The following is a 124,880-nucleotide window of genomic DNA, read 5'->3' on the forward strand; positions in this document are numbered from 1 at the left end:
AAAGCACTGCTGCAATGGGTCCCAGATCAAGAATGCCAATCCTCTAAAAATCAAATAATTCTACTCATAGCCAACCAACCATCAACTTTCTGCCTATAGTAATGGGGAGAAAGTTGATGGCCAGCTGGCTATGAGCAGAATTATTTGGTGAGTGTAAAATTGTCTGCTATTTAAAAATTAAAGTGCATGGTTTATAGATAATGGTACATCATCATGTACAAGGGACAGCCCATAAAACATACGTTTTGAGAATAGAATCAAATGTACAAAGGACTTCTAAAAGCTAATCAGTCTATTTTCTCTAGGTTAAACTTCCATCTAGGTTAAACTCAGAGTAATTACATTAGACTGTGTCTCTGCTATTCCTAAGCCTTTATGTACCCCTAGAACTTACATGTTCAAAATTCCCATATCCTAGGTTTTTGATCTTAATCTGAAGAGACTGCTAATTCTCTATTATTGTGCCTTGATTTTTGTAACAATGTACCAATCAGAGAGCATATTTGGAAAGAAAAAATGATTAATTATGTTTCACTATGTTTCGCTTGATATGCAAAGGAAAAATTGGTCCAGGTGCAGTTGGATATATATCTGGAGCTTAAATTTCTTTTGATATCTATAGTGTACGATGTTACCGAACAAGTTCATGGATGACTGGGTTTGGACGAGCTTGTGCTTCTGTCATGTAGAGTTTTTTCTCTTTCCTTGTGTCCTGAAAAGAATTTCAGGCTAAGTTTTCTAACTATAATCAGAATCTTTTTGTGCATAAACTTTAACAGTGACTCAAAAAAGATAATTGCCTATAAAGTGATGAATAGACTTTTTCTATAATTTCTCTCAAAAACTACACATCAAAATCATCCAGGTGTTAAATTCACCCTTAACAAATAGGCAATTCCTTCAAATTATTTTAAACTTAGAAAGGATAAGAGTATGGATGTATTGATAGAATAAACAAAGAATATAAGAGTTGAATCCTGGGCATTTTTTGTAGAAACTAGATTAATTTTGTAATTCTACATCAATTTTTTTTTTTTTTTTTTTTACAATTCACACACTTGATATTTTTCTTTAAGATATTTTTAGAAAAACTAAAATGTCTTGGATTCCTTACAGAGGGGGTAATTTAGCAGTCATTTCACTTAAAAGGAAACCATGGTGGCATAGTGGTTAAGTGCTACAGCTGCCAACCAAAAGGTTGGCAGTTCAAATCTACCAGGCACTCCTCGGGAACTCTATGGGGTGGTTCTACTCTGACCTGTAGGGTCGCTATGAGTCGAAATCAACTCAATGGCAACGGGTTTTGTTTTTTTTGTTTGTTTGTTTTTAATTATTTAAAACTCTGAGTTGTTTATTTGGTGAAAAGTTGCATGACTTGTTACTACTTTGGCTTACTTCACCTGAGGTAGGGTCTTCTTAGAAAATAGTCAAATAGTTGAAATTAAAATTAGATACATGAAATGTGTTTTGAGTTCTGATCAAGAGAATTTTATAAGTTATAGACTCTTTGAAATACATAAAATCTCAACAAAATTTTATTATAGTCCAGTCTACAGAAAGGAATAAGAAAAAAAAAAAAAAAGCACTGACCCTTCATTTTGTCCCTATCCTGAACCCCCCTGTGATTGGGAAAGAATTAATCAATCTTTTCTTCTTTCTAACAGAACTATCCTCAGATCTGGCAAATGGAGTTGTCATAGGATTTGTGCTCTAAGATTCCCTTTGTTGAAGGTTGAAGAGGGATTCATGGGAACATTTTGGGCTGAGGGGAGAGGATAGAAAGGTGATGGAAGGAGAAAGGAGAGCATCCTCTAGAAGCTCATAATTGTACTAATATAAGCCCTATCACCATCAATAGGAAAAAAACACACACTCACACTGCCCAGTTACATAGCATTCTCTTTCTCCTGATTGGCCGTTCAAACCTACCAGGCATTCCTTGGAAACCCTATAGGGCAGTTCTACTTTGTCCGATAGGGTCACTATGAGTCAGAAACAACTCAACGGCAATGGGTTTGGTTGTCTTGTTTCGTTTTGGTAAGGGGAGAGCTCACATACATATTACTATTCACTGGTGACTGTGTGAAGGTGTGAAAATGAAAAAAGAAGAAAGGTACTGTCTTAGGGTGGGTTCTCTAGGGAAGCAAAATGAGTAAAGCATATAAATATATAGAGAGATTTATATCATGGAAATGGCTCACGAGGTTGTAGAGGTTGGAATGTCCCAAGTCCACAGGTCAAGCTGGAGGCTTCTCCTGATTCACGTAGCCACAGGGCCTGGCAAACCCAAGATTGGTAGGTCAGTGAGCAGGGCTCTTGCTCACAGGCTGCAAAGATCAATGAATCCCAAGATCGGCAGGCAAGACAGCAGGTAAGCTGGCTCGCTCAAGTCCCAAGAATCAAGGCCAGATGATCAGGAGCCAACTGCAGGATCCAGTGTGAGCAAAAGCCCATAAGCCTGTCAAAATGTTCACTTATATTTGATGCAGGCCACACACCCAAAGGAACTCCCTTTCAGCTGATTGAATACTCACAGCAGATCCCATCACGGGAATCACATTTTATTAAATCTCAACATGGAAGTGATCGCATTATCATACCATTTCCAAACCATTGAGAATCATGGTCCGGTCAAGTTGACACACGATCTTAACCATCACAGGTACCAAATACTGTGATGTGCCTGGAGCCCCAAGGCCTCATAGCTCCACACTTTGATGTTAGTTTCCTATTTTTGTTTTCAAAGGAGAAAAGAAAATTATGACTATACCATTAAAACATTCATGGAATTGACATTTATTTTGGGTATACAAGTGGTATTAGTGGAAATAATGGGAAAGAAATGCCTTTGGGATATATTTTGGAAGTTGATTGACAGATCTTGCTTTTGGGGAAACAGCAAATAAAAAGAAAGAATCAAGAATTATCCTGAGGTTTTCTCTTTGAGCAAATGTGTGGATGGTGGATGCTATTGACTGAAACAGCAAAAAATGTTCAAGGAAGAGTTTGAGGGTGAGGACTGGAAATTAAGAGTTCTGTTTTGGCCATGTTAATTTGAAATGTCTTCAGTAGTCCAAGTAAATGTAGGCCTCATAGGTTCAAGTGATAACCTTAGGTTGACATATTCCTCACCTCAGTGGAATGACACTGCCATGCACCTTGTCTTCCAAGGGGAAAGCCTGAATGTCATCCCAGAACATGCCTTCTCCTTCCCTGCCAACCATCCCTCCTTCAATCAGTTCAAGCTCTCTAGATTTCACCACTCTTTTCTTATTTCTGAATTCTCATATCCAGACCCACCTCTTCAATCCAATTCCCATGCCCCTGTACCCCCTCCAATCATTAGACCAGAGAGTATGACTGTGTAACTACTGCTGGGTGGTACCCATCATAGCACACAACACAACCCAACAGATGAAAACAATCAAATGGTTAGGATTATGGTAGCATTTTATAGGCTTCTTGTCTTTCCTTTTTGAATCCTCCTTATACCCCTTAGTACCATCACTGTTTTCTGCACACTATCATAATTGCTAGCCCTGGTGTCACAGTGGTTAAGAGCTCGGCTGCTAACCAAAAAGGTCAACAGTTCGAATCCACCAGCTACTCCTTGGAAACCCTATGGGGCAGTTCTACTCTGTCCTACAGGATCACTATAAGTCAAAATAAACTCGACAGCAACAGGTTTTTTTTTCTTTTTCTTTTTCTTTTTTTTAATCAGCCTCACTTACGTTTGGTTTCCTTTGATAAGGAAAATGGGGGTGGTGACAAAAACTAATGCTTCCAGGGCCTTAGCAGCAGTCTGGTTAGCCAGAGCCCCAGGTAAGACATCAAGACTAAGTCCAAAAAAGTCCGAGAAATCTCAGCATCACCCAGTTCAGCCCAGTGTTGGAGCACGGGTTAGTACAATTCAGGAAATCCATCTTAGCTCAGTATATCCTTGATCATTCTTCATCTCTTTCATGCTTTGAGGCAGTAGCATGAAAGAGATAAGAAAAGGAGAAGAGAAAGGGGAGAAAGAGATGAGAAGAAGAAAAGCTACACACATTATCTCACTTTTACCCTCTCAAACATTATCATCATGATAACACAGTATGGTATTTGGAGCATTTGCCTGTTCAAGGGACCATCATAATGGGTCTCCAGGGAAGGCCAAGGCCAAGTATACATACGCTGTATATACAGTCGATTTTGGCTACAGAATGAAAAGAGAGGAGGTGAGAATAAATGATTAGAAATTGTTTCCATTTCTTTGGAAAATTTTCTTGAGAGAAGGGGTGCCCATTTGTATTGACAAAGGAAATGGAGACATAGGGCATGCCAGAAAGGAAGACAGTTTTTTCTAGTTAGTGAAAGTGGCTTGAGCGGGGCAAAATCAGATTCGAAGCAGTTCATGGGATGGCATGCATCAAGGGAGGGGGACACTTACACAAGACTGGTATTGGTATTCAATGGAGGTCATTACAGCCCATGAGAAGGAATTTGAATTTCATGCCTGAGGTAACTGAGAAATCCTCAGAGTAAATCTGACCAATTATATATAACATTATTGGACCAGCCAGGGTCAGAAACACACATCCTTTCTGTTTTCCAGACCCCAACCCCATAAGAAGTTAATTTGTATTGCACAACCCAGTCTTGTTGCTTAGACAGAAACATTTCGTTTTTTAGAAATTACCAAAAATATTTATAGCTTGACTAAGCTAATTTAAAACACAAGGCAAGAACATGCCATGCCTTACATTCTCTGGGCTGCAGCTGAGGGAGTGGCTGCACATCTCTAAGCCAGGGATGGTTCGGACAGGGACACTCGATTAAAAGCTATGTTCTCCATTCATCAGGATTGTTGCATGATTACATATGACCTCTTTGGCTCATTAGGTAACTGTCCAACATAGAGATTCAACTGTTTCCTGTCACTTTTTCTTCAGAACCTAAACTTTCGAGGCATTTGAGTCTTGAGCAAGATCCTGAGCTCATCCCAGGCTGAGGTATTCTATGTCTTGACCCAGCAAAATATTTTACCATTCATTTCCTAATCCAGGAAAAGCTGAGTCTTGCCATTGTATTGGCCTAAAATTTACCCTGAAAAATGAATGTGATTAAATAAAATAATTGGGAAAACAATTCCTTTGTTCTGATGAGAAAATTGAACACTTACCCCAGGGTCACAGGCAGCCCTGGCCATCAGGAATCATAGCCAAAGTCTGAAAGGCAGCCGTGCCAGCCCTGTGCTCCCAAATCAGACACTAAACATTTTTATTTTAATCTACTTCTTTACCCTTCAGTAGAAGCACTGATTATTACTAGCTTCTTTAGTATCTGAGAGAGATCAAAATGTTCCCAAGTCTCCAGAGAATATGAAGTTTACTAAGTATAGGTATACTGGATAAACTCTTTGATTTAACTACTAATGTTTTCCAGAAAAACTATTTCACCATAAATTATAAAGCACATGCAAGAAGAAATTTAAAAAATTTTGCTCCAAAATGTATACGGAGAAAAAACAGAAGAGGGGAGGGGAAGGGAGACCACTAGGAAATGGGATTAACCGGCAACTCATGTTTGTTCAGAAAACTTCTTTAAGCAGATTTGACTTCACAATCTACATTTGATACACAGATGCCTCCTGATAAAAGCAGAGGGAACAAAACTACAAAATCCAACATTGTCACCACGCTAAAGAAATTATGGTCTTAAAATAAGCACCTGAGAATCCTGAGTAGTTTCACCCACACAAAGATAATTTCTTTTCTCAGACTCCTCCTATTGTTCCAACTACACTAACCTCTGGTGAGGTGAGTATGGGAACCTATGAAGAGCAATGCTGTGAATCCTGACATTTAGCAGAAGAGGAAGGCCCTCTTCAGAACAGAACCACCAGGCTGAGACTGGGCAGAAAATAGCTTGAAATGAGTCACACAACGTAAGACGGCACAAAAGATGATTCACCAAGTCTGAAGGAAAATGAATAGGAGTGAATGGCTAGCGTACCCAGAAAAACTCGGTGCCTACGGGCAGAGTTTATTGGTCTGCATCTGTGTGGAGCCCCCTCACTGAGCTGATGGGATGAGGTGATGATGCTAGAAAGGTTGTAATGAATGGGTGAGGAGCAGCTCCTTTTGAGGGTGGTAGCCCAGCAGTAGTGGCTGCTTGTTTTCCGTTACGGAGGATCTTCGTGGCAGAGGGATACATCTGCACTGAACGCTAAGAAGTGTGTGATGTGAAATGATTTATTCAGAAGGCTGCACAGCTGGCATCAAATAAAACATTTGGAATCATTTTTAGATGTACTTACCTAGAGGCAGCATTCCCTCCCTAGTGCTAAATTTAAACCATTCCTGTCCTTTCAAACTCTCTAATGAAATCTGTTTCTCATAGGAAGTCTCTGTCTTGGAAATAGCATGTGACCCCCTTGCAAAATGGGAATTTGAAGCGTATAAATCACCAGTTCTTCCACCTCCCTCCCCCTACACACATGCACACACGCACACACACCCTTGTCTTTTAAGGAAAAAAAAAAAAATCCAGAACAGAAGAAGGAAGGCATGGAAGTGATAAAGATGTGTTTCCCAGGACAGAGAAGGGGAGGGAGAGGGTGGCTAGTGCCTGCCAATAGCTCACAAGCAGTGAGGCTGACTAACTCATGCAAAAGCCCCAGAGGGATCCGGTTCCCTCAGTCGCCCTTTAGGAGAAGAAAGACAGAAAATGTGCTATTATAAATGTTCCCACAGAATCACAGCTTTGCGGGATCCAAGGGAACCACAGGCTTACCCTGCTGCTTTCCATGTCGAAGTGCAAGTGGGTTGATGTGCCGTACATAGCTGAAAGCCTAACAGAAAAACATTTAACACACACACAAACACAAGATTAATGATCAAGATCCGATGAGAAAGTTTACACAGTCTGATTGAGTCTATCCTAGTCTATGGTTAAATAATAAGCTTTAAAACCGTCCAGTATTTCTTGATGTAACTTAGAAGCAAAATCAGTATCTTTGCTGTTAATATCTTTATCTCAACTATTGATTCCATAACTATTTCAAGAAATTGAAAACTAAGGTTAAGCAGAACCCAGGAGAGTTCCAGTTTGAGGTCCAAACACAAATGGTCTTTGCTACTGTTAAGTAGTGGCCTTGCTCACATCACTGATGATCATAACTCAGGCACAAGAAGGCCACATTTTTAACTTTTCCCACGTGTCTCAGTTTTGGATGGTAATGATGCTATGACCTATCATAGTCCTTAACCTTGCCTGGGATTAGTTAGCCAAAGAACTGGATGCTATTCCAGGGGTGCCAGGAAAGATACCTAAGGATTTTGCCCAATTTGTAACAGTGCTCATAAATGTGTGTAAGTGCAAAATAAGGGTTAGCCAGATTTGTTTGCCTCAGTTACCTTCCCCTTTCCCACAACATGGCTGGGAACCTGCATCTAACTATGTGCAGGTTTCCACCACCCTCTCTTAGGGTGAGCAGACAGGCAGGAAGTGAAGGTTCAGTGAGAACTGGAAAAAGTCTTTGACTGTTCTATGCAAGACAGCAGACCCTCCTATGAGAGTCCAAACCATCTGGGTTGCTTAATTTTTTAAATTTCCAGTGTTTTCTATCAAGGCCTTTTGCTTCAACTAATGTGGCCACCATGCATTGTGAGATTGAGGTGCTCAAACAGTTAATGTGGCTGAAGGCTTCCACTGGACGTACCAATGAAGACAGCTTAAAACTACCTGGGAAGAAACTGATTCTTTGTAGGAAGTCCCAAAGTCCTTTTCATGCATTACCTCACGTGTCAGAACATCCCCTTCTTAAGCCACAACATCCATGTTCCTGGTCTTGATTAACTCAACGAAAACCACCTGTAATCCTCACCAACAAAAATAAGAGTTTTAGTCTTCCATGTTTTCATCTGTACTAGGTATTGCTGAAATCCCTAATCCTCTCATGTAAAAACACACTTCTTAGTGTGGGATGCTTTCTAAAAAGCCAGCAGTTATTGACAACCTAGTGTATGTCAGTACATACTGATGAATGCACATTACTGTTTCTCATCACTTACCATATTTTTTTTGCAATGAAACACCTGAGAGCTCACCACAAGGTCAATTACAAGGTCATCTACAGAAGGTAACCACATCCATACTGACAAAGAAACCACTGGTATATTATCAAGAAAGCCAGAATGTTCTACATTGGTTCTATCCTACGATTGTACTGCTAATTATAAATACTTCTCAATGGGTTAAGCACAAAGTAATAATTACCTCCAGTGAAGGTGTGTTAATTAAAGCCAGTGCACTCCCTGACTGGTTTCTAAAAGCTTAGCTCAATACTCAGAAAAACATTTGATTGATTCCTCGCTGATTTTTGGAATGTAACAAGAACCCTTTTTCTTTTTTTTTTTAATTAAAACATACAGTGATTAACAGAGCCTGGCAATACATACTCAGTCACTCCAACCTTTTTCAAAGATATCTCAAGACACTTTGTAGATAAGAATCATGATACCAGGACCTCAAACAAGGCACAACCCTTAAGCATATCTCTTTTCTAATAGAAGGTGTTTTCAGGTGTCAGTCCTGGTAGCCCAGTGGTTAAGAGCTCAGCAGCTAACCAAAAGATCAGCAGTTCAAATCCAATACCAGTTCCTTGGAAACCCTATGGGACAGTTCTACTCTGTCCTGTTGGGTCTCTATGAGTCAGAATCGATTTGACGGCAGTGAGTTTGGTTTGGTTTTTGGTTTCTATTGACATAGGAAACAGTATTGGTTCTTCTGATAGCAGTTTATGATACTGACTATCCCTTGAAGGCTTCCATGCTTCTGGTCAATGCTGGGTTGTGCTTTCTACAGAGGAATCAGCATAACTTTAGAGCCATTGACAGTGTGCAAGAGGGACATATGAGCCCTGACTCCAGGTCCTGTTTTTCAGAATAGCCTATTTTACAATAGAAAATGAAAGGTAATTCCCACTTATGTCAGAAAATCTCAAAGAGCTTTGTCTTAAAAAAAAACTTTTTACACTGAGATAAGAAACAGGTGTTAATGAGATTCTTCTTGGAAGATCACAATAATAGGCAGGGAAGGCATGGTAAGCCCATAAGCATATGACAGTACAGTTGAAAAACTGAGGTTAAACGCCTTTGTTCATGTGCCACAAACCTGGGATCCTGCTGAAGCATCATGCAACACACTTATCCAACATGTGGAACTAAATTCAGAATTATCTTCCTGTTAATGTATAAAACTTCTGCTGAAAGAAATCTTGGCCTTTATAGCCACTATTGTTGCTTCTATAATACAGCCATCGTGATGTTTGGCACTACTTAGAATTATGTTCCAATGGAAATCCCTGTATAAAATAAATGCCAAATTTAAAACTGTAGTCATAAGGGCATCTGAGCAAGTCCGCTTATTGCTAAAACTGCTATTCACACTTGCTTCAGGTATTATTTATTCCAAGTGTCCTGTTTAACTAAGAATGTACGTTTACATAGTATCTCACACTAATCCAAGATTTTGAATCACTGTTTATTCAGTAGCCAATAAAAATAGTCCCCTCATCTGTTTGGAATAATTGACTATCAAATTGGTTTTTCAAACGTGCTCTGTGTAAAGCCAGGCATTCTGAATGCCTCTAGGAATCACATCCAGTACTAGGAAAGCATTTGTGTTGCTCTGCATACATTTACATGATATACCAATAGATACATTTTTGTGAGCGGTGCTTTCCAGAAACTAACAGGTTACGTTTTCTGTATGTGAGGCGGAGGTTACTTTATGCATTGTCTCCAAGTATGGGTAGGAAAGAGCCTGAGAATTACAGGACAGTATGAGGGTTGCTGTGGAAAGCAGAACATTGTCTTAAACAACCACTTAGTGCCTCTGACAGTTGACAGAACAAGAATACTCCCATTCTCCCCCTGGTCCTGCTTATGAGTTCTCTCCTTCCTCTCCACTCTTTAGAATAAATTGAGGAGGATATGTACAGTGTTTGGACACATTTCTTTCTGTAGACATGCTTCAAACTGACATTTGCCCAGTGCAAAGAGTGTATGACCAGTACCTGCCATTTCTAACATTTAAACAGGAACAAGATTTGAGTCATACCTCTGTGTGAGCAAAAGGAGTTTGGAGATGGAACAACTGTAAGCTACAGAGATAGTTCTATGCAAAACCATTCTTCTCATGGAAGGGGTGTGAGACAGTTAACATTGTATGTCAACTTGGCTGGACCATGATTCTCAAAGGTTTGGCAGTTATGATGTAATTTGGCAGTTATATAATGATATAATCACTTCCATAATGAGGTCTGCTATTAGTAGCAAATCTCTTGAAAGGGAGTTTCCTTGGGGGTGTGGCCTGCATCCAATACAATTAGACTTTCTGGCAAAGCTCACTGGCTTTTGCTCACTCCAGATCCTGCATTTGGCTTGTCATCCTCTGACCTCCAGTTCTTGGGACTTAGCCAGCAGCCTGCCATCTTGCCTGCTATTCTTGGATTTGTCAGCTCCTGCAGCTACATGAGTCAGGAGAGGCATCCAGCCTGATGCTTGACCCCCAGACTTGAGACATTCCCGCCTTTACAACTGCATAAGCCATTTCCTTGGTATAAACCTCTCTTTCCCTTTTTTCTTTCTCTCTCTCTCTCTACCTACCTACCTACCTATCTATGTGTCTAACTATATACACTTCCCTGGTTTTGCTTCTTAAGATAACCAGCCTAAGACATTTGGTACCGAGAATAGTTCTGTTATTGTTGTTGTTAGGTGCCGCTGAGTCGGTTCCAACTCATAGTGACCCTATGCACAACAGAACGAAACACTGCCCAGTCCTGCACCATCCTTACAATCATTGTTATGCTTGGGCTCATTTTTGCAGCCACTGTGTCAATACGCCTTGTTGAGGGTCTTCCTCTTTTCTGCTGACCCTGTACTCTGCCACGTGTCTGTCAGTTTGTCATACTGTGGGGGCTTGTGTGTTGCTGTGACGCTGTGATGCTGGAAGCTATGCCACCAGTATTCAGATACCAGCAGGGTCACTCATGGAGGACAGGTTTCAGCTGAGCTTCCAGACTAAGATAGACTAGGAAGAAGGACCCAGCAGTCTACTTCTGAAAAGCATTAGCCAGTGAAAACCTTATGAATAGCAGCTGAACATTGTCTGATATAGTGCTGGAAGATGAGCCCCCCAGTTTGGAAGGCACTCAAAAGATGACTGGGGAAGAGCTGCCTCCTCAAAGTAGAGTCAACCTTAATGACATGGATGGAGTAAAGCTTTCAGGACCTTCATTTGCTGATGTGGCACGACTCAAAATGAGAAGAAACAGCTGCAAGCATCCATTAATAATTGGAACCTGGAATGTACGAAGTATGAATCTAGGAAAATTGGCAATCGTCTAAAATGAAATAACACATAAACATCTATATCTTAGGCATTAGTGAGCTGAAATGGACTGGTATTGGCCATTTTGAATCGGACTATCATGTAGTCTACTATGCTGGGAATGACAACTCAAAGACGAATGGTGTTGCATTCATCATCAAAAAGAACGTTTCAAGATCTATCCTGAAGTACAATGCTGTCAGTGATAGGATAATATCCATATGCCTACGAGGAAGACCAGTTAGTACGACTATTATTCAAATTTATGCATCAACCACTAGGGCCAAAGATGAAGAAATAGAAGATTTTTATCAGCTGCTACAGTCTGAAATTGATCGAACATGCAATCAAGATGCATTGATAATTACTGGTGATTGGAATGTGAAAGTTGGAAACAAAGAAGAAGGATCAGTAGTTGGAAAATATGGCCTTGGTGATAGAAACAATGATGGAGATTGAATGATAGAATTTTGCAAGAACGACTTCTTCATTGCAAATACCTTCTTTCACCAACATAAACAGTGACTATACACATAGACCTCGCCAGATGGAACACACAGAAATCAAATTGACTACATCTGTGGAAAGAGAATGGTTCTAGAGAAACAAAATTGTAAGGATGAGTTTTCTGAATTGTTTCTTAAGTCTGATTAGTCTTAAAGATGTTGGTGACTCTATTTCTAGTAGTAAAGAGGGCACTGCTAATCCATGGCATGAGGTGGCAATAGAAATATGCAGAATACCACCACCAATAGATCAAGTACTGGTGACAGGCGAGGTTCTGGGTGATTGCATATTTGATATTTTTCTACAATTTTGTCAGAATGAAAAGTATAAGGAAGCTGGTTGGTTGGTCCTACTTTCACTAGACAAAGTTGTGGAAGAAAGAAATGAATTCAGGGCTTCAAAGCTCAAGCGCCACATAAACAACCTCAAAGTTGCTACTTGTTCCATGAAAGAAAGCTTTATTTCTTGTAGTAACGGAACTGATATTGCTGAAAACCAAACCCAGAGTCTTATTGCAAGAGTGGCTGAATTACAATGCGAACTGAATTCCCTACCTCAAATGGCATCTGAAGTTAAAATGAGGGCATTGATTGGGAAAAAACGGGATCCTAAAACTTGGGTTGGGGACTTGTGGGCAGATGATCAGGAAGCTGGGGACTCTGAGCCCCTAAATTCTGTTGAATTGCTCCTGCCAACAAAACCACTAGCCCTTTTACCCCCATCTGATGAGATTAACCAAGCTGTGTCTGAAGAGCCTTTGTCTGAGATACTGCCTGGGGTAGCATCTGAGTCATCACCTGGGAAGGCATCTGAGTCATTCCCAGAGAGGGCATCTGACTCATCATCTGGGGGGATGCTGAGTCACTCCCTGGGGCATTGCCCGACTCAGATGCCTTACAAAACTGTGCTGAATGTTCTCAAAACACATTCCCACCATCCATCCTTGCTTAACTAAAGTCCCAGTGAGCCCCAAAAGGTGAAGTATAAATTCTAGCATCTTCCATGTCAGTGAAATTTCTAGGGAGCCAGTGATGTGGAGCATGTCGAGATACTCCTTCTAAAATGAAGTACAAGTTATTGCATCTGGCTGCTCCCATGACTAAAAAGGAGACACAATGTCTGGTGGGCCTCTTTAGATTTTGGAGGCAACATATTGTTGGGTGTGCTACTCCAGGCTATTTATCAAGTGACTCAAAAAGCTGCTAGTTTTGAGTGGGGCCCAGAACATGGGAAGCCTCTGCAACATGTTCAGGCTGCCCTGCATATGACCTGGCTGATACAGTGGTGCTTGAAGTGTCTGTGGTAGATAGAAACGATGTTTAGAGTCTTTGGCAGGCCCCTACTGGTGAATCACAGCACAGACCCTTGGCATTTTGGAGCAAAGCCCTGCCATCCTCTGCAGATAATTACTATCCTTTTGAGAAACAACTTCTGGCTTGTTACTGGGCCTTAGTAGAGGCTGAGCACTTAACCATGGGCACCAATTCATCATGTGGCCTCAGCTGCCCATCATGAATTGGGTGTTATCTGACCCACAGATCCATGAAGTTGGACATGCATAGCAGCACTCTATCATTAAATGGAAGTGGTATATACAAGATCTGGCCTGGGCAGGACCTGAAAGTACAAGCAAGTTGCATTAGAAAGTGGCCCAAATGCCCATAGTCTCCATTCTTATCATATTACCCAACTTCTCCTAGTCTGCACCTATGACCTCATGGGGAGTTCCTTATGATCAGTTGACTGAGGAAGAGAAAACTCGTGCCTGCTTTACAGATGGCTCTGCGTGATGTGCAGGCACCACTTGAAAGTGAACAGCGGCAGCACTACAGCAACTTTCTGGGACCTCTCTGAAGGACAGTGGCAAAGGGAAATCCTCCCAGTGGGCAGATCTTCCAGCAGTGCACCTGGTTGTTCAATTTGCTTGGATGGAGAAATGGTCGGATGTGGGATTGTCTGTTGATTCGTGGACTGTGGCCAATATTTTGGCTTGATGGTCACAGACTTGGAAAGAACATGATTGGAAAATTGGAGACAAGCAGGTATGGGGAAGAAGTATGTAGAGAGACCTCTCTGAATGGGCCAAAGAATATATTTGTGTCTCATGTGAATGCTCACCACAGGGTGACGTTGGCAGAGGAGGATCTTATCAAGTGGATAGGATGATACATTCTGTGAAAACCAGTCATCCTTTTTCCCCAGCCACTCCCATCATTGTTGAATGGGCTCTAGAACAAAGTGGCCATGGTGGTAGGGATGGATGTTTTGCATGGGCTCAGCAATATGGACTTCCACTCATCAAGGCTGACTTTGCTACAGCCACTGCTGAGTGCTCACCTGCCAGCAGCAGAGACCAACACTGAGTCCCCAATATGACACCATTCCTTGAGGTGATCAGCCAGCAACCTGGTGGCAGATTGATTACATTGAACCACTTCCATCATGGAAAGGGCAGCATTTTATTCTTACTGGAGTAGACACTCTGGATATAGATTTACCTGCCCTGTATGCAATGCTTACGCCAAAACTATCTGTGGGCTTACAGAATGCCTGATCCATTGTCATGGTATAGCACACAGCTTCGTCTCAGATCAAGGAACTCACTTCATCGTAAATGAAGTGTGTCAATGGGCCCATGCTCATGGAATTCACTGGTCTTGCCAGTATCTCCATCATCCTGAAGGAGCTGGCTTGATAGAATGATGGAATGGCCTTCTAAAGACAATTACAGTGCCAGCTAGGTGGCAATACCTTGCAGGGTTGGAACAATGTTTTCTAGGAGGCTGTATATACTCTAAAGCAGCATCCAATATATGGTGCTGTTTCTCCCATAGCCAGGATTCATGGGTCCAAGAACCAAGGGGTGGAAATGAGAGTAGCACCACTCACTACCACCCATAGTGACCCATTCATAAAATTTTTGCTTCCTATCCCCATGACCCTATGCTCTGAGTCCAGCGGTCTTGGTTCCAAAGGGAGGAATGCTCCCACCTGGAGACACAATTCCATTGAACTGGAAGTTAAGAATGCCACCCAGTCTCTTTGGACACCTCATACCACTGGATCAACAGGCAAAGGAGAGTTACTGTATTCGCTGGTATAATTAATCCTGAATACCAAGAGGAAATTGAATCAATATTACATAATGGAGGCAAAGAAGAGTATGTCTGGAACACAGGCGATCCTTTAGGACATCTCTTAGTAGTGCCATGCCCTGTGATTAAAGTCAACACAAAATTACAGCAACCCAATTCCAACATGACTGCTTATGGCCCAGACCCTTCAGGAATGAAGGTCTGCATCACACCACCAGGCAAAGAATCACAACTGGCTGAGGTGCTTACTGAGGGTAAAGGGAATATGGAACAGGTGGTGGAAGAAAACCTGTTGCTTCAAATTCCTACTCATAGCGACCCTATAGGACAGAGTAGAACTGCCCCAACAGGGTTTCCAAGGAGTAGCTGGTGGATTCAAACTGCTACCTTTTGATCAACAGCCATAGCTCTTAACCACTGCACCAGCAGGGTGGAAGAAGGTAGTTTTAAATACCAGCTACAACCACGTGGCCAGTTGTAGAAACAAGGACTGTAATTGTTATATTTCTTCCTTGTGTGTGTACATCAAATATTTTTGTTTTCTTCACTTATAAGCTGTAAACAGGGCTAGTGATTTTTCGGTTGTACACGTTAGCTGTATCATGTTAGGCACAAGTACAACTTTGTAATTGTCTTTATTTAGAGATTATGTATCGATTAAGATGTGTACAAGTACCAAGTTGAGAAGGGGTAGAATGAAATGGTTATGTGTCAACTTGGCTGGCTCATGATTCTCAGTGGTTTGGCACTTAAGATACAGTTTGGCCGTTATGTATGATGTAATTACCTCCATGATATTTGCTATTAGCAGCCAATCAGTTGAAACGGAGTTCCCTTGGAGGTGTAGCCTGCATCCAATACATAGACTTTAGGGCAAAGCTCAGTGGTTTTTGCCCACTCTGGATCCTACATCTGGCTCATTATCCCAACCCTCAGTTCTTGGAACTTAAGCCAGCAGCTAGTTTTGCTTCTCTAAAGAACCCAGTCTAAGACAGGGTGGAAAGGAGGGGACTTTGAATAGGACAATCAGCATTTATTCACATGAACATTCAGAACTCCTCATGATCATTCACAATTACTGGGACAATTAAATAAAAATATTGGTCTTTTCCCAGTATCCTGGGGTAAAGGAAGGGAAAGAAAAAATAATTCACCTTTTCACTATCTTGGAAAGCAAATAAGAAAGCTCCTTAATCAAGAAAAGTTTTAAAAACAAATACTTAAATGTACTGGCATAGGATTGCTGGGGGATTATATTAATATATAAAAAGCTCTTAAATTTTCCAAAGAATAAGGACAGTGACCACAAGGCACATTATCATTCAGAAACCCCTTAAAGAAATAGAATGACTTCAATTACCATATGTGGTTTGATTCTACTAAGTATAATCTTAACATTTCTTAGTAAATCAGTACCTTAGCTGTATAAAAAGGAGGTCTAGTGCTTTGCAGTCATTTCTTAATTGAAAATATTTGTAAGAGATGGAATGGTAAAGGAGGTAAAACTTAGGGTTCCTTGGGAAAAGGGAAGTTCCTGTTTTCTCTATGTGCTTTGAACCTTGCTTGATTTCTACTCTGCATTCACCAGCCCTTCACCATGAAACAGACTCTGAGCTCAGGTCTGTCTCAGTTCCAGGGACCTTCATGAAGCTGTGAATTTTACCTGCCTCTGAACTCTACACTGTAGAACTAGGTAATGAGACATGCTCACCAACACAGGATCCACCATCATGTCTTCTGAGATTACTCGATGCTAAAACTCATCTACCTAATCCCTGGACTACCCATTGCTTTCTCCAATTTGGCCTTGTTTTCAAGACTGGGTCTCTGCCTAGATTTCCCTCTAATTTTTGCCAGTTAGTTGCCCTGTCTAGTAGACCCTTAGCCTTCAAAGACCAGAGCCAGCGTAGTGACCACAACTAAGATACAGAATTCTTCCATCACCGCAAAAGAACTCTTTCATGCTATCTCTTTGCATTTGTGCCCCCTCCCCAATCTTCCTCCCCTACCCAGTCCCTGTCCCCTGGCAATCACTAGTCTGTGCTGTCTTTATACTTTTAATATTTCAAGAATGTTATATAAATGGAATCATGCAGTGTATATAATCTTTTAAAATTGATTTTTTTCACTAGGCTTAAGACCTCTGAGGTCTACCCAGGTTGTTTTATGTATCAATAGTTCATTCTTTCTTCTTGCTGAGTAGTATTCCATTATACAGTTGTACCAGAGTTCAACTATTCACTCATAGCATAGATTTGAGTTTAAGGACATTTTATTTCCAGTATTTTCTTCAAATTGACATTTGAATTCACAACCGATTATTACAATTAAAGCTATATGAACATTTGTGTACAGGTTTTGTGTAAGTCTCCATTTCTCTGGGATGAATGCCCGAGTGTGATTGCTGAATTATATGCAAAGTGCACGCTTAGTCTTGTGAGAAACTGCCAAACTATTTTCTAGAGTGGCTGGACCATTTTACAGTCCCACCAACAACATATGAGAGGCCAAGTTTCTCCACAGCCTCATCAGTACTTGATACTATCAGTATTTTTTCTTTTAGCCTTTCTGATAGATGTGTAGTGATATCTCATCGTGGTTTTAATATGCATTTTCCTAGTGGTTAATGATGTTGAACGTCTTTTCATGTGGTTATTTGCCATTCATATCTCCTCTATGGTAAAATATCTGTTCATGTTTTGGTCATTTTATAATTGAATTCTTCATGTTTTTAACTTCAAGTCTGAGAGTTCTTTTATATTCTAGACACACTTTGTCAGATATTGGTTTGCAACTATTTTTTCCCAGTCTATAGCTTTTTTTTTTATCCTTTTTACAGCAACTTTTGCAGCATATAAGTTCTAAGTCTTGATGAGATCAAATTTATTATTTTTTTTTTCTGTTTTGATATCATGTCTAAGAACTCTTCACCCATAGGACAAAGTAAGAATATATATTTGTATGCACTTGAATATGCAGAGGAACTGAAGGAACATCCAATTTAATCAGAGTGCAGGGACCACGTGATGCGCACAGGAAAACCTACACATACGGGGACAAGGGTGGAAGTTTGACTTCTCATCTTTTTATATTATTCAATTTCTGAACTATATGAATATATTAATTTTTTTAAAAAGAGCATGGACTTTCGAGTCAGATCATAGTTGTAATACAGGCTCCACATATTGTTGGAGCTTGAGAAAGTTATTTATTTAACCACCCTGAACTTAAGATTTCTCACCTGTAAAAATAGGTATCTCGGCAATGTTTTTATGAAGATAAGATAATGTATGGGAAAATATTCACGTTAACAGCGAATCAATTAGGGGATCAAACTATGAATTGCAAAACAACCCACCTTTGAAATCCACCCTCTGCAGATTGGCCACTCTGCAATGAAGAGGATGATGATTTCAGATACAGTTATGGGCATACATCTAACATGAAATCATGCTAAATGCATCTTTTTCTAAAATTTTTCCTTTCCTAATATGACTGTAAAATGAGTCATATACACTATTCTATTTTATACTAATAGCATCAAAGTAATGAGCAAACCTAGGCTGGTCATTGCTGTTATTCTTATAAGGAAAGGAAAATTCTCCTTTTTGTTCCAGGTTACTGTAATTTCCATTTTGCTGGGTTAGAAATAAAAGGAGTATTAGAGCTATAAAACAGGAATATTTTTTCTATTGTTAAGTATAATGAGTAATTTGTTTTAAAATATTTTAAAAATCCAAATTAAAATGACATCTCACTAGCGGCTAGCACCGCGGGAGAAAAGAACTGGCAATCAGGTCCCATAAAGATTACAGTCTAAACCCTATGGGGCTGTTTTACTCTGTCCTATAAGGTCTCTATGACTTGGAATCTACCCAACCACACATAACAACAACATGATGTAACAATCGGGACTTCAGAGACACAATAGCTATTTAACTTATTTTCTCTAAAAATTAAAATGTGTTTTATTTCCTTCAATTATGGAAGAAACTGTAGGCTTGAGAGTTACAATAACTAGGGCTTTGACATTTTTAACAGAACTATTTGTAATTTCTACCTAGAGAGTCTTTTAAAGGCAGTCTAAATTAAGGCATTCAATAGCATCAGGTATAAATTATGAATTGAACTGAATTAATACACTTTAATTTGCTATTTTAGTACTTAAAAAATTTTCCAGGGAGGGTGAATATTATTACCCTCTTTTTGTCCTAAACTAGCTAAAGAGCACAAAATACACTTTTATAATATTCTAGAATAGATAGTTTCCCAGAACTCTAAGACTGGGTCATTAGAGTTAGCCACACACTGAACTAGAACAAATTTTGCTTAACTTGAAGCTAACGATTTAGCTTAAATATATATATATATAATTATTATTATTTTCCCCTTTGGCCTTCTGGCTCTTAAGCTTATTTGGGTCACAATAAAATGAAAACAAAGAAAAATTGATAAATTTACTTTGTGTAAGTGTGTAACTGATAAACGTACTTTATGCAATTTATCCACCTAGCAACTTCAGATATTTTTGTAAAGAACAAAAAAAAACTTTATCTTTCCCATTCTTAAGCTCACATTCGTGACACAATTCACAACCTAAAACTGTGAACTAATATGCCATCTGTTACTACTAACCTGAAAGACGCTGCTTCATTTGGACACTTTGATTACCTTAAAGCATGAAAATTTAGACTTGAACTCTCAGTAACCTATAAAGGATCTCTAATTTCTGAATAACTTTAGAGTTCATTTGTATTTAAAATGCAAGCCTCAAAACAATTATACCAAAGAATTTGAAGGCCAAATGGAGCATAAAATTAAGTTAAAATTAAATTTTAGCTCCTTGGAAATCCTATGGGGCAGCTCTAACTCTGTCTATAGAGTTGCTATAAGCTGGAACTGATTTGATGGCAATGGGTTAACTTTAATAGAACTCAATATAAGCATTCACAGATTTTAACTGATTTTCTCTTCCTTCTTTGGATTTTCTTTACTCACTGAGAGTCTATATAAGAGAACTCTGCAATTAACATGTTTATTAGATACAGCTTTACATAGCATATATTTGGTCATTTATTAGAATACACAATTCCTTTGTCTCTTCCTATCATTAGTCCATCACAACAGCATTCAAAGTTTATCTTTAATATATCTGAAACTACTCACTGCTATGAGACAAGATTTAATATCTGCAAATAATTTAAATGCTTGTTATATTCTACCACAGGCTGTGCCTTAAAATATCTGGTAATTAATTACAAGACAGAATGAAGATAGATGTTTACAGCTGAACATTTTCTAAAGCTAGGGCTTATTTTTATGAAGAAATTTTGGCTTAATAATCAGAGCTTCAAGTAATAAAGTTCAGGGTGTTTGCTTTACACAATCTCCAATTTTAAAAGATTAAAAACATCAGCTAGTCAATATTTGTACCAAGCAAGAATTATGCCTGGTTTTTTTTTCTTTAAAGCCATTTACTTACTACGTTTTTGAGTTTATAGATAATTTTAAAATTTTAAATTATGACAGTAAAACATTTACAGAGTTTAAAAAAGTCAAACACTACTTAAAAAAAAGGTTTATGCAAAAATAGTCTCCTGACACCTGCTCAAAGGCAGTTTCAGCTCTTTAGCTGTTTCTTCTTTCCACTCTGCTGTTCTTTGCTAGCCTAGATGATTTGCTTAGGAAGTATTTTTTTTGTTTTTCCCTCAAGATAAAAGACTTAGCCAACCTATGACAGCTCTGTAAAGCTTCTCTTGCTAACATTTCTCTACCCCATTAAACCTGTCAGATAACCCAATTTTCCCCACTGAGTCACCTTCCTGGAGCTACCATCCTATTACGTCCATCTGCATCTGTTGCTCTCTGAACCTGCTACACTTTTCCTTCACCATTAACCTGGGAATTCCCCTTGCCTCTACGGCAGTGGGTTTTTAGTGGGTTCTTCTGTGTTAGAGTCTGTTTCCTGGATACTGTGTATTTCTTTTGATTTACTTCTTCATTTAAGGAATCACATTCCACAGCCTCTTGAGAAAAGGTATATGGGAGGTGTATTACTTGAGACCTTGTTTGTCTAAAAATATCTACCATTATACTTAATGGTGAGCTCAGCAAAATAAAATGTTACAGATTGGAAATTACTTTTTCTCAAAATTATGATGGCATTTTCCAATTTCCAATACCTTTGTTAAAAAGTCTGACGTAATTACGAATTTTGTTTTCTTTCGTTTTATTTTAATGTGCCTTTCCTCATTTCCTCCTCTAGAAGTTTAAAAAAAATTATCCCTGGCGTTCTGAAAGTTCCCAATATTAGGTCTTGGTCCACACCAAGGTCCCAATATTACAACTTTTTCCATTTGTTTTGTTGTGTACTCAGTAAGCCCTTCAAGCTGGAGACTCACATTCTTCAGATCTAGAAATTTCTTACATTATTTCTTTGATAATTTCTTCTCCATCATTTTCTCCTTCTGAAGAGTAGGATGCTGTCCCTCTTGGATTAATCATCTAAATTTCTTGTTTTAATCTTACCATCTTGTCTCTTTTCTTCCATTGTTAGGAGATGACTTCAAATTTATTTTTAAATTTTTTACTGAATTTTTAAAATTTCAGATATATTTGTATTCTCCAAGAATTCAGTCTGGTTTCTAATCTTTTATTTCTATAGCACCCCTTTCTCATTTTATAGCCGTAATGTCTTCTCATATCTAAAATTATTAATTACAGATTCCTTGAAGTTTTCTTCTGCTCCTTATATTATTTCTGTGTTAAGTAGGCTTCTTTTGTCCCTTTTTTATTTTTGGTTTTGGGGGTCTCTTTTCACACTGAAGGTTTTCCTTAAATATTTGGTGATCCTTGTATGTCCATTCATATTTATGAGTTAGGCCCCAAAAAGCTGGACGTTTTGGATAGGAAGAGAGCACCAGGCAGCACTCTCAACTGGTGGACTTCCCTGTTGAGTAGCTGGGTAACCAACTCCATTTTTACTAGGGATCTGCAATGTCAATATCTTTTCTCTGGAGTGTTCAGATTCTCCATAGGAAGCTACTGCAATCTCGTATCAGAGGCAGCCAGCTTTCTGAAGCTGAGTGGCGTAAAGTCAGCTTTCTGAAGTTGAAACTACATTAGTCCTACAGTTTAACATGTATCTAAAACTGTGTGTCTATTAACCTAAAGCCCCTTAAATTCAATTTCTTCAGAGAATAAATCTCTTATTTCTTAAGCCTAGTATTTGTCAACAAATTTGACTTTACCTGATTGACGTCTTCTTGATTTTGCAAATTTTAAACCTGTGACATCCCCCTCCTCCACCACCATTCCCCACCCAACTATCACCTTTTCAGGCTGAAAAGTCCTATGATGGTTTTGGTCAATTTTAAAAACCTCTCTGTCCCACTGATCACTTAAATTGTCCACTTCTGGGTTTTCTTCAATTCTATTAGGTCTTTCTTGAAGTTCTGGCATTACAGAAGAATGAATCATTTATTGTTAGAAGAAAGAAAAAAAAAAACCTTTTCTTGAGTTGAGCTTTTTGGTGACAACGTATTCGGTCACTACCTTCATGGAATCATTTATGAAGAATTATAGTTCATAGCAGTACTTTTCTTTCAGTTTATTAGCAAAAGAATCCTTTTTTCCAAATAAAATATTATATTAAAACTAATCATAAGATGCTCTGGATACTGTTTGGAAAGGCCTAAAGCCCCATAGACTTGGTCAGCCCTTGTTCCCTCCTTCACACCTCATTCTACAAAAGTCCCTGGACATGCTCCCCAGGCAGCATGGAGTACAACATGAAAATCACCACTTTCTTGTAACTTTAGATAGTAAAGAAGAATGGAAGAATAGAAGCTCCTAATGAAATAAATATTTCATAAAGCCTCTTTACTAAAACATCAATTAAAAACATGTACAATTCCTATCTTCTTAATTTACTCAAATGTACACAATATAAAACTTTTTGCTGGTGCATGTTTAGAAAACTGCCCTTTTTTAAGAAGTCTAGGTGGAAAAACATCAACTTAAACATATTAGTATAGGTCTAATTAGTAATTCCTCTTAAGACATGTCAATACAGTACAAGATATCAAACACACGTTAGAAGTGAAATGGATCAAGATTATTTTTTATTGCACATGTTTGCTTCTTTTGAGTAGAGCTAAACCTGAAATACTGAATTACTTTTAGCCATATTTCCATCAACTGAATTACAGTAACGAATTGCTTGTGTAGTCTCCTAGGCTTATCCTCCAGAATCTAAAACAATTAACTTTCCCAGTTGTGCTGGAACACAGATTTATCATTTGTTTTTTTAAAAGTTAACCACTCAAAAACAAACCAAGCAGCATACTGTAAAGAAAAAAAGCAATTTTTATGTCTATTCATATAACACAGAATCAGAGAATTTCTGATTATGTAATATTGTATAACTATAAACCAATCTTCTTCCAAAAAATTCATGTATATATACTTAAGCATTCACTAGAGAAAATTTTAACACTTTGAGAAACTGGTTCTCTCACAATTAGGCTTCTAAAAGCCTCCCCTCACATCAAAAAAAGAAAGAAAACTACGATGATTCCAAATCTTATAAAGAAACTAGTCGTCTTAGCCTAAGCTGTCTAGAATAGTATTCATATTTACTTTCTATTCCACTCCATAGCTTAATGCAAAATGGAGAATGTGCCGTCCAAACTGCGATTTGGCGTTTGAGCAATTCAAGCTTTAAACACACCTAAAACACTCATAGCCTGATAAAAAAGATACAAGAATGGAGACATAAAAGCTATTACAGCAAACTCAAACTTCTGGCCATTTAATGGATCAGAAGTAATGACTGATGCCCCTACTTTAAGCTCATCAATATCATGAAAAAAGAGTAACAACAGGTATCTGGCAAACATCTTCTAAATTATTTATACCAAATTAACAAATGGAAAAGTTATTTTTAATGCATCACTCAGATTTTACACTTCAATCATTCATATTTTCCTTTGTAAGATTAAGAAACGATTCTATTCAAACTTATTAAGTTTTTCCTTCAGCATATTTTTACATGAAAAGTTACTGAAATCACAATTCTGAAGAATTTCTTTTTAATCATATAATCATTATATGCTTAAACTATTATAAAGAAATTAGAACTCTTCTTATTCTATCTATGACGATGTGTTACCAGATGTGTAAGAACTCTTTTTCATAGCTTTTTTCAAAAAAATATTTTAACAATCACAATTATGAAATATGCATCTCAACTCCACAGTGGACTAGCATCCATGCTTATTCCACATAGGTACTGCCAGTGGTCCCTGAGGTGTCCTTTCAACAATGACAAATTCATCAGGGTTGCTAAGTGCCTCATAGAAGACCAATAAATCTTGAATAGCATGCTCCTCAATCTGAAAAGGGAAAGGGGGAAAAAGACTTACATCAATTCTTTTAATTATAACCTATAGTAGGATTACATTAACTTTCCAGTTTCCTTTTGAGGAATTAACACTTTCCATGGATACAATACAGTGAGTCTAAATAAGGTATACTGCTATCCCCCAGTCAAGAAAAAGGCTTAAAGCCTGAGCTAAAATAATCAGATACCCACCCTCCGAGGAATTAGAATCTTGAGCAGAAGGAAAAAGAAACTGAAAATGACTGTTGGAATTCATTCATTCCAATAGCTTCACCCTGTCAGATACTTTCTGGTACTGTACAAATCCTCTAAATTTGCTTGCCAAATCTCCAGGGCAACTTTGTATCTTGTCTATTTCCAAGTCTGGCTCTCTGGTCTTCCAGCTAGCTCAGTCTGTGTAATCTCACTATCCTTCAAATAAATTCCCTTTTACTTAACTTAGCTAGAGAGTTGGTGTCTGTTGCTCACAACCTAGGAACTCTTAATGATGCAGAGGCCAAGTATACAGCTAGACATAACCAAATTTTCCACCCGTCACTTTGGTAAACGAAAACTGTCCAAAGCATCACCAAAGCTATAACTATTAGCTTTTTTACAATTTATTGTTTCTAAATTAGTTGTGCTGAATCCCTTCAATTAATACTTAAATTGCTAGATGCCTCAGTTTAGTTTTATGTGACATTTACGTTTTTGATAGACCTATGCACCTTTGTAAAGCAAACAATTTTCTTAAGACCTAAGGATAAAACGTAGGCTAGTTCTTCCCTAAGTTAACCCTTACAGGCAGATTCTTTACCTGAATCAGAGCCAAGGGTTTTTCTCGACTTCTAACAAGAGCTGCTTCTTGTTGTAGCTCTTCTTCTACAATAGATGCAAAAGTGACTGGGGCTACCAAAGGAGCAGTCAGTGAAGAAGATAGCCAAGGACTGAAAGAATAACAAAAAGCTTTCACTCATCTTTCCAAATTTTTGCACACAAAATCTCCTTGAAATGTTACATTTTCAAGTGTATGTCACTCTTACATTTTACAGAGACATACAATGTAAAGGGACCTGGAAGCTTCTGCAGAGATTACAGAATGATGAAGTAGGAAACAGAAAAAAGGAAAACCAGTATTTTATTTGGATCAGTGCTGTAGCAAAAACTTTGGAAAATGCCAAGGAGTAGGGGGGGAGGAGAAATAAAACAACTAAACAGAAAGGCAAGTAGGGAGCAGAGAGTATTCAGATAAAACCTTCTATACAATACCATTCTATTTCCAATTTCTTAAAATTCTCTGTCACCACTAAGCAGTGCTTAGTGTTTAAGGGCCAAAAGCTAATTAATTAACCTTACTTGGCACTGTCTAGAAGTGGTAAATCTGAAACATGGTTGCCTTCTGGTCCAGGAGTACCATGGGTAGAGCATCTGTAAAACAAATGCCAAAACCAGAGATGAAAAGCTTCTGATACTTAGTACAGCCATTTATTAAAAGAGATACAGAGAAGGAACTGCAAGCCAATTCATTAGACAAATCAATAAAATGTGCAGTCAAGTTTGTTTAAAATTTTAACAAAACAATCTACAGATATTTATAAAATCTTGTGTGTAAAATACCACCAAGGAAGGTCCTGCAGTAAATGGTCTGTTTTCTAATATCATTCATATGGCCATTTACAGTTACCAAACATACGTTAGGAAATAGAGAACTCTGTGAAGAATGTGTTTCACATAAATATTATGAATAAAATAACGACTACCATATTTCAAAACGTACACAGACCAGATAATTAGCAGCCAAAATTTGTGTGCATTACTAATATACTAAATACTTTGATAAACTAGGGATTGTAGATAGGACAGAAACACAGGCATGATCTCTACCTTCTAAAAAATCACAACCAGGTGAGGAAACAACACACAAAACATATAAAAAAGCAAGAATGAATTTAAAACAGTATCTAGCAAATCAAATGCTAATGACTATAAGGACTATAAAAATCAAAAAGAATTCTAGTCACCTGAGGGCCTTGCAGAGAAGAACGAACTTGAGAACTATAAGGGGGTATAGGATGAGAGGAGTAGAAAGCATTTCAGGACTATAGAGATTTGCGTAATTGGAATTTTAGAGTAAAAAAAAAAATTCCTAGAGATTACCTAGATTAATCAATGTCCTGAGAACACTGAGGCCTAGATGGGGTTAATGACACAAAGTCAAACAGATAGTGAGTAAAATAGAATTAACAGGGCCTAAAACACCGACTTTCTGATTACTTTATGCACTAACATTTATTAGGCATGTATCAGCACTATATGTTAGGCGCTGAAAATTAGGCTGTTTAAAATCTAGTCCCCAATCTAGCTCAACTGGCATAGCATAGTTTAAAAGAAAATGTTTTATATCCGACTTTGATGAGCAGCATCTGGGTTCTTAAAAGCTTGTGAACAGCTATCTAAGATATGTCTACTGGTCCCACCCTCTCTAGAGCAAGGGAGAATGAAGAAAATCAAAGACACAAAGGAAAGACTAGTCCAAAGGACTAATGGACCACACCTACCACAGCCTCCATCAGGCTGAATCCAGCATAACTAGATGGTGCCCCACTACCACCACTGACTGCTCTGACAGGTATCACAATAGAGCTGGACAGACAGAGCTGGAGAAAAACATAGAACAAAATTCTAACTCACAAAAAAAGACCAGACTTACTGGTCTGACAGAGACTGGAGAAACCCCAAGAGTATGGCCCCCGAACACCCTTTTAACTCAGTACTGAAGTCACCCTTCAGCCCATGATTAGATAGACCTGTAAAATAAACAACACATGTAGTTCAACCACATATACAAGACTAAACGGGCACATCAGCCCAGGGGCAAGGACGAGAAGGCAGGAGGGGACAGGAAAGCTGGACGAATGGAAATGGGGAAAGTAAGGTCAAGAAGGAGAGAGTGTTGACATGTTACGGTGTTGGCAACCAATGTCACAAAACAATATGTATATTAATTGTCTAATGAGAAACTAATTTGCTCTGTAAACTTTCACCTGAAGCACAATAAAAAAATAAATAAAATCCAGTCCCCCACTCCTCAAAAAATTCTGACAGAGGAGATTAAAAAATATACTCAAACAATGATAAAATAATGTGAGAGTGCAGTAACCCATATCTATGGTAATATGAGCAAAGTACTAAGTACCATGCATTCACAGAAGAAATTAACATAATCTGGATGAGGGGATGCACTTATGGCTTCACTGAAGAAATAACATTAAAGCTGAGGAGAATGGCACTGAGATAGGTTTTTGGCTGTATAAATACATGGAACTGTAAATTATTTTGGTAGCTTAAGGAAGATCAGTTAAGTCTTTTGCCCCCCACCCCCTTTTTTTGCTTTTTAGTAACTGTACATGATGGATGAAAGATCTAAAGGAAAGGTAAGCTGTTCAATAAGTGAGAATGATTGGATTGAGGATAAGGAAAGGATTAAAAGGGAAATTAGAAAGAAACAGAAGAGCCAGAGCATACCCACATTGCACTGAAAGCTAAAACATTTAGACCTGATGTGGGCAAACTAATTTACTAAGAGCCTATGTACTTTCATGTATATTACCTTGTTTAAGCCTTGCAATACTCTGTGAAGAAAGCATGTAATTTTACCAACATGCATAAGCTAAGACTCAAAGAATTAATTTGCCTGATGTACAAATAGAATGACAGAGACAGGACTCAAATCCGGGCATTTTTTCCACTCTATTATCACACAGCTGCTTTTATTTCTACTATTCCTCTTTGCCCGGAATACATTCCACTTCACATGTCTTCTCATTCTTTAAGGACTGGCTCAAGTATCACCTTCTCACTTCTAAGCACTTCAATCACATCTCTATTATAGTTTCCCACACTGTGTTGTTATTGTTTACACATCTGTCTTAACTGCTAGACTAGTCTCTCAAGGTACGAGGCTGTGTCTCCGTCCTTTCTGCATCTCCAATGTCTAAGGGAATACCTGGAAGATAGTGTAAAAAGAAAAAAAAAACCATTGCCAACAATTCCAACTTGTAGCAACCCTTTTAGGACAAGTAGAACTGCCCCACAGGGTTTCCAAGAAGTGGCTGGTGGATTTGAACCTTTTAGTAACAGCCAAGCTCTTAACCACTGTGCCACCAGGGCTCCTGGAACATAGTAGCTTATGAATAAATACTCAGAGAATAAATGATTGAAACAGAAAGACAAAGGTTTTTTTTGTTTGTTTGTTTGTTTGTTTTAGCATGGAATAAAAGCAGAGTTTTGTTTTAAGTTTCTCATTCTTTTAAACTACTGGCAACTTTTCTTCCAGATGTAAGTACTGGCATACAAAATGAAGTGAAAATAGGTCTAGTTACAGGGCTCTTAGTTTTAACAAAAGCCTGTGAGACTTGAAATCTGCTGGATCTTTGTCTGACCTATAACATCCAACAAGAGAAGTCTCCAAGATGGAGTAGATGACTTTGGACCAGGAGGAAAATGAAGGCAAGGAGATGAACTATAAAGCTGTTGGGATAAACTTGTTACAGATTATGAGTCTAGACTAGGATGATTATAAAATGGAAAAATTTCTACAGTCTGTTGGTACAGATAACAACCTTAGACAGAGACTACATGCAAATCCCCTAGTTCCTCGGAAGGCCTTAAAGTCAGTGTAAGGCTAGTTGACTTCTAGGACACTGAAACACAGCACAGAACAAACACATATAATGAACAAACACTTTCAAGGAAATGTAAATACATTACAAATCAATTATATTTAACCGCTAAGGAAGAAGCAGCAGCTACAAGCTCCAGATATCTTTGAAAAGACTACACCATTGGGTAACAATAGTAAACAATAGGACTAACGTGCCATATACAGGTCTTACTAAAGCAGTCAAGCAACCACAGCTTAAGTATACCAACTAACCTATGTAATATTTTATATTTTTAAGTACTTTTATTTATGTTATCTAAGTGTCATTTTTTAAGTGTCATAATAAACCTATGTGAAATGTTCCTCTCATTTCATGTTAAATGAAACTGAGGTTCGGAAACTGCTAGAGTTAACAGTTAGTCTGGAACTGGAATCTTTTTCTTAAGGCTATAATCTCAGGATTCTTTCCACTAATGATTTTTCAATGGGTAATTTTATTAATTATAAATTTACCCAATTTGAAATATGTTAAAACTTCATCTTAAAATGAAGCACAGTTACTAAGATTAAAATAGAGCTAAGATTAAACAAATGACAAAAATAGTTTAAGCTTTCAGATTTAATAAAAATAGCATTATTAAGCTTTAGGTATTAGCAACAAAGAAACACTGTAGACATTTCCAATAGAAAGTCTGTATCAAATCTAGCCTTCTTAAAATAAAGCACAAAAAGCTTAGCTAAAATGTTCTTCGAAAGGTTTTTGTTCAAACTGATGAACATTAATACTCTCAAATTTTTAAAGAGAGAAACTAAATTACTTTTACCACACAGCTGGCTTCTTTAATTTTTAAGATTTTTTACTAACTTAATTACACAGATTTTTATATAAGATTAGAACTGATATAATCATATAATGATTTTGTTTCACAAGTAGTTTTCCTTACTAATTAGAAATAAAAGTTCATATTTTCAGTCCAGAAATTACATAAGGGAGTAGTATGAAGTGAAAGGAAAATGAAAGAAAACACATGAAAGTGAAAAAGAACACATAATTAACAATAAACAAATGAAAATTGCACAAATCCCTCTCTTCTACATTTTAGCATTCACAAATGACACTGCCATTCCTGGATTTCTCCAGCCTTGGGGGAAAAAAATCACATTTTCTACCATTAAAACAAGAATGTACGATTTGTAGGGTTTCCTGAGATGAGCACCCCCAATCCCTGCCACCCCAACTTCCCAAAGGACCATAAGCATTCCTGCCTTCTTGCTTTAACTCCCACAATTTCCTCTGCTTATACTGTCCCTTCACCTTTTTTTTTTTTTTTTAGTCCTACATTCAAAAACCTGTGACAATAAAATGGATCAATATTTAAGTAATCTATTTTTCTAATATTATTTACATGGTTGTAAATATAATAGTCAAGTATTTGGGATTGAGTAAGAAAGTGTTTAAGAACTAGCACAGCCCAAGCCCTTCCTCTTCAACAAAGTCTTTCGTGACAGTTCTAACCCGCAGTCACTTTTCCTTCTCTGAGCCACTCACCTGGCACTTAATCATATATTCTTTGTGGCCTCTTTAATACTATTATCTTATACTGTAATTTCATTCTTTTCATTTAACTTCCATGTGTGCATGTTATGGCTTATCAACTGTATTTCAAATACATTTAAGGTTGGGGCTGTGTATTATACTTTTACACAGACACAACAGAGGCCCACAGACTGCTGTACATATATCACATGCCCCATAATTTGGTGAATTAAATTTTTTTTACATTATCTGTTATGTTTTATTGTTTCCTTTAAAAAAGCTCATTTATGATTACTTATTTTCTATGGTGAAATAAAAAACTGAAAATCAAGTTGTATATTTTCCTTCTTATTATCATTGTCAGTGATAGCACATAGCTATTTAAAATATTAACTCCTGCTACCAAACACCTAAGCTATGTACCTACGACACTATCATATACTCTCTTCATTCAAATTTCCAAAGTAGTGTAACACACACAACTTTGCACAATTAAGAACCCTGATGTTACAGCACACTCTAGTGATCAACCAAGAAACCACAGGCCCTTCATAATTTGAGTTACATGACAAAAGATATTTATTCAAAGAACATTTCTATGTATAGTCAATATTTAAAACTTAAAATACTACAAAAGTACACTTAATTTTCATACCTTAAAATTTATATATCTAAGACATTCAATATAAGTCACTGCATTAGAAACAAATGTTACTTGAGACAGAGCTACAATTTTAATTTATTCAGTCATTCAGCAACTGCTTATTGAGCACCTATATGTGCTGGGAACCATTCTAAGCATCAGTGATACAATGATGAGCAAGGAAAGAGATCTTCGTTGGTCTCACAGAACATATAGTTGAAAATATAACGATATTAAAACATAACAAAAGTGTGAAAATTATAATAAAGGAAAAGTACTATGAAAACACGTAACAGAAAACTACTGACCCAGTAAGGGAAATCAGAGTTCTCCAAAGAATATGACTGAACAGAGACTGAAAGACAAGTCAGAGCCAACTAGCCAAAGGGTACAGAGACGGAAAATGCATTTAAGAAATTGAAAGAAGACCAAGATTGCTAGACTATAGAGACTACATAGTAAAAGAAAGCTGAAGGGGCTAGCAGAAGCCAGACTAGTTAGGTTTTGAAGACCATATTAAGATTTCTAGCTTCATCCTAAGAGTCATAAGAGTTGCATTTTATAAAGAACATACTGACTAAATATATTGGAGGAAAGGATGAAAGTCTATAGCAAGACCAGTTAGGAGGTTAGGTTACTCAAGTGAAAGATCATAGTAGTCTGGACAAGGGCCATGACAGTGGAGGTGACGTTTAGCATATGGATTTGAGAAATATTTGAGAGAAAACTGGCACATCCTCCTAACAGACTAGGTATTGACGAGAAACAAGTGTCAAAGATGACTCTTACAGGCAGAATTGCAAATACCATTTACTGAGGAATAAAAATCAGAAGAATGGCCTGTTTTATTTTTTGTCTACATATACATACATTTTTTATTTTGTTTTTATAAGAAGGGTATGAGGAAAATATTAAGCTTGGTTTGGGACTTGATCAAGTTTGAGATGTTTCTGAACATCCAAATACAATAGGGATGTCAAGAAGAGAGGTGAATAATAAAATCTGAAGCTCAGATGAGAGGTAAGTACAGGGAGTATAAATTCTGAGTCTTCAGTGTATAGTTGATAACTGACTACATGCTCATACAATGGATAGCATAGAAAGAATATGAAGTGAAATGAAAAGAGGGCCTATAACTAAATTCCAGCGTTTAATGGCCAGGAAGAGGAAAATAAGCTTTCAAAGAAAAGGAATGAGCAGAAAAATTAAAAGGTAATCTAGCACACTTTTGTCTCAGAAGTTAAGGAAAGATTCAATAAAGTAGGACTGATCAATAGTCACAAATATTGCTAATAAGTCAAGTATGATGAGTCACATTAAAAAAAGTTCATGGCTGTGGCAATATGGAAGTCACTGCTGAAATCAGCCTGAATTGTTGGGATGTAGTATTTTTTTTTTTAGTAGTAGGGCTGGAAGCCAGGTGGGATTAAGAAGTGAGTGGGAGGTTACAGCTCTTTTGAGAAATCTGGCTGTGAAGGGGGGGTTAGGGTAGTTAATGATAAGGCAACTGCTGTATAAAAGTGTGGCAGGTGAGTGAGGGACTGTCCCACTCAGACCACATGAAAGAGACCTGAGCATATTCAAAATCAGATGGGACCAAATATTTAAAGAAGCAATGAAACTAATTCTCTACAAGTTGTTCCAAAAATAGAAGTAGAAGGAAAGCTTTTTAATTCATTCATTATCCTAATAGTAAAACCAGATAAAGACATTATTAGGAAAGAAATTTACAAACAATATCTCTCATGAGCACTGGTGCAAAAACCTTCAACAAAATATTCACAAATTGAATCCAATCATGTATAAAAAGAATTATATACCATGGCCCAGTTATGGCAGCTTTATTCATAAAAAAAAAAAAAAAAAATGCCCCAAATTTGAAGCAACCAAGATGTCCTTCAATGGTGAATGGATAAACTATAGAATGTCCATACAATGGTATATTACTCAGTGATAAAAAGAAATGACCTATTAAGCTTTGAAAAGACATGAAGGAACCTTAAATGCACATTATTGAGAGAAAGCACCCTGAAAAAGCTACATATTGTATAATTCCAACCACAGGACATTATGTAAAAGGCAAAGCTATACAGTAAAAAGATCAGTGGTTGCCAGGGGTCCAGGAGGAAGTGAGAGATGAACAAACAGGGCACTGTACGAGCAGTGAAACTATTCTCCATGATACTCTTAGTGGTAGATACATTACATGCATTTGTCAAAAACCACAGAAGCATACAAAATGTGAACCCTCAAGTAAAAACTATGGATTTTAGTTTGTAATAATTTATCAATATCAGTTCATCAACTGTAACAAATGTAAAATGTTAATACTGTCATACCTCAGAGATATTATGGGTTCAGTTCCAGACCACCACAATAAAGTGAATATCGCAATAAAGCCAGTCATGAATTTTTTGGTTTCTCAGTACGTATGAAAATTATGTTTACACTATACTGTAGTATATTAAAGCATGCATTATGTCTAAAAATGTATGTACTTTAATTAAAAAATACTTCATTGCTAAAAAAATGCTAACAATCATCTGAGCCTTCAGCGAGTCATAATCTTTTTGCGGGTAGAGGGTCTTGCCTCGATGTTAATCAGGGTGGTGGTTGCTGAAGGTTGGCAAGGCTTCAGCAGTTTCCTAAAATAAGACAATGGATTTTGCTGCATTGACTGACTTTTCTTTCCATGAAAAATTTCTCTGTAGCATGCAATGCTGTTTGATAGCATTTTATCCACAGTAGAACTTCTTTCAAAATTGGAGTCAGTCCTCTCAAAACCTGTCACTGCTTTATCAACTAAGTTTACATAATATTCTAAATCCTTTGTTGTCATTTCAACAATGTTCACAGCATCTTCAGCAGGAGTAGATTCCATCTCAAGAAACCGCTTTCTTTGCTCATCGTAAGAAGCAACTTCTCATCTGTTAAAGTTTTATCATGAGTTTGCAGCAATTTAGTCATATCTTCTATTTCTAGTTCTCTTGCTATTTCCACATCTGCAGTTGCTTCCTCCACTGAAGTCTTAAACCCCTCAAAGTCATCCATGAGGGTTGGAATCAGCTTCTTCCAAATTCCTGTTATTGTTGATACTCTGATTTCCTCCCATGAATCATGATTGTTCTTAATGCTATCTAGAATGGTGAATCCTTTCCAGAAGGCTTTCGTTTTACTTTGCCCAGATCCACCAGAGGAATCACTATGTATGGCAGCTACAGCCTTATGAAATGTATTTCTTAAATAATACGTGAAAGTCAAAGTTACTCTTCAACCCATGGGCTGCAGAATGGATGTGTTAGCATGCATGAAAACATTAATCTTGTACATCTCCACCCGAGTTCTTGGGTGACCAGGCGCACTGACAATAAGCAGTAATATTTTGAAAGGAATCTTTTTTTCTGAGCAGTAGGTTTCAACGGTGGGCTTAAAATATTCAGTAAATCATGTTGTAAACAGGTGAGCTGTTATCTAGGCTTTGTTGTTCCATTTATAGAGCACAGGCAGAGTAGATTTAGCACAATTCTTTGGGCCCTAGAATTCTCTGAATGGTAAATGAGCACTGGCTTCAACTTAAAGTCACCAACTGCATTAGCCCTAACAAGAGAGTCAGCCTATCTTTTGAAGCTTTGAAGCCAGGCATTGACTTTTTCTAGCTGTGAAAATCCTAGATGACACCTTCTTCCAGTACAAGCTTGTTTCGTCTATATTGAAAATCCGTTGTTTAGCGTCGCCACCTTCATCAATTACCTTAGCCAGTTCTTCTGGATAACTTGCTGCAGCTTCTGCAACAGCACTTGTTACCTCATCTTGCACTTTTATATTAGAGATGGCTTCTTTCCTTAACCCTCACGAACCAACCTCTGCTAGCTTTAAACTTTTTTTCTGCAGCTTCCTCACCTCTCTCAGCCTTCACAGAATTGAAGAGAGTTAGGGTCTTGCTCTGGATTAGGCTTTGACTTAAGGGAATGTTGTGGCTGGTCTGGTCTTCTATCCAGGCCACTAAAACTTTCTCCCTATCAGCAATAAGACTGTTTCATTTTCTTAGCATTCGCGTGTTCGCTGGGGTAGCACTTCTGATTTCCTTCAAAATCTTTTCCTTTGCATTCACAACTTGGCTAACTATTTGATGCAAGAGGCCTAGCTTTCAGCCTATCTCAGCTTTCAACATGGCTTCCTCACTGTGATGATTAAGGTTGTGCTGTCAACTTGGCTGGGCTGTGATTCTCGGTGGTTTGGCAGTTATACAGTAGGTTTGGCAGCTATGAAACGATGTAATCACCTCCATAATGAGATATGATAAAATGTAGTCACCCCTAATGAGCTCTGCTCTGAGTAGCCAATCAATAGAAAGGGATTTTCCTTGGGGCTGTGGCCAGCATTCAATATACATGGACTTTCTTGCAAAGGTCGCTAGCTTTTGCTCACTCCAGATCCTCACCTGACCTCCAGTTCTTGGAACTTGAACTAGCAGCTTACCTGCCAGTCTTGGGATTCATAAGACTCCACAGCCTGTGAGCCAGAGGCCTACCATCTTACCTGCCGATCTTGGGATTCGTCAGCCTCCATAGCCTGTGAGACAGAGGCCTGCTGTCTGACCTGTCAATCTTGGGCTCACTGGCCCCTGCAGCTATATGAGCCAGGAGAAGCCTCCAGCCTGACCCATGGACTTGGGGCTTTCTAACATCTACAACTGTGAGAGCCACATCCTTGGTATCAATCTCTCTCTCTCTCTGTGCTTCACTGGTTTTGCTTCTCTAGAGAACGCAGCCTAAGACATTCACTAAGCTTAATCATTTCTAGCTTTTGATTTAAAGTAAGAAATATGTGGCTCTTCCTTTCACATGAACACTTAGAGGCCGTTGTAGGGTTATTAATTGACCTAATTTCAATATGTTGTGTCTCAGGGAATAGGGAGGCCTGAGGAGAGAGAGAGGGACAGGGGAATGGCCAGTTGGTAGAAGAGTCAGACACACAACATTTACCAATTAAATTCACCATCTTATATAGGTGAGATCCGTGGTACCCCAAAACAATCACAATAGTAACATCAAAGATCACTGATCACAGATCACCGTAACAGATATAATAATGAAAAAGCCTGAAATATTACAAGAATTACCAAAGTGTGACACAGGGACAGGAAGTGAGCACATGCTGTTGGACAAATGGTGTCAACAGACTTGCTTGACGCAGAGCTGCCACAGGCCTTCGATTTGTGAAAAATGCAATATCTGCAAAGTGCAATAAAAGAAAGTATGCCTGTAATCGGAAAAACTATACAGGGGGAAGAGGAGGAATATGGGAACTGTGCACAATTTTTCTACAAACCTCAAATTGCTCTAAAATGTATTTAAAAAGAAAAAAAAAAGGTGGACAGAATCATGTTAAAAAGAAAGGCTGAATATACATGAGAAAGAAAAGAATCCTGAAGTAGGAGAGGATGAGATACAAGCATGAGTACTGATATTGGACTTAGATAGGAGGGTCAACTCTTCTACTACAAAACAAGAAAGGAGAATGAGATAAATACAAATGGGGTAGATTTGTGTTTCCTGCAGTATGAAAATGAAGAATTACCTGTCTTTCTATTTAAAAGTGTGGTCTGCAGGACATCACATCATACAATTTATAAAACAAATGGCATTATTATGTTTTGCTTAAATCAAAAGAAGACTACACTATATTCAATTTGTTAAAAGATTATAACGCATATAGTAAAAGGAGAACTGTGGTCATTCCAGAAGATAACAAATACCCCATTTTGTTTTTAAACATAACAAAATAAAGGGAAATTTTGTCTGGGATAGAAAAAGCTACCAGTGAGAGATCTTTACATAATAACTACTTACAAACATTTGTTTTTCGATTCATAAACATCATTTTTACTCTGAGAGTTTAACAACACCAAGAGATTATCTGTCACTTAGGAAGGGAATAAAACACCCTTCTCTCAAAATCTTTAAGAAAACAACCTCCAACTCACTGAACACTTTTAAAATGTTCAGGTCTAGTAGTTTTTAGTATATCATAAAATGTTGTGCAGACATTTGTTTGTATTTAATTTTTTTGTGTGAAATAGTTTTTTTGAAACATAAAAAATACACATTCAAATGCTTTGATTGCATTGAAGATCATATGCATTGTGTTGTCTGGCTAATTCATTTTTATATAAATTCAAAAATTAAGTTTCTACTGTCTCTATCTAAATGAAGAGCTCTCTTAATGTCAAAAGGAGTTGATTTAAAAAATCATTTGTAACTAATTTGTCAGAATTTTTTTTTAATATCAGACAATTAAAATATACAAATAAATAAAACGTTAAGGCTGATACACTTCTTCTTCATGTTTTGCAGTTAGTCATTTGTTTATGGTTTTTCTTCTTCCCGAGCTCCATAAGGCCAGAGGCTATGTTAATTCTGTTCACCACTGCAACTCCAGTAACTAGCACAATGCCTGACCCAGAGCAGATAATAAATATTTGTTGGCCCATTTTAAGATTATAAATGTGATTCATCACACCCAACTTCATATTTATGAGCCCATCAAACCGCCTTAATATTCCCGCTTTATCATAAGTAAATGTTAAAAATTTAACTTATAAAATGTATCTATAAAAAGGTTTATCTGTTTCATATGTTAGGGTTCCACTTAGGATTTTCATTTTAAAACAGCATTCTATGGTTTGAAAAGTTATGGAGACAGACTAGATGACCTCTTCAGATTCTTTCTGAGCTCTAGTTTTCTGTATTGTAAGAAAATGACTCAAGAACTTTGCTCTCAAATATCAAGATCGATAATATCGAAGCCAGTCACAATTCCAACAACACTATGCCCAAACATTTTTAAAAAGTGTGTCTAAACTTCTCTGAAGTTTCCAAACAATGTTGTTAGAAGGCTTTGGCAGTTCCTTGGGAGATGGCTGTAAGGCAGGTAAGGTCAGGTTAAACCAGTATGGGTCCCAGCCTGCTCTCTCTTCTTTAATCTGAGTTTATATCATGTGTTTGATACACTGGAATTCAACAAAATATTTCATTAAAGAAAAAAAAAAAGGTTGACAAACCATGAAATAAAGGGTCTATCATTATACAAAGGAGCTCTGGTGACACAGTGGTTAGAGTGCTTGGCTGCTAATCAAAAGTTCAGCTGTTCAAACCCACCAGCCACTCCACAGAAGGAAGATGTGGCAGTTTCTTTTTGTAAAGATTACAGCTAGGAAACTCTATGGGGCAGTTCTACTCTGTCCTATAGGGTCATTTAGTCGAAATTGACCCAAGAGCAATGAGTATCATTATATAAAACAAATTTTAACCTGGTCACAACTGATACTTTAAATTACATTTCTGTTTTGTCTAAAATACTCTAAGGACTAATATCTTTGAGAGGTGTCATATGAGCATAAATAAGGGAAAAATTCTCCATATAGTCAACCAACTTAAAATACTCTTTTTTCTTCTAACACTGGCCTATCTAATGCCCCAAGAATGCTCACCTTTGAACAATAATTAAGTGAATTTACATAACCTAGTAAAAAAACCTAGTAGGGATGCTATTTTTATTAAAATATTGCTTTAAACTATGGATAGATTTTCATGGTTCATGTAGACATTCAAAAAATGAAACATCTTTGTAAACTACACAGAACTTTAAAAACCAGTATCAAAAATGGTCAGAGAAAGAACTGGAAAACAACCCAAAGATCTATCAACAGAAGCATGGATGAACATGAATAAACTCTACACAATGGAGTACTTGTTCAGCAATAAAAGGGAATAAACTATCAGTATACATAATGACATAGATGAATCTCATAATAACTATGCTGAGTAAAAGAAGACCCCCCCCCAAAAAAGAGTACACATTGTATGATTTCATTTATATAAAATGCTAAAATATACAAATTAATTTACACTGACAGAAAGCAGATTAGTGTGAGGCAGGGTGGAGAAGGGATTACAAAAGGGCATTAGGAAATTTTTGAGAATGATTCGCTATCCTGAATGCGGTGATGGTTTCATTGGTGTATACATGTGCCAAAACTTCAAATTACATACTTTAAACACGTACAGTTTATTGTATGTCAATTACACCTCAATAACTACTTCAAAAATAAAATGGCTAAAGAATAGGCAGGTCAACTTTGAATGTAAAAGAATGCATGAATATCTGCCTCATAATTTTTTTAAGATTATTTCTGGACACAAAACATCCACAGGATATTTTAAGGTAGAAAATATGTAAGGTTATTTTATTACCTTATGACTTTTGGAGCCTGGGAACTTTCAACTCCTTTAAAACAAACTTTTTTGATATGATCCCCTGAACTATGGCCAATAACAGATTTTTTTTCTTCTAGTAAAAAATCCCAGAATGACTTGGATGAAACTGAATGCAGAGAAGATGCCCTGCAAAATAAAGCAAACACCATGTTAAAACATGTTTTTTTCAAGGTCATTGTTGAAAGTCACAAAAGGACAAAAGAAACAATGGATACAAAAATTCTACAATAATATTATGTAATTATGGTTTTCAATGTGATGCTAGATTCTTGCTGTCCACTGTGAAATAATCAAAACCATGTTGTAAAAAAAGGCAACAATGGAGACTAATACTGTAGATGATACAGATTGTTGAAATTAGCAGGCAATAATACTAAAATATGTTTGCTCCAGTAAAGATAAAATACTCAGAATGAACTAAAGAATAGGATGTTAAATGAGGGGGAGAGACAGGAAAAAGTAGAAATTCAAGAATTTTCAGTACAATATTTAAAAAAGAAAATTCACTGGATCAACTTAACAGCATATTGGAGAAGAGTCAAGGAACTTGAAGACAGATCAATTGAAATTACTGAATCCGAAGAACAGTGAGAAGATTCAAAAAATTTTAAAACAGCCATGGTGACCTATGAGATAATATCAAAAAACCTACCATATGTATAACTGCAGTCCCAGGAAGAGAGAGATATGGCAAAAAAAAAAAAAAAAAAAAGAACGAAACAATGGCCAAAAATGTCCCAAATTTGGTGGCAGACAGAGTTTTAAAGATTCAAGCATTTTAGCAAACCCTAAACATAAATACAGAGAAAACCACACCTGAGTACATCATAGGCAAACTGCTAAAAACCAAAGGTAAAAAATTCTATATTCAACTATCTTTGAAAAATTAAGGTTAAATAGACATTTTCAGATAACCTCAAGTTAAGAGCAGACCTGGACTATGAAAATTGCTAAAGAAGCTCTTCATATTAAAAGGAAATGATACAAGATGGAAATCCAAATCTTCAATAAGCAAAGCACTGAAAATAGAAAACGTGAACATAAAATAATATTTTAACATCTACGAAATACATATTAACTAAAACAAAAATGATATAACGTATATATAAAATAACATATATAGATGCAATACATATGACAACTATAATATAAAACCAAAAAAAAAAAAAAAACAACAAACCCAGTGCTTTCAAGTTGATTCCAATTCATAGCTACCCTATAGGACAGAGTAGAACTGCCCCATAGAGTTTCCAAGGAGCGCCTGGTGGATCTGAACTGCCGACCCTGTGGTACACCAAAAATCCCAACCCACTGCCATTAAGTCAATTCCAACTCATAGCGACCCTAGAGAACAGAGCAGAACTTTCCCAAAGGGTTTACAAGGCTGTAATCTTTGAGGAAGCAGACTGCAACATCTTTCCCCTGCAGAGCAGCTGGTGGGTTCAAACTATTCACCTTTTGGCTAGTAGTCGAGTGCTTAACCACTGTACCACCAGGGCTCCTCAATACAAAGTATAAAGAGGGTAAATGAACCTATGTGGTTGCAAGGTATGTACACCTTAATGAAGAGCCCCAAGCCCACTGCTGTCGAGTCGATTCCGACTCATAGTGACCCTATAGGACAGAGGAGAACTGTCCCATAGAGTTTCCAAGGAGCGCCTAGTGGATGTGAACTACTGACCTCTTGGTTAGCAGCTGTAGCACGTAACCACTATGCCACCATGGATTCCTAAGTGCAGAGGTACAATATTTTTCGGGCTAAGTAGACTGAAAAATTAATGTGTATTTCCTGAGCATCCAGTAAGAAATAATACAAAAAGGTATAGCTTAAAACACCAAAAGATAAAACAGAATACTAAAAAATCCAACCCCGCCCCCCCCCAAAAAGCAAGAAGAAACAGAGGAATAAAAGACAGATAGGAAATACAAATAGTAAAATGAGAGACCTAAACCCAACCATATCAATATTTGCATTAAATATAAATAGAATAAAAACCAGAAACCAAACCCATTGCCATCAAGTTACTTGATTCTGAATCATGGCGATCCTTAGGACAGAGGAGAACTGCCCTGCACAGTTTCCAAAGAGTGGCTGGTGGATTCGAACTGCCAACCTTTTGGTTAGCAGCCAAATGCTTAATCACTTTGCCACCTGGGCTCCATAAATAGAATAGGCACTCTAATTAAAACACAGATTGTCAAAATGAATTAAAAAAAAGCAAGACCCAACCATGCACCTACTACATAACAGACACAAACTTTGAATAAAGAAACAGGTTGAAGGTAGACAAATGAAAAGTATAAACCTTGAAATTAAAAGCATATGATGGCACAAGTGTCAATACGAACATAAAAGAAAGTAAACTTTGTGATAAAGTGTAGTAACAGAGATGAACAGAGGCATTTCATAATTTTAAAGGGTCAATTTATCAGGCACATATTAACAGTCATAAATGTGTATGGGTATAAAACCAGAACTTCAAAATAAATGAAACAAAAATTGACGGAATTAAAAGGAGATAGATAAATCCAGTGATAAACTTGAAGATTTTTTAACACTGGTCTCTCAGCAAATGAGAAAAACTAGACCAAAAGAAAAAATATGTACCAGTAATTGACACCGGAGATCTAAACACCATGACTTTCAATCACCTACATCAGATAGACATTTATAAAAAACTGCACTGCAAATTTGCAGAATACAAATTCTTTTTCCAAATGTACACTGAACGTTCACCAAGATAGACAATATAAATAATCTCAATTACTTTAAAGGATTGAAATAATATTGAGAATATCTGTGAAAACAATGGACTAAATTAGAAATCAACAATGTGATAGCTACGAAAACCTCAAACATTTAGAAATTAAACAAATTGCTAAATAATCCATGGGTAAAAAGAAATCCCAAGAGAAATCAGAATATACTTTAACCTGAATTAATGAAAAGCCATCATATCAAAATCTGTAGGATACAAGAAAAACTGCAGTTAGAAATTTGTAGCTTTAAGTCCTTATTACATTAGAAATGAAGACAGGTGTAGAATCAATTATCTAAAATTTAACCTTAAGAAAATAGAAAAAGTGGAGCAAAATAAAATCCAAAGTAAATAAAAGAAAGCAAACAATAAAGAATAAAAATCAATGAAATAGAAAAGGAGACAAGTTATAAAGAAAAATAACAAAGGTAGACACTGGCTCTTTGGAAAGAGAAAAAAAGAACTGAGAAATTTCTAACTAGAATTATTAAGAAGAAAAAGGAGAGACTAGAGGAGGAAAAGAGAGCGAGAGAACACAAATTACCAATATCGGGAATGAAAAAGACTATCGTTACCAATACCACTACAGATCTGACCCACAGCAACTCATATTAGTTTCAGAACAAACACTGCTCAATCTTACACCGTCCTCACAAATTGGTACGTTTGCGTGCACTATTGCAGCTATTGTGTCAATCTATCTCATGGAGGATTTCCTTGTTTTCACTGACCCTACACTTTCTCAAACATAATGTCCTTTTCTAACAAAATACAAAATACTACAGGTATTAAAAGGAATCCCTGGGTGGTGTGAATGATTAAGCACTGGACTACTAATTGAAAAGTTGGAAGTTTAAACCCAACCAGAGGCAACTCGGAAGTTAAGGCCTAGCAATCTGCTTCTGAAAGGTCATAGCCTTGAAAGCACTATGGAGTAGTTCTACTCTACAAGCATGGGGTTGCCATGAGTCAGGATGACTTGAGGGTAACTAACAACAACAACACAGGTATTAAAAGGATAATAAGGAAATATTATCAATAATTTTATGCAAATTAATTTGAAAATTTACATGAAATGGTCAAACATCTTGCTAAGATCTACCTATTGAAAACAAAAAAACGAAAGAGAAAACCTAAATAATTCTATATTGATTGCAAACACTAAGTTAGTTGCCAAAATCTTCCCACAAAGAAAACAGGCAACCCAGAAAAATTAATTCACCATATTAAAAACATAAAGCAGAAAAATCTTATGGTCATTTCAATAGATGTAAGATAACATTTCAAAAAATATTCAATTTTTATCATAAATAGGTTTTATCAACAATTTAGGAGTAAAAAAGAACCTGCTTAACTTGACAAAAGGCATCTAGGAAAAATCCACAGCAAACATTTATTTAATAGTGAAATATTGAACGCTTTCTCTCTAAGACCAGAAAAAGGCAAGGATGCCAACTGGGTGCAATGGGTTTCCTTACGTGGCCTTTCTGGCCCTAGGTTTGTGATTCTCCCAGTCTGATCTCCACATAAATTCACAAGTTTTCCTATATAAGCAGCCTATTTCAGAGAGGCTTGGGGGGAACCTCCTGATCAACAAGAGCCTAGAGAGCAGCACATTCTTTGGACACAGGATTCCTGTGCTGAGAACCTTCTAGAGATGAGTAAAAGGGCAATATTGAGCTGCTAACACCAAAGGCCAAGAGAAATGGCAGCAAGCACAGCAGAGAAATGGTGGCAGTGGTGTGAGCAGTGCGAATAAGATCAGCAGAGAGTGGTGGTGGGCAGGTTGACCTATGGAGAAGATGGCAGTGGTAGGCTGAGTTGGTTCATGGCGTGGAGCTGGACACCTCCAGGCAGATCGCCAATGGAGCTGGGCACCCCAAAAAGGAGAAGCAGCCATAGTCCAGACCCGTGCAGATGGATGCCTGAGTGGAGCAAGTGGCAGTACGAGGGCCAAGCTGGCCTGCCTTTGGCAGCAGCAGACACCCCGGCTATGTTGAGAGCTGTAAGGCCAAGAGGAGACCAGTCCTGAGGGATTTAGTGGTATCTACTAAAACTGAATATAGACACATCCTATGACCCAGTAATTCTATTTTCCAATAGAAATGAGGAAATATGTTTACTAAAGACATGAACTAGAATGTTCACGGCAGGACTATTCCTAACAGTCAAACAATGAAGCTACTCAAGTGCCAACAAGAGTTGAATGAATAAATAAACTGTGGCATATTTACACAATGAATTACTAGACAGTGCAGATGAATTTCATAAATATGACATTGATCAAAAGAAACCAGTGTATGATTTCATTTACAAAAAATACAAAAACTGGAGAAATTACTCTATGGTAAAAGGAGTTAGGATTGTGTTTAACAGAAGTCAGGATAATGTCGATACAGAATAGAAGGTAGCCAAGATGGGACTTCTGATAATGTCGCTTCTTCATCTGGGTGGCAGTTGCACAGAAGTCTTCAGTTCGTGAAAATTCAACAACCGAAACACTTCTATCTGCAATTAGAATGCATATTTTGTTTCAATAAAAAGTTATTTAAAAACCTAATTTCAGGGAGGTGGAGCCAACATGGCACCCTACACAGATGCATCATGCTGTCCCTCTATAGCAAAGACCTGAAAAACGAAGTAAAAGTGATACAAACATCAATCCTGGAACTCTAAGCATCAAATGAAGGGATAGAGCTAGATCAAACACCAAATGGAAAAAGAAACTGAAGGAAAACAGAGAATGCGGAGAGATATGGAGTGGAGGTATCCTGCCAACTAACACGGCATGGCATCACCATCTTGGAACACAGCAGCAACAACCCTAGACAGGGATTATGGGAAGACAACTTCACAGAGCTCCCGACAGGAGACAGAGCACCCAGTAACCAGAGAAACACACATCCCAACCCTCACCCTTCTGCCCCGTATGCTGCCTCTACCCGTTCCCACCAGGCCACGCTGTATAACTCAGCTGGAGGGCCACCTGCCCACCACCACCCTGGGTCTACCTCACTCCCACCTGCTGGCACCAGTTGCACCATTTTTTTGCCTTTCTTACTTTTCTTTCTCCCTCCCACCTAGCCCCATACCCCACCTCCACCTCTTACTGCTGGGCCACGCCATGCCACCTTGGATAGAGTACCACCAGCCCACTGCCAGCCCAGGTCTGCCCTGCCCCCACGCACAGGCTCCTGCTGCACCATTTTTCCCCCCTTTCTTCCATCTCTTTCACCCTTCCACCTAGCCCCATAGCACACTTCCACCCCTTCCCACCAGGCCATGCCACACTGCCTTGGTTAGAGAGCCACTGGCCCACCGTCAGCCTGGGTCCACCCCATTCCAACCCAGAGGCTGCTGCCAGGCCATTTTCTTTTTAGCCTTTCTTTTCTTTCTCCATACCACCTAGCCCTGAAGACCATCTCTACCCCTCCTTGCCAGGCCATGGTGTAGTGCTGTGGGTAGAAAGTCACTGGCCCACCACCACACTGGGTCCCACCCATCCCCAACTACAGTGCCATTTTGCCTTTTTTTTTTTTTCCCTTTCAACCTACCACCTATCTCCGTATGCCACCTCTACCCTTTCATGCCAGGCGATGTAGTGCCACAGCAGGTAGAGAGCCACTGGCCTACCAATACCCTGGGTATGCCTCACCTCCACCTGCCAGTTTCTGCCAAGCCACATTTTCTTTTATTTCCCCTTTCTTCCCTTTCTTTCTCCCCCCACCTAGCCCCATACACTACCATCCCCATTACCATCAGGCCATGCTACACCACCATGGCTAGAGAGCCACCAATCTATTGCAGGCCTACCCCACCACCACCACTGGCTCCCACTATGCCATTTTTTTAAATTCATTTTTCCCTCTCCTACTTTATTTTCTCTCTCCCACCTAGCCCCTTAAGCCTCCTTCCCACCTTCCCACCAGACTCCACTGCACTCCCGCAGCTAGAGAACTACCAGCGCACCGGCCCGCTGCTGCCTTGGGTACACCCTACCCCTACCTACAGCCTCCACCATCCTATATATTTTTCCTTTTCTTTATCGCTCCCACCTAGTCCAGTACTTCACCTCCCCTCCCTTTCCAATGGGTCTGCCCCACCCCTACTTGCTGGTCCCCACTGCAATGCCATTTTTTTCCTTTTTTTCTCTTTTACATTCCTATTTTTCTTTCTCCCTTCCACCTAACCCCGTATGCCATCACCCACCACTTCCCGCCAGCCCCCACCAAGCCACCATGGATAGAATGCCACTGGCAAACTAGCCCATCCCCACCCACCAGCCCCCACCATGCCATCATTTTTTTTTTCTTTCTTTCTTGTTTTTATACCTTCCATTTAACCTCATACACCACCTCCACTCCCCCCCTTTCATCTGGCCCTGAGGTCCGTCCCACCCTTATCCAGTAGCTACCAATTTTTTGTCTGTTTATTTTTCTCACTCCAAACCTAGACCCTGTATGCCACCTCCCCTTCCCACTGGCTGTCGCCACGCTTTTGCAGCTAGAAGCATCTCCCAAACTCAAACTCACCACTGTACTGGGCACATACTGACCCTCCACTTTCGCCACCAGACCAGCTGCTGAACAGTGGGAAGCAAGCCCGTACCACTCTCCAACTGACACCTAAACTGATCTGGCAAGGGGCTGTGAATGCTCCCACACCACTGGACCATCGGTAGGCTGACAATGCCTGCCCATCCACCCTCAGTCGCCTCACCAAACCAGTGTACAGAAAACTGGCTCACCCTGCCTGATGCTGCCCTGCACACAGACATGGTGGTGAGAGATATGGAGCCCACAGATGAGAAGGGAGCAAAACACACCTGGACCACCGACCCTAACATATCAAAACAAAGAAGCAGGGTGAAACAAATGAACACACAGTCAATAAAGAAATAAAATAATACCTTAATGTCACAAAGACAGCAGACAATATTAAAACATAAAAAAGCAGGACAAGATGGCTCCAGCAAGTGATCAAAATAAAGAATCAGATGACCTTCTGGTAAAACAAAAAGCAGTGGAACTACCTAATATAGAATTCAAAAGACTAATATTTTGGGCTCTCCAAAAAATTAGGAAAGAGACCAAGGAAAACACAGACAAAACCAAGGGAAAAAAATAGACAAAATCAGGGAAAACAGACAAAACCAAAAAAAGCCAGCCAAAATCAAAGAAAACACAGACAAAGCAATAGTAGAATTCAGGAAAATAATACAAAAGCAAAACATGAAAACAAATAATTTAGAAATTACACAAAAATAGCAACTAGAAATTCAAAAGATAACAAAATTTCAGAAATGGATGACTCAATAGAAGGTTTTAGGAACCAATCTGAAATGATGGAAGTCAAGATCAGTGAGATTGAAGACAAATCCATGGATACCACTTTGTTGGAAGACAAGTCAGAGAAAAGAATGAAGAAAACTTAAACCTAAGAATTAGGTGGGACTCAATCAAGAGCAAAAATTTGCACGTGATCAAAGATCCAGAATGGGCGGGGGGGGGAGCGGTAAGGAATGGAAAACACAGAGAACATTGTTGAAGATAGCTGGTAGAAAATTTACCAAATATTTTGAAAGACGAAAAGCTGACCACCCGAGAAGCTTAATGAACGCCATACAGGATAGACCCCAAAGAAAGTCACCAATACAGATCACAAACACACTTGCCAAAACCAAAGACAAAGAAAGTATCCTAAGGGCAGCTCAAGAAAAACAAGTCACTTACAAAGGGGGAACAATAAGACTAAGCTTTGATTACTCAGCAAAAACTACACAGTCAAGAAGGCAAAGAGATGACATATACAAAACCTTAAAAGAAAAAAAAAAAGCCAACCAGGAATAATATATTCTACAAAACTATTGCAAATACTATGGTGAAATTAGGACATTTTAGATAAACAGAAATTAAGGGAATTCATGAAAACCAAACCAAACTTAAAGAAATATAATGTGTTAAAGAAATATCCTTCGGTTAGAGAAGCAACATCAGAAAACAACAGTCTAGGACAGAGGACAGACAGATACCAAAGAAGGTAAAGAATTCTCAATAATAAAACTAAAACACTTAAAACAGGGAAAGAAAGATATCACTTTGGAAACGACAACTAGATGGTGTCCAGCTTCCACTAGTGACCGCTCTGGCTGGGATTACAACAGAGGGTCATGGCCAAAGTAGGAGAGAAATACAGAACAAATGGTCAAATTTTCCAAAAAAAAAAAAAGAAATCAGACTTACTGGTCTGACCTAGACTGGAAGAACCCCCAAGACTATGGCCCTGGACATATTCTCACTCAGACTAGAAGCCACTCCCAAAGTCCACCTTTCAGCCACAGATTAGACAGGCCCATAAAACAAACAATAACACATGTGAAGAACAAGCTTCTTAGTCGAATCAAGTGTATGAGACCAAATGGGTAATGTGCCCAAATTAAAGATGACAAGCCAGGAAGGGACAGGAAAACTGGAGAAATGGAACAGAGAACTCAGGTGAAAAGTGCGAGAGTGCTGACATATCATAGGGATTGCAACAAATGTCACAAAACAATTTCTGTATAAATTTTTGAATGAGAAACTAATTTGTGCTCTGAACTTTCACCTAAAACACAATAAAATTAAAATAAAAAGAAAAAATAATTTAAAAAACCTTAGTCTCACATGGCTAGAATTATGTTGATTTAAATCATTAAAAAAACACAAAATAAATAATTCTCAGAGAATTAGTAAGAGTGGAATGTATTTTAGGAAAAAATATTTTAAAAGTAGGCAAAAAATTAAAAATAACTTACAGAGGCTAATATAGTTTCCAAAGATTTTAAGTTCTGAGATTTTTATGATACCAGAATCTTTTTATTCAACAAATTATGTTTTGTTGTACAACATGTTGAAAAGATTTGCAAAACATAGGGACAAAACCACAGGAACTAATTGAAAAAAAAAAAAAGATTATCAAACACAACTATAAAGACACGAACAGCAGAAGACAAATTAGATAACTGGGACTTCATAAAAACTGAATGTTTACACTCATTAAAATAACTTCATCAAAAGAATAAAAAAGAAAACATACAGATTGGGAAAACATCTTCAGGAATGACATTTGATAAGGGTCTAATCTCTGAAATATGTAGAAAACTTCAACAACTCAACAACAAAAAGACAAACAACCCAATTAAAGAATGGATAAAGATACAAACAAATACTTCACAAAAGAGGACATTCAAGCTGCGAACAAACACATGAAAAGACGCTCATAATCATTAGCCATTACCCCAAAAACCCACTGCCATGGAAGTCATAGTGACCCTCTAGTACAGAGTAGAACTGCCCTACAGGATTTCCAAGGCTATAAATCTTTACAGAAACAGACCGCCACATCTTCCCCTCACATGGCACCTGGTGGGTTCAAACTGCTGAGCTTTCAGTTAACAGCTGAGTGCTTTACCGCTGTGCCACCAGTGCTCCTTCATTAGCCATTATAGAGAAGCAAATCAAAAGTACAATGAGATACCATCTCACTCCTGCTAAAATTGTACCTAAAAAAAAAAAACAGCAAATGCTGGCAAGGGCGTGGGGAGAATGGAACTCTTATCCACTGCTGGTGGGATTGTAAAATGGTACAACCACTATGCAAAATGGTATGACACTTCCTCAAAAAACTAGAAATAGAACTGTCTTATAATCCAGCAATCCCACTCCTAGGTATACACCCTAGGGATCTAATAGAAGAGGCACAAACAGACATATGCACACCTATGTTCACTGCAGCATTATTAACAATATCAAAAAGATGGTAACAACCTAAGTGTTCATCAATGGATAAACAAAATGTGGTACATACATAAAATGGAATACTATGCAGCCATGAAGAATAATGATGAGTCCTTGCTTGAAACATAACATGGATCAATCTGGAGAATATTATGCTGAGTGAAATAAGTCAATCATAAAAGGACAAATATTGTATGATCTCACTTTTATAAAAGCCAAGGATATATATACAGAAATCAACGTACACTGGTGGTTACCAGGGATGGGGGCAGGGGAAGGATCACTCTCTAGATAGTAGACACTGTTATTTTTGGTGATGGGAAAGACAACAGAGTGGGAGAAGTATGTACAGATTGACCAAGGTAAATAATGTCACAAGAAGTACACAAGAAAAAAGGACTTTTTGGTAAATGCTATGACATAATTTTGTAACAAAAACTAAGAATATGTATGGTTACACATGCTTGTATGAATGCATATATGTGTATGTGTGTATATGCATTTGCTTATATGTATATACACGTATGTGTATACATATACATATATCCAGACACATAAGAAAGCGCATAGGATACTTCTTAGATATAACCAAACACCTTGTAGGATTGGTTTTCTGGGTTTGAGGCTTAAGACCATAATTTCATGGGACAACTCGGTCAATTGGCATAATATAGTTCATAAAGTTTATGTTCTACATACTAGCTTGGTGAGTAGAGTCTGGGTTCTTAAAAGCTTGCAAGCGGCCATCGAAGATACAACTATTGATCTCTACTCATCCAGAACAAGAAGCAAAGAAGGAAACCAAAGACTCAGAGAAAAAAAACTAATCTACAGGACTAATAGTTTACACAAACCATGGCCTTACCTACCCTGAGGCCAGAAGAACTAGATGATGCCCAGCTACCACTACCAACCTTTCTGAACAGGGCCACAATAGATGCATTCTAACAGAAGTGAAGAAAATGTGGAACAGAACTCAAATTCTTAAAAAGTCCAGACTTACTGGATCAGTTGAGACTAGAAGACTCCCTGAGACAATTGCTCTGAGGTATTTCTTAAATCTTGAACCAAAACTATCACCTAAGGTAACTTTTTAGCTAAATAACAAACTGGTTCATAAAATAAAGATCACCCGTGAATACAGTGCTCCTTTAAAAAATCAACTATACTAAACCAAATGGTTAAAAATTACTCTAAAGCAAAGATGACACAGTAAGGGGGCAGAGAAATTAGATTACTGGAAATGGAACAACCAGAACAGAAATAATGAGAATGTAGATACCTGCTTACCTGTGTTTTATTGACTAAGCAAAGGCATTCAACTATGTGGATCATAAACAAAATTATGGCTAACATCGTGAAGAATGGTAATTCTGGAACAGTTAATTGTGCTCATGAGGAACCTGTACACAGACCAAGAGGCAGTTGTTCGAAGAACAAGGGGATATTGCGTGGTTTAAAATCAGGGAAGGTGTGCATCAGGATTGTATCCTTTCACCATACTTAAAATACAAAGTGGCTATGTTAATAAATGAGCACAAATGTCAACCATAAAATCCCCTAAAAAGTTAAAATCATACTTTGAAGAAATTATCAGGTCCATACCTAGATTAAGTTCATAAACTATTTTGGGTATGCCATAAAAAGGGGAGGTCTTCTAAAATTCTATATCTTGTTTGAATAGTATACCTAACTCCTACCTAACCACCAAACCATATTTGCAGAAAACTTTCATATGCATCAATCAGTTCATGTAATTCTTACAACAATCCTGAAAAGTATTTTCATTACCACCTATATTTAATAGAAGAGTAAAACCAAGGTTAAGGGATCTTAGGGACATTAGGATTAAGGATAAATGGCAGAACTAGAAACCAAATCTAGTTCTCACAAATACAAAATTCATCCTTTGCCATCTAGTCCACTTTTGTTCAAAAAGATATCAAGATGATACTTTTTACAGTCAAAAATATTGAAGATGGAAGGAACATAATGATAAACTAGATAAGAAAAAAGAGCCCTGATAGCGGAGTGGTTAAGTGTCCCGCTGCTAACCCAAAAGGTCAGCGGTTTGAACCCAAAGGAGAAAGATGTGGCAGTCTGCTTCCGTAAAGATTTACGGAAAACCCTCTGGGGGCAGTTCTACTCTGTCCTATAGGGTCGTTATGAATTGGAATCAGCTCAATGGCAATGGGTTTTTTTTAGGTTTTCGATAAGAAAATCAGCTAGAAAATTTTTATCAAATTTCCATTTGCGCAATAAAGGTTAAATCAGTATAAACTGCCTCGTCTTTTTGTAAAAACAGGAAAAAAAAAAACCTCCAAAATCTTAATACACTGCTAAGGATATCATGCACTCACGTGAACATAATAAGAAATAATAATGGCTAACTTATTTATTTACAATATCCAAGGTGCTGTGCTAAATGTACTCAATGTATTAACTCAGTTTAATCTTCTAAGAAGTAGGTACTATTACCCAGATTTTGTAGATGATGAAACCAAGACAGAGAAAGATTAAAAACACAGATCTAAGTTCACACTGCTACCAAATAACAGATCCACCACTGAAATTCAGGCAGATACCAAACACAGCCTTAATCACTATACTTTACTGCTATATCTGCATTTAAGTCATTTTACCCGAAGTAAAATTCTTAAGAGAAATTTTCTTTTCATGTCAGAACCATGACCTACTAAGGTACTCATGTTAAAAATGTTTCTTCAAAAGGAATTACCCTTTTATCATAAAAATTTCCCATAAACGTACACATACACAGACCAAATACAAAAGATTCACTTTTCTTTACCAAGCCCAAACACACACATATCTGAAGGTTTCTATTAAGAAGTAAGTATGGTGTGCAGTACAGTGTATAGTCAACTAGGAATACTCTTCTGGCAAATATTCTTGCCAGAAAATTCACTTAATGCCCCCTATAAGTAACGCATTGCCCTAAATACAGAAATGTCATAGCTACTTGGTATGAAAAGCACAAGCTGTCAGATTCACCCAGATTCGAGGACTCTGAGATGTGCTGAATGATAAAAGAATGATATAAACCCTAAAAAGTTCTTTTTCAAAAAGTTACTTGGGATAACATCTTAAGAATAAACACAGGTAGGTAAGAGTGCTTCCAAAATTTCTTAAACTCACATGTTCATTAATTATGTAGTTATCTATAAAATACTTTATGCATATTTCTTTAAACTAGTTCTATTATTCTTTCCATTGCTCATGCCATCATTTGAAACAGTGTCAGATTTCCCTCAATTTTACTTTCCTAACTCATAAGCTCCTGCTGTTTTCCATCTTAGCAGCCAGAGAAACTTTAGGGAGAAGCATTTATAGATCTGAATCCACACAAAAATTAACCAAGATTTTGATCCTCAGCTAAAGCAGCTCTGAAATTTTTTGCTTTAATAAATAAAATTTCTTAATTGAAATTGTATAATATAGAAATTAATCATTTAATTAAAAAAAAAAAATACATGGTTAGCCCGAAATTAAATTCAGAACAATTCACATTTATCTTTCAAGCCAGGCCACAAAGATTGTGCATTTCTCCACTCAAGATGACTGGTGAGAAACGTATTATTTCTCCAAGCAAAACATTTGATAATAAAAAGTCGTCAGCACTCATATATACTTGGTATTTTCACATTAGATTTCAAATTAATCTAGTTAGAACTTCATTCTAACGGGAGAACCAGTTATCTATAATACTTTCCACTGCCACACTCAACTGCAAATAGCAGGAGTACAATTATATACTAGGAGTCAAAAAGACCAGGTGAGCGAGGATGCAAGCAGACTAGTGAAAATCCTTACCATAGCCACAACTTGTTCCACACAGGCACAAACAGCTTCTACTCAGAACTTAAAATAAATAAAAATACAATACAGATAGTGAAGAATACATAAAACATGAATGTAAATCAGTCTACATTTAACTTTATATAAATGATATCATAAGTATGGATTTTGAGTTTTTTTTTTTTTTTTTTGCTGATTGACTTCTTTTGCTTAATATTATATTGGTGAGATTCATGCACATTGTTACAATTACTCATAATTCATTCTTTTTCATAAATGTGTAGTACTCTACTATAAGAATAAACTACGATTTATCCATCTACTGCTGATAGAAATTTACGTTATTCTCGGTTTTGGGCTATTACAGATGATGATGATATGGACATTCTTAAACATGTTGCCTGGTACACATGTGCATATATTTTTGTTGGGTGTATACTAAAGAGTGAAAGTGTTTATAGACTATAGGTATTTTCAACTGTAGTAAATAATGCCAATGTGCTTCCCAAAGTGGCTGAACAATTTACGGTCACACTAGTACATATATGATTTTCATTCCTCCCCATCCTTCTCAGCACTTGGTACTGTCAATCTTTATCCTCTATTCAGTGGCTCGCCTTTTCATTCTCACAACAGTGTCTTCTAATAAACAGATGTTCCTGATTTTAATGTAGCCGAATATACCAGTCTTTACGGTTGTGATTAGTGCTTTTTATGTCCTGTTAAAAAAATGTGTTTCTTTATCCTAAGGTCGTTAAGTTATTCTCCTATATTATCTTCTAAAAGCCTTATTCTTTGTCTTCTACATTTAAATCTTAAATCCATCTGGATTTGATTATAGGAGATGATATGAGTTAGGAGTCAAGTTTTTTGTTATTTCCTATGGATATGCAATTGTCTCACAGCATTTACTTAAAAGACCATCCCTTCTGTATTGCCACACAATGCAAACATTGTCAAAAATTAAGAATCTGGTTCGGGTCCTCAGTTCTGATCTCCGGAACTTTTTTTGCCTATCTTTGCATCAACACCTCACTATCTTAATTACCACTGCTCTAGAAGTCGCTATTGGGTACAGTTATGTCCTCTTCTTCTTCAAGAGTGTCTTGACTATCCTTGCCCCTTTGCATGTATTTTAACATAAGTTTCAGAGTTGGCTTGCCGAGTTTCGCAAAAAAAAAAAAAGTTGGGGTTTCAGTTAAGATTGCATTGGCTCTATAGATTCATTGGGGAAGAAGTAACTACACTGAGTCATCTAATCCTTGAACATGATATATCTTATCTCTATTTATATAGGATTTTAAAAGTTTCTTTCAAACATATTTTACAGTTTTCTGAATAGATGTCTTACCCATCTTTTGTTAGATACAGGTAAATAAGTTTTTTGATGTTCTAAGTAATATTTCTTTTCCTTTTTTACCATTTGTTCTTGAGATACAGAAATGTTTGTATACTGATTTTGTACCCAGAAATCTTGCTGAACTCATTTATTTCAATAATTTATACTTTTGAATTTTACAAATATATTTGGATTTTCTATGTATACAATTATATCAATAACAAATACCAGCTTTATTTCTTCCTCTTTACTTCTCATTTTATCTTTGTTTTCTTCCCTAGCCTACAGCCCTGGTTGGGACTTCCAATAGTGTGTTGAATAGGTTGCAATATAAAAGGCACCATCAGCAAACAAGAAAGAACTTCTGACAACTAAAGATTTTAATAGCTGAAATAAAACATTCAGTACAAAGATTATAAGATAAGGTCAGGGAAATGTTCAAGAAAGCAGAATAGAAAGACAAATACATGGACAAAGAAAAGAAATGGTAAGAAAAGTACAAAAGGAGTCCACAAGGACAATATCTGACTAAGATGAATTCTACAGAAAATAGCGAGGCAGCAAATATCAAAGTAATAATACTGAAGAATTTTCCAGAACTTAAACATGTGCTCTTCCCTATTAAAAGGGACCACCAAGTACCCAGCATCAAAAAGACCCACATCAAGGCACATTACTGTGAAATTCCAAAACACTAGGCATTAAGACCCTAAAAGCTTCCAGTAAAAAAGGTTGGGGAAGAAAATAGGTAGCATAGAAAGAACTGGGAATCAGAATGGCATTAGACTTCCCAACAGCAATGACAGCAAAAAACAAAAAAGGAATAAACTCTCCAAATGATTTCCAACTTAGAATTAGGTTCCAATCTATCAGCCAAGAGCAAGGGAGAAAATCAAAACATTTTCATACATAGTATCTCCAAAAATGTATGTCCTATACATTCTTTATCAGAAAACCACTGGAGGTTGTACTACATCAAAACAAGGAGTAAACCAAGGGGGAAAAAAAAAAAAATCACAGGATCTAAGCAACTGGGGATCAAGCACTGGAGCAATGTAAATCCCAAGGATGATAGTTAAGGAATGTCCCAAGATGACAGATACTGAACAGGCCTGGAGAAAAGCCAGTTCAGATCAAAGAACACAGGGCTCCAAGGAAGATGTCTCCAAGAAAATGAATGAAACTGACAGATTACCTGCCATGTTTCACCATATTGAAAAGAACTTTACAGCTGTGTTGGAGAATTTTGGAGAGAAAATTAGTGGTAAGTACACAGGCAGCAAGGGAAAAATTGAGGGAATTAGTAATTATAGGGGGGAAAAGAGTGTAAAAGAAAGGAAATATAACAATACTCACTATGTGACTCTTTTAAATCTTAATTAACCAGTCATAAAAGGGAAGGCTTAGGGCAGGGGATTGCTGTCTTTTGTTATAAGCCTTGGAGTATTACCATGCTATTTGACCTTTTAAACTACGTCCATGTTTTAATTTTCTTAAAAAAACACATTAATTGAGGTTGCAAAGAAAGAATTTCTATGTTTTAAATAGATTCTGAACCAAGAAATTCAATAATGTATCCATTCATTGGATTCCTTAATTTGAGTGATAATTAAGTTTTCTCCCTTCTTTTGTTCATTTACTTTTTGGTTTTAAATAAAGTAACTGTTGGGTGGCATGGCTAAAATTATATTTCTAAGCCCCCAAAGCTTCCTCATGTGTTTAGTTAATTTTCTCAGGCTGCAACATATTTACTATCTTTAGAGCTGATCCAAGAACTTTTTGTTTTTTAGTCTTTTCTATGCTTTTGTTTAGGGAAAACACATCCCAGGTTATAATAACTACATCATAATCTCTACCAGGGCAGTCACCAAGAATATCTTGTTTATTGACTAATCATTATAAATTAGCACAGTGCCATGTAACAGTGCTCAACAAATACTGCTGAATTTAAAAATTCTGCTAAACCTATTCTCTCATATTTTACTCTCTTTTCTCATCTTCTTGGATTTTCCTACCTCTTGTTTTTCTTTTTCTCTGACCATGCTGTGGACCTGCTTAGTAGCTCTAACAGGTTTTGCCCTAGTCTCACTGGTAGCACTCAGAATAAAATGAGTTATAACTCTCCTCAAAATAATTTACATTTACATTAAAAAAAAAAAATCCCTCTTACAGAATAATGAGACAATAGAAGCCTGGAAGGATTTCTCCACATATTGAGTAGATAGGTAGATCAGATCAGATAGATAATAGATAAATAATAGACAGGTAGATAGTCTCCAAGACCCTCCCCAATCCTTGTGAGAAAAACATGCTTCTATTGATTTCTTCCTTGCCCACGCACTATCCGTGTATTTCTCCTCTAGAATCCATTACAGGTTGACGATATAAGTTACAAAGAAAAGGGAAAATAGGAGGGGCACAGGAAGCACAACCTACTCCACACATCTCAAAATTGTTATCTGACCTCCTTGGAACTATTCCTATTAATACTGCCACTATGGGTGAACTTTAATGGAGAAAAATTATATAATACAACCATAAGTAAACAGCACTGCTTAAATATGCACCAATGTAGCTATGGTTATAACATTGAGAAGGTATTCATGATGAATGCATAAGGACAAAGACACTGGGATAGTGAAACTAAATCCGTTTTTGTTTTTATAAATTTTTATGTGATATACTTTATTTCTTATAAATGAAAATATATGATTGCTTCCTTTAAATCACTTTAGCAATGGAATTAGAATACTACAAAAAAACCTACGCTACATATGAAAAATTTTTTGAAAACCGTAACGTACATGTTAAAAAACCCATTGCTGTTGAGTTGATTTCAACTCATAACGACTATATAGGACAGAGCAGAGGGTTTCCAAGGCTATCATCTTATCAGCAGCAGATTGCCACATCTTTTTCCCACAGAGCAACTGGTAGGTTAGAACTGCCGACCTTTCAGTTAGCAGCTGAGCACTTTTACCATTGTACCACGGGGACTCCTTGTATGTGTCAAATTATCCAATATTAAAAGCACAAATGCAAAAATTAAGTCTTTGTTTCCCAAGTTTCAATTTGTAACTTAAAAGCAAAAAAGGAAATGAAATATTATTTGAAAAGATCTTAGAAACAGAGAGAAAAAAAAAAAAAAAAGGAAGAAGCCAAGTACTCTCTTAAACACTAAGACACAGATTCATACTGATTTTAATAGAAATAAGAACATACCATGCATTCACTGGTTTGGGGGATTTTGAAGGAGCAGTTAAAACTGTTTCCATGCTATTTATTCCTGAATTGTTTTCTTTGGTAGTCATTGCAATCATTTTTCTTTGCCTCTGAGAAAGTTTGATTCCATGAGAAATCATTTTGCTAGAAATAAAATTAAACCAATTAGTTTCACTGCTTCTGAGAAAGTTCAATTTCTGAGCATTCATTTTGCTAGAGATTAAATTAAACCAATTACGGTTAATTTTTGCTTAATGAAGGTTACAGATGATTATATTGTTTTCTATTTCTTTGGTGTGATTTTACTATTATTGAATCAAAATGGTCACAAATTTCAACAGTGACAGTATCAGTTTATACTATCAATGATCAAGTAATAACTACATCTGAGCCCTCCTACTAATGGACTATCATATTTTTCTAGTGGAAAATAGTAATTCATAGCAAGCCTTCAATCTCTGGCTTTTCTTCAGAAATAGCCCACAATGACCACTTTAACAGTAGGTTTCTGACATTGTAATATTGTATACAATAGAAGCTGGGCTATCAACTCAACTCAATCTTCAGCACATATTTAAGAAATAATGATATGGAGGCTAACACATCCCATCGCTGTCAAGTTGATTCCGACTCATAGAAAAGGATTTATAATTAACTATTAACATCAAATGCAGAAAAATAGTAGAAAAAGTCAAGTGATCTTTCCAATTCTCTAGGGCAGAAATATAACTCAACATGGTCTTTCCTTTTTCATGATTTTTTTTAACCAACCCCAAATTTGTCTTTGGTGTAGCTCCACATTTTTGTCTGCTTTCTTCAATTTCCATGATGGTTCTGAGATCCATGACAGGAGGGCTGACAGGACTAAAAGACATATGAAAGTTACCTTACAAAGCATTCATTTACCCACAAAGTCCAATGCCCAAACTTCACTAAAACTGTAAATTATACATGAGATTGACAGAGTATAATTTAAGTCTGTTTCGTCAGACATGGCCATCCTAAAAAATGATATTTTGAATGAAAGCTTCTTTTATATATACATACCTAAATAACAACTAACATGCTTTCAGAGTCACATACTGTTAAGTAATAAAACTGAAACTCAAAAAAAAAAAAAAAGTGAGCAATGGAAAGATTCTTAACTCAGGCAGAAGAGCTTACCAAAAGTCAAATTAAATTCTTAGCCTGTAGGACGCATGGTGCTTAAAATTATGTTCTTTCCTTTCCATTATTTAACAAACAAGATTCTTACTACTGTTTAAAATTAATAAAAACATTTAAAAGAAAACTTGGATATGCTCAATGATTAGAAGTCCACCAGAGGGGAATATACCATAATGAGAAAAAGAATTCTACAATCTTCAGGAACAGATGGTTTCTGATCTAAATGAAATCTGATATAGCTAAAAATTAGACATTCTATGACATATTAAAAGGTGACTGTTTCTTTTATCTCCTTTCATTAAAAATAAATTCTATTAATTACACCAGCTAAGTAATACTTCAAAATGAATCCAGAAATGTTTGTTAAATATTTGATAGTGCACACTATACAAAAATGATATAGATTCAACCTCTATCACTGACTTTCTACCAACCTCTTCTTAAAATACATTCTTAAAATATTTTAACATCAGTAATTAAAAGATGCTTCTAGGTGTTGCCCACACATTATGTATGCTCTAATTTGTTGACTAAAACAGGCAAAAAAAATTAAGACTAATTTCCGAACTACTTTAGGCCACAAAGCAACATAAACTGGGACATCAACATAGCCTCTGTTTCAACTGTGCACAATATAGCATATTTCAAAAAAGTTACACAAATGCAACTGAACAAATACAGGAATATCAACCATTTGGAAGCTCTAAAAATCTTATTCTAAATAAATACACATTAAGCCTGTTGACATCGAGTCAATTCTGACTTATAGCAACCCTATAGGACAGAGCAGAACTGCCCCATAGGGTTTCCAAAGAGCAGCTGGTAGATTCAAACTGCTGACCTTTTGGTTAGCAGCCAAACACTTAACCACTGTGCCACCAGGTCTCTATTAAAAAAAAAAAAAAAAACTAAATACAATGTTAAAGGAAGAGAAATTACTAGCATGTCCCTTGCAGGCGGAATTTCTTAGTTCATTGTAAGAGTCCTTGGGTGGAGCAAGTAGCTAAGCACTTGACTACTAGCCGAAAGGGTGGTGGTTCAAACCCACCTAGAGGTCTCTTGGAAGAGGTGCCTCAGAAGGAATGGAATCATCACGAGTCAGAAATGACTTGATGGTAACTAACAACAACGACATGTTAAGGACCCCTGGTGGCGCAGTGGTTAAGTGTTTGGCTGCTAAACAAAAAGGCTAGCAGTTCGAATCCACCAGCCACTCCTTGGAAATCCTACGGGGCAGTTCTACTCTGTCATATAGGGTCGCTATGAGTTGGAATCAACTCAACAGCAATGGGTTTTATTTCATTTTGTACGAATAAAAAAACTATGGTCCAGGTTATAATACACTTGATAAGTCATTTAGCAGTTTTAGCCTACTATCAACCATAGTAGGCACATAAAGATGGAGCACAGGCCAATGAGCACTATGAAGGAACAAACAGTATATTCAATCTACTTAAGTTTTAAAACTGACTTTTCTAAATAAAAGTATATATAAAATACAGACGAATTTAAAGGACAGCATAATAACATTAAAAGACTATCCTGTGAAAATTGTGACTAAAAATAACTTTTGTGAGATCTTAAATATCCCTCAGTGTGCTGAAAAAGATAAAGTCCACGAATGGTCTTCCTGAGTGGAAGTTTTAACTAATACGTACTAACCAAGAAAAAAACAGATGCTATCAAGTCACAATATATACATATTGTAGAGCAAGTGCTACTACTCACTGATGATAATACAAAGCAACAAAATTTTGCCTGGGGGGAAAAAATCAAAGCCTGTTTTAACTAGTTAGCACTTTATAAGCATTGAAGTAATTTCCCGAATATTAAAAAAATTTCTATTACTATTTATAAAATGCACTTCATTAAAAAATCTCATTTGATTAAAAATGAATGGTATTTTTCACACTAATCGGTACAGAACGAAATTAAAATCTCACCTGAAAGAGTCACCAACCCAGCTGGAAGAGCTTGTATTATCAATGGTGTTACTGGGAATGGGCTGTGGGGCAGATGTTTTAAGTACTGGAGATTTTTCCCATGGTTTTAAATCTTCCTTAGAATATGTAGGAGGTGTGCCATTAACATACGGTTTAGCCTTCCCCTGGGGGGAAAAAATTTTTAGAAGTCAATAATAGCATGCACCTAGCATAGTAGCAAATACATAGTAAATACTGTATTAAAGAGTAAAATCTTATGAAAATTAGCATTTTCAATTCAGGTTTTATTTTTACAGTTTAGTCCCTTAACCAATTCTCAAGCCACATTTGTGACTATAACCAGATTATTATGAGCTTTGAGAATTTTTAGAGAAACATGTTTGCATGAGTACTAATGTATTAATAATAATAAAAGCTGTTCAAATAAGATATGAAGCAGTAAGCTAAAATTAATGTCCATGACTTTAGTATGAAATAAAATGGAAGTTTGGTATAAATGCCATATTATTCATTCTGAATATAATTAAAGAACACAAATTCTCAAATAATATTGATACCTCAAAAGAGGTCCTAAAATATAATATACTATATATCAAGGAAGTTATTAAAAGGATATTTCTACTGCCAAGATAGATGTTTCTATTATTATAAAACATTTATGATATGGATTCTAGCTTCCTTTAAACCTCTGTTGTCTTTCAGATAAATCTTAACATTAATATGACAAAAATTGCCCCAAAACGCCTACTTTTCAAAAAAAGAAAAAAAAAAAAAAAAATCAATCCTTGAGGCCTAGAAGACTCTAAGAAGAAAGGTAAAGTTCCATTGCCTCACAAATTTCTAGATGTTGAATATGTCCTATAGATGCGCAGGGACCTTCTCTAGTAAGTTGGAGAGAACCTCATTCCTTGTAGATTAACAATTATAGAATAAAAATGCTAAGAAGTATCTAAAAACATGGTTTTCCCAAGCTGACTAGGCTAGAAACCCTGCAGCTTAATGTCAGTTGTGGATAGACTAGCATAAGAACTCAATCATTCCAGATTGTTTTTCTTGTTAACACCATGGAGGAAAAGACATTATGTAGAATTAAAAATTAGGCTTATTTTCAAAATAATTTTCCTTCAACAATTTTCAGTGGACGTTAATTGACATTTCACAAAATAAATTCCAAATAATTTAGCTAAAAGTATACTTTTTCACTATGTCAATAGCTGTATTTTACTTCAACATTATATTTTAGCATCAGAAAGATTATAAATATAGCCATAAAGGACTCAAAACTGCCATTATAAATCTTAAAAACTAAAAAAGTGCAAATTTGAGAAAACTAGGACTACTTACAAAGTCTTTAATTACACCTTATAAACCAGCCAAGGAGCCCTGATGGCATAATGGTTTAGCAATCAGCTGCTAACGAAGAGGTTGGTGGTTTGAACCCACAGCAGCTCCCTGGGAGAAAAGACCTAGCGATCTGCTCCCATAAAGATTACACCTAGAAAACACTGTAGGACCCTGTCCTACAGGGTCGCTATGAGTTAGAATCAACTCGATAGTATACACAACAGCACCATAAACCAGCCAGGAAAGAGTTTTAAGGTTAGAACAAAAATAATAAAAGAAACTGTTGGTAGACCTAAAACGATGAAGTTAAGGAAACAGTACATTAAAAACAAACCTCGATCTTATCTGAATGAAATCCTGTTGTGAAATCAGGGGACTGTAAATCTCTAGGACTACCCACTCCTGCATAGCTTCCTTCAGAGTCTGACGTCAATAGTTCTGGGAGAGATTCCACAGAATAGGTCTTACCAGATGTTATTAATCCTAAAATGTGAAATTAAAAAATATATATTTAAACACATATACATTGTATTTAATAAATCAAATAGAGCTGAAAGCTTCCATTTATGCAGATTTAATAACATTTAAATTATAATCACTGTGCCTAATTTTAGTATTTTACTGTGTTTCAGGGTGTAAGTCTACATAGCATATTAGGTTCCTATTTAACAATTTTTACACAAATTGTCCTGTGACATTGATTAGAATTTTCACAATGAGTCAGCATTCTCAGTATTTCCATTCTGTTTGTTCTGTTTCCATTGATCTAGCTTCAATGTTGACCGTTTGGTTTCATAGAGTTGATTGTTTAAGGGAACACATCACTCATGGGTGATAACTGTTAATTTTATAAGTCAATCTATCAATTGACTGAAAGGTGACCTCCAAAAGTACCTTCAGTGCCAAGTTCAAAGGGTATCTTAGGGCTATAATATTGAGGCTTCCTTGAGTCTCTATCAGTCCAGTAGGTCTGGCCTTTTTTAAGAATTCGAATTTCATTCTAAAAATTTTCTCCCATTCTATCCAGGACCTTCTATTGTGTCCCTGGCCAGAAGAGTCCATAGTGGTAGCTGGGCACCATCTAGTTCTCCTAGTCTCAGGTTAGACAAGGCCGTGGTTCATGCTGGCTGTTAGTCCTGTGGACTAGTTTCTTGAGTCTTCAGTTTTCTTCATTCTCTTTTGCTCCAGATGAGTAGAGCTCAATAGTTTTATCTTAGATGGTTGCTCCCTATCTTTGAAGACCCCAGCTGCTATTCACCAAACTATGATGTAACACATTATCTTTATGAACTATGTTTTGCCAATTGACAAAGTTGCCCCACGAGACTATGGTCCTAAGCCTCTGACCCCAGTAAACCAATCCCGCAAGTTGTTTGGATATGTCTAGGAAGTTTCCGTAACTGTGCCCCCATGTGCTCTATTATATATGTGGATATACATGCAGCATTGGAGTCCTGGTGGTACAGTGGTTAAGAACTCAGCTACTAACCAAAAGGCGGGCAGTATGAATCCACCAGTCCGTCCTCGGAAACTCTATGGGACAGTTCTATTCTGTCCTATAAGGTCACTATGAATCGGAACTGACTGGATGGCAATGGATTTACATGCAGTACACACACATATACACATATGCCCACAGATTTATCTATATATGCATGTGCATTTACTCCCATTATGTCTTCCTATATACATATATGCATACATATCTACCTATGTAATCACACACTTTTTTTGGTTGTTATTACTGTTGTTGCAAAAGTGTATATGCTACAGCATTTACAGAAATTATCCTTTTTTCTTATGTACTTCTTAATGTCTTTTTTACACTTCTTAATGTCTTCATTTACCTTGGTCAGGTTATGCACACTTCATTCATACTTGGTATTGCCTTTCCCATCACCAAAAATAACAAGTATCTAATATCTAGAAAGTGATTCCCCCTCCCATCCCTGGTAACCATCAAAAAATATTGCTTTTTGTGTGCATATCTGTTCTTGACTTTTTATAATAGTGGGATCATACAATCTCTGTCCTTTTGTGAGTAACTTATTTCACTCAGCATAATGTCCACTTGAGGGTTTTTCTTTCTGCATAAAATCTCTTACTGTTGATTGAGAGCTGTTTCTAGTTAGCTTATCACCTGAAGCAAGAAGGGTGTTGTGAAAAGTATACAGCATTTCTCCTCTCAGGCAAGCTAAACACTCGCCTCTCTGCCACAGCTGATATTCAAATTCACTGGCATTAGAGTAATTTCAAATATAAACAGAGTAAAAAGTAAACTTTTACTTAGGTTCAGTTCATTTTCATACATTTCAAATTAGAATCTAAATGAAGTACAAAATAAATGCATTATGAGTTGTTACTAAAAAATGTACAATTGATTAAAAAAATATATATATACCATCTCTTACATATTCAAATAAGTGTTGTTCACTTTAAAGTAAATCACATTCACAAGTTATATGCTTCTTTTATTGTTGTTATTGCTAAAATATAGTTTGGAAATAACATTCAAACATCCCCCACCCACAATCTTTTGAATACTTTTAATAGTGGCAAATTTTCATCTCACAGAGTATATTTAATATTGGAATGCTCCTAAAAAGTCAATTAGAAATAAACCGACAGAATAAAGAAGATGATTAAAACCAAAAACCCCTTGCTGTCAAGTTGACTGAGACCCATAGCGACCTTAAAGGACACAGTAGAATTGCCCCATACGGTTTTCAAGGAGTGCCTAGTGAATTCAAACTGCCAACTTTTTGGTCAACAGTCTAGGAGTAGTAGTCAACAATTAATCTTGGTCAAAAACAGTTTCACATAATTTTTTGTCTAATTTTAAGGACCAACACAAATGGTAAGTCTTCAGAGAACTCTTTGATGAAATTTGCCTTATATTCAAATTTTCTTCCAGAACAGGCGTGTTGGGCCCCCAATTAAAATAAACTTTTATATGATTATCTGTTTTGGCCACAGGAAGAGTGATATAGCAGGGAGAATATGGAACTGAGATCAAGAGTAAGTTCTATTTCTGTTACTACCTCAAATTAATTAGGTTTTCTGAGCTCGTTTCCCCATCTTTAAAGTAAAGGACACAGTCTCATTCTGCTCTGGAAGGTTAGGATTCTAATACATGTAATAACAATAATATTATTTAAAACAAACCAAGTATCTGCTTCTTCCATAAGTCTTTTAGGTGATGAAAAATCACTAGTTTCATGACTATCTATCCATTTATTCTTCTGAAGACTGGAGGTAACTCATTTAATACAAAGAACATAAAATCACAGAATTTTAAATTTGCAAAGTTCCTAAGGCATGTCTTTTCCATTTCCCTATATTCAGTGCTTCATAAATCAACTCAGGTATATTATCTATCTTTTTCAATATCTTTTGGTCTATCGAAAACAACTATTCTTGATATTATTTATTCTTCTGAGCTTTATCTAACACATCAAGTACAGGCAATCCCCTTGTTATGAATGAGCTCCTTTCCTAAGTGTCTTACATCAAATTTGTAGCTAAGTCGGAACAGGTACATCTGGTTCTTATTTTAGCCTTACTTTAGTGCAAGAAAAGGCTTGAAGCCTTTTCAATGATTTAAAAGCAGCGTATACAGACAGTGAAGGTGACTGTGATGAACTCGTTATGAGTAAGGGCTGGTTCAATCGTTTCAAAGTGAGGGCCAATTTACACAACATTAAAAAGCAAGTAACAGTTGTCTATAAGTCAGACATTCATAACCCGGGGACTTACTATAGCTCATCTGTACTATCTTTTTAAACATAAAAAGAAAATTCTTTGCACTAAATAACTAATTTTTTCAAAGGGACACAAAACAATGTGTACTTCTGTTTCCAACGTCACTTATACAAAGCTGACTGACCATGAAAATACTGCTGGGTAGAAATTACACCACATTATGTCTCACTGCTACAGATACACTTCCCATTTTGGAAAGCCACATCATAGTATTATTAAAAGCACATCTCATATTTCACCTATAGAAGCTGTTAAAAACTTAGATAGTTTAACCTCATCAGGCAAATCTAGAATGTGGGATATTTCAGAGACAAATAGCTTTAACTTTTGAAAAATAAAAAAAAGGGGGTGGTGGGGTGGGCTGTACTAGTTAAAAGAGACTAAAGAGGCATTAATCACCAAAGGCAATGTGACTCTTGATTAGAACCAAGATTTTTTTTTTTTTAAGATTAAAACCAAAAAAAGCTATAAAAATATTTTTGGACAATTAAGGCAATCTGGATATGGACTGTAGTACTAGATAATATTAACAGATTAAGATTATTTCAAGTGGGACAATGGTATTGTGGTTATATAGAAGAATATCCTTATTTTTAGGTGATGTATATTATTTTGGGGTACGGTATTATTATGCCTACAACTTATTTTCAAATGGATCAGCAAAAAAAAATTCTTATATAAAGAAACATACACACACACACGCACATAATTTGAGCGTGTATATATTAGAATACTCGCGGTGGGAAGCACACAACAGAGAGCCTGGGAGGGAAAACAAAAGTGGGAAGAGGTTAACAATCAATAAATCTGGCTGATGGATATATAGGTATTTATGGTATCCTTCTAACTTTTCAGTAAGCTGAAGACTTTCAAACTAAAAAATTGGGAAAAAAACTTTAGAAAGACATATAACCTTTACTTTCAAATCCACCGAAACCTGTTACCGTTGAGTCATTTGACTCATAGCAACCCTGTAGGACAGAGTAGAACTGCCCCATAGGCTTTCCATGGCTGTAAATCTTTACGGAAGGAAACTGCCCAATGGAGAGGCTGGAGGGTTCGAACCACCACCCTTTCAGTTAGCAGCTGGGTGCTTTAACCACTGCGCCATCAGAACTCCTTTACTTTCAAACAGGCTCACATAATGCCTAGATATAAAATGTGTTATATTCTACTAGGTTATGAGCTCCTTAAGCACAGGAATGGCATCTCCCTTGATGTGTCACTTGGAGACCTGAATTGAAACTACTTGATAATAAGAGTCACTGTCCTGTTCTGCCCGCCTCGAGCCCTCTATGCTACTGGACAGAGTGGCCTTTCTAAAAACATAAACCCATCCAGTCACACACTGCTTTAAAAATTCATCATCAGCCACCCATCTGACCCTCTCCAATCATCTCTGATCTGCACACACTCTATATGGTTGAGCCATGCTAACCTGTATGCAGAAAAAATGTGCACGTTCTTCCTCTTGCTTCTAAGTTTAGGAACATGTTACTCTCTTTGCTTAGTATGTCTACTTGCCTCCTTTACTTGGCTAACTTCTCTTCATTCTTCAAGATCCAGTTTACCCATAACTTTGCTCCAAAAGGTCTCCCCTGATCTCAGGCTAGTATAAATGTCTTTTATGCCCCTACAGCAAGCGGCAATCAGAGTACTTATCACATTGACTATAATTTTCTGTAGCCTCCCTTAGAAAAAGATTACTTTCTATTTCAGTAGCCCCAGTGCATGGCATATAACAGGATTTAATACATATTAAATAAATCAGATAATTAATAAAGACACACCAAAGGTTAGATCTGGAAATACATGCCAAAATACTTTTCACTAACCTGTAGATGGTGGACTCTGAATAACATCTGAAAGGTTATAACCTCCAGAACTATCTGAACGCTTACGTGGCTTCTTTTTTGCTTTTGTTTTTGCCTTCTTGAACATAGTTTCCCTAGGAAAATGCAAACAAAAAAGTCATTTTATAAAAATATATTAAGGCAGAGATTAAACAGGAGAAGAACTATGCATTTGACTACAGTTTAGCACTTTGGTTAACAGAAAACAAATAACATCACACAGATTCTAGTCACAATTAACTATGTGGTCCTGAGCAAATTTTCACTGGGCCTCAGTGTGATACTATTACTTGTTCTAACCCCAGCATTTCTGTGAAAGTTAAAAACAAGATGGTATATAGGAAAATATTTTGAGAAGTAAAATACTGCACACATTCATAGTGCTGATCATAAGATCGAACTATGATCTTAAATCAGAAATATTTAGTAATAATTTTTAAAAGCATTTCAGAGAATGGTATTACTAACAAGGAAAGGGAAAATAAGATATCTATGAGGCCCACAACTATGTTATTTTATCTAAAAATTACAGATCTCTTTATATATTTCATTCAGTTACACAGGTCAGCTATGCATACTATTATTTTGTAAAGAATTACATGAAATATTTATATCAATATAATATATAGGCAACTCTGGGTGGTTAGGAGCCCTGGTGGCACAGTGGTTAAGAGTTCAGCTGCTAACCAAAAGTTCAGCAGTTCAAATCCATCGGTCACTCCTTATAAAGCCTATGGGGCAGTTCTAGTCTGACCTATAGATTCATTATGAGTCGGAATCGACTCGATTGCAATGGGTTTTGGTTTTCTGCATGGTGCAAACATTTAACATGCTCAGCTGCTAACCAAAAGCTTGGTGGTTCAAATCCACCCAGAGACATCTCAGAAAAAAGGTGTGGCAATCTACTACCAAAAAATCAGCCATTAAAAACCATAAGAAGCACACTTCTACACTGACACACATAGGGTTGCCATGAATCAGAGTCGACACAAAAGCAATTGGTATGTATACTAATACAACGATTTTAATAATGATTTTAATATATCATATAGAAGTCAGATATCTATAAACTCCAAGTATTCCAAATGCTACCAAAATCAAGAAAAGGATTTAAAAAATGAACATCTCTGGAATCCAAGAAGCAACCTATGACTGAACTACAAAATTGGTTATACAGTAAATTACTTGAATACCTAAAGGTTTCACATTCCAGTACTCTGCAAAAAGTTCATTTACCAAGCAGATGAAAAGTAACTTAAACCAGATGGCAAGTGAACCAACACTGATTGGAAATTCTATACAAGGCCTACCAAATGGTCAGCCCTACTACAGGAGGATTAGAACCTGGAATGTTTTACTGGAGGACCCACAAACAGGTCATATGTTTTTTGAACCGGTCAGGTTCTCTAGAGAAGAGTCTTTTCAGAACAGCACCTCATCTGTGGCTGGTGCACCACTCTCTGGAGTCTCTATGATTCAACAACTCCAGAGAGTAAACCTGCCAAGATGGAGGAGGGGCAGGAAACTGGTTAAAGAGGGTTGAGAAAAGGGCCAGAGGTCTAACGCAAGACTTTCAAACAATGCTCTTTTCTAAGTTCAACCATTCACTCCAGTCTTCATAAACCTAGTGCCATTAATTCTTAAGCCTTTCCAGGATTCTGTTGTAGCTTTTTCTGGTCTACGTCAGTTACCATTCGGCAATTTCCAATTGCAAAAACTATTAACATCTCCTAACTGCTGTTTTCCCTTTTCCTGTCCTCCCTGCTCTAGTGCAATATGTCTTTTTATGCCTTTATTATAATCTTGGTAGGAGTAAGATAAATGCACTCACTCAACCCAACATGTTTAATCCAAGGCTACAGTCTTTTTATATTTATATTTTAAATTTGTTAGACCTGCAAGTATTAATTACACATTCACTTTGTATTATTCCAAGGCTTAGAATAAGCACACATACATACTTCTTACATCTCATGTCTCAATTTTTTCATCCAATGTCAACACAAAAGTGTCAACAGTGCCCAAGATGGAGGACAAAACGAAGGAAAAAAAGAGAAAGAGAAAACAGGGCTTACAATTGATTTTGTTCCATATTTATTTCTTCTTTCAAAAAGATCTCTCCATCTTCTACTTCCAAATAGCTAATATCTGGTCCATCTTGATATGGTGTAATAACCCTCCTATCCATTGCTGGGATCTGTAAAAGGAAAGATGGCACTTTTTAAACACAAAATTTGTAAAGATTTTTTTTTTAATAGGTATAACATCCTATTTGTTTTAATATGTTATGATACTAAGCAGAAGAAGTCTAGAATGTCTAATGACTTCCTGACTACAATATTATGATCAGGTCCAATAAACAGATTATCCATAAGATAGTGAGAGGAAAAAAAATACTTGCCAACAAACTCCACTTTCTTGTGAAATACAGATTAAAGCGTTTCTAGGGATGATCTGAATCCATGTCTTTGCACTGCGCTGACCTTTGGTAAATGATGAAAGGCTCTCTGAAGCTTTCAATAACTTTTACTTACAAGGAATTAAAATAGATATTAATTCTATCATTAAATACCCTCAATTTCAACTATTGTACTTATTGTGAGATCTGTAACGAAATCCTATGTCCTCATTTTAGAAAGATCCTCCAGTGTATTACAATTCATTAAAAAAACTTATTCCATTAGGAAGTCTGATCTAATATACTTCTTTAGTTAGTAATATTATAGCCAGGCTTCACTGAAAAATATAAATCTTACCATTTTGCGGTAAAACACAGAAAGATCTTTCAAAACATCATCACTTAAAACATCAAGAGACCTACAAAATAGGATAAAAAATTCCATGGTAAGGCTCAGTGACTTATTACCTCCCAAGATTTTCAAGTACATAGAATAGTTCATATTGACTAATGAGTAACGAAGTTATTTTGGGGGCACTAAATATAGACCAGTTGCTACAAATTCTGTTTGGAAGTAGGTACAGTTATAAATTTTATACTTCAAATAGACAGCAAACAAACTAAGACAAATATCTTGAGTAAAACTCAATCAACCCTCATGAGTAAGTATACAAAGAACCATTTCTTTTGTAACAAAACAGGAGGCATTTTCTAACCTTCATTTTTCACAAATTATAATCATTAACAGTAAGACAAGTTTTTTAACAATAGAATGATGGTCTGAATATGAGGCTACCTGAATTCTATCTAGGATTAGCACTGCTATCAATTACCTACATGAGTGTGGGCAACTCACTTTACCTCTATGTTGTTGCTGTTAGGTGCCATCGAGTCGAATTCCGACTGATAGTGACACTATGCACAAAAGAACAAAACACTGCCTGGTCCTGCGCCATCCTTGCAATAGTTGTTATGCTTAAGCTCATTGTTGCAGCCACTGTGTCAATCCACCTCGTTGAGAGTCTTCCTCTTTTCCTCTGACCCTGTACTTTGCCAAGCATGCTGTCCTTCTCCAGGGACTGATCCCTTCTGATAACATGTCCAAAGTATGTAAGACACAGTCTCACCATCCTTGCTTCTAAGGAGAATTCTGGTTCTACTTCTTCCAAGACAGATTTGTTCATTCTTTTGGCAGTCCATGGTATATTTAATATTCTCCGCCAACACCACAATTCAAAAGCGTCAATTCTTCTTCGGTCTTCCTTATTCATTGTCCAGTTTTCACACACATACGATGCAATTGAAAATACCATGGCTTGGGTCAGGCGCACCTTAGTCTTCAAGGTGACATCTTTGCTTTTCGACACTTTAAAGAGGTCCTTTGCAGCAGATTTACCCAATGCAATGCGCCGTTTGATTTCTTGACTGCTGCTTCCATGGCTGTTAATTATGGATCCAAGTAAAATGAAATCCCTGACAACTTCAATCTTTTCTCCATTTTTCATGTTGCTCACTGGTCCAGTTGTGAGGATTTTTGTTTTATGTTGAGGTGCAATCTATGGGCCTGCCTCTATGGGCCTGAGTATCTCCACATGTGAAATGTGGTTTCAACTAAATTAGTTGTAGTCAAGCTAGATTTTAAGGAACTCTCAGGTTCCAAGGAGGTACTGTAAGGTGTCAATGAAAATTTAAATCAAAGTTTACGTGCAGTTTAACTGAATTAATCTATATAACACTTTTAGAACACTGCCTGGCACACAGTATACACTAAATATTAGTTATTACTATTGGCATTAGAACAAAATATAGAAATAACTGGATGCTGAGATATTAACTGCTAACTGACACTGAGAACTCTAAATTTCTGTGCTCATAGCCTCACTTTTCTCACCATTAGCTTTACAGTGAATAAATGTAATAAAATTTTGACCTTATATTAAAAAACAGATGTTTTAAAATTTATTTCATAAAAAAAAAATCCACTGCTAAAAAGTTTGAAAACAATGGGACTAAATCCAAGTTAACTCTAATTCTAAAATGTCTATGACTCATAAATCATTTAAAAAAAAAAATGCCGTCGAGTCAATTCTGACTCATAGTGACTATATGACAAAGCAGAACTGCCCCATAGGACTTCCAAGGTTGAAACCTTTACAGAAGCAGATTGGCTGGTGGGTTCCAGGCGCCAACCTTCAGGTTAGCAGCTGAGCACTTAATCACTGTGCAACTAGGGCTCTTCCTACATCATTAGCCTTTACCAAATTCTTTCCATCCAAGTAAACATTAGTGTCATAAAAAAAAAAAAAATTCTGGAACATTAATTTATAAAATAGGACACAGGCATTTAGTTGATTTTTATCTAAAATGCATCATCCTTTAAATAAGGAACTTTTCATTACAAATTGATTTCTGTGTAAAAGTTTCAACACATATATCAGCTTGCTATAAACTAGACCAATTATATTTTTCAGGCCATCCACTGCAGCCTAAATTTGATCAGAGTCAATACACAGCATAGGAAATGTCTTAAAGAGAACAAATACAAAGAACAAATAGATATCAACCAGTAAGAAATTTTCTGTATGCTTAAATGAAAGGTAGTTAAGTGCTAGCTTAATTAATATTACAGATAGTTTCCAAAAACCAAGGTAACAATTACATGGTTACGTATCAGTTTAAAAAGCAAACAGATGATACATACAAATAAAAAATACACTTGTGATAATACTATTTCACATATTTCAACTAGCATGTAAGATTCACTAAGGACAAAGATTTTGTCCGTTTTGTCCACTGCTGTATCCTAGCACTGGGAACCGTATTTGGCATATAAAAAATATAGCAGGCACTAAAATAACTGGGAAATCACTGAATCCTTACTTTTTTATTTTCTACATAGCTGGAATTTATCATTATTCACTTTTAAATTACTAACATTCCTGCTATTGCATATGAATAGCTACTTTTGCAAGTTATATAATACATGCACTTAACCTACCTTGCTTCAAGCAAAGCTGCCATATTCAGTCCTATAAACTGTAAACAAGACAGTTTCAATTGTTCAGCATTATACATTGCTGCAAATTCCAGTAGCATAGCAGCATTTTTAAGGGTAACTATAAAGGAAAAAGAGATTTACAAAAATGAAATGAAAGGGATGTTACTACAGCAAATGGGATATACTTATTTCTAAGGTTTTCAGGTTTAGAAAACTGAAAGCAGTTTCATACCAAAAATAACTTGTACTGGAGAAAAGATAGAACTCATTTTCCACCCCGATATGCCATCGTAATTTTAAATGACTAGCTATAAAGGAATTATAAAGAAAGTAAAATAAGTACATACATACAAAAATTCTAAGCAAAAGGAAACAGCAGGGATATTACAGTGTTACCTATAACAAACACACAAGAAATGACAATCTTCCATCTAACATTTTACGAATATTTTTTAATTTTCCTTGAAAAACAACTTTACTTTTTATTTATATAAACAAAACAAACAAACAAACAAACCCCACTGCTGTCTAGTCAATTCCGACTCATAGCGACCCTAAAGTATATTACTTAAATAGCATGGAATATTCTCCCTTCTGATGAAATAATTCTACCAGATATACATTTACTTTGAGTGCTGTATGAGGCTATATTTATGTAAATAAATAAAAACATGTTATATATTTGTTAAATATCTAAATTATACAAGCCAGTGCAGAATTTGGCATACTGTGCAGAAGATTCTGGGTTTAGTTACAATCCTAGTAGATAGTCTTACATATAAACGGTCCCATTTTGCCAGAGACCCTCCCAGAATATTCTCCCTAGCTAGCATCTAACTTTGGCTTCCTGAACCCCTACAATCATTTTCTTACTTACTCAGAGTCCCAGGCAATAGAGGAGCACAACTGTTTACTATACCTGGCTTCCTCCATTCCTTTCTTTCTGCGTTGTAACTCTGTGCAAGGTCAAAACTACAATAATGGACTTCTGATTCACTCCTGACTAACCAAAGTTTCAGCTAACAATGAGCCCAAGGTCAGGTAACAACGAGCCCAAGGTCTCACATCTCACAGAAATGATAAAATTGGATCATAGAAAAATCTTTAGAGTTGTTCAGTTGGGGAGAAGGATCTGTACACTGCCCAAAAATCAGAGTCCAACTTCTGTTGAACCCTTCACTTGCTAGGGTTCTAGAGATCCAGGATTCATTAGTAAAAGCAACTGTGCAGTAGGGGCCAAAAAAGAATAGCCAAGGGAGGCCAGGAAATTCAACTGAACTGAAAATATCACCAAACGTATCTTTTATTCCTATTGTATGCTGCCCTTTATCTTAATATATTTCCCTTTTCTAGCTTAAAAAGAGATCAGGGCTATTATTCTTATTTTTGAACAACTAAAGAGAACAGTCCAAAGAGCTCAAGAAAAGTGAATAAACATGACACCAGAGCCAAGACTTAAAACTCCTGGCAAGTACAAATTAGAAAAATTTGACAGGAATACCCTCAATTTCTGAAGTGACAAAGAAGCAGAACAAAGAAAAAATTAGAAAGCCACAAGACTTCCATGTCAGGCTAAGGAAATTTAAATTATTCTAAAATAAAAACAAAACAGGGGACAGACATAATTACTTCCCATAGACACTTAAAGGGGAATAGAGAAGGAAAAAAGGTCATTTAAAGACTACCATGACACAGGAGGAAAGGATAATAATAACCCCAACTAGGATACTGACAGTGAAAATCAAAAGGTGGAGGAAAATGTGATCAACATAGTTGGGAATGAATCAGTTTTGACAGCTGATAAATTTGGGTATAAGAAACAAAATAACAAAGAAAAGAAAGCTTTGGGTTTCAAAGCTGCCTGTTCAAGGGGACAGCCATGCTACTGAAGAGTGCAGAAATAGATTTTGAGAGAAAAAGAGATGTTTGGTTCAGCTATCTTAACAATAAAAAAAAAAAAATAGTTACATAAAAATTCCAATGAGCACTATAAAAAGGGTAACAAAAACTAGAGTTATATTGATATACAGTACATAAATTTTTACCAAGGTAAGAGTAAAACATTTCTGCTTTCAAACTCTCACCCTTCAAGTTCCCAAATAAATTTGACACCATCTTTATTACTCAAGGTTTTATGATACTTCTAAAAATTAGCATATTTCAATTCTAAGATGCATATATTTTTGGTTAGTAACATCTCAAACAGAAGGGTGCATAACAGTTTGAATATTTAGACCCTTTTTGTGGTATAAAAATGGCACGTTTTACCATAAAGTGTCTTAAGGTGAGTAAGATATAGTAACTCTGGATCAACCTGAAAATATACCAATACTCTCATTTAATAATACTCACGTTTTTCAGTTAATGCTACTTCACAAATCTCTTTCAATCGAGTTATGAGAAACTGATCGGCAACCACAAGAACACTACAGATAAAATCCACATTTTGAGATTCTAAAAAAAAAAAAGAAATATCACCATTATTTCATAAACATCACACCTAAAAAAAAAAAAGTAACTGAGACACTAAAAAAGAGAGAATTACGATGATTATTTTCTAAATGCTGGTATGGCAACTACGACAAATAGTATTAACATCAAAATATTTCTACCTTTTAGATGGAAAGCCAGGTAAAAAAAAATACCAAAATGCTCTGGCTCACAGTAGGACCACAAAATGACCAACTGGAGTTGATCTTTGTAGTCCACAGGGCTACTAGAATGCCTAACTAGTTTATAATCTCCCATGCTGTAAGACAAAGCATCAAACCTAAAAAGTATGTGTGAGGGGAGCTGGGGGATAATGCTCTTAGGCTTTTTTAATTTAAAACAAAACTGGTCATCTAAGAGTACTTTTCTTTTTTTACTATGTTGTTGTGTTCGGTGCTGTTCAGTCGATTTCTGACTCACAGCAACCCCATGTGACAGAACAGAACTGCCCCACAGGGTTTTCCTGGCTATAATCTTTATGTAAGCAGATCACCAGGTCTTTCTCTCATGGAGCAGCTGAGTGGGTTCAAACTGCCAAACTTCTGGTTAGCAGCCGAGCACTTAACCTTTGTGCCACCAGCACTCCTTTTTTTACCATAAACCAAAAGAAACTAAACCAGTTGCCGTTGAGTTGGCTCTGACTCATAGCAACCCCATAGGACAGAGTAGAATTGCCCCATAGGGTTCCCAAGGAGCGGGTGATATATTTGAACTGAACTAAATTTCAAATTTAAGAACCCCTATAGTAAAACAGTAAAAAAAAGGAGCCCTGGTGGCACAGTGGTTAAGCAGCCATAACTTTCAACCACTGCATCACCAAAAATACCAAAACCAAACTCATTACCATTGAGTCGATTCCACCTCATAGAGACCCTACAGGACTGAGTAGAACTGCTGCATAGGGTTTCCAAGGAGCAGCTGGTGGATTCAAACTGCCGACCTTTTGGTTAGCAGCCATAGTTCACATTAGCTCTTAACCACTGCACAGCCAGGACTCTTTTTTACTTTGGGGGTTCCTAAATTTGAAATAACTTTCTTGGTCATAAGAACTACATACAGCTCTAGGTAATGTCCCTGAGCCAATGACAAAATAGCAGCATAAACAGAAAAACAACAATACTGGTAGAAGGGAAAGCGGGTAAAAAAAGAAGGCAATAAGAAAAAAACGAAGCAGAAAATGTTGTTAAAAAGAATGAGAAACGGGCGAAATCACTGGGAATGGCAGGGTAAGGACTTCCAAAAACTCCTCCTCCATAAAAGCAATGAGGACACTGGCAAAAATTGTCAAAATCAACTTTTTTTTAGAACTGAGGAAACTAACGAAAGGCTTGCAAACAACCTAGGGGGTGTTTATTTAAGAAAAACGAATGAATCTTGGTAAGAACGGTGAGCTTTGGGATACTGCAGCTTCCCTATTATTCCCAGTCCTCTCTCTCCAGCTCCACAGTAGCCTTGAAAACCACAATCCTCATAAAAATGAGCAGCCTAGCAGCCACTGGAAGGCACAGAACGAATCTGGAGTTCCCCAAAAGCAACATCATCAGAGAATTCTCATTATTTAACCTGTCCGGCAGTTACCTAGAAAACCCTACTTGCAGAACTTGACTTAATTTAACCTGACTCAAGAGATGACCCAGAGTGAACAGCCTTCTACCTGGGGTATTTGCTTAACATGTAAGCCACCTAACAGCAGCAGCAGTTGGAACAAACAAAAAGCTGAACAAAATATTTAAAAAGACGGGACGTGATCTATCTATAAGGGTTTCTGAAAAGCTCCTACATATTCCTGTGAAACCAGAAGGCCACATGCCTGAGTAGGGCTGTGCATATGCCCAGGGTTATATGCATGCCCAAGAAAGACATGAAAAAGTCCTAAGCTCTCACCACTGGCTGACTGTGAAGCACAGTGCAAGTAGAAAATAAAAGCTAAGGCAGAGTTATAATTGCTTGCCAGAGCACTGAAGTCATGCCCCAACATGCACACAGAGCCCCTTGGCAAAGGTGGGGAGATATATTAGTTCCAGGAATTTAAGGACATCTCTGTGTAATTATTAGCCAACCACTAAGCTAACCAAACACAGACTTCAGTTACCACACATGACAAAGAATACAGATTTTACATAATTAGTTAAGAAAAATCATTAAACTGTAACAACAATAAATCCTGGGGAGAGGGAAGAATCTAATTTCAGAGTTGCCACATTACATTATTTGAAATGATCAGTTTTCAACAAATAATTAGGCGACATGCAAAGAAACAAGAAATATGGACCATACGCAGAAAAAATAGCAGTCTACAGACTGTCCACTGAGGAAGCCCAGAAGCTGCACTTACTGGACAAACACTTTAAAACAGCTTCTTAAAATATGTCCAAAGAACTAAAAAAAATCGTGTCTAAAAAACTAAAAGAAAATATGAGGATGATGTTTCACCGAACAGGCAATAACAACGAAGAGGTGGACTTAAAAATAATTTCTGGAGTTAAAAAGTACGATAACTGAAATAAAAATTCACTAGAGGGGTTTAACAGCAGATGTGAGCAGGGAGAAGAATAAGCAAACAAAAGAAAAATCACAAGCAACAAAAACAGACTGGACTTTATCAAAATTAAAAACTTTTCTACTTCAAATGGCTTCTGTTAAGAAGTGGGAAAGTGAGCTTCTGTTAAGGATGATAAAAAAAATTGGAAATGGATACTGGTAATGATTGCACAACATGATGAATGTAATTAATGTCACTAAATTGAACATGTAAAAAATGTTGAAATAACAATTTTTTTTTTTTAAATATGTATATGGAACCCTGGTGATGCAGTGGTTAACAGCTTTGTTGCTAACCAAAAGGTCGACAGTTCAAATTCACCAGCCACTCCCTGGAAAGCCTATGGGGCAGTTCTACTCTGTTCTATAGGGTCACTATAAGTCAGAATCAATTCAACGGTAACGGGTTTATATATACATATATATATATATATATATAGACTCGACAGCACTGGGGTTTTTTTTTGTATATATATACGTATATAGACATATTCACATACATAAATATGCATATATAACATACTTCATAAAATAAAAAAGAAAGTGAAAACACAACTCAGAGAATGAGAAAATATTTGTAAATCATATATATCTGATAAGCAACTAGATCCAGAATATACTCTTTGGACATGATTCTTAAAACAAAAGAATATGCTGGAGTATGTATCAGTAGTTACTTATTTAAAAAAAGTTTTTAGTATTTTCAACTTTGTGAATATATTAAAAGCCACTGACAAACGCTTACAACATAACCACTTACAAAAGAACTCTAACAACATAACAATGAAAAGACAAGTAACCCAAATAAAAGTGGCCAAAGAATTTGAACAGGTATTTTTCCAAAACATATACACAAATGGCCTTCAAGCACATGAAAACTTGTTCAACAACATTAGTCCTCAGTGAAAAGCAAATCAAAACCAAAATGTTAATATAATTCAAACAAATTAACTTGGCTATAATAAAAAAGACAGACTATAACAAGTGTTGGCAAGGATGGGGAGAAGCTGGAACCCTCATACATTGCTGATGGGAATGTAAAACGGTGCAAACAATTTGCAAAATAGTTCGATAGTTCTTCAAATAGTAAACATAGCTACTATATGACCCAGCGTTTCGTGAGAAATGAAAACATATGTCCATACAAATGTTGGAACGTGGACTGTTCAGAGCAGGATTATTCGTAATAACCAAAAAGTGAAAACAAATGTCCATCAACTAACAAATGGATAAATATAATGCAGTATATCCACACAATGGTATGTTATTTGGCAAGAATAAAAAAGTACTGATACACACTAAAACAAGGAATGAAAACATTATGTTAAGTGAAAGAAGTCAGACACAAAAGACCACCTATTATATGATTCCATCCATATGAAATGTCCAGAATAAGCAAGTCCACAGAGACAGAAAGTAGAATAGTGATTACTAGGGCTAGGGAGCACAAAGGAGAATGGAGAACGACTGTTTCTGAGTACGGGGTTTCTTTTTGGGGGAGATGAAAATGTTCTGGAATTACCTAATGGTGACAGTATATTCAACTTTGTGAATATACTAAAAACCACCGAATTGTGTATGTTTAAAAGGGTTAATTTTATGATGGTTGTTGTTGTTAGGTGCTGCTGAGGTCGGTTCTGACTCACTAGTGCCTCTGTATATAACAGAACAAAACACTGCCCAGTCTTGTGCATTCCTTACAATCATTGCTATGTTTAAATCCATCATTGCAGCCACCATGTCAGTCCATCTCCTTCAGGGTCTTCCTCTTTTTCACTGACCCTCTACTTTGCCAAGCATGATGTCCTTCTCCAGGGACTGATCCCTCCTGATAACATGTCCAAAGTACGTGAGATGAAGTCTCACCATCCTCACTTCTAAGAAACATTCTGGCTGTACTTCTTCCAAGACAGATTTGTTCATTCTTCTGGCAGTCCATGGTATTACTCAATATTCTTCACCAACACCATAATGCTAACACATCAACTACTCTTTGATCTGTCCAGCTTTTGTATGCATACGAGGCAATTGAAAATACCATGGCTTGGATCAGGTGTACAGTAGTCCTCAAAGTGACATCACTGCTTTTTAACACTTTAAAGGGATCTTTTGCAGCCAATTTGCTCAATACAATACGTCATTTGATTTCTTGGCTGCTGCTTCCATGGGCGTTGATTGTGGATCCAAGTAAAATGAAATCCTTAACAATCTCAATCTTTTCTCCGTTCATCACAATGTTGCTTATTGGTCTAGTTGTGAGGATTTTTGTTTTATGTTGAGGTGTAATCCATATTGATGGCTGTAGTCTTTGATCTTCATCAGTAAGTGCTTCAAGTTCTCTTTGCTTTCAGCAAGCAAGATTGTGTCATGTGCATAACGCAGGTTGTTCATGAGTCTTCCTCCAATCCTGATGCACCATTCTTCTTCATATAGTCCAGCTTCTCAGATCATTTGCTCAGCATACAGACTGAATAAGTATGGTGAAAGGATACAACCCTAATGTATACCTTTCTTGACTTTAAACCACACAGTATCCCCTTGTTCTGTTCAAATGACTGCCTATTGATCCATGTACAGGTTCCACATGAGGACAATTAAGTGTTCTGAATTCCCATTCTTCACAATGTTATCCATAATTTGTTATGATCTACACAGTCAAATGCCTTGCACGGTCAATAGAACACAGGTAAACATTTTTGGTATTCTCTGCTTTTGGCCAAGATCCATCTGACATCAGCAATGATATTCTTTGTTCCACGTCTTCTGAATCCACCTTGAATTTCTGGCAGTTCTGTTAATGTACTGCTACAACCACTTTTGAATGATCTTCAGCAAGATTTTACTTGCATGTGATGTTAGTGATACTGTTCTACAATTTCTACATTCCTTCGGATCATCTTTCTTTGGAATGGGCACAAATATGGATCTCTTCCAGTCAGTTTGCCAGGTAGATGTCTTCCAAAATTCTTGGCATAGGCCAATGAGCACTTCCAGCATTGCATCTGTTTGTTCAAATATCTCAATTTTACGGTAGTGAATTATATCTCAATTTTTTAAAAAGAGAAGTAGGGAAGGAATACCAAAGTCTCACATGGCTTGCTCCAAGTACACAAATCTTTGGAAATCTTTTTGTTAAACACCATCTTCTCCTTTTTAAAACAATCTAAATTTTCCTAGGGAGACTTAGATTCTGGTTTCTCATAATGTATCTACTTTTTAAGAGTGATTTCTCTGTTGAATTATTCTTGTTTCCTTACATATATGTCTTCATTAGATTGTAACCTCCTTGAAAATAGACGGTAAGCGTTTCACTATTTTTATCCCCAATACAGGGACTGTCACACAGCTGGGGCTCAAAAAATATTAGTTAAATGAAGTCACACATAGAACACTCAGCACCACTCCACTGACTAAAGGCAACTGGTAACTAAAACACTGTGTTTTGCCTAACAAAGTATATAAACACACTCTCTTCATAAATTTTGTTTCAATTCTTAGTCTATCTCCTTTCACTTCAGATATGTTAGCAAGATGGGAAAAATTGGCAAGAAAGAACTTACGTAGTATTTGTCAAAACTATACTTCTTATTGTCCATTCATTCATCTCAATCACAGAAACAGCTGGAAACAGAACTCCTAAATCTAACCGATCTCAACCATTTACGTGTCATTCTTATGGAGTCCATTTTCACATTGGTAATGAAAACTATCTTTTCTATATCCTTATTTTAAGTTTACAGCCCTATTCTTTAAATGAAGCCTCTAGGACAGCTCATTGCAAGTAGATTAGAAATTAGGATTCACGCTGCTTGTACCATCATTCCATTAAACCTGAAATGCCTAAAACATGCTCTTATTAATACCTTTTATCACCACAGCTTCATCAGTATAGAGGTAGTCCAAGATAACCTGCAGTACGTCAGAATGTATTGGCATTTCTAGAGATGCACAACTGGAAGCCTAAATAAAATAAAATAAAAATTTTTTTAACAATAGAATACTATTACATTTAGATTATTGGTACTAAAAACTCTGAACAGGAAATCACATCGAATGCAGAAGAATAAAGAATTTACAAAGCTAAAATGAGGTATTTCAAATTTTAAAACACCTTACAACATGAAAAAAGAAAACTCAGAAAAAAAAAAGCAAGCACACTGGTATTCCAAACACATTTATAAATAATAATGGGGAAGTCTTGATTTAAATAGCTTTTTAGCAATAATTTTAATTTCCAAATGTTGCTATTTTCTAGTAGGCTTAAGCATAAATAAAGTTCAGTACAACAGAAAAAGTCAGCTAAACTATGAATCTAAAGACTAAGACACATATAAGCCCTGCATCACAGAGGTAGAATTTCAAGTGTGTTTAGGACACAATGGTCATTTTGAAACTTAGTTTGAAAATGTTTAAATATTAATTTTTAAAAAGGAAAAACATATTTTCCAAGAGCATTAACTTTGCCTTCAAAGTGATTAATAACAAAATGCTTAAGGCTCAGGAAATCGCTAGGGAAATATAATTGAATACAGTGGTCTGAATAAACTGGAATGTTACAGAGAATCTATATAATATGCAAAATGTTTCTAGATATTTCACAACGAAATTTTGAAAATAACTAAAATGCTTTTTAAATCACTCAACAACCAACAAGAAAAAAAAGGGGTGGGGGAAGAATCCTTCAGAAAAAAAAAAAAAAAAATACTAGATCATAATTTACAATCAACCTCTTTTGTTGTTAATCTGGCACACTCCAAAGATTTCACATAGGCTACAACCTTTTCTATATGGGCAGTTATTACCTCAGTAATAATTAATCACTGTCCTAATGAACAAGAAAAACAGCCAACAAAAGTCTGATGTATTTAAACAGTCTTAACTGTACATCTAGTCCTAACTTATCAGATCAAGTTTAAATACGAACACTCATTACTTTAACATCAACTTAAATGTCTTGAGTGTTATTAACTTGAGAATAATTCAGGGTATATGCTAGTGGTTTATAATGAAATTATAATTATTATTGTATTATAATAAACATTTGCACTGGCACAAGCAAACTAAAAATTTTAAATCATCTAAAAAAATTGAAATTTCCAAGAAACTTAAGATAACTCTAATTAATCTATAATCTCTAAATGAAATAGTGAAGAGAGTTGTTGTTAGGTGCTGTTGAGTCGACTTCCAGTCATAGCGGCCCTATGTACAGCAGAACGAAACGCTGCCTGATTCTGTGCCATCCTCACAATCCTTGCTATGTCTGAGCCCATTGTTGCAGCCACTGTGTCAATCCATCTCCTTGAGGGTCTTCCTCTTTTTTGCTGACCCTCTACTTTATCAAGCATGATATCCTTCTCCAGGGAATGGTCTCTCCTGATAACATGCCCAAAGTATGTGAGATGAAGTCACCATCCTCGCTTCCAAGGAGCATTCTGGTTGTACTTCTTCTAAGGCAGATTTGTTTGTTCTTCTGGCAGTCCCTGGTATATGCAATATTGTTTGCCAATTACCATAATTCTAATGCATCAATTCTTCTTTGGTCTTCCTTATTCATTGTTCAGCTTTTGCACGCATATGAGGTGACTGAAAATACCATGGCTTGGGTCAGATCACCTTAGTCCTCAAAGTGACATCTTTGCTTTTTAATACTTTAATACTTTAAAAAGGTACTTTGCAGTAGATTTGCCCGATGCAATACATTGTCTGATTTCTTGACTGCTGCTTCCATGGGTGATGATTGTGGATCCAAGTAAAATGAAATCCTTGACATTAACATTAATACATCCAGTGTTTATTTTATTACGTCTTTTAAGAGGCCAATTCCAATACCACTTCTAAACTTGTATATCATAGTACTGACAAATCTCACTATCGAGTTCCAATTTACAACTTCTTTAGCATACAATTTTCCCAAAATATAGTTATCAGCCTATGTGCTTTCTACATAAATCTTACCTCAATCCATGAACTACTCAGCATACTATGAAAATATTCTGGGGGGAAAAAAAAAAAAGCTCAATTCAATAAAAACAGTGAAACAATTTTAAAACATAAATTAACAACAAAGAGTATACCTACCTAGTCTGGCACAAAGAACACATTTATGACATGGAAATTCCTTCCCATCCACTGATTTCATCGTCACATCACATAGAAATGAACTGTAAGAAAAATGTTTAATTGAATTTCTTTACATATTAAGCAAGTAAGAATTGGGCTTAGCTTTTGATTTTCCCTTAGTTGAAAGCTACAGAGAATAAACAACTTGCAGGTATGCATGCAAATAAAAAACTTCACCTCCTTTCATTTCAGGGAAGACAATAATGGCCTTAACAATAAAGACAGTATTTGAAAAGAGAACTGGATACACATAAATGTCCAAATAAATCTTTCTTCTCGTTTTCCTATTTTGCTCCAGGCCAGGTATTAATAATATAATAGTAAGTGACACCATATTCAAGGCTCTTTAATTTCACTTATTTGTACAACCAATCCTGTGTCAGGCACAATTTAGATACCTCCAATTTCTTTCTTTCTCAAAAACTTTTCACCTACAAAGAAAGTATAAATACCTTAAAAAAAAAAAAATTTAATAGCAAACATGTTCAGAATAGTATATTTACTATTGAAAAATTTTATACTAAAGAAATAATTCATACTATTGAAAAATTTTATACTAAAGGAATAATCATAATGATGATTACACATAATTAATTTGGTTTCTGGGTTAACATCATTTCCTAATTAGAATAAGACAAAATTCAAGCAAGAAAAAATAAAGATTTCTCTCTTCATTAGAAACTAATCAGTAAGGGTGAATTCCTTCTATGTCTGATGGAGCAAATAATCTTTTATCCATTTACCTGAATAACTCCCCAACATTTCCAAAAATGAAGATGACCAGAAAAAGCAAAAGGGTATCTACCTACATATTCTGCTTGATATGTAGGTTTTATGTAGGTAAGAAGCGTTCTATTTTCACACTTAGATGCCACAATCTAGAGATGATAAGTTTTATCTTTATTTTTTAACTTACCATTTTTTCTGATTTAGCTTTGGTTTATTACCAGTTTTCTTGATAATAACATTAATCTTTTCATTTTCAAATCTCACTCCATCTAACCTATCAACAATAGACAAAAATTAACAATTCCAACCATTGGTAGACATATACATTATTCCTCTCACCAAAACAAACAAAAAATAAAACAGCTTACATCTGAACATAATTATATAAATACCTTATACCAGGAAAAAAAAAAAAAAAACACCTATGCCCTTGAGTCGATTCTGAGTCATGGGTATTACATGTGTGTCAGAGTAGAGCTGCACTAACAGGGTTTTCAACTGCAGTCATTTTACAAAATTAGATCACTCAGCCTTCTTTCATCGCCGCTGGGTGGATCTGAACCACCAACCATTCATTTAGTAGCCAAGCCCAAACCATTTGCACTACCCAGGGACCTCGATCATTTATATCCCCTAGAAAAGTATCTCAACAAACCCCCACTCCGTGATAAAGAAATATCACACCCTCTCCTTTAATTTTACTTAGAATCCAAAATACGTTAAATATCTTTATGACAAAAAACAAATCAAAGTCACAATACAAACTCCTTCACCTTTTTTAAATCGAAAACATATATTCATATACATGCCTCTCCTGCTGCCACCCCACAAGCAACATGGATACCTTAAAAAAATAGAGAACTCCAAATCACATCTTAGTTATAATGTGATAGATATTGTGTTAGGCACTTTACATACTATATGACAAAACTACACCAACAATGTAAGGCCAATATTAACCCTCTCATTTTATAAATTGGGAAACTGAGGCTCAAAGAAACTAAGAAATTTGCCCCAGTTTAGTAACAGTAGTCAGAAACCCCGATGGCGTAGTAGTTAAGAGCCATGGCTGCTATCCAAAAGGTCAGCAGTTCGAATTCACCAGGCACTCCCTGGAAACCTTATGGGGCAGTTCTACTGTCCTATAGGGTCACTAAGAGTTGGAATCGACTCGGTGGCAACGGGTAGGAGGTAGGTAGGTAGTGATAATATTAATAGCAACAGTAAAGTAGTGGGTCAGCGAAAAAGAGGAAGACCCTTATTTAGATGAACTGACACAGAGGCTTCAAAAATGGGCTCAAGTATAACAACAATCATGAGGATGGCACAGGACCAGGCAGTGTTTCACTCTGTTGCACACCGGGGCGCTATGAGTCAAAACCGACTCGAGGGCACCTAACAACCACAGTAACAATAGAACTGAGAGGCAAACAACCTTTTTCTAATTCCAAAGGCAGTACTCTTTCTGCCACAACACTACCCCAGATCCCTGTTCCACACCCATAACAGAGTTCAGACCCACGAACAGCCTTCCCATCTTTTAATGCTTCAATCAAGTGAGTCCCAGAGATAGCTCCAACAGAAAATGGAGGAAAAATATATCCTTGTTCCTCCTCAAAAAAAGGAGGAAAAAGAAAAAAAGATGAAAAAAGAATTTTTAAAAGGGGTACATAATAAGGCACAAGAAAAGACACTAAGGAGGGGCCATACCTACTACTCAAATTATGAAAGCCAAATTTTTTTGCAACATTTTGCAACATTCTTACAGGATCATCTTCCCCAACACTTTTTCCTTTTTTGGAAGATTTAAGTTTTCTTTTCTGCCTTTCACTAATTGTTTGAGCTTGATTACTTTTATAAACTTCCAGTGTTGACTTCTGATTATTATCTTCATGGCAATTCATTTCATTCAAATGAGAATTTGGAGTGCTCTGATATTCTTCTGGTTTTTTGTGTAAGTGTATTCTTGGTTTGAAGCCATGAGTTAAAAAGTCACAAGTGTCTGTGTATATAAATTGTAAAAGGTATTCGAACAAGTCAGGATGAACCTTCTCTACCACAAAGAGATGGCATCCTGCAGAATCTTCATCTTTCCGGTAAACATCTGCAAAGTCTAAAGTAGTACCATCTGAAATAAACAATTTCTGAAAAAAGTCAGAACGCACTGCCAAAATATATTTATGTGCAGGGAAGATTCTATTGCCAACTTGAAATGTCACATCATGGATGTTGTCCATTTCATCTGTTTCCCTTAACAGTTTGCCAAACTCTTCAAAAAGCGATGATGAGGACACAACTGGAATTTCATAAAGGCTAGAAACAAAACAAAAATTATTTTTCCTTTCAAGAAAATGAAAGAAAACAAAATCATTCCCAGACAATTCTCCTTTGCAAATTTGCAAATGCAATTTCTTTTTTATTTATTAAACTTTGAAAACTTGAAATATGGCATTTCTTAAAATATAGTACAAAGTCTAGATATTATATCACAATTTAATTTTTTCTATTCTCATTTATAATTATGCTTTTTTCTCTTAAATTAAAATGACAATAATTTTTTCTTTGAGTCATGTTTTCTATTTCTACAAGAACAATGTAACTTAGAACAACATAAATTCAAATAACTATTCCACAGAAATTTTTCAAGTGATTAAAAGTATAATTAGAAACATTTTTTGAAAAGTACAGTTCTCATCCATTTCCTCTTTTTTATCTATTTTACAAGTGAAAAAATAAACAAATATACAGAGAACTTAGCAAATACTTCAGGTCCTGAATCCTGGAGTATGTTAGGTCCTGAATCCTGGAGTATGTTAGAAACTCAAGGAAGTAAAGATAAATACACACATAGATGTAGCATCAGTCTTAACCCTGGTCCTTTCATTATTGTGAAATGAAAAAATAATACCTTCCCAATCTACATTTTACCTTTCTAGGTAGGAAGATCAACCCTCCAGGTATGCCCGGGACTGAGGGGCTTCCTGGGACAGTCCTGGCAAATCAGGATGAATGATCACCCTACTTCTAGAACTTTTCTCCTCAACACTACTACTACTATTTTAATCTGTTCTCTCTCTACTAATATGACTTAGGATATCTGCACTGGAATTCAAACCGCCTTACAGATGGCTCCATAACACCTCTTTTTATTGTCAATTGTCATCGTGTTTAAGGGTCAGAAATTTTTGCAAACTACATAGGAAATATTTATAACACATTTCTCAGAATCTGAGAACCCAGAGTACGTCATTAAGTATTAAAGACATAAATACATATATATACACATACATATAAAAACTAAAAGGAAAACTCATCATTCCCAGTATAATAATTTCCACCTTTGTGTAATCCTGGCAGCATGATTACATGTCTAACATCTCTATAGGACTTGGCAGTGGCTCTTCAATTAAATTTAGGCCAGGAGCTACTAAAAACAGAAGAAAACTTGGTGACTGTGCCTTCTAAATTGAAAATAAAATGTAACATATACAAGGATACCTTGTTTTAGGATCTGACTGCAGGATTGCAAAGTTGCATCCACTTGGATCTGTGCTGACACTAACAGCTCTATGTGCAAAAGTAAGTTTCTCAAGTCGAATTCTTTCATACACACTATTTACTTCAGAGACACAAGACACATCTGATGAGGAATTATGAAGGTTTGATAAAATCTCTGCTAAAAAGGAAAAAAGGAACATCCATTAAGCAAGGCTTTATTGAAACCATTAAAATGATTTCGGAGTAAATGAAATAGAAAAACGTTTGTGACAATATGGAAAAATCTTTAGTTTGTATTAAGTCCTTTTGAAGAACTGCATACATCCTTTCATTTTACACCCTTTACACTGGTTGTATTTATTATACAAGAGATTTTGGGTGGGCCAATTTTCAATTATCCATGAATTATCCTTTCAACAAACACATCCTCCATACTGCCACCAAAGTTTCCTTTCTAAAAAGCAAATCTAATGTCATGCCAGCTTTTAAAATTCCACAAATTATATTAAATATATATAAACTTAGCATCTTCATGATCTACTTGCTTATCTATTTGCTCCCTCCCTTCCTTTTTCTCCTTCTTCCATTCATTCATCAAATATCTGAGTGACCACACTTAACTACTGTGATATCATGATCATCAGGGCATCCCTAGTAATAAGGTCGTGAACAAGACAAACATGTCCCTACCCTCATGGAATGCACAATCTAGCAGGCAGACAGGCATTAAACAAATCATTACAAGTCAGATCAAGGTTATGAAAGAAAAGTATAGAGTGCTTCCACACAGACATGAAATTTGCATGTAAATAAATCATTCTGGCTTCAGTACGAAGAAAGTTCTAAAGTGGGTAAGAGCAGAGAAAAGGCATTTAGGGAGCTCCTTCAAGAGCTGTAGCAATGAAACTTGGGAAAAATGGGTAGATTTCAGAAATACTTGAGACTAAAATGACAAATTTTGGTGATGACTGACTAAATACAGGGAGTGAGGGAATATGGGATGTCAAAGATAACCAATTACTTACATAGAATACACTTAAAAGCAGATGATCATGAGTTCAGTTTTAGAGTTTTAGAGCACTAAGTATGACTAACACAAAATTCTAAGGACTTCCAACATTTACAGGTCCAACCTGCACTGTTTACCCTCTCTTACAGGGCTTTACTAATCTTCCCCCAGATACTCAGTTATTCTAATCTCTATACTTTCAGGAGACTTTATCCCTATATTAGCGTTTGTCTCAGTGAGCTATAAATATTTACATACATGTCCTACTGCCCCTATAAGCTTATGAGTTCCTGAGAACAGGAGCCACATCTTACATATTTTTGTACCATTAAAATCTAGTCCTACTCAAGAGACAGAAAGGGCCACATAAACCAGAGACTACATCAGCCTGAGCCCAGAATAACTAGATGGTGCCCGGCTACAACCGGTGACTGCCCTGACAGGGAACACAACAGAGAACCCCCGAGGGAGCAGGAGAGCAGTGGGATGCAGACCCCAAATTCTTATAAAAAGACCAGACTTAATAGTCTGACTAAGACTAGGCACCCTGGTGGTCATGGTCCCCAGACCTCTGTTAGTCCAAGGCAGGAGCCATTCCCAAAGCCAACTCTTCAGACAGGGATTGGACTGGACAACGGGATAGAAAACAATACTGGTAAAGAACAAGCATCTTGGATCAAGTAGACACATGAGACTATGTTGGCATCTCCTGTCTGGAGGGGAGATGAGACGGCAGAGGGGGGTCAGAAGCTGGCTGAATGGACACGAAAAGAGAGAGTAGAGGGAAGGACTGTGCTGTCTCATTAGGGGGAGAGCAATTAGGAGCATATAGCAAGTTGTATATAAATTTTTGTATGAGAGACTGACTTGATTTGTAAACTTTCACTTAAAGCACACACAAAAAAAATCTATATCTGGCACACAGTAAGTATACCTTAAATGTTCGTGAACTTGAAAAATCTATAAAGAAATAAACAGGCAATTGAAATCAATCATTCAAAAATCATTCCTTTTTAGCTTTATGATTTTGAAGAACATATTTATAATTTTCTCAGAGTAATTATAAACATTTTCTATATATATTTTTAGCATACAATTGCTGATTTATCCATTCAACAGATACACAATGAGGGAGTACTAGGTTTTAGGAAATATGTCAAATGCTGAAGATATAAGGGAACAATCACAGCCCTTGTCTGTAGGAGACAGGCATGAAACAAATTAATCACAAAGATAAATAATTCAAGCAAAAATGATGAAAATACAAAGAGAATATGAAAAGTCAAACAGCATAACTCAGAGTAGATTGAATGATCATTGAAGACATCCTGATAAAATGTAAATGAATCTGAGATATGAAAAGTTAGGGAAGGTCTTGGGATTAATTATACCTCAATATGTGTGAAAAACTTTAGAGAGCCAATGTGTCTGGAGAGTGGTTAGTGACAGGGAGGGAACTCAAGATGAATTCAGAGACACAGACAAGGGCCAGAGCAGGGGGCCTTCTAGGTCATGTTTAAGAAAGGAGGAAGCCATCAAACAGCCTTTAAACATGGACGCCTTAGGATCAGATCCTAAAACCTCATTCTGGTAATTGGCTGAAAATGAATCAATCAAAAAGGACAAGAGTGGAATGAAAATCTATTTTTTGCATGGAAACCCTGTTAGTGTAGTTAGTGGTTAAGATCTACAACTGTTAACCAAAAGGTCAACAGTTCAAATCCACCAGGCACTCTTTGGAAACTCTGTGGGGGTATTTCTACTCTGAACTTCAGGGTTGCTGAGTCGGAATCGACTCGACAGTAATGGGTCTGGTTTTTGGTTGGGTTTATTTTTTGCATGCTGTTTGAACTGAGATGGCAACAATGGGGATGGAAAGAAGTAAATGAATTCTAGTTATTCAGGAAGAAAAACCAATAGATTGCTAAATATGGATGAAAGAAAAAAGTTGCTAGCCTATGTTAAAAAGAATCCACAAGTTTAAATTTATAATCACATAATTATAAGAGTGAGCTATGTTATAAATAACTTCTATTTTCAATGATAGCATTGTAATTAAAGCCATCCTTTTATTCACCAAGGAATGAAATAAAACTTGCCTCCAATTACTCAGCAATTATTTAATAAAACTACTTGCACTTTTTAAAATTCTCAATCACCATAAAAACTCTGTTCTTCCTCTCCTTCTTCTCTAAGTCATAAGATATATCTCTTAAATCTTTAATTTTGCATATAAAAGTATGTAAAAAACAAAGAAAGAATAATCAGACACTCAATTCTCAACGTGGGGAGAAAGAGGAAAAGGAGCTAGAAATCACCTAAGAGCTTTTGTTTTTTTAAACTACACACTTCCCTGTCCCTAGAGCCACAGCTAGGAATTAGCCACTGTTACTGATGGGACTGGACCACATCTTTATGATGTACTGAGACAGATAAAGGTTGAAAATCTGAGACGTAAGTGAACTGAATTCCCTATGTGCATGGCCTGCATGCACTCAAACCAAAATCAAAAGAAGAGTAATAAAGATAAAATCTAATAATACTTATCAATTAAATCTAACTCTTGTCAATTTTAAAGCTCAGTTGAAAGGCACTTTTATGTGCCGTCCACATCCAGTAACTGACCTTTCTTTTCAGAACTCTTTCTTTTTTCTTCCAACCATTTCCCTCTAAATCCTTCCCCGTCTTGCGTGACAAACAGAATTTCATTTCTATTTAAAGCAATATCAGAAATGAAGACCTGGCGTGGATAGGCCCATCGACATTGCTTCAGAGAACTGCTAAGTGATCTCCAGCAAAACACCTAAAATGAAATCAAATTACATTGGAATATAAAGCAATACAGCATTTGAACAAAAAAAATACTAAAATCAAGAGATAGTATCTTCAAAATAAAAGCTCTAATTAGTATGTTTCGATGTTCAGTCTTCCACAGAAAAGGATGGGTATTATAAAAGTCAAGGTGGTTTTAAAGAACCATGTGTTTCAGAAAAGTACATTAACCAAACACGAAGCATTAAAAATTATTTCAAAGATAGTCCTCTTAAGAAGTAATTTTTAGTATCACTTGTCCAAGGCAAACAGATCTGCTCCAATGCTCAAGAAAAACAAAAACCTTGAAGTTAAAACTTACATCTCAAACTCTGTTGTAGTGCCATCTGCTTTCAGGAAGAATGAAACTCACCCCATGAAAATCCAAACTTTACTCCCAAGAAAAAATACGTATGTATAAGTCAACTACATAACTAAATACCTCAGAGGCAGAAAAACTGTCATGGAGTTCAGTGGTTTCCAAACTGTTCTTCAAACCTCAGTATTCTGGGAAATGGCTTAGGTGCTATTGCTAAGGGATAGAGACAAGGGTGAGGGGCAGGGTGCTGGGCTTCCCATCCAGCTTCATCCAGAGCAGAAACTCTTTTACCTGTTTAATATATTGGTATCCCAATTAAGATTTCATCTGAAATATTGATGCTGCTGATTTTTAAAAGTTCATTCCCTCATAATCAAGTTAAAAAAAACTAAAGAACAGAATGGCATCTGATAAGGTCACTCAAAGTTACATACACTGAAGACAATTATTGATTAACTGATTCCTCAAGAGTTTGGTTTTCACAGTAAGACTCTAATTTTGTGGGAAATAGCCACAGTATAAGCTACACCCATATTAATTCATATTAATATAAAGCTATATGCACAGTCAAAATCTGTGCATTTGTTGTGTACAAAACTATATCTAGGGAAATTTTTCCAACTATGAATTGAATTCATAATGTTGTCTACTTAGCCTTTGCTTTTACAAAGCATAGTTGGATGACATATCTCTATTCTATGCAATTCAGTATCATTGATCAGTACTCAGTGTACATGTTAAATAACTCATCAGAATCTCGTATTTCCATTTTAAGCATAATAAACGAAACTTTAAACTACAGTTTAACAAAGAAATACTGTACAACATTAATTAAAGGTCATCATAAAAAAAAAAGGTCATCATACTTTCTTTCAAATACCAGTTCCATATTAATTAGTACTGGATGTCAAAAATTATTGGATGTGAAAATATATCACAAAGCCAATGTGTTTTTTTATATTTGACTCTTTTATGTAATCCCATGCCTGTTTTCTTTTATTACAAGAAGACAATAGAGTACAAATTAGAACTCTAATTATTAAATGTAGTTCCTAATTGCATTAAAATTATCAGCTGCAGTGAACTTATGCCTATAATGTATCCATAAGTGGAGCTTTACCACTAATTCTTCAATTTTTAAAATGACAAAATTTACAAGGCATTATGAGTCTCAGAAAATATTCCTATTGTATATTTTTACTTTATAGGTAAAAAACAGGAAGTCATCTGTGTTCTTCCAGTCATAGGGCATAACTTCTTCACTGTTACTAAAGTACAACATATATCTTTAAATTAACAATCTTATTAGAGAAATTTACTGATATGTTTACACAGGGAACTAAAATTAGAGCTCTATTTAAAAAGGAGCCCTGGTGGCACAGTGGTTAAGAGCTCGGTTGCTAACTAAAAGGTGAGCAGTTTGAATCCACCAGCTGCTCCTCAGAAACACTATGAAGCAGTTCTACTCTGTCCTATGGGGTCACCAGGAGTTGGAATCGACTCCATGGCAACGATTTTTAGGTTTTTTTCTTAATTTACTTAAAAGACATAAAAATTCGTTATATACCAGTGGTCTAGGAAAAAAAAAAAAACCCTTTTATATATAACATCAAGAGTTAAAAACTGTACATTTATTAAGTGTATAAAACTAAATCTGCAGAAATTTCTCCAACTATAAATTGAATTTGTAATGTTGCCTACTTAGCCTTTCCTTTTACAAAGCATAGTTGCATGACATCACTCTTATCTATGCAATTCAGTATCAATGCTCTGTACCAGTGTACTTGTTAAATAACTCATCAAAATCTCTTATTTCCATTTTAAGCGTAATAAATGAAATTTTAAACTACAGTTTAAGAAAAATAAATACAATATTAATTAAATGTCATCTTTTTAAAAAAAGAAAACAAGCCTGTTGTCATCAAGTCGACTCCAAATCATAGCGACCCTATAGGACAGAGTAGAACTGCCCCAAAGGGTTTCCAAGGAGCGTCTGGTGGATTTGAACGGCCAACCTTTTTGTCAGCTGCTATAGTTCTTAACTGCTACGCCACCAGGATTCCAGTTCCATACTAATTAGTACTGGACGTCAAAAATACGTAGGGAAACAAAGTTAATGGGAATTTTCACTAACATGACAATACATTTTTACGTTAGCAGGTCCCCTACAGCTATCAACTGAGACTAAGATTACTACACTTTCACATAACATATTTTTACATAAACATACTCACTCTTCCAGCTCCATCCACTGCAAGAATGCAAATCTTTTGACCCCCATTTTCTTCCAAATGTTCAGGATCAACCTTGTATTCCATACGTCCTCCAGAAACAAGAACCTTTTTCAAGTTTAGTTGTCTGAATGGGGGGAAAAAAGCTCAATTAATATGCTTCCAAAATACACATGTTCAATTTTAAACAAATGACTATTCAAACAATAATCTAAGCTGATTACTGTGAAAGATAAAGTGAGAAGAATTGGTTTTTGGTATCCGCAGTCTCTTCTTCTGTATCTTTTCTCTTACATACTGCTGTTTCTTCCAGTGCAAGTCCTTCCCTCCCAAATGCCTCAACTCACACAGATACACAAAAAATAAAAATAAAAGCCCTGCTTGTTAATGCACACATTCACTCTAGGGTTTAAGTAACTGGCACGGCTAAAAGCTAAGTATATTTGCATTTTAGCAGAAAACAAAAATTTTAAACTTCAAAATGAAATAGAAATGCTTAATTTCAAATATGGCCAACCATAAATATATATGCTACTGTGAAAGTCATCACTACTGCTAATATGATAACTTACCCACTAGCCACGTTTCATTTTATCTACACATCTAAAAGAACAACACTCCAAAGAACAACTTTAATATTTTTTAAGTTTAAAAAAAAAAAGCTAAAAAATTCTTCATTAAGCTACTATGCTGGAACTTAATAAGTAACAAAAAGAAATTTCTTAATGAAAACTTGGATATAATACATTTATGTGATTTAATGTTATCAAGGGCAAATTCTGTGAATGTTAATAAAACAACGTGACATCCCACAAATCACTTCATGCTCAGGAAAAACCCATTACTTAGCCGTAAGAAACCTGTATGTTCACATTTTCATGTTTCATATTTCTAAATCTGACCTACAATTGATGTCAAAAGTAACTCCAACTGCTATACAGAGAAGGTAAGTTGTGACAAATCAATGCTTTACATTTTCTGCTCATAAGCTAACTTCATGAACGGGATCTGTTCATGAAGTTATAATCTTACCTGCATTAACAAAAACACATTTTGTTAAATTTTAATTTAAATGTCTAATTGCTTTGAAGTTAGATGGCTACCTTCTAGAATTCTCCTACATGATTGCTTGTGCTAGTTAACCTATACTCTTTTTCAGCAATCAGCTGTATTTGTTCAAAGACCTATTTCTGTACTTGCACTTATTACTATAATTACATAATTTAAATAAATATTACATAAACCAATGAAATATTAGTTTGAAAAGAATGTTTTCTATAGGTAAGTTGAATACTTGGGAATGACATACTAACTATGAGTACCAAAAACTTGCTGTCAAATCAGGTATGGATGAAGCAACTATAAAAGAGGAAATACCTACTTAAAATACAAAATTCTATACCTATATTAGACACTTGCTCCTTAAATCACTCTAAATGAGATCACAGGTGATACATTATGAGTATAGTTTCTGAACAAAAGACAGAGAACTCCAACTGGCAGAGCCATCCATAATTAAAATCTTAGGTTTATGATTCCTTGCCTTAACAGACTTTGATTAGCTAACCAACTGCTAGTCTACCACTAAACATAATTCTAAAATCTTGCTTTTATGGCTTACAAAGAACCTTCACATATATTCACTGGATCTTTGCCAAAGACTAAAATCATCAAATGCAAAAAAATCCTGACTTTCCCCACATTTAATTTTCTCCGTTTGATAATTTACAATAAAGCATAGCATAAAGTTGATATTCAGATAGTTGCTGGAAGAAATGAGAACTAATACTAAAGTTATGTTTCTTTCACAGAAATGTACATACTTAGAAGCCATCTTCTTGCACTGATAGTCTGCAAGTAAGTAAATATCTCCCCTTGTGGTAACACAGACTGTGGCTCCATCACTTGCAGCAACTAAGGACAGACCGATATCCCTATGATGAAGGGCAGAAACTTGACGAGGAGCAGTTACACACTTTTCTCCATTGGGATCTAGTAAATAACCTAAAAAATTACACAAATAGATATTACAAAATGTATGTATTAGGAGTCAAATTTATTTTTCAGATATTATCAGCAAAGATTTCTTACCCAGCTGTCCACCATTCAGTCCCATAGTGTAAACAGCTTCTCTAGTCCAAAGCACTGTATGAAACCTGCCTGCTGCTACTCCGATGATTGTTTTCCCTTTCAGATATTTTGCCTGCATCTATTCAAAAAGATAAATAAGACTGCAGTTTATTATACGATCTACGATCTAGTACAATTTTGCAGAGACTGAGTAGATGAGGGTAGCAAACATATGGCATACTTGCTGCCAGTGCCCCCCTCCAGTGCTAATGGCAGTTGTCACTAACAGATCTCCACACTCACACCAAGAACTGAGTCCTTGTCAGGGCACAAGACATTTCAGTACAGCTATTTCCATTCAGCAGCTGTAACATGTGGAACATTTACATGCTATAAAAAGCAAATCATTATACTTTTGGCTATTTTTTTCTAACCAGCAATATGCAAAACAGGCATACTCATTAGAAAATTCAGTACTTTTAAATTCTGACCTGCCCAGGGCTTCTCAACAGTGGCACTATTGAACATTTGAGCACAGATGATTCTTTGTTGTAGGTGGCTGTCCTACGCATCACAGGATGTTTCGCCGCATCCCTGGCCTCAACCCAAAATGTCTGGTACCTCCCACCCATTTGTGACAACCAAAAACGTCTCCAGGCATTGCCAAATGGCCCTTGGGAGGGCCAAACTGCCTCCATTGGAAAACCACTGGACACATCCATATCTACCCTTTCTTAAGGAGGATCCCAAAAATGTTTAAGATTCAAAGCCCCAAGGTAGTCACACAATGAAAGTAAAACTGAGAATAAAGCCTATTTGCCATTCTTGAAGAGGTCTACAAAAGTTAAATGCTCACAAATTCCTTAGACGGTTAGAGAAAATGGATCTACTAAGACGAACCACAGACTGGAGACAAACCCAAATTATTTTAGGATGATTTCTTTGATTCATTAAACCCATCGCCACCGAGCTGACTCTGACTCATAGCAACTCTACACGACAGAGTAGCTGTCCCATGAGGTTTTCAAGGCTGTAATCTTTACAGAAGCGACTGTCACATCTTTTACTCATGGAGTGGCTGGTGGGTTTGAACCACCAACCTTTTGATTAGCACCCAATTGCTTAAACACTGTACCTACCACCAGGGCTCCTTACCGATCCGTTAGTCATCCAGAATAGCAACATTAATTTAAATACTTACTAATAAAAAATGTATACCTGATGACAATTTCAAATTCAAAGGATTGAACAAGTAAAGAAATTTAACATCTGAAATGTAACTTGTTAGGAGCAGTAACATTAATTTAGAACACCAGTTCCGGTTCTCTGTACTAGGTCCCTGAAGTTGGGGAAAGGGCGCCATCTGGTGGTCGTTATGCAAATAAAAAACAGAATGTATAACAGAGTAGTGGATTTTGTACCCATGTGCCCGCACATCAATTTGCCAGGTATGACTTCTGTGCAGAGGCAGAAACCACAAAACCAAAAATGCTTAGGTTTCTGGATACCTCATTTGCATGAGATCGCTCTGTATTCAAAATTTTGTATTATTTTTCTTAAGGAGGACCCAAAAATTGTTAAGATTCAAACCTAGTCCACCTCTGCTTATGAATACTTAAAAGTGGAATCCAGGGTACTTTAGTATCTAACTTGTCAAGTACTCTCTCTCCTATTCTTATAGTACTAATCTGCACTAAAGTTCTCCTTTTGTGAAAAACAAAAATACACATATACCACTGAAGATGAATTTAAATAGCATTAAGTAAAATATATGCAGCTTTGTCAATAACTTAATATCATTCTGTCCATATAATTTTACAACAAATAATCACCTTATTATTTAAAAAAGAGAAGTTTACCTGTCTGGGTACATTACAACTTGGAGGTGGGGGAATAAGTCCTAACTGATGAAAAACATTCAGACCAAATGTATAAACACACCCATCTTCAGTTAATACAACAGTATGATCCTTAGCAGCTGCCACTTGAGAACAACTGTGACCACTCAGTCCTTCCACAAGCCTGGGGACCTATAAAGTAAAATGAACTTTAGCATAGTATATTAACCATTTACATAGGAATACAAATAGAATCTGATGATTCTACATCCAAAATGACATTAAATGATACATATGGCTATATCTATTATAGGTAAACTCTGTATTTCAGCAAGGGACAGATGGCGAGTAAAAAAATATGGACACTGGTTTATGACCAAAATATATAACCCCAATAAGACATTTCAATAAAATAATTCAACAACTGATTTCGAGCCCTTACCATATACGAAGCACAAATTTGTTATAAATAAAAGTGACTCTTTAGCTGAAGTATTCATTGGTGTATTGGCGGGGGGCGGGTGGGGAACAGGAGTCTATATAGCCCCTCACTGAGTAACTAAAAATAATATCCTTTGAGCCACCTGTCGTGGGTTCAGATCTTAGTTCTTCCACTTATTAGCTATTTGATCTCAATCAAATTTCTTACCTGTCTGCATCTGTGAAACAAAACAACAGTAGTATTTTAGACTATAGAAGACTTCATAGAGTTGGTGTACGGATTAAAAACCAAACCCAAACCTACTGCTATCAAGTGGATTCCAACTCATAGCAACTGCATAGGGTTTCCAACACTGTAGATCTCTACGGAAGCAGACTGCCACATCTTTGTCCTGTGGAGCTGCTGGTGGTTTCAAACCACCCACCTTTTGGTTAGCGGTTGTTCATTTTAATCACTGCACCACCAAGGCTCCTTAAGGGGTAAAAGAGTTGGTAATTTACAACAGTCCCTGGCAAAGAGTGTTGCTATTGCTACTACTGTCATCATGTATAAAATGAAGATGATAATGCCTACACCTCACAGGGCTATTGTGAGGCTTAAGTCAAGGTAACGATAATGTACGAAAAGCATGAACAATGCCTGGAAATAATACACCCGCAATAAATGGAAGCTGTTATCATTGTACCTCTTGCTCCTTTTTAAAGTACCCTTTAATAGATGAGAAATATACCAGTAGTCCCCTGAAAACAAAAAACTTATCTTTAAAAATATAATGAGTCAATTTTCTAGTATGTAATAATCACTTTTTTTTCTTTTTTAATGATCACTAAGCTTCTTCCAATTAGCACTATGTTTCAGTAACATAAGAACCAATTTTGTGATTGAACAATGAAAACATTGGCTCAATTACTAGACCACAGATACTTTAATGAGAAGTTAAAGCAAATAAAAATCTGTACTGCTTCAGGAAAAGTTCTACAATTAATCTGCCCTCTTTAATTCAACTCTCAAAATATTTTGAAGTTTATTTATATACTCTCCTGACTTAATATTTGTGTAACCATAGTATAATTTTTCTTTGATGCTTTAGAATTTTGCATGTTATCTAAATCCTTAATATGAACATGATATATCATGAAAGTAATAGATTTAAAGAAAAAAAAAAAAAAGCCTGATATCAATTCATGTATTTTCTCCTTATATTTGGTGGAAAAAATTTTCACCAAAGCTTCCAGTTCACCAAAGTTTTACTGAAGCTATCTAAATTGTACAACGACATTTCAGTTACCAAGCATGTCTGTTCATCTCCATGTCCTAAACGTCCTCCAGGACCATGACCACAGGTATAAACCTGTCCTTTCTGAGACAGAAACACTGAGTGAAATTTACAAAGCACCACCTAAGGAAAAACAAAAAAATATTAAACTTCTCTGAATGAAATGTTCTTCATTTTACAAAAGGAAAATAGCAGAATATTGCTTATTGTTTAAACTGAATGGTGGATACGTGGGGATTCATAATGGTATTCTCGCTACTTGATACAGGATTGAAGTTTTCTGTACTAAAAAATTAAAACATATGTGCTTTAATTTAAAAGTATGCTTATAAACAGTGACACATGGGAAAAGAACAAAGGAGGAATTTGGCATGTATTATTACCCACAGAAGGAACTAAACAAAGGAAAATGGAAATCTTAAGTCTTCAACTATATAAAGTAGTAGCCAGCTGCTTTCCAGTTTCATGGAATCCCAAATAGCAAGAATTCAGCAAAGTGCAATATGAAGCACAAAGATAATAACAATAACCAAACAGTGTTATCAAAGAAGAACAGAAATGCCTTCAGATCATTATTTGGAAAAATGTCATTATACACAAGGGTAAGAGGAAAGGTGTATATACAGTCTATGTCTTTTGGAGATCTCTTTTTTGGTCTAATATAGTACACCTTTAATATGACTTTAAATAATTTCATACTTATTTTCAAGTTTTTCTCTCTTCCCTCCTTTCTCCTTATCTGCCTCCTTCCTAAAACCCTCTCCACCTTACCCACACAGACACGTATTCACATACTCTTGCAAGAAGATCAAAAACACCAAACCCATCGCCATCAAGTCAATTCCGACTCATAGTGACCCCGTGTATTGCAGAGTAGAACTGCTTCATAAGGTTTTTTTGATTGTAATCTTTACAGAACTTTGCCAGGCCTTTCTTCTTCAGAGCCACCGGGTGGGTTTGAACTACCAACCTTTTGGTTAGCAACTGAGCTCGTTAACCATTTGCACCACCCAGGGACTAATATATGTACAGTAACTTCCAACTGCTTGCACTAACATTTCACACTTCTAGGGTATTTTACACAGACTAAATATCATTAAGGCTAAGAAATCTAAAAATTTGGCAAAGTTCTATTGATTTAATTTCTTCAAAAAAAATGTTCGCTTATTTCAACAAAGTTAACAGAATCCAAATGAAAAGCTGAAGTATCAAATACAAAAGTTCTTTTAATCTCTAAGAGTATTCAGTTGTACTTCAAAATACCTGCTTGATATAAACTCCACTCCTGGAGAACAGATCCACCAACTCTGGATGATGTTTGCTATTCTGGCTTCCATGACCCAAGGTGAAGTTTGTATTATCTCCCCAGGTATAGACATCTGTAGGATCTAAAGTGAAAATCAGTTTAATATTTTAAAACAAACATCAATTTATTTCAATTATAGATGCGCTTTACTAATCAGTTTAGCTAAAACCATGAGTCTTTACAGGAACTAATTTAACTACCATATTTAGAAAGATGATGCCAAGACTCTCTTAAATTAAATCATGAACCCATTAATATATAATCCTAAAAACAGGAGTCAGGAAATCAAAATCATAGTAAAGACCTCTGTCAATATAAGCAATCTAGCATTTGTCCTTGTTTCTTTAGCAGCCAAATGAGTAAAACATCACTCACCATATCTCTTTAATTTCAATGAAAATTATAATATATGTGGTTATTTTAAATGTAAGAGGTTGTTAATCCATATATATGAAGGTTGCAAATGAAACAAATGTAACATTACTTATTATTTCTACAGAAACATTAATTCTCAGTATTTTTCTCTTGATGTAAAATTACACTAGTGACTACTATAATACCCCATTAAATGGGGATAAAGCCTAAGTATGGCTAAGTTTATGATATGAATTTTCATTTTTATTTTTATTTTGGAACGCTAATAAAGCTCTCGAATGGAATTGTAACTGTTGCCTGCAAATGTGGTGTCCAAGGTAGAAAAAAAAATGAAGAATGTGTTCTGACCTAGCTGGCTCACTAGTTAGATATAAACTACCCATTTTAATCTCTTCTCCCTTTCCTTCAGTTCCCACCTCCAAAGCTCAATGGGGAAACATACTGGAGGGATAAGTGAAATCCGAATGTGTGGGTAGATGAATCATTTCCATTTCTTTTTCCCTCTACCTCAAATGCTGATGTTACTTTCTGGATGCACATTAATTACTTTACAACACTTACAATTCTAACTGCCTTCCTACTTTAAGTTGTATTTTTACTCTTACAGACATAACTATGGATTGAAAAATGCAAAATAAGTGTTCTGAACATCACACCAAAAATATCAACTGACAAACCAAAGTAAAAGTTCTTCACAGATATCCCCAAATAAATCTTCAAATATTTTTAAAAGAATAGTTTCATTAAAATTTTCTAAGGTATACCTTAATGGAATATATTTGTGGAATTTTCTTACCAGTATTCTTGAATACTACATGTTTTGGTCTATCCTTCATTACAAGATCCAAAGCTGACAAACCTTCTTTATCTTGGATATACAGACTAACACCATGCTTTAAAAAAAAAAAAAAAAAAAAAGGCTATTTCATCAGTTTACCTATAATCAGTGATTTCTTATTCTTATATATCAAAAAAATCAGCTGCTTGAGTCCATAAATACAAAGAAAAAAAGAAAAATAAACACTTAATAATAATCATCTCTCAAGATTATGCACATTTTTTCTCACACAAATAAGAAAAATCAAATACCCAGGCTGTAGAGATTTCAAGGCAATGGCAGAACAGAACTTATATTAGGGTTTACTCTTTAAAAATATGATATCATCTATGCCCCTTTTGCTTTGAATTCCATTATATCAATTATTAAGACAATTATATTCTTTTATTTCCATTTGGATGATATATATATTTTACCTTTCTACTTTAAATCTTTTTTATAACATTGTTTAATTGTAATCTCTTAAAAATCACATACAATTAGATCGTTATCTAAAAACCTGAGAACTTGTCTGTGTGAGTGTGTATGTATGTGTGTGTTTCTAAGCAGCAATAAAAAGTAACCTGTAGTCTTTTATCTCAATTCAGACTCAAACATGAATTGGAACATTTTCTGTCCCACTTACAGCAGTTAGCACTCCATCTCTATTACCATATTTTGCTTCCTTTTTTAAATCTAATAGGGGAGTGGGTAGACAAAAAGGAATGTTCAATTCATATTACTGTTACGTCATTAAACCTAAAAATCTATTGCCGTCGAGTTGATTCCGACTCATAGAGACCCTACAGGACAGAGTAGAACTGCCCCATAGTTTCCAAGGAGCACCTGGTGGATGTGAACTGCCACCCTTTGGTTAGCAGCCATAGCACTTAACCACTACGCCACCAGGGTTTCTGTTACGTCATTACAGTATTTAAAATATAAAATATAATCCTTTCCAAAAATAACTTTTACTCTTTTATGTTTGCTATCAAACATTATAAAACTTTCAACAATTATTCCATGAGTTACTTTCTTAAGTGTGCTATGCTAATTTTTTATTGCAACATGTAAAAAAAAAAACTGGCTAATGAAAATACCTAGGGTTGGGGGGGCATGGTTGGCAAATAAACAAAAAGCACACATTATTTGTGTAAAAACATGGTACTTAGATTTTTCTCCATTTAAACTAGTGTGAGTCATCACTACCTGTCCACACACAATTCACCTAGGTAATCAGAGGCCGAGGTGAACCAGGAAGTTCTTAAACGCTAATGGTGATATGCTGAAATACTCTGTTTTGGGTTATATAAGAAAGAACATCCTTTTAATCTCAAAACAATGGATTTCTAATTAACTAAGGCCAATTTCAACTGCACTGCGTTCCAGATGGATTGAAAAATGAGAAACTGGTTTCCCAAAGCTGTCAATTAGCAAAACACATCCAAGTTAGTGAGCTAACAGTTAAACAAAAATCAAAAGTGATCATTTAAGATCTTACTAAAATTATACACTGCCCGCTTCTTTCAAAAAAGAATAAACTCATGTGGGAGGACCTAAAGCTGATCTTTATAAGAGCAAGAAAGGTAGATTCCAGGGCAGAATGTTCCAAGCTATTAATTTGACAAAAGAAATCCTAGAAGCTTAGATCCCTAGGGACTTTATTTTGCCAGTTTAATTATTTTGGTCTAAATTTTATATAAACCAACTGGATCCAGGTAAAACCAAAAAAAAACCAAACCCATTGCTGTCGAGTCAATTCCAACTCATAGCGACCCTACAGGACAGAGCAGAACAGCCCCACAGGGTTTGGATCCAGGTTAAGACTACATGTATTTGCATCATCCTAAGCAGCGGCAACTGCATAAAGGACTTGGGACAATTTTTGCCTTCAGAGCTCCCTAGATATGGTGGGCTCTGATGCTTTTTAATCTGTTTACCCTAATCTCTAAAGATAGTAGACCAAGGTACAGTCTATCCCATTTATTTAAAGACCAACTCTTCAAACATCCCCAAAATAGTAGGTAAATTCATTATCTTACTAAATACCACCTAAAAATACATGAGGCTTATAAGCCTGAGCATCTCATACCAATGGTATACAATAAAAAACAGACTTTAGACAACTATTCTACTACAACCACTACCCATCTGTCAGTGTGTCATACTGTGGTGGCTTGCTATGATGCTGGAAGGTATGTCAGCAATAATTCAAATACCACCAGGGTTACCCATGGTGAACAGGTTTCAGCAGAGCTACCAGCCTAAGAGACTAGCTAGAAAGGCCTAATGATCTGCTTCTGAAAATCAGGCAATGAAAATCTTAGGGATCACAACAGAGCACTGTTCAACTCGCTTGCTTGGAACATGTCATCAGGAGGGATCAATCGCTAGACGAGGATGTAATGTTTGGTGAACCAGAGGGCCACTGAGGGCAAGAGTGAGAAAGATTGGCACAAGAGTCACCACAACATACTCGAATACGTCAGTGATTGTGAGGATGACACAGGACTGGGCAATATTTCATTCTGTTGTGCCTTGATGGCAGTTATCTATTTATTCCACTACAAACTACTGGTAATACTACTGGAAATGTCTGTCAGGACATTTTGACTGTCTTCCGCAATCTTTGCCTAAGATAAAGATTTGCATGCTAGAAATCAGTAGCAAGAGACGGAGGTGGTGGGGGGTGGTAAATCAAGAAAGAAAAAAAACTAATTCAAAGATGTGTTATCTACTAGGCCACTAAGGAGAACGGTGCATTATCCTGCCAGGATGTTCTGATAGCCCCATGAAATATGTAACAATAATTGCCCGAACAAGGGATAAAAGAGGGAAGTATTTACCACCGGCTCCCATTATCCATTAGCCAAGCCTCTCCAGTTGGTCATGCATGAGTGCCAAGCCCAGGACAGAAAACAAGAGGCATGCAGTACGCACCTACAGCAAGGTGCAGACTACATCTACATAAAGCTGCTAGAAGCCTGTGTGGAACTGGTCACCACAGCTGTCGTTGGAATAAGAGGTGAAGGGCAAGTATGTGATGCACTGATCATTCCAAACTAGTTACGAGCTAAGCTGAATGAGTTTAATACAGTTCTCTGCTACTGCTGCCCATATACTGCCAAGAAAGTCAGGATCAAAAGAAGTATCTTGAGACCACATAATTTCCAGTGGGGTAAAATAGGGAGGTATTCTACTCTTCTTCTTTCAAGCTTTGATAGTACTTTTCGATACAGGAGCTAGAAGCCCTACTAGAGAAACAGCATGATTCACATGCTCTTATATTCAAAATAACATGGTTTTAACACCATAAACTAGGAAAATTAAGAACAGTTTTAATAGACAACTGGTCCTGTTAATCTAATTATTCCCAGGGGGTTGAGGGAACAAAATTTCAGATCAGTTATTCTAGAACAAAAGTCAGAATTTTTGTCCAGTTCTTCTTAAATGATTTATAGTTACCAAAAGTTGTATCATTTAATATCTACAATATACACTGTGAAATCAGCTTATCTTTGATTCTGCAACAGGAAATTATACTGCTTAACAGCTCTAGAGTTATATGTCTAAGACCTTCTAAGTAGAGATATTTATCATCTTTCTGTTTAAAAATCTCCCCAGGCCAAATTCTGAAAAAGAATGATACCACAGCTTAACACTACATAACAATAACCAACAGTAGCAGTCATTTGTTTTTTTTTTCATTTGACTTCCATCATCCATCCTCCCTTCATAATAGCACCCAGAATTTCTTTTGGCACACAGCTTTGCTAGAAATATAATTTAAGCAAGAGGTGGACATGTAATCCAAGGCCAATCAATTGAAAGCTTGCTGTCAGAAATCTTGATTCTTGGTAGACGGTGGAAACCAGGGATGAGGGAGCATGCAAAACGGTTCGCACTTCTTGATAGTAGTTAGATTGTTTTAGTTTGAAGAGCTGCATATTGTTTATAATTTGACAGTTAATTGAGTTGTTCTGATTCCTTACACAGTTCTCTTTTCTGTAGCATATCCGACGGCCCTCTAAACATTTGCTTATGTTACCATAGTTGGTTTCTGTTGTGTGCAGAAAGAACACTAATACACCAACATTTATCACGCACTTCCATATTTGTTTATTCAATTATTTGGTTTTGGTCTATTTTCCCCCACTATAATGAAAACTCAAACAAAGAAAGGACCTCGTCTGTCTTGTTCATTGCAATATTCCTGTTGTTGTCAGGTGCCGACCAGTCGGTTCCGACTCATAGCAATCATATGTACAACAGAACGAAACACTGCCCAGTCCTGGGCCATCCTCACAACTGTCGTTATGCTTGAGTCCACTTTTGCAGCCGCTGTGTCAATCCATCTACTTGAGGGTCCTCCTCTTTTTTCACTGACCCTCTACTTTAACAAGCATGATGTCCTTCTCCAGGGACTGGTCCCTCCAAATAACATGTCCAAAGTATGTGAGACCAAGTCTCGCTATGCTTGCCTCTAATGAGCATTCCGGCTGTACTTCTTCCAAGACAGATTTGTTTATTCTTCTGGCAGTCCATGGTATATTCGATGTTATTCGTCAACACCATAATTCAAAGGCATCAATTCTTCAGTCTTCCTTATTCACTGTCCAGCTTTCACACGCATATGAGGCGATTGAAAACACCATGTCTGTGGTCAGGTGCACCTTAGTCTTCAAAGTGACATCTTTGCTTTAAAACACTTTTAAAAAGTCTTTTGCAGTAGATTTGCCCAATGCAATGCGTAGTTTCATTTCTTGACTGCTGCTTCCATGGCTGTTGATTGTGGATCCAAGTAAAACGAAATCCTTGACATCTCCAATCTTTTCTCCATTTATCATGATGTTGCTTACTGGTCCAGCTGTGAGGATTTTTACATTTAGGTGTCATCGGTACTGAAGTCTGTGATCTTTGATCTTCATCAGTAGGTACTTCAAGTCCTCTTCACTTTCAGCAAGCAAGGCTGTGTTATCTGCATACTGCAGGTTGCTAATGAGTTTTCCTCCAATCCTGATGCCCCATTCTTCTTCATATAGTCCAGCTTCTTGGACTATTTGCTCAGCATACAGACTCAATAAGTATGCCGAAAGGACACAACCCTGACACACACCTTTCCTGACTTTGAACCATGCAGTAATCCCTTGCCCTGTTCGAACAACTGCCTCTTGGTCTAAGTACAGGTTCCTCATGAGCACGATTAAGTGTTATGGAATTCCCAATTTTTCCCAATGTTATCCACAATTTGTTATGATCCACATAGTTGAATGCCTTTGCATAGTCAATAAAATACAGGTAAACATCCATCTGGTATTCTCTGCTTTCAGCGATGATCTATCTGACATCAGCAATGAGATCCCTCATTCCATGCCCTCTTCTGAATCAAGCTTGAATTTCTGGCAGTCCCCTGTCAACGTGCTGCTGCAACTACTTTTGAATGATCATCAGCAGAATTTTACTTGTGTATGATATTAATGATATTGTTCAATAACTTCTGCATTCTGTTAAATCACCTTTCTTTGGACTAGGCATAAATATGGATCTCCTCCATTTGGTTGGCCAGGTAGCTTTCTTCCAGATTTCTAGTCACAGACAAGTGAGCACTTCCATTACTACATGTGTACTGCTGCATAGTATGACAGTCTGACAAACACATGACAGATAATTGCCTGGCATATAACAAGCACTCAGAAAGTATTTGTTCTAAATACTTTACAAATAGTATACCATTTAATACACACAACCTTATGACTGGTATACCACTTAATCCATACAACATTATGATTAGTTTATCATTTAATCCACACAACCTTAGGATTCTATAAATTCTTCCATTTACAACTGGGAAAATTAAAATAAGTTCTTCCAGAATAGTGATGTAAGTAAACCCCCAAAATAAAAGAACAATGGTATAGTAACAGGATAAAACAGGACCCTACAAGCATGAACAGTCTTTGCTAGCCATGAATCCTGTTATGGAATCCAGGAGCCAGAGAAAAGCTACGTAAGATATGCTGTCTCTACCCCAGCTTTTTGTAGATGCCAAGTTTCTGCTAAGGTTTTATATCTTTGGCAATTGGGAAGTGACAATGTGAATGTATTTTTTTATGTATACATACAACTTATTTTGGTACTTAAATTTAAAAAATTTATAAAGTTTTTATCAAATGCAAATACATTTAAAATGTGCATGTATGTCTCTTCCTACCAATCTTTAATACCTGAAGTGCTACAGGTGACAGCAAAAGTGAGACTGACATGCAGACTCCTATCACTGTAGCCCTTCTAATTAAAGAAGTGTTGGAAGGCCAAAGGAAAGAATGATGTGCTGAGTATACCCCGACAGCTTACAACATGAGAATACTGAGCAGGCAAAAGAGGTTTTTGTGGGTAAGTATCACCAATCAGTAGGGCTCTGATGATAATAAATGCTAGTCGAGCCAAGGGCAAGGTGGTCCGTGGCATGATTTCCTGGCTTCTCTTAGACAAGACAGTGAGGGTAACTGAGGACCCCTAAAGGGAAATGAAACACCAAAGGGAGCGAAGGTCCAAAGTTCAGGTCGGACTGAAACTATCTCAAATTGAAGCTCCAAATCCTGACACTTAAATGGCAACCTCCATGACAACAGAAAACCCAAGAACCTTCTCAAGTTCTGAAGGACTGGCAATCATCCAACTGTACGGAGACTGAAGGTAGGAAACGGTAAGAGCAGAGCTGATAAGTGCTATAATTTTTATTAACCTAACTTTCCCTATAAAAGAGATTATTAAAAGGGAATTAAATAGATACCAAAAGGTTTTAGATATAAGCATAGTTAACAGTACTATTAATACACTTAGGATAAGCTTTTTCTTTACTTACCCTCCCTGGGGTGGGGGGAGGGGGAGGTTACTATTATTATCTTCATTTTATAGATGAAAACTGAGGTTTAAGATTTAATAACTTGTCTAAGATGACTCAGTAAACAGTAGACCTATGTAGTTTAGCTCCAATAAAGGATTTTTTACTATTAATATATAATGCAAATTACTATGATTAGTAAATGTTACTAGATAAAGATTATTACATAAGCAATATTTTAAAAATCAAAATATGACAACAAGTTCCTTGATGACAGGAACCGTTTTGTTCTTCTTTGGGTCCTCCACAAACCATTCCAAATGCCTACCCAAAATAAGGTTGTTAAATTTAAATCTCATAACTAATAGTCCCTGGAGAAGGACATCATGCTTGGCAGAGAACAGGGTCAGCGGAAAAGAGGGAGACCCTCAACAAGGTGGACTGACACAGTGGCTGCAACAATGAGCTCAAGCATACCAACGACTGTAAGGATGGCGCAGGACTGGGCAGTGTTTTGTTCTGCTGTGCATAGGGTCGCTAGGAGTTGGAACCGACTCAACGGCACCTAACAACAACAACAACAATTCCTCAGTAAAATTACATTGTGGTTTATCTGAAAATATTTCATTATGTGGCTATTTAGTATAAGATTTATGCTAATTCTAATTTTTTTTTTTTAAGAACTAGCCAAACATGAAATGAACACATTAATCAAATCACAGAACGTCTTTTGATGTTCAATAACTAGTACCCTTTCAAAGTAGTTAATAATATAATTATTTAGAAGCCATATATTTTTTTAATATTAACATACCCAGTACTAACTAAATGATAAAATGTCTGGGATTTGCTTTAAAACAATATGGGATGAAGGAAGCAAGTAGGAGTACCAAAAACCCAAACCAAACTCATTGCAGTCAAGTCGATTCCAACTCATAGCGACCCTACAGGACAGAATAGAACTGTACCATAGAGTTTCCATGGAGCACCTGGTAGATTTGAACTGCAGACCTTTTGGTTAGCAGCCACAGGTCTTAACCACTGTGCCACCAGGGTTTCCACTGGGAATATACATAACATAAAATGGACCAATAGTGCATTATATAAAAAAAACAAACCCAGTGATTATATATTGTTAACTTTTGTATATGTTTAAAATTATGTACCGTAAAAGGTTCAAATAAAAAGTATATATAGGATTTTAATTCCAAAGATGAATTGCAATAGTAAAAGATACCAAATAAGTGATTAATAGGAAACTCAAATCCTTTTTGGAAAATAAGTGGGCTGTAAGAAAAAAATTAAGAAAAACATTCCTGACAAAAAAAAAAAAACAAAACCCGTTGCCATCGGCTCATAGGGACCCTACAGAATAGAGCAGAACTGCCCCATAGTGTTCCAAGGAGTGGCTGGTGGATTAGAACTGCCGGCCTTTTAGTTAGCAGCCAAGCTCTTAACCAAGGCCAGATGGTTTTAATTAAACAAATGAACTTACCTTCAACAGAGACCAAACACAGTCAATATGTCCATAAAAAATGCTTCTGTGCAAAGCTGTCCATCCTGACTCCTTGTCTTTCACCAAGGGATCCACTCCTTTCTCAATAAGCCAATCTAACACTCCTTTCTTTCCACAGGAGGAAACCAGGTGCAGGGCATTCCTGCCAAAGGCATCCTTGATAGTTGTAGCATTGTAACAGTAACTAGACAGAAAAGCTTTAATCTGGCCTTCATTCCCCTTTGTTATCACAGAAAGGATGTCCAAAGCGTGCTGCAGGGATCGACACTTTGATGTGCAGTCAGGCATAGAAGAATTCATCCTAATATTTTTTATACTGCTTACTTCTTCAAAATAGTCAAGTCTTATTTAAAAAAAATGAAAATGCCAGGACACAAAGGTGCTGTTCAAGATGAATTATAGAGAATAAATGGTCTTTTTAGGATTATAATTTAAATCCTCACGGCAACAGTATAAAACAGTATCTTTGTATAATTTATTTTGGCACTTAAATTAAAAATAGTTCTATTAAAAGTTTATATCAAAAAAAATTTTTTTTAACTTTCCAGTTTATAAATTATTCTTAGAGTCAAGCACCAAGGGGGAGTGAGGAGGGGAACTCCCCCTCCACACTGTCTGATCCTTTTAAATATCCATAATTGCAAGGGTGACCTATAAAGGAAAGAGAAAGGGAGAGAAGAGATAAAGTAACGCAGGTATCCATCTCATAAAGAAAAAAACTCCAGTAACCAGTTTTATATATAACATCATAATTTTATTCTAGTATTCTTTTTTCAAAATGCATACAAATACCCACTTCCACAAAATGCTTGATGTTCCAGCTTTCCCAAACATTGATTCCCTCAAAAACCATCTCTCATTCTCAAGTCCTTTACAACTACCTCCATAGTTAACCGCCCTTAACGCCTATCTTAAAAAAAAAAAAAAAGGATCAACTTTTCACCTTCCTATCTATGGCAGCTGTATCGACATCAGACATGCTTACCTCCAATCTTATGTTTAAGGTTAATCTGTGTCTGTACTCTGGAGACAACCTCTTTCCAGAACCTTCATTCCTTCTCTCCTGTATTTTCACAGTCTACTAGCTATGTCCCAGCAAGTTATAAACACACTTAAATCTACTATCTTTATAAGAATCCCATCCCAAAGCTTTGCCCCCAAAACTACATCATCACCATCACCATCACAACAGTAGTAACCAACACTGTCATCATTTATTTAGTTTTTACAAGTGCCAAGCAGGGTGCTAACACTGTCCTATCTGCGTGGAAAGTCATTCCCCATCAGAGATGATACAAAGGATATTAAAACAACTCAGTTGCTACCTAGAAAAAAAAATTAGGGGATATTTACTTTATACTTTACACCAACATAAATTCCAGATGGCTCAAAGACAAACAAAAATTGAAACCGTAAAACCACTAGACGAAAACAGGAGTTTTTTTCAATAACTGCCAAGTATGGGGAAAAAAAAAAACCTGTTGCCGTGAGTGGACTCTAACTCATAGCGACCTTATAGGACAGAGTAAAACTGCCACATAGGGTTTCCAAGGAGCGCCTGGTGGATTCGAACTGCTGACCTTTTGGTTAGCAGCCGTAGCTCTTAACTGCTACACCACCAGGGTTTCCACAAGTAGGAAAGGTCTTCCTAAATACAAAATGAGATCTAAAAGCTTTAAGATAATAAATTCAACAGAGTTTAAAGCTACATCAAAAAATTAATGACAAAAAAGGAAGAAAACCTACCTTAATACAGTCTCTACAAATCAATGAGACCAATAGAAAAAAGTCAAAAAATATGATCACATTCATTCAGAAAAGAGAAATTTAAATACATTTTTTAAAAAAAGGTTTATCTCACTCAAAAGAAATGCACATTAAAACTATAACGACATACAATTGTTTTAATCTATTAGGACGAAAAAGATCCAAAAGGTTGATATTACATGTGTTGACAGGGTTACAGGGAAATACAAACTCTCATCCGTTGCTGGTGAGAATATACTAAACTGGTACAAGCTCTATGGAAAGCAATTTAGTAATATACATCAAAATGTAAAATGCACATGCATTCTGACCCAAACAATTTTACTTGTAGGAATTTATCCTATAGTTATCCATGCAGGAGATCTGGGTTCAGTTCCTGGCCGAGGCATCTTATGCACTGCCACCACCCACCTGTAAGTGGAGGCTGGCAAGTTGCTATGATGCTGAACAAGCTTCAGCGGAGCTTCCAGATGAAGATGAACTAGGAAGAAGGGCTGGAGATCTACTATACTTTCCAAATATCAGCTCAGTGAAAATTCTATGGACCGTGATCTTGTACTGGTGTGAAATGGCATATGTACAAGAACATCCATTCATTACGTTGTTATTTGAAACAGTAAATCCACGAAATAACCTAACTAGTTAAATAAATTATGGTATGTCCACGAAATGGATACTTTTCAGCTATCAAAAGGAATGAAGCAGTTATAAACGTTCTGATATGAAATAATCTGTAAAACTTTAAATGAGATACACAGTATAACACCATTTGTGAGAAAACTAAAACGTATGTACATGTTTATGCTGGAATCTGCATGGAAGATGTCTAGAAGAATACACAATAAAATGGTTAACAGTGGTTGCTCTGAAGAAGGGCACCTATGGTTAGACAGGGGGTGTAAGATTGACTTCTTTTTAATATGAAACCTTTTTGAATGTTATATCAAAAACAAATTTCTTAAAAAATAAATAAATGCTAATGTATTGATTAGAGAGGCGACAGGAAAATGTAGAAAGCTCATACAGCTTTTATCATATATGTGCCTCTAGCTTCCTTTTTTCCAATATCCTACGTGTCAGCTTTGCCCCATTCAATCTGGAGAAACAAAGTATCATTTGTCAGCTAGCTGGTAAAACTACTATTCTTCAATTTCTCCAAATCTTATTGGAAAATATGTTAGAAATTTTATATCAAGAATGGACTGCTTTACACTAAGCATTTCATCATCTTTGTATTTATTGTCTTTGCTTTATCTCTGTCAGTATTTTTGTACTCTGGATTTCAAATTAGTAGTCAATCTACTCATTATATCCAGCTTTTAAAGCTTTTATAGTAAAAATTCTATGTAAATTTTCTTCTTCAAGGTATCAAATTACTGTATAAAACCCAAACCAAACTCACTGCCATCAAGGTGACTTCAACTCATTAGTGACCCTATAGGACTGAGCAGAACTGACCCACAGGGTTTCCAAGGTGCAGCTGGTGGATTTGAACTGCTGACCTTTTGGTTAACAGCCAAGCTCTGTGCTACCAGGCTCCAACAAATTACCATATATACCTAAATTTCCTAAATATTTTTTCTCCATTTTATTTTTAAAATACATACTTTGTATATGGCATAAAGAGTAACTCTACTTCCCAGAAACAGAGAAAAACAGGCTCTTTTGAGGGACACACATGAGTCTACTGTATGTAACGGAGGACACTTCCATGCATCAGACACAAAGACGAAACACTCCAGATCTGCATTTTCCACTCCCATTTCCAACCACACTAAGAGCAGAAGTCTGAAACTAGCTAGTTTTCTATTCTCAACTATTGTAGTTTCCCCATCTGGAATGAGAACATAAAACTAGATGATTACTAATCCTTTTTAGTTCCAGGTCTAGTCTACACATTTTTATATTTTCAAACAGTCCTTACAAAATCATCCTATCTTTAAAGTGTTGATTTGAACAAAAAAAAGTGTCTGGTAGTTGATACCAGAGAAAAAGTCAACAAAACTTCAAGTAGTTTAAAATGTTAAAACTGGAAAACATGATACTTGAGAAAATAGCCACACGTGGTTAATTTCATTCTTTTCAGGCTCTAAGGAACCCTGGTGGCACCGTGGTTAAGTGCTCAGCTGCTAACTGAAAGTTTGGTGGTTCGAACTCACCAGCCACTCCACAGGAGAAAGATGCGGCAGTCTGCTCCCCTAAAGATTAAAGCCTAGGAAACCCTGTGGGGCAGTTCTACTCTGTCCTGTAGTATTGCTAGGAGTCAGAATCCACTCAAGGGCAATGGGTTTGGTTTGGGTTTTTTGAGGCTTTAAAATCATGCCATCTCTGTATTTTCAGTGTTTGCATGACAACTAAAAGAGATTACTTATTGACAAGTCATTAAAGCTCTACATGAAAGAATTAAGACACAACAGAAGAGAATCCCTCATTTGTTACTATAAAAACATTCAAAGCATAAAAAGAACATTAAATATAAAAGTCATACCATATTACCACATACAGAGAGATGCACACACAGAATACTATAAACATAAATATGGAAGTGATTAAGAGCTAGGGTTTCTTAGAGCACAATGAATCTGGATTCAAATCTAATAACTCTGTCTATTACTAGCTATGTAACTCTAAAATTTACATAATCTTTTCAAACCCTCATTTCTTCATCTGAAAATGAAGATAATGCCACCAGCCCCATAGGGTTACCACAATCATAAATGAGACAGATAATACATGTAAAAGAGCACTGTGGTTTAGTGATAAAATACTTGTCTTCCATGCAGGAGATCCAGGTTCAGTTCCTGGCCAGTGCATCTCCTGCACAGCCACCACTCATCTGTCAGTGGAGGCTTATGAATTGCTATAATGCTGGACAAGTTTCAGTGGAGTTTCCAGATTAAGAAGCAGCCCTAATGGTGCAGTGGTTAAGTGCTCATCTGTTAACCAAAAACAAACTAGGAAGAAAGGCCTGGCAATCTACTGCTGAAAATCAGCTAATGAAAACCCTATGGATCACAACAATCGGATTCACAACCAATCATGGGGATGGCACAGGACCAGGTACTTGGAGAACTACAGCTAAAAAAAAAAAAATTTTAGCTATAGGCAATTATTCAAGTTTGAAGACTGAACGACCACAAGCATTTTAGCCGATCGAAGTTGAGCCCTCAACAAGAGCTCAAAATCCTTCTGTTTATCCTTGACTAAGAGCTCAGCTATCTTCCTAAAACACAAATCTGATTGTGTTATTCACTGACACGTCCAACACCAAAATGAACTAATACCTATGTCTCATGTGCTAAGAATAGCCTTGTGACCTCAGGAAAAAGATCTGTTAAGCCTGGATACTATGTAGCATTCAAAGTTCTGAATTAAGAACACCTGAGCTAGGAAGCTACACTAACCAGTTAAGAAACCTTGAGCACATCACTTATTTCTCTAAGCTTCACTTGTATTATTTGTAAAAAGAGGATAACAGCTGTTTATCTCCTGAGATGCTCTGAAAATTAAATGAGACAATTCATTCATATGGTAAACACTCAACAAAAATTAAAAAAAAAAAAAATTAAGGGGGGGGCAAAAAAAAGGAGGGGGTCATATTAATTCACAGGTCAGAAAATGACCTAACTATACTGGAGTCTTCTGCTTGGAATGCTTCTCACTGGAATCTTTACAAGGCTGCCACTCTCCCATGGCTTACAAACACAATAGCTATCATCTTTTGAACTTTCATACGGACAAGCATGTACTTACTTAAATTAATTCATTTAATCTTCATTTCAGTCTGCCCCGTAAAGCTAATTAGTCTTATGTTACAACGAGAAAATTGATGTGAAAGTGGCCAATTCAGTACTAACGGGGGAAGTGGTATTTCAGTGATAGAAATCTCACCTTCCATATGGGAGAGATCCAGGTTTGATTCCAGGCCAGTTCACCTCATAGCATAGTAGAAAAAGGTACCCTTATTTGCAGTCATAAGAATCAGATTCCTATCTAAAACCTTGAACAAGTCCCTTAATTTTTTCATGCTAAATATCTTTACCTACAATGACAATAATTTGTCTTTTAAGTATACACATTGTCTACCCATAAAGATTTTAAGCTCCTTAAGGGGGCAGGAAGGGGAAAATGCCATACTTAATATTTCTCACAAACCATAACATGTATTTGACATGTTTTTTTTTTTTAAGAGCTCTTTAAATCCAAAATACCTTCCCTATAAACTTGTACCTATATTAAATTAAAATTACTGTTACAGGCTACAAATTACAGTGACTCATAATCAAAAAAATGTTTTAAAAAAACCTCTGCAAACCCTAAAAATAGTGTACTTAACAGTTTTAAAACATAAGCACTTACTGCTTCAGGAATTTAATAATTTAGCTTTAGCAATATACTTTATTTAATGCTTTATCAAATATTCTTGTTAGAAGAGTTAGAAACTTCAGTTCAATGCTTTATCAGTGCAATACTCAGTTTTACAATAAAGAAAATGCCCAAATTTTAGCGGCAGGCCCATCTCTGGATGTAGCAAAGAATTATTCCCCTATTTATTATAGGAAACGATGTTAATTTACATGTCATTTATGATACATTAATTTTAATGTCATTTATAATAATTAACGAAGTAATACTGAACTCCTTTACGTAGTAGGTATATATTCATTTGTGGTTTACTGAACTTCATGGTCCAGAAGCACAATAAGGGTTTAAAATATAATAAATTCTTTAAACAGAATTTAGCATACGGAAAGCCCTAAATGCAAGTTAAAGTAAGTTTTTAATAACGGAATAGTCTTTTTTTTATTATTTCCTGAAATAATTTTTGATTTGACTAAAGTTTCTGCAAATATTTGTAATATAATTCTTTCAAAAAAAAAAAAAAACTCTTTCTGCCCTCACCTGCCTTAGATCAGTTTCAAAAACAAGTGAAAATCAAGGAATTCAAAACAGAAAAGGGAGTGAAATCAAGCAGTGGCTATGTAAGCACAGAGATTTGCATAGTACAGGCACAGAAACACTATCATTCATAAAACTCACATCCTTTCAGTATTAATGATAAATATCGAGTTTCAAATGCCTTACGTCAAAGCATAAGGAAAAAAGAATCCCGTCTCGCAAACACACTTGAAGTTTCCTGTGCGTTTCAATTTTGGAAAGCAAGTCACTCTTTTTGAGCCAGATAGTTCTGCCTGATAAAAGAAAAGGCCTCTATTCTGTCTCCCCCACTCCGTCCCCCACGCCCCCCTCAAAAAAAAAAAACAAACACCGTCCCTTTTCACACACTACTAATTCATATTTCAAAGTTTACGACGTGCTTCCCCCAACAGAGTCAGTATCCCTAAAGTGGACTAAAACCATGTGACCCCGCACCCGCAAAGGGGGTAAGAGGATGGATGGGCGCCTCCGGGAATGGCTTCAAATCCAAAGCTCGAGGAGAAGTGACACCGGACAACTACCAGAAACTAGCCATTTCAACATGCCTGGAGGCAACATGCCTGGAGGCGTGTCTGGCAGGACGGCAACGTAACACGTCGACAGAACAGGCCATTCATTAGCTAAGGGAGGCGGCTGCAGCGGCCAAGACCACCCGGCCTGCCCCGTGCCGACTCGCGAGAAGCCCTGCAGCCTCTGCGCCGCAGGATGCCCACGCCGTGACCCACTCGCGCCACTGCCATCCACGGTCACCCGCATCCTCTGGAAGGTTACTACTCTCCCATGGCCCCTGTGGTGAATGGGACGCAGTCGCTAAAGCACGCTCCACACTGTTCCGGCCGGGCCGAACCCTCCCTCACCAGTCGCTAGATGAAACTGCGCCGCTGGTCTCCGCGGGGTGGGCACACAGCTGCGCAGGGACTCATCCTCAGTGAAAGCAACAGGGAAGACTGAAAAGCGCCAGGGGGCCAGTCCCCAGAGCCGGCTCTGCTGCGGAGGCGGCTGCAACTACAGCCACGGCTACAAGAACCTAGAAAGGGGGCAGGGACGGGGGGCCCGAAGCGGGCGGTACTCAAGAATAAGACGGGCGTTGATTGGCTGGGGTTCGTGTATGCCTCTTGAGGATTGGCTGGTGCCTGCCCAGAAGGCCTCGCGTGGCAGCATGTAAGCTGTGGCCTTTCGCTGGCACTCCAAAGGCACTTGACCCTGCCGGCATTGGGGCTGCCGCTGGAGTCTCGACGCCAGCAGCCAGGGTCCTTTTCAGTGTCTCCGGTCGCATCAGGAGACCAGGAAAGGAGGATAAACCTGGGGTCGGGAAGACAGAGGGAGACCTGATCGGATGCCTTGGGCGCGCGATCACTGATGCAGCAGAAACCAAAAGCGTAGGCATTTTCGACTAGAAAGTTCCCTCCCGTCGCCCTAGCAGTGGGGTCACTGGAAAAACAAAGGCATCCTTTCTCCGAGCCGCAGCCTTGCCCCTCCCTGGATCAGTATATTATACACCCCCGGGAGTCACTTCCTTAATCAGAAGGCGTCACTGCTTTCTTTGATCGCCACCATGGGACGAGTGCCGACCTGGTCACGCCACTCAGTGCCTGACGCCAGGCTTGCACTATCTCTTCCTTCCCCCTCTTTAACTCTTCATCTACCGGCCATTTTAAAAGTGGTCAAGTGAAAAAAATTAGGAAAGAAAGTAGACTAATCAATACTAGGTTACCAAAAGGGAAACATACTGCTACTGAATGCCTAATACAGTAGACACTTAGCAAATGTTTAAGGAGTGGTGTGTGACTCAACATACAACACTAGGAGTCAGGAGTTGATTTTACAGCTCTGCCACGTTGTTAGTCGGACAAGTCACTTGTCTTTCTGATGTATAAAACGAAGGAGTTGGACTAGAAGTCTTCTTAGGGCGCGTTCGGCGCTACTCTTGTTTTTTTGGTAGCCTTCGTGTTGGTGGGTAAGTTACTAGCTCAAAGCCACAAACTGGTTAGTGAAGGAGAAAGGGAAAGATTTACTGGGATCCCGGTCTCCTGCTGCCCTTTCGAAAACAGTCTTCTGTTTCTTTGCCTTATTCTAGGTGTCCTACTTCCTGCTTTAACATGTAACAAAAACCAGTTTATGATGTGAAAAACATCAGAGTGATTTTCAAAATGAGCTCTATAATATATGACTTTCATATTCATAAGCAAAGAAGTCGGTAATGGCAGGTAAAGCTAATCATGTAAATACATTAGCTTGTGTTCAAATTTTATATCTGCCTCTTGTGTTAGTTGGCTTTTCTGAAGCCTCATTTCCTCTTTTTAAAATTAAGAGCAATAATACATTTTTGAATTGTGAAACTGATGATGTAGATAAACAGCACCTAACAGAATGCCTAGCATGTAATAACACTCTTCATAAATAATGAGCCTTCCTTTTCCTAAATAAAGAAGTATTTCTTCAGCAGCTAAATTATTCCAAACAGTCATTGATTCTTTTAAAAATATGTATTAATTGCCAAGTGCCAGGGAATTAGTGATGGTAAGCACTAGAGATCCAATAGTGAATAAAAAGAGATTCAGTCCTGGATAATCCAAAACATAACTATGAATTGCAAAGTTTACAAGTATTGCAAAGAAGAATACTGTACTAGGTTTAATCTAGCTTCCCAAAGAAGGGACACTTGAACTAGAATTTGAAGAATGAGTGCAAATTAACTAGATGATGCAGGGAGGAAGGTGTGTTCCAAGCAAAATGATGTGGGATTGTCCCCCTTTTACCTGGAAAATTAGGTGCTTTCAAAGATAGTGGTTATTTACAGAAGACTCGAGTAATTAGGAAATAGTACAAATGAATAACAATTAGATGGAAAATGCATTGCGGATGTAATTAGGGGAGTAAAAAATTAAAAATTGGATATTTTTTTAAAGTATGTTTATGTTTTCATAGAGAATAAAGATTAGAAATATAGCAATGACGATGATTATCTCTTTGTGGTAGGTGGGATTATGTGTGATTCTTATTTTTTTTCCATTTTGAATTTTGTAATTTATTTTTCATTACAATACTTAAATGATTAAAAAAATCAAGTTTGGAAAGATAATTGCCTAGAATTTGTAAAGTAAACTTAATGGAAGAAATGAAACTAGAAATGGCTTTAGAAGAGTGCAGTGATTTAGGTGGGAGAAAGTAAGAAGAACAGCCCAGACATCAGGAATGGAGTTTGAAACAAGGCCAGAATGGAACACTGCAGAAATGGTTTTAAGCTACACAGCATTTGTAATAAACCCCCTAAATGCCGTTTTTAAAATAAATTAATAACACCATTCTTCATAATCAAAAAATGCTAACTCATATGCATATGCTTTTTTTCTGGTTACGTAGGGGTAAGGAATAGCAGTAACAGAGAAGATATTAGAACTTGTATGGTTGTAATGGATGGAAACCCACACCTGATTAAATTCTGCAAGAATGGTTATTATTACTACAGGATTGTCAGCAAAGCAACTGGCCTAGTGACGACTGGAACTATATTGTTTGTTCATGTTCTCTTCTACACCAAATGGTCTTCCACACAAACACTTCACTGGCCACAGCTCTCTGGCACGCACCTCAGCTTTGCTTTTAACCACTATAGCAATACTGCATCCACGTGTAAAACTATTGCACAGTTTAAATGAGATTGTGTATGTAAAGCTCTTAATATAGCTTTTAAACCAAAACCAAACCCATTGCTGTCAAGTCGATTCTGACTTATAGTGGCCCTATAGCACAGAGCAGAATTGCCCCATAGGGTTTCCAAAAGCAGCTGATGGATTTGAACTGCCAACCTTTTGGTTAGAAGACAAGCTCCAACCACTGCACCACCAGGATTCCAATATACCTCGTAGCACTCAGTAAAATTTGACATAACCTGAACCCTTCTAGATGGATATATGCGTGGGAGTGTTTGAGGAGTGGGATAGGGAGACATGAAGGATGGCCCACAAGGTGGCAGTGTTTGAGTATAGCACTATAAGGTTGGAAACAAAGTTTGCCAACAAATCTAAGAAATTCAAGGCAAATTCTGGAAAGTTTTTATAAGCCTACATGAACAAACACTTTGTGAAAAACAAACCTAAGAACTTAGCAGTCTTAGCACTCTATTATAATCAGAACAATCTGAACCTCCAAGACCATCTCTCCCCCTTTTAATGACTGAGAATTTGTAGTGCTCATTTCTTAGCCCATCTTACTTTGAATTGCCTGTGTTCCTTCTCTACCTAACTAAATAATTAAACCAGGCTGTTATTACCACTGCTCCTTAGGAAAAAGAGGTTTATAGAAAATGGCAGACTGGGTACACACTCTAGGCTCCTCTCCATGCCACAAATCCCTAAAACTGGTAGGAAGGACATTTAAAATAATTGAACTCTTAAGTGCATTGGAAAATAAGTTTAACCACTGATGGTCCAGAACCTATGAGGATTGGACAGAAGAAAGAAGTTGTGGCCCCAAACACCAACAGAACAGACTGCTGCAAAAGGTGGTAGCAGCACCAAGAGTGTTCCATTTGTAGATGTGGCAGGAAGGAGTCCAGAGCTAAATCACAAAGTAAGCAATTGGAGTATCACAACAAGAGCAGCTGAGCCAATTGAAGCTTCTTCATCCTCCCATGCCACAATAGCAACAGGGACCCTAGGTGAAACACAGGACCTCGGATTTAGTAGATAAGGCTGTATTCATACGACTGGTCAAACATGGAATAACCCAGAAATGCCTCTACCCAGAAGACTAGCTACTAGCTCTTCCTGCTCAGCAGTATGCCCCACCTCTTCCCTGTACCCCTGAAGAAAGACAGTTATTCAAGTGGTGACAACAGGCCTTATTCCTCCCCAGAGGGAGTGTGCAACAGACAACCTCTATAGACAGCTTTCAAAATTCTCAAATACACAAATGACCTTAAAACCAAGAATCACCAAATATTTGAGGAAAGTCAGCATCCTGAGAGACATAAATTTATGAATCCAAGAAGGTCAGCAAACCTCAGGCAGGATGAAGATAACTATCTAGAAATAGCAGTCAATTTGATGAAAACCAAAGGTAAAGACAAAATTTGAAAGCATTCAGAGAAAAATGGCATATTATATAAAAGAAATAATGATTTTAATTACCACAGACTTCACATCATAAACCATGAAAGTGAGGAGAACTAAAGAAAAACTGTCAACTCACAAGAGATCCCTCAATAAGGCAGGCTAAAGATATTTTCGGAGAATGAAAGCTAAGAGAATTAGTCAGAGCTGACCCACAAGCGGCTTAGGGCCGTGGTCTCATGGGACAATCCAAACAATTAACATAACAGAGTTCCTAAAGTTTATGTTCTACCTTCCAGTATGATAAGTAGTGTCTGGGGTCTTAAAAACTTAACGAGTGGCCATGTCAGATACAACTACAGTCATGTGCCGCATAACGTTAATTCAGGCAATGTCCAACCGCCCATAAGTCTGGTCCCATAAGGTTATAACAGAGTTCAGAAATCCTGATCTGAGAACAGGACATAGAGGAAGTAACCAGATGTACCAAACACAACAGTTTCCCATACACAGCACATGTATCTCATATGTCTTGTATACAAAACTTTCGCGCTGCCAGGCGTATAGTGGTATGGAACATATATAACCTATAATACATACATCTTGATAGTCATAATAAGTAGGTACTGTGCTGTACTTACTATCCATTGTTTTAATGTGAACTGTCCCTTCTTACAAATAAAAAGTTTACCGTATAACAGCGTATGCTGCAACTCATAGGCAGCAGCATTCAATCTCCTGTATCACACGCACATCTCTTGAGTGTTGTAGTGTTACCTCTTTGCTTAATTTTCCTTCAAAAAAGCTACCGTGAAGTGCATCATGGCTCCCCAAAACAGCAAAACCAGAGCTAGTGATAGCAGCAGCAAGAGGCAAAGGAGAAGTATCAATTTGGAAGTGAAACAAAAGCTTATTAAACAACACAAAGGTGGAAAATCAGTGAATTCTATCATTGCTCATGATTTAGGAATGTTGGCACAACCTCCAAATCGAATAATGTCCCATTTCACAGAATGTCTCATAGGCGT

At 36.7% G+C, this 124,880-nt stretch overlaps 1 protein-coding gene across 3 annotated transcripts; it reads right to left on the reverse strand.

Annotated features, from left to right (window-relative positions):
* Positions 1–22,350: 22,350 nt before the first annotated feature.
* On the reverse strand, positions 22,351–119,853 carry IBTK (inhibitor of Bruton tyrosine kinase). 3 transcript variants are annotated; one of them, XM_049896254.1, is made up of 29 exons: positions 119,656–119,853; positions 112,073–112,744; positions 103,713–103,809; positions 102,499–102,623; positions 101,248–101,358; positions 99,539–99,709; positions 97,701–97,818; positions 97,433–97,613; positions 95,613–95,736; positions 92,874–93,051; positions 89,240–89,414; positions 87,452–88,054; positions 85,929–86,015; positions 84,971–85,053; positions 84,848–84,885; positions 82,756–82,852; positions 76,214–76,315; positions 73,862–73,979; positions 71,222–71,282; positions 70,541–70,662; positions 68,448–68,560; positions 63,185–63,333; positions 61,507–61,670; positions 59,168–59,260; positions 58,397–58,540; positions 39,462–39,611; positions 25,720–25,791; positions 25,181–25,310; positions 22,351–24,376 (listed from the first exon to the last, which is right to left on the reverse strand). In XM_049896254.1, the coding sequence occupies exons 2-29, from the start codon at positions 112,391–112,393 to the stop codon at positions 24,245–24,247; spliced, it is 4,059 nt and encodes a 1,352-aa protein (XP_049752211.1). In that variant the 5' UTR covers positions 112,394–112,744; positions 119,656–119,853; the 3' UTR covers positions 22,351–24,244. The 3 variants fall into 3 exon arrangements, 2 of the variants coding, with proteins under 2 accessions (XP_049752211.1, XP_049752200.1); XM_049896243.1 differs by having other exon boundaries at positions 89,240–89,417; XR_007518694.1 differs by lacking the exons at positions 22,351–24,376; positions 25,181–25,310; positions 25,720–25,791 and adding an exon at positions 44,586–44,752 and having other exon boundaries at positions 39,524–39,611; positions 89,240–89,417.
* Positions 119,854–124,880: the final 5,027 nt, after the last annotated feature.

This window comes from Elephas maximus, chromosome 1 (genome assembly GCF_024166365.1).
Source record: "Elephas maximus indicus isolate mEleMax1 chromosome 1, mEleMax1 primary haplotype, whole genome shotgun sequence".
In the NCBI taxonomy this organism is placed as follows: domain Eukaryota; kingdom Metazoa; phylum Chordata; class Mammalia; order Proboscidea; family Elephantidae; genus Elephas; species Elephas maximus.

Excerpts from the sequence above, each read along its gene's own strand:
- IBTK (XM_049896243.1), bottom strand. The coding sequence starts at position 112,393 with ATGAATTCTTCTATGCCTGACTGCACATCAAAGTGTCGATCCCTGCAG. Across the intron at positions 68,561-70,540 it reads AATATGGAACAAAATCAATT|GGAAACTATGTTCAAGAAGG; the intron begins GTAAGCCCTGTT and ends GCATTTTCCTAG. Across the intron at positions 25,792-39,461 it reads CAGGCTCCAAAAGTCATAAG|ATGCTCTACCCATGGTACTC; the intron begins GTAATAAAATAA and ends TTTGTTTTACAG.